Consider the following 144,179-nt stretch of genomic DNA (forward strand, 5'->3'; position numbering starts at 1 on the left):
TTGAGCAGGAAGATATACATGAGAATCTACTCGTCACATTAATTGAACCCGTACTTGGAACCGTGGCTTAACTTTTCCTCGATGTGCGGATTCTGTCCTTAATTCCGGTTGGATGGGGCGACTGGTAAATTCCGATAAATTAGGTCTGTAGAATATCATTTTCTTTCTTTCCGTCTGTTAGTCATATGTTGTCTCATTTGCGCGACTTCAAATCCGACCTAGTACACAACATATGCAACTTTATTTCTCTGCAGGATATATATATATATATATGTGTGTGTGTGTGTGTGTGTGTGTGAAATACTTCTTATCTGTTAGCCATATGATGTCTCCTTTGCGCGACTTCTAATCCGACCTAGTACACAGCATATGCAACCTTCTTCTTCTCAACCCCTCTGAAGTAGTTAGCAATAGAATTCTAAGTCTCTTCTCTCTCTGAATGGTTGTCTGCTCACCCGGTGTAAGGAGTACTTTGGAAGTTCTTGATGGCTGGGGCATATCAGGAAGCGGGAAACACGTTCCAGTACACTTAAAATTGAACTCATACAGATTGTCTATAGATTTCGCTGCTCAATTTAGGTGGACAACAATATCCCTGGTCGTCGTCAGATGAATGGTCCTTAAGATATAGTATCTAAGAAATTAGGATCATATATAAATTTTAGGTTTTTAAGTTCACCTTGTCTTGTAACAAATAGTATATCCTAAATCTGTCACAAATTTTTCGTGTTTAAGTGGACCACAATACCGACGATCGACCAGACAAAGATGTGAATATGGAAGGTACCGACAAATGGATAAAGGCTGTCTAAAAACTTTGATCCCAAATCACTCTTAAAGTTAGATATCATTTTTAGTTTTTGTTAAATTTGTCATAGTTTCTTCTAATTTAAATATTAGGGGAGAATTAAAAATTAAAAATAATGAAAAAAAATCAAAGAAAAATAAAAATTTAAAAATCCAAAAATAGTGTTATTTATGTTTTATTTCTTGTTCAGAAAAATCAAAAAAATCCAAAAATATTTTTGTTTCTGTTTTAATTTGTGTGCTAAGTTTTCTTTTAGTTTTGTTTTGTCTTGAAAAGTGATTTCAGGTATAGATAAGACTCATGGAGTTTGTGTTGAAGATTTCTGAGCCAAAGCCTCGTCCGTGAGCATCGAAGAATTCTCATTCGAAGGAGCAAGAAATGAAGATCATTCTTTCAACATTTAATCTTTCAACCCCAGAAGCAAGGTGAAGCGGAAATTGAAGATTATGTGACGGATTGCATTGAAGCCTCCTCAATCAGTCTGCTGCTATCTTTGTACCTGCTGAAGTGATCCAGAAGATTTATTCTCTCTGATGTTCTCTCTGAAGATTCTCAAGCTGAAAGCATCATCTTTCAAGAATCAGTACGTCAAGCCTCCCCACCCAATGTGCGTTCAATGCCAAATTCTGAAGAAAACCTCAAGTGCTCAAGATGAAGTCATTCATTGAAGATTCATATGTTCATCCTGATGCTGTGAAGAAATTGAAGATAAATGTTGAAGCCAAGCTCTCATTAAAGATTGACAAGAAGAGCCAGCTACCTTTTAGGGGAGCTTGTTGGGTCATTAAGAAAAGAAAGCTATAAACCAAGGGGGAGATTGTTGGGTTAAAATATGGTTTATACTTTACTTTTCTAGGCAGTTGTATTTTTGTGTAATATTTATGAGTTTATGGTCTAGTTTACGGCCGTAAACACCGTACGGCCGTAAACTCATTTACGGCCCATGTGTGTCCGGCCCATGTTCTACAAGTATAAATAGAGGTGTTAGGGTGAGGAGTAGTGATTGATGAACACGAAGGATTTTACGGTCTAGAGAGAAGAGAGAAACTAGAGAACATTTTGTGTGAATCTTTTGTATCCGGAACTTTAATTCTAATCAATTCATACGAAGATTCATATTATTCTTCTTCTCCTTCTCTTCTATTTGATCTGACATCATCCTTTTGATTGAGATTCCGCACCATCAAACGGATCTGATTGATACACGGGCAGATTAGGGACTTACAGGAATTTAGATGACGACTGCAGACTCTTTCTAGACAGTCCCGTGGAACACCAGCAGGCTCATAACCTGTAGGTGTTAATGAACTTGGGTGTTCATTCGCTGTATTCCATCCCCCTCATGGTTGCCTTATTTGACTTATATTGCCGAGGAACCGCCGAAGCATGTGTTGTCGCCCCGATAAAATATTCTTAGACTAGGTCCCTTGTGCTAGTTGTCTTAGGGATGTAAAGTGAGAATAACGGGAATGAGTAATTGGGTTATTATTGGTTGATGAAATTAAATTAATTATTTATTGTGGGTTGAAAACCCTATATGCTCACCAGACTCCCAAGCCTGACCCACTCAGTTTTCTTTGCATTACAGGTAATGGCACAAGAGTATAAGTTGGTGGACTTGACGAGAGGTTTTGGATTATAGATCAGTAGCTATAAATAACTGTTGTAAGATCTATTTTGTTCTGTTTATGCTTTTGGTCTGTATTAAACATGACATCCCGAGATTTTGTTATATAATGAAAATACATTTCTTTAAAGAAATGCTTTGATAAACTCTTATCATATTTTGTTTTAGGAACAAATTCCGCAACCGTTTTCTTTAAACGATCACTCTGATTTATAAAACAAAGCATAAAGAAATCAGTCTTTTCTGGCCGTGAAATTGGGGATGTCACAGTTGGTATTAGAGCATTAGTTTAAGCGAACTAGGAATTTGTAGGATTTCTAGACTTAAACTTAGAATGCTAAACGATGATTGTGAGATGAGTGTCTACCATATTTTAAGACACGAGCACTAGTATATTTTAGGAATGATGCCTAAAATGCTTTTATGTGCTAAATGTTATATTTTTTCCATATATGCTATTATTCGTTCGGATCTATGGTCTGTTGCTGACCGGATCTGGAGACCTTATGTGTTTAGGATTCTAAGCGTTTGATACGATATTAGAACTAGCATGTAAACGTTTTGAAGTGATAAGGAGATTTATACGTCTATCGTAAATAAAGCTTTCTTATCTTAAATTCTCACCCGGTGCACCGAATGTTTCCTTGGATGTACAAAATGTTATGGTGAAGACTCGTAGAGAATTGAGTAAATGGGGGAAATGAAAGGCTTATGATAGTGAATGACACCTATCGGAAGATATCGTAAGAGTGGTGTCTTGTCTTTAGTTGATGTTTGATAAAATAACGGAACGTTTAGAGGAGTACGGTACGTCTGAAGTACACCTTCGATTGGCAGGATGATGGAACGATTGGTGTAATTCTTGAAGCTGTCCCCTAATCTAGAATTTCGATCACCAATCGAGTTGAAGTAGAATTAATGATTGAAGATACGTATGGAAGAAGTCCTAGTAGAGTCTAGGAGAATTTTTATGATTAATTGGACACATTAGTATGTGTTAAATTGTTTTGTGATTTTAGGACTTGGGGAATACGAGACAATACTGGGGACGAGTATGAGTAGGTTTGAATATTAGTAGCGATCTATACTACTGGAAGCACATGACTCACGCTTGGATCAGGGAAAGTCGCAAGGTTACCAAGTAACTAGTAATTGATTCCGTTTTATTCATGTATGTCATTACCATTGTTTTGGTAATGACTAATAAGAGGGTTGTTATTCTAACCCTAGCGGTCATGACAAATTGAGTCCGACTGCAATGAGTTTGTTACGTGGTTCCGAGAACCGAGTTTGATGTAGCATCTGACTTAAGTCAGAAGATTGAAATCAATGCGATCAATAGCATCGCGCTCGTTGTTAAAGAAGTTAATAGCTAGAAATGCTACATGCTAAAATGTGATTATATCACATTAGAATATGAAGGAAGGTATAATCCATTCTGGAATTTGACTCTAAGAGACTTAAGTCTAAGCGTTGCATCATAGGATGAGAGGTCATTAGAACATGACCCATCGGTCTGTTACAATAGATAAAGGAAAGTAATTATCCTAAGAAGAAGAAGGAGTCACAATAAGAATTTATTTTGTAACTCAAAGGATACAATTGAAATTACAACATAGTACGAAGAACATATGCAGGATTGAGCACTACCTGCTATTGAGAAGTCCAAGAGTTAGATACTCTTTCGAGGAAATATAGAACTTACAGTTATTACTTAGGATGGAGAGATAACATATGGAGTCAGTATAAAAATCCTGTTTCGTTGATGATTCCGGGACGTAATCATCCTAAGGGGGAGATAATTGTAACGCTCGTAGATCCGGGCTAGTCAATTTAGAGACGATAAGCATCAAAAAATGACTTTTTGATGGAAGATTATTTAGAAGGATTAATCTTAACTAATTTGTATTATATGTTACAAGGATTTCGTACATATAAAGAACGCCGGGATCCGAGTTATAACGAAGAAGTTATGACCTGTCGAAGTTTCGCGAAAGAACCGGCACGACACAGCGCGATGTAAATAGTGAATTTACGGTAGAGCAATATTTGGCCTTAGCGATCTAAATAAAAGTCATAGAATACGTTAAACCGAGAGCGTGCATAAAAAAACGTCTAAATCTGACTTCGGATGAGGAAGTTATGATTTTTCGAAGTTTCAGCATTAGCAATATGCAGCCCGAAACTCGAGATTGAGGTCGAGTGATATTTAGCCAAAACTTTCTAAATGAGAATTGAAGATCTCATTAATAGTATTCCAACGACAAAAAGACAGGCGAAAACGGAGTTCAGATGAAGGAGTTATGAATTTCGAACGGAGTTTTCCTGTCCTGGCCTACTAAAAATAATATATAAGTAATATATTTATAATATATTAAAAATGAAGTCAAAATTAGCCAACGGAGTCTAAACGAGAGTTGTAGAGCATAATCTCTCCTTCACGTCGATATAAAGAACGTCGAAAACGGAGTTCGTATGCGAAAGTTATGAATTTCTGAAGTTCGGGGCGCAAACCCCAAAGCTGTGTCAGAGACCACGACGTGGCAAGCAGTGCCACCATGTGGCAGGTCTTCTGACACCTCCGGGAGTCCCCCAGACGCAACTTGCAATGATGCATGCAGTGACGATCAAGCCCACGACATGGAAAAAGGTGCCATGACGTGGCAAGTGCAGATTTTGCCCTATAAATAGATTTGAAGGGCCAGCCGTTTAGGGTTGCTATTTTCTCTCCTCTCTCTCCCGTTTTACCTCGATTTACGTGTAAGAAATATCCCGAAGCCTCGGTATCATCTCGAGACCCGAAGATCCCGAGAAGAAAAGAGTTTCCGAGTCAAAGCTCTGCCCGCAAGGAGTTCGGTTTTTGCGAAGATCTTCCAGATCTACCGAAGAATACTATTTTTGCAAGTCGTAGTGTTGTCCGATCATCTTCTGATTAAGTAAGTGTGTGGTCACTTTCTTCTAACACATAGATATGAAGTATCTCTATAAAATACGTGTTATGTGTTATATGTATATTATCTCGTTATTTGGAATGGGTAAATGTGTGTGGTTGCTTTCTGTTAACACACATATATAGATTATACTCTATAAAATACATGTTATGTGAATATATACTATTTCTCATGTGATATGAGTGTCGAAAGAATTTGTTATACAGGTTTTATGTTGTATATAAACAAATATATTTTATCTACAAATATGTGGGTAGAACATGGGTAGATAGTGATGTGTGATGAAATAAAAATGTTGAGAGGCCTCGATGTCATTGTGATCCAGTCATCTAGCGGAATTTAGATGACGACCACGGACTCTTTCTAGACAGTCCTGTGGAACACCAGCAGGCTCATAACCTGTACGTGTTAATGAACTTGGGTGTTTATTCGCTGTATTCCATCCCCCTCATGGTTGCCTTATTTGACTTATATTGCTGAGGAACCCCCGAAGCATGTGTTGTCGCCCCGATAAAATATTCTTAGACTAGGTCCCTTGTGTTAGTTGTCTTAGGGATGTAAAGTGAGAATAACGGGAATGTGTAATTGGGTTATTATTGGTTGATGAAATTAAATTAATTATTTATTGTGGGTTGAAAACCATATATGCTCACCAGGCTCCTAAGCCTGACCCACTCAGTTTTCTTTGCATTACAGGTAATGGCACAAGAGTATAAGTTGGTGGACTTGACGAGAGGTTTTGGATTATAGATCAGTAGTTATAAATAACTGTTGTACGGTCTATTTTGTTCTGTTTTTGCTTTTGGTCTGTATTGAACATGACATCCCAAGATTTTGTTATATAATGAAAATACATTTCTTTAAAGAAATGCTTTGATAAACTCTTATCATATTTTGTTTTGGGAGCAAATTCCGCAACCGTTTTCTTTAAATGATCACTCTGATTTATAAAACAAAGAATAAACAAATTGGTCTTTTCTGGTAGTGAAATTAGGGATGTCACAGTACTCAAGACTACGAAGAGGATCCAACAGGTGCGGAGTAGGCTTCAAACTGGTCAGAGTCGGCAGAAAAGTTACGCCCACAAGTGTCGCTCAGACCTGGAATTCCAGCTCAGGGATATGGTGCTCCTGAAGGTGTCACCTTGGAAAGATGTCATCCGGTTTAGGAAGCGGGGCAAGTTGGGCCCCAAATACATTGGACCTTTCAGGGTTGCAACCCGGGTGGGCAAGGTGGCATATAGGTTGGACCTGCCAGTCGAACTCAGCCAGATTCACAGTACTTTTCACGTCTCCCAATTAAGAAAGTGAATGGTGGACGACTCGACAGTGGTGCCTTTGGAGGATATTCAAGTGGATGACAGCATGAAATACATCGAGCGGCTAGTAGCTATCCTCGACAGGAAGTTGAAGGATATAAGAAACAAGTGGGTGGAACTAGTGAAGGTGCAATGGCAGCACCGCAAGGGCTCGGAATGGACCTGGGAACCGGAGGACGAGATGAGGGAGCACTACCCCAAGCTTTTTTCGGATTCAACAGCAGACTTCGAGGACGAAGTCTAAAATAAGTGGGGGAGATTTGTAACACTCATTTCCTAGTACATATTCAAATTCAAGTAATGTTGTAATTTGCTCTAGGACTCAGTGAGTTGGAGGTCTAACTCGTCGAGTAGACTCGACTTTTGATCGGGGGTTTAAGTGACCTACTCGACGAGTCGGAAGACCAACTCGACGAGTAGGACTGTCTGGATGAAACCCTAACATTTGGGTTTTCACCCTATTTAAACACCTTATAACACCCCAACCCAGCCCCATCGTCCCTCCCAACCCACAGAAAACCCTAACTCTAAACCCTAGCCTTTATTGAGTGTTCTTGAGCTTTGTGGTGCCATTTTTGTGTGATTGAAGTTTGAGAAGGAAAAGAAAGCTTGTGAGATCAAGAGGAAGCAATAAGATCTATAGTTTTGGGCACATTTCCAACTTATTTGAGGTATAATGTTGAAACCTTGGCTATTCATTGCTTAGATCTTGATTTGGGGCTATTTTCTACATTTTTCTAAGCATTAGTGATGTTATATTCGGGATTAGATGTAGAAGTGAGTTTGTGCTTTAGATCTGGAACCATTGAGGGTTCCCATGGCATAAAGGTGCCAACTTTATGGCCATGGGAGACCTATGCATCTTGTAGACCTCTTTTTATGGCTTTTTGAGCCAAAGGCCCCATGCATGTACACCAAGTTTGAAGCTTTACATATAAAATGGACCCTAGGAGGCCAGATCTATGGTTTTGATGCGTTAAGAACCATTATAATCGACTGTATGGTTTTGGACAAAGAGGGACTCGACGAGTCGTTCATAGGACTTGGCGAGTCGGGTTGTATTTTCCATTAAACCCTTTCTGTTTATGGACCAGATGTTAAGATCGAAGGTTCCCTAGTTGTTTAGGTTCACTAGGGACCTGAAGATCATAGGACTCGACGAGTGGATGAACAGACTCGGCGAGTTCAAGGCAATATCCCAACCACATGAAGACGGACTCGGAGATTTCAAGGGGAACTCGGCGAGTCATAAACTGAACACCTTCTTATGGATGAAGATGAACTCGGCGAGTTCAAGGATGAACTCGGCGAGTCGGTTGAAGATAGTCCGATGTGCTGTTGAAGGCGAACTCGTCGAGCTCTTGCTAGACTCGACGAGTATGGACGGGATTACGACATTTTGTGGATATGGGGACCCGACGAGTTGGCTGGACAACTTGGCGAGTCGAGTCAACCAAATGTTGACTTTAACCAAAAGTTGACTTTGACCAAGGATTTGACTTTGACTTTGACTTGGATTTGAGTGACTCTTATAAGGGTTATGAGTATGAGTTGATAACTTAGAAAAGTTGTCGTGTAGGGATTGAGGAGTTGGGGAGAGTCGATTTTCACACCGAGGACAGTGCAAACACTACACGATGTTGAGGTGAGTTACCTTTCAGTAGAAGTGGGTCTAAGTCACCAAGGTCGACTCACTAGTAGTTGATTACAGTTGAGATGATTGTCTTTGTGATAATTGTCGGGTTTTCTATTACTTGATGTGTTATATGTGTCAGTATGATATGTTCTGTGTGATAGAGGTAGTAGGAGGGAAATAGTCCCCCGATTCGGTTGTTAGGACCGAAGGGTAGGTCGGACACCCCAGATATGCCTGACACAATGTTTATGATATGTTATTATGTGATAGTAGTAGGGGTGAAATAGTCCCCGTAACCGGGTTAGATAGACCGGAGGGTAGGCAGGCACGCCAGAATGGCCTGACACGGGTAGGTCAGCACCCCCGAATGGCTTGACATGGGTAGGTCAGCACCCCAGAATGGCTTGACATGGGAAGGTCGGGCACCCCAAAATTGTCCAACAGTATGTATGATTGTATGGTATGTGGTATGATGGGGGAACTCACTAAGCTTCGTGTTTACAGTTTTTAGTTTTGGTTTCAGGTACCTTTTCAACTAAAGGGAAGGAGCCGGCAGCGTAGCAGCGCATTGCACACACATGGCTTAGGTGCTGTTTGTTTTTTCTGAGACAAAATGTCTGCAGTCTGCGGACCACATCTGTAGACCTCTGCAGTAGAAGAGGTGGACCAAACGTCTGCAGTCTGAAAAAAGAAGATTGTTTGTTTTTTTAACATCTGCGGGCTACTAAAATAAATTGAAATATAAATAAACTGTTTTTTTAACTTGAAAGTGATCTTTTAATATTTTTATGACTTTGTTATAAATAATTAACGAATCTATATCAACTTTTATGTATTATTGTATAAAAAATAAAAATAAAAATGGTATGAATTAACGTATATATTTGATAAAAACCAACAACTTTGATTGCAAAGTTATAACTAAATATTATAATTAGTGATCAAAGAATTTGATATATAAATGGACGGAAATAAACTTTGATTTTTTCAATTAAATCTATTAAAAACGTACCATAAATATTTTCTAGAGAAATTGACGATACTGTATTAAATAATATTTTACAAAAATTTTGGCAAAAAAATATAAGATTATATTATGATTTTTTTTCATATTTATATAAACAACTTCAACGATTATTATCGTAATAAATCTTTATTTACAAATTTGTCAAAAATATCATGTTTGTATTGTCGAACATTTTTTTTTAAAGTTTTGTATTTTTTTTTCAAATTGTTTGTCATTAATAAAGTTGGAAAAATATAAATTAAAAAAAAAACTTAAAAAAATAAAGATATATATGTTTTTTTAGGCTAGAAGATGTCTGAAGATGTTAGAAGACTCTGGTCCACATTTGCGCCAAGAAGAGGGCGCACAGACATTTTTAGGTCTGCAGTCTTAAAAAAAAAACAAATAGTCTACGAAGGCTAATGTCTGTGTGGCGTAGACAGAAGAAGCTACACAGATCTGCAGACAAAAAACAAACACTACCTTAGTTTAACTGTAGCGAACAGCTCAGGTGTGGGGTGTCACCCAATATAGATCTATACACAAACTCTCGCTCTCCCTCCAGGAGACTTTGGTTATAACTACAGGCTACGATCATACACTCTAGAGGTGTCAACCGACATGTCTCACTAGCATCCTTGACTGAGTTTACACGATTATTGCATTATGTTATATAATGTTTGCTTGTATGTTCCATGTTTTTAATAAAATATCCAACGAGTATGTAAATGAATATACGAGGCCCAAAAGACATGTAGTAAGCCCACTATGGCCCAGTAAACATGTAGTGTATAGTTTGGGTTCAATAAGCATGTATATGGGCCACTAAGGCCCATTAAACATGTAATGCATAGTTTAGGCCCAATAGGCATGTAAATTCACATTTTTAGTCCAACTGTATGTAAGTTGACATTTTTGGCCCAAGTACCTATAATTTGATGTATCCGACCCATTAATATAAAAATTTACATTTTTAGCCCCTTTATAAAATAAAAACTACATTTTCGGCCCAAATTTTGTATAAATAACATTTTAGGCCCAAATTTGAATAAAGTGTCATTTTCAGCCCATAAAACCGTAGATTTTCATTTTTAACTCAAATTTGTATATAATGACATTTTGGTCCAGAAAATTCATAATTTTTACATTTTGGGCCCAATAACCGTAAAGGCCCATTATGCGAAAATTTCACTTTTGGCCCCTTATGTGTCATAAACATCATAAAGACCCAATTTTTAAAATAAAATGACTTTTTTGACCCTTGCAAAAACTGTAAATGTCAAGAAGGTCTCATTTTTTTGTTTATTTGTCAAAAATGGCCCCTTTTAAGATTTTGTTTAGTTTCTTATGAATCTGTACATGTTTAACACATTTATCTTTATAGTAAGCTGTATGCAGTGTTTTAGTTTACAAATATCACAACTTTTGGTTAGAATTTTCGAGATCTATAGTGTTTCATCACATGATCACAAATTAAATCAAGTAAAACACACATAACATGCATAAATACATAGATCTACCACATATGCATCTTGTACTCTCCCCCAAAACATGTTAAAACCAAAAACAAGGGGTATGAAACTCACCTTTCTTTGAATTTCTCGGTTTGATGAAGAGATGGAAAGAGATGATGTGATTCTCGGCCCTTGCAAGCTCCTTGAGATGATTTTTGAACTTAGATGGTCCTAGTGAAGTATGATCCATGGTTTGGAGCAAATGAGTAACAAGTTTTAACAAAATTGTGAAGTTAAACTTGCTTGAGTAAGAGTAGATTACCAATTATGGATGAGGACTTGATGCAAACTTCTTAGAAGCACTCACCAAAGTTCACAAAATTTTTAGGAGTAGAGAAGTGTTCTTGAGAGAGTCTTGAAAGCGTTTGGAAAAAAATGGGAGGTGGTGGGAGGGTGTGTTCGGTCGAGAGGTAGAATAAGAGAAGGAGAAGAGATTAGGAATTTTGCATGAAGGATAACAGATCTCCTTAAGGTATGTGATTATCTAGATACATGCTAGATAATTATGTGTTGTCAAGGTTTAATCAAACCTTCTTCCATTTCTTTATTTATTTATTTTTTGTTTTGGGTCGAGAATTGGGCTAGGAAGAAGGCAAAATGGAATATTTTGGGCCCATTCTTGGTTTTTCTTGATTTTTATGAAGCTTAATAATATTTTTCGTCCCATTGGGCCCCTTATTAAGGTTCTCAGCCCAATTAAAGATTTTACGGCCCATTAGGACATTTGAAATCGTTTATGGCCCAACAAGGCCCATTAGAGATAAGATGTATTATTCTAGGTTTACATGGTCCAAAATGCTAAAGTTTCATGAATTTGGGTCCAATTAGAGCCCAATTAGGGTTCCTAGGCCCAAGATAGACAAGTTGAAGCTTTATTGGTCAATTAGGGCCAATAAGAGAATCCTAGTTCATATTAAACTTGAACCGGGATTTTTTGGGTTTTCAACACATAATTGACTATAGGAGATGTATTATATATGATTTTGAGCTTTACTGAAGAATTTTGATTAAGTTTGTTGTCATTGAATGAGCATAGGGTATAATATCAAATTAGGGTTACAAGTATTATAGTAGAGGATGTTTACATGAGACTAGAATTTCTTAGCCAAAATGCTAGTTGTGACAGTCCAGTCAACCTTCGGGTTGGAATACCCCAAACCCTCAACCATCGGGTTGGAATGCCAACATACTATGGGTCTAATCATCCTCGGGATGGTATACCCTCGACCCTCAACCATCGGGTTGGAATGCCCTAGTCTGTTGGCTTACACATAAAATAGAAAAGCCTCAACCACGAATAAGACATGCGCACATATATCAGATAATCACATAACAGTCTATAGACAATCAAACATATCTACAAATCATTAAGTATAGCAACATCATATCTACCAGGATACCGATCTAACAAATCATAACAACATAGAAACATTTTATCTACCAGGATACTGATCTAACAGATCATAACATTACTCAATCAGAAAATAAACCAGGATAACAATCCAACGGGAAGGATTTGGTGCCTTAGACCCTTAAGTATAGTGAGGAAAACTCACCTCACAAGTAGTGCTGAACCGATAAGATCAAATCCCAACTCACAGATCCAAACTCAACTGCCTACACCCACCATGTAACTAGCTCCATCAAAATCCCGAATTACCAAAATACCCTTAGAGTTAAACTTGGTCAACCATGGTCACAATCAAAGTCATTAGTCAAGGTCAACAATTAATGTTGACCCAACTCGTCGAGTGCATCTACTGACTCGTTGAGTTCCTTCGGTTCTCATAAAATCAGGAAACCCTAGTCAACCTGCTGAGTCGTCAAGACAACTCGTCGAGTTTGTACAGTGTCAAGAAGATTGGGGAAGCCCAAGCTAACACGCCGAGTTGGCAAAGCAACTTGTCGAGTTTTGTACCACCCGTGTTTCTAGGCTAGGCATTATGGATGATATAATAGTCTAGGTTAATCTTTGTAAACCATTGTAAAATAATAAAAATGTATTATTTTGAGTGTTATGTGTTTTATACTTAATTGTGTGACTTAAATGAATTATAAACAAGAATAGGCGTAATAATAAAATATTAGATAAGCCCGATATTTATACATGAAGTTGTAGTGGTCGTTACGAGGATTCCTAAAATATAAAGAATGCCGAAATCTGAGTTATAATGAAGAAGTTATGACCTGTCGAAGTTTCGCGACAGAACCGGTATGACATTGCGTGATGTAAATAGTGAATTTACGATAAAGCGATATTTAGCCTTAGTGATCTAAACAAAATTCGTAGAATACGTTAAACCGAGAGCATGCATAAAAAGAACGTCTAAATTTGACTTCGTATGAGGAAGTTATGGTTTTTCAAAGTTTCAACTTAGCGGTATGCGGCCCAAAGTTTGAATATGAGATCGAGTGATTTCTAGCTGAAAAATCTAAACGAGAATAGAAGATCTCGTCGATAGTAGTCCAACGGTGAAAAGGCAGACGAAAACGGGCATCAAATGACGAAGTTATGAATTTCTAACCGAGTTTTCCTGTCCCGGCCTATTAAAAATAAATATAATAAAAATTAAAATCAAAATTAGCCGACAGAGTCTAAACGAGAGTTGTATAGCATAATCTCATCTACACGTGGATATAAAGAACGTCGAAAATGGAGCTTGTATGCGAAAGTTATGAATTTCTGAAGTTCGGGGCGTGAACCCCAACACTGTATCAAAGTTCACGATGTGAAAAAGGGGTTCACGACGTGAACTCGGTGCTGACGTCTTCTAGAGCCTGACAGAATGAACATCGCGACTACATACCTGATGACGTCCAAGGTCACGACGTGAAATGATTGTTCACTACGTGAAAATCGAAAAATCAGCCCTATAAATAGAAACCGAAGGGCAGCCAGCCATGGTTGCTAATTCCTTCACTCTCTCACTCCCGATACGCTCTCTAGCCATCTTGAAGTACCCCTGAAGCCCCAGTATAATCTCGACACCCGAAGCGAGTCCCGAAGCACCGAAGATCCCGAGAAGAAAAAAGTTTCCAAGTCGAAGCTCTGCTCACGAGAAACCCGGCGTGTGAAGATATCCCGGATACATCGGAGAATTACTATTTGAGGAGCTGTAGTGTTGTCCGATAAACATCTTATCATGTGAGTGCATAGTCCCTTTCATATACACGATTTTAATACAAGTATTGATGAATGTATTAGATATATGATACGAGAAAGTGTGTAGTTGCTTTCTGATAGTACACATATATGAATTATACTCTATGAAATATGTGCTATGTGATTATATACTATTTGTTATGTGGTATGAGTATTAAATGAATATGTTATACATATTTTAAGTTGTATATAAACAAGTATATGTTATCTACAAATATGTTGGGTAAAACATGGGTAGATAGTGATGTGTGATGAAATAAAAATGATGAGAGGCCTTGATGTGATTGTGATCTAGTCATCCAGCAGAATATGGATGACGACCACGTGCTTTTCTAGACAGTTCAGTGGAACACTGGCAGACTCATAACCTATAGGTGTGGTGAACTTGGGTGTTCATTTGTTGTATTCTATCCTCCTCATGGTTGCCTTTAGGACATCTATTGTTGAGGAAACCCTTTGCAGTAGTGTCCGTCCCAATGAAAATTCCTAGACTAGGTCCCTCATGATAGTTGTTGTTTTAGGGACGTAAAGTGAGGATAACGGGAATGGGTAATTGGGTTATTATTGGTTTGTGAAATTAAATATAATTATTTATTGTGGGTTGAAAACCCTATATGGTCACCAGACTCCCAAGCCTGACCCACTCAGTTTCTTTGTATTACAGGTAGTGGCGCGAGAGCATAAGTTGGAGAACATGTGAATATATTTTTGTTTATAGACCAGTAGTTGTATGTAACTGTGTAAGGTCTATGTTTTATTGTTTATGCTTTTGTGTCTATATCGGAATATGAAATCCCGATTTTTGATAAATAATGAAAATACATTTCTTTAAAAAATGCTTTGATAAACCTTATTTTATCATGTATTGTTTTAGGGACAAATTCCACAACTCTTTTAAATAAATGGATTTACTCTGAAATTATTTTAAAAGCATAAATGAAACCGGTCTTTTCTGGCCGTGATTTTGGGGATGTCACAAGTTTTCCTTGTCTTAACACATTCAGCCACCTTCCAAGCGAGTCTCATGTACCAAACTGTAGATCTGGTCCCCTAGGGATGATATACCACATAAAGTTGCTAACTTTACATCCATGCATGGCATTAAAACGGCTAAAACACTCAACCATAGATTATTAAGGGATTTAGTGATGGGTTTTGGTCATAAGACATCCTATGTGCTCATACAAACCCTAAAGCTTGGATCTAGGTTTCTCTATTGTACATACTTTGAATCCAAGACTTAGAACCCTAATTCTAGCATATGGAAATCGGAATTCACATGTAATTAGGTTTAAGAACATACCTTGATTGTTATGTAGCAATAACAATCCCAATTCCTCCTTGAATTGACTTTGGAAGGCTTAGAGTCACAAGTGTCACTCCTCTAATGGCTTACAAACACCATAAGCAAGTGGAGAAGGTATAAAGAGAGAGGAGGGAGGTTAGAATTCGTCCTTAGGACCTCTTGGGAAGGGTTATTCGAATTCCTAAGCCCTAGGGGGTTTATATAGGTGTAAAGATTAAGGTTTTAGTCCTTATCCTTATCTAGTTGCTTGTCCACCAAGCAACCATAAGATAAGTCCTAGAAACCCTTATCCTAGTCAAATTCTAAGGGATTTACACCTCAAATTCGTTCACCATATATATAAGATAATCCTTACCTTATTTTGTAACTATCACATAATTACAATTCAACCCCTCTAGTTTAATTAATTACACTTGATCACAAAATTAATTCCTAATTAATTATTAACCAATATTAATTAAACAAATATGATTTCTCCTTTAATATATTATTCTTATAACATATTAATAAATCATAATAACCTCTCTCTCTTTATTTATTTCTCCAATCAAGTTGCTTTGGTGAAGGCAACCCAAAAGGACCATGCACCATCGGGTCAAGTACATACCAAAATAGTTATGGACTTAGACACTAATCCAACAGTCTCCCACTTGGATAAGTCTAATAACTATTCTGCGTATGACTTCGGATCCCGATCTGCAATCGTAGCTTTCCAAAGTCGCTGTCAACTCTGATCATATCAAATACGCGTGTCCTTAGATAAGGGATCATATTTTGTCCCATGCTCCTAGCATGCACAAAATGTTTACCTATGGTTCTTACTTTGTGAAATATCACACTGAACACATTTCCAATCCTTCTCATTTCACAACTCCAAATCCGTTTTTCATTAGTCAAAGAATATCAAATTCTTGCTACTTATAGAATATGCTAGATTCTAACATTCTATGTAACTATCCTTTCGTAATGTCACTGCACCAAAGTCACAAAGACTATTGCCAATGATATTACAAAGTCCTCTATCGGAGATTGTTACAAGACAATTCCATAGACGTGATGTCTCTCATTCAAAGTACATTCTTTGAACATCCTTTTGCATAGAAGTTTCTAATCTAGTCATAGATTTATCAATATTCAATTCCCAATATGGACACACTTCCATATGTTCCATATGACAACTCATTCTTAATAGAATCTTATCTATTCGTAATGATGTCGATACGGTCCATCCAATATGGAAACATTTCCATATTTTCCAATACTATACTTCCAACTACTCACAAGCGACCAATCCTCGTCGAACCTGGATTGTCCTTTGATAGTTGTTTAATTATTTTAGTCAAAACCAATTCTAGTCCCTTTTCCCTCTAGATGCGCTCGACATTTGGAAAATTTTAGAATGGTCAAACATTAAAGCATTTGCAATCGATCCTATACCCGAAGCGTATGGGACACGACGCATAATGTTTTATTTGCTATGTTCTCAAAATTCGAATTGTGAAGAGGGATGCCGTAATCATAATCGAAATTCTAAGAACACACTTTGTACCTTTGACTAAATTTTATTAACATTTCTCAACCTAAACCTTTAGATTTGAAATGAAGCATAATATTCTCGCCCTTAATTATAGCAAAACAACTCTTCAACTATTGCGACTTTGCAAAGTATGACTCGCTATAATTAATATTGCTAACCTTGCAATACTTTCCTTAATAATCATACAATCATAACATTTATGCTCCCACTATCATGATGATTATTATAAAACATAACACTTATGCTCCCACTAGCTTCGACATGTATTCATAAACATCTTAACTTTCAGAAAACAATACTTATTGAATTTCTTAAGTTCATGTTTTTAATACTTAGTGCTTTGATAATCTTTTATCAAGGTTTCTTGAACTTATACACATTTGCCTTCGATAGTTCATATGTGTGTCTAAACAATTAAGACTAATTGCCAAACCTCACAATTCAAATTATGGAAAGGGATACCGTAACCATAATCGAATTCGAGAATGCAATTTTACAATCACTATCTTCTTAAATCTTTCTTAGTGAAAGCATTTCCTCACAATCATTTTCATGAAGGAGGAAATCTTATGACACTTAGATTTGAGCGGTGTATGTGTTCCTATCCATGTGAATTTGTCAAAACCAAAGTTTACGACAAATTCAAACTCTTATGGATCGAACTTTCTTGATCTCGATTTCTTGCCTTTATGGTAGCACAGCTGCCCACCATGTCTTCCAAGTAGTTAAGAAGCTCACCCTTTCCTATCAATGTACCTTTCATTGATTAAGGTGCTTTGCCTTTTATGCGTTCAAAATGAGAACTCATAGAACTCACATGCATAATTAACTCGATTGGATTGGCACAGAATCAAAATAATGTCAACACGATAGGTTGTAAACCTCAACTCGTGTGCTAGTGATGATCGATAAGGTTTATTTGATTTGTTCTTGAAACCTTTCAAGACCATTAAGACTCCCACTGACTCCTTGCCATATAAGATTCTCTTGTCAATAAACATTTCTTGACAAACAAATATTCAAGAGTTAGTGTAGTTTTTATCAAAACACTTCATAAATTGGTCCTAGTTGGTCTTTGTCTTATCCAAGACATCACAACTTTCCACATTTAATGAAAGTTACAAACCTTAATACCTTTCACTCAATGTCACAATCTTAACTTTAAGATTTGTTATTGGAACGAAGTATGATTGACTTATTGATTTAACCATTTCTTCAATTCTTGATTCCTCTTCTTAGACATACAATTGTACTAAGATTCACTTAGAGGATCAATTGAGATATGGTTCTTAATCATTAAGACCTATCATAAAGCATAAAAGGTACTCTCCCTTCATCTTAGAATGGAGTAACTTTTATCTTTCTGCCTACTTGATTCTTCTTATTCGTTCTGCTATTGATTTAAACCCTTTAATCAATTCAGAATTACACCTAATCATGTAAGTATAATCATATTTACTAAACCTTTAGTAAATCATGACGAATATCATTTTTACTCTTATGGTGGACTTCATCAACACGCAACATTGTGTGCTCGATCTTTTAGTCCTTCACTTGACACCTTGTCAACGAATTAGTCTAATTTCTATATATGAAATTTCTCATTCATCGTGCAACCAAGTTGCATGATTCCAAATTTCTATCCAATTGAAACTTGGGCGATGAGAAAACTCTCCCTATTTGGTAAATTCTCGACTTTTCCATAAACACCATAAATAAGAATCATATCCATTTGTTGTAGAAATATGCAAACACCAATTTTCATAACGATTTCATTGCAAGGAAATAAATAAATAAATAAATAAGTCAAACGAAATTTATTTTATTTATAAAAGCAGCGGAAAACATATGTCCTTACAATGCAAAATCCATTGAAAACTATGTATTTCAAAAGAAAATTTTCTAACAACTCTATCATAACTATCTAAGATCAAAATCTAATCTTCAAGTCCATGCGATCAAGATCCATTCCTTGTGATTAGATTCATCTTGCTCTTTCACCAAGCTTCCTTTCTTTTCACCGATCCTGTAAAACATTCAAATGCAATCTTATTACATTATGTATTAAGAATTAATGAATAGGAACTTAATGGAGTTAGATAGTGGATTTTACCTGAAGCGCAGCCGTACTCTTTGACTCTCCCATCTTCTGGACTCTTCAGGCTCTTTGGGCAGACTTGTATCCAACGCCCTTTCTTTTGGCAGCAAACGCAGGTCGGTTCTCCTAGAACGTCCTCGAAAGCATGGTTGGTTGACTTTCCCAACAAATACGCTCCATTGCTTCGCCAAATCATCTCTGATTCAGCAACAATGAGCATGTAAGTTAGGTCAATGAGGTTGTCGTCATGATCCATCATATAATACTTTCTTTTGAACTCATTATATGATTCACGAAGTGACTGCAAAACCCAATTCACAGCCAACTGATCTGGGAATGACACACCCAACATTATCAACCTATCAATATGTGATTTCATTCCTAGAACGTGGGCACACACGGGTTTACCATCTTCATGTTTCATTTCCAATAGGGCTTTAGTGATATTGAACCTTTCAATTCTTCGATCTTGTGGGTTGGGGAGAACAATAGGAGGAGGAGGAGGAAGTGAAGCATGATTTCTTGTTCCACGATTAAATCGTGAAATACCATCTTCATGTGGAATGCTTGTTCCACGGGATTTGAGAAGACCATAGTTGTCAAACTTTGACATCTACAAAACGGGAGAAAACGAATTCAAGTTAGTTGATAGATTAAGTCCTTAGTAAGTCTCCCAAATGAAATACTAAGGCTAGGACCCAACACAATATTCTACAACTCGGGAGAGGGATGTCGTAACCCTAATTGCAAAACATTTGAAGGTAAGTGAATGACGATTCACTAATTTCCACCACGAAAACGAAAAGAAATTTAAGTTTTAAATCTATGAAAACTCCTAGATCCTTTGAGATTCATTGAACTTTCAATGGCATGTTTAAATCTCGATATGCCCCTCTTGTTTGTGACTGGGATGCCGAGGATCACAAAGCGGGTGTGAATAACCATGCAAACTTACATGGTGCCCTCACATGTTACAGTCACCTATTCGATGTGCCGGTAAACCACACACGCTCCACCGAACTATGACAAACATTGAGTCACCCTTTGCTACCTTTGCTTAGACCAATTTAGTGTGCCGGTTAACCACACACGCTCCACTAACGTCTTCGCAAGGGCACAAAGTGTAATTTCATGGAATTGCATCAATTCACTTTTGCCTAAGTAACTAAGATTGGGAATTTTATGAAAAATTTAGTTACTTTAATAATTCATTATACTTATAATGGAAGGTTTCGTCCTATCCTACCCGTTCGGCTAACGACCCTCCACTAGTCAAGAGTGCGGTGGGTAAGAGTGGATACCCATTCAATCGCCATTTTATAGGCAATTTCCTTAAACACCCCTTATAGACCAGCTTCGAGAATGAGGCCTACTAACGGTAAGACTGACTTTTACTCATACATATATATACTGTTCGACTTGTAATGTTATATATAGTATAGGGTGTATTTTATACTTTCAAAATACTAGGTGGTCTAATTTAAAAATTATACTTTTAATTCAATTAAATTGTAAACCTAAACTTTTATGGATTTACTAAACCTCTTTTAATTATACACCTTAATTAATTAATAAAACCATAAGGGTGTGATGTGAACTTTTTCAAAACAATACTAGAGTTTTAGAATTTAACATTCCTAATTAAACTTTTAATCAACTTTTAAATTCCAAAACTTGAGGGCAAGTTTTGAAACATTTCAACACATTAGGGTTTAGAATTTAAATATGCATCAAAATTAAACTATTTAATCAAAATTTAAATTCCAAAACTTGAGGGCAAGTTTTGAAACCTTTTTCAAAACATTAGGGTTTCAACTATTTAAATTTCAAAACAACAAAACTTTTGGGGTTCAAATTTAAACTATAAAACCTAAATGGCCAAATATGAAACTTTTCACAACAACAAGGATCAAATAACAAATAATTTTAATCACATAATTATCCATATTTGATGATTTCTCGCAAAATAATTTATCAATTTACTTAAAATAATTAATCAATTATCTTATAAGGAAACAATTATCTTATTAATTGATAAATATCTTCAATTAGCTTAAAAATATAGTCAAATATATCATATAATCGGATTAATATTAATCTAACATGATAAGGTAATTATCCCAATGCAAAAACAGCAAGAAATCCCGAGATAAGCACTATCTGACGCACCGACTCGCCGAGTCACCCTCTGGAACTCGCCGAGTAGGGCTGACTCGCCGAGTCCAAGAGTGACTCACCGAGTCAGGTCGAACAGTGAGGCCAAAACACGATTTTCAGTTACATCAAGCATCAATACAATAGAAACCAATCATGGCTCTGATACCACTGATGGGTTTTGGTCATAAGACATCCTATGTGCTCATACAAACCCTAAAGCTTGGATCTAGGTTTCTCTATTGTACATACTTTGAATCCAAGACTTAGAACCCTAATTCTAGCATATGGAAATCGGAATTCACATGTAATTAGGTTTAAGAACATACCTTGATTGTTATGTAGCAATAACAATCCCAATTCCTCCTTGAATTGACTTTGGAAGGCTTAGAGTCACAATTGTCACTCCTCTAATGGCTTACAAACACCATAAGCAAGTGGAGAAGGTATAAAGAGAGAGGAGGGAGGTTAGAATTCGTCCTTAGGACCTCTTGGGAAGGGTTATTCGAATTCCTAAGCCCTAGGGGGTTTATATAGGTGTAAAGATTAAGGTTTTAGTCCTTATCCTTATCTAGTTGCTTGTCCACCAAGCAACCATAAGATAAGTCCTAGAAACCCTTATCCTAGTCGAATTCTAAGGGATTTACACCTCAAATTCGTTCACCATATATATAAGATAATCCTTACCTTATTTTGTAACTATCACATAATTACAATTCAACCCCTCTAGTTTAATTAATTACACTTGATCACAAAATTAATTCATAATTAATTATTGACCAATATTAATTAAACAAATATGATTTCTCCTTTAATATATTATTCTTATAACATATTAATAAATCATAATAACCTCTCTCTCTTTATTTATTTCTCCAATCAAGTTGCTTTGGTGAAGGCAACCCAAAAGGACCATGCACCATCGGGTCAAGTACATACCAAAATAGTTATGGACTTAGACACTAATCCAACATTTAGGGCATGGAGGAGAGCCAAGGCTTGATAAAGCTTGAGACTTTAGACCCAAGGAGCCACAAAACATCTAGATCTGAAGTGGCAACTTCAAATAATGCATCATCCCAAAAATAACCCCAATATGTACCAAGAATGACAACATTCTTTCATAGGAGAAGATCTAAGTAATAAAAGGCCAAGGTAACGATTTTATACCTCATAATGGTTGCCACAATATAGAAGACACCGGATCTACAGCCTCTCCCTACAACTATTGTCACACCCCCGAACCAGACGGCGGAAACGTCCGAGGGCTCATGTGACTTAAATTGAATATCATCACAATGAATATACATGAATCATAACATAAACATCACCATGCATCAATATATTACAACCGACATTGTTCACATCAAGTACATTGTTTTAACATTACAAATCCATACATAAATTGTTTGATAGTTTTCAAAATCAAAACACACTAACATACTTGGTACTTATTCCTCAGCTTACCTGTTACCTGAGAATACAAGTTATTTTGAAAACGGTCAACATATGGAATGTTGGTGAGTTCATAAGCTTGTTTAATATGAAAATGTTTTGTGTAATTTGAACGAGAACAACCCAAAAAATCCGATATTTTCTGAAAAGACCATTGTTTGTAAAAAGGTGTGAAGATCCGTAAATATATGCATGATGATTTCAAAACATGTATAATTGAAGAACTTAGTATTAAATGTACAAGTGAAAATGTTGAACTTCCCCAGAAAACCCGATGTTTTCCAAATACATAAAATACAATTATTTCTCAAATTGTTATACCGCCACGATGAATGATTTTGATTACTCTTCCTTGATTACTCGGATGGTTTTGGATTAATTAATGGTTGTGAGTCGTTATAACCATGCATGATAATGACTAGTTATAACTACAGACTACGAACGATCCTTAGAGGTGTCGCCCATTATTACTCACTTAAATCTAAACAACCTTGATTACTTTTGATTAACAACCTGAATCTGTTTACTTTGATTACTCATAAGCCTAGCAAACGAGGAGGAGAGGAGTACAAAGTCCTACTGCTTCCGTGAGTTTATTTTAGGCTGTTGGGTGTGCAAAGGACACGTTGGCCCATTTCACATTTGATTACTTTGTCCCTATTAGCATTGCTAATGGGCCACTAAGGCCCAATAGCACTCAAAAGCCATTGAGGGTCCTTTCAATATGGAATTAGGTCATAGAAGGCCCAATAACATATATTATCGTTATCCCTTGGGCCCAAAGATCATGTTAATGGATTTCAAAGGTCCAACAAGCATGATTGAATCCTTTAAGCCCAAGGTTTTGGAATGTTTACTTGCCTTAGGTATTGTACGATTGTTGGTGGGTTTGATTGAACGATTGTTATTTTTGTATAGACTCGAGACCGATCGATTTGTTTATAACGATATTAGGAGTTATACGTGTATTCGTCTTTCAAGTTTTGTAAGTCGTAGATTAGTATTTTTGACTCAATATTCTATAAGTAAAATAATTGGTTTAAAAATAGTGGTTTAACCTTTTCAGCCCCTTTCGTTTTATAAAAATAACAATTTTAGTCCTTTATATGAAAGAAAAGACATTTTAAACCCTTAAGACATTTTCTTGACACTTTTGCATCATAAACTTGTTCAAATGATGTTTTTAGCTCAAAGTTTATTCTTTGGCAGTTTCAGTCCTTCCAGAAAAGTGTTTTTCGGTTTAAAACCCAAACTTTTGCAACTTTTACAACTTTGGCCCAAAATCCAAAAACTTAACATTTGTTATCCTTTTTGGAAAAGAAAGACATTTTTAACCCTTGAAATAGTTTTTTTTAAATTTGTATCCCCTGTTTTGAAGAAATTATCATTTCAGCCCTTTTAATTTCATGATTTTTGCAACTTTGGGCTCGTTGGGCCGAAAAGCCCAAAAATTAGTCCATTAAGCTAATATTTACATTTTAAGTCCTTTGAAGTGCATGATATTCATAAAAACATTTGTTGTAACTATTTTGACTCCTTTGACCCTTAAGAAAACCGTAAGTGGCAATTTTTGACCCAACTTTTGTTTATTTGACAATTTAAGCCCAAAAATGGGTTTTATGTTGAAATATGTTTATCACAATCTTATGAGTTAATATTCTTGACTTGTTTAGTATAATATGACTTGGATAATGTTTATTTTCCTTCTTATGGCATAGATCTCGAGATTTCTTCCCTTTTGGTTACATATTCATCACCAAAAACACATAAAATCACACATACATGCATAAAATCATACATAACATACACATACACATAGATCTACACATTTTCTTGTATTCTCCCCCATAAAACATATAAAAACCGAAAAAGAGAGGGGTATGAACTCACCTTTGCTTGTTGTTTTTGATTTAAAAGGAAGAAATGAAGAATACTTGATCCTAGCAAGCCTTCTTGGAAGATCTCGAACTTAAGGAGTTTTCTAGGAGTATGATCACCAAAAACTTGTTTAGAATGAGTGATCTTACATGAGAGAGGAGTTTTATAACTTAGACATGTGAAAACTTACCAAAGGATGATGATTATATTGTGAAATCCTCTTGAAACACAAGCAAAATTTCGAGATTTTTGGATGTAGAAGAATGGATGAGTCTTGAGTGATTTAGAGAGAGTTTTGTTGTGATGTGTGTGTGTTTGAGAGGCTTTCGGCCGAGTAGAAGAAAGAGAGAATAAGAGAGATGAGGTTGCATGGAAATATGAGAGAGAGCTTGGATATTTGAAGTGTAATGCCTAGTTATCCACAAAATAAAAATGAGGGGGCAAGCAAAAGTCAACTCTTCCTTCCTATACTTTGTAGTTGGGCCGAGAATGGGCTTATTGAAAGGAGTTATGTAATAATTTGAGCCCATTCTTGCATTGTTTGAAAACATGTAACTCATAAGGAAAAAATTTCGGCCCATTGGGCTCCCATGAGGGTTTATGGCCCAAAATAAATCTAGAATGAGTTTTATGGTCCATTAGGGCTAATTAGATTTGTTGTGGTCCAATAAGGCCCATTAAAGATAACCTAGTTCATTTTAGGCTTATAAGGCCCAAAATATTAAGTTTCATGTATATGGGTCCAAGTAGGGCCCATTTGAGAGTTCTATGTTCAAAATAGTTAAATTGGAAGCTTATTGGTCCATTAGGCCCAATAAAGAAATCCTAGTCCAAAATGGACATAAACCGGGATTTCTAGGGTTTCCAATTCTTTGTTGACTATAACAGTGCTTGTATAAAATGTTTGATGAAAGATTTGTTGTTATTGAATAAGCATCATACATTCTTTCACATTTTTGGTTCATATTTGTTATCATTGTTGCTGTTACAAGGCATTAAAATTCCTAGTTGTGACAACTATGCATGTGACGACCCGAAACTTTGTCCGTTTCTGTCACGCGATTTCCGTTAATAAAGTTTCGAATTCATTAATTTTTTTCCGTCAAAATTTTGGTTTAATAAAATAATCTAGTTATATTTAATTAAACTATTAACGAGTCAGAACCAAAAATCATGCGGAAACCCGAATATCTCGAGAAAACTACATCTTCGTTCTAAAATGGGATTACGACCGTAAACCTGTTTACGATCAGTGACGAGTGGACCCCATTTTTCACCCTATAAATACGATACCCCCACTCTCCTTAGAACATTTTTTTGGCCACATGCTCTCCTTTTCTCTCTTTAAATTCTTCAACTGTAAACTCACAAAAACGCTTTTAGACTCCGGGAAACGTCGAAGAACACCTTTTGGAGCACTTTGGAGCGTCTGGAATCGCTTCTCGCATCGAAATCTGCATTCAAAACCCCGTTTTCCAAGTTTACGGTCCGAGCTTCAAAGACCGTAAACTCAGTTCTTGAGTTTACGGCCGTAAACTCAGCCACCTGCTGAAACCGTATACTCATTTCAGAAACCGTAAACTCACCTTCAGAATCCGTAAATTCGTGTTTTAAGGCTGTCAACTCATTCCTTCGATTCAAGCAAGTCTCGGTAACATTCATCAACCAAATTCAAGTGTTTCTGACGCTTTATTTATCGAAATCGCTAATTTAGATACATATACATATTTATTTGATAATAGGATTTTGTTAAGTGTCACACACAACAACTCGGGAATCTTCATTTCAGTCAACAACTCCACGAAACAACTGTGAGTTCATACCCCTATGCTTTTTCTGAGTTTTTCATGTTTTCAGGGGGGAATACAAGCAAAAGTACAAGGAAACTTGTGCTCAAATATATTATTTTGTTTAAGATAATTATATTTCCAGTATGCTTTTAACCACGAAAAACAGTTTTATCAACCAATTAAGAAATCAACACGTAGAAACAGTTTTCAAAACTATAGCAATGAACTTGTGAATCATGTAGTAATATGTATTATTTTATAAAGGATTGATGCAAATCATAAACAGGACTTTCTGTATTATCATTTGTAAATTTGCTAGGCTAAGTTTGAGACACGTCCTTGGTAACACTCCCACATAATCTAGAGTGTAGGACTAGCACTCGTGACCAGAATCTCTTGTAGGGAGACGTGACTGTTGTGTATAGATCTATATGGGACTGACAATCCCGCACCGTGCTGCTAGCTACAGCCGGACCGGCAAGTCTGCAGGTGACAAAGTCATTAAGGATACAGGTCGTTGCGGACTATATCTAGTCTGTTATGGTCATGAAACTCAAAACCTAGGTGGCAGAAATTTACTTTTGTAATAATGAATCAAGTGAACTAACCTCAAAGTAATAAACGATTTAATTACTGAAAGGTATTAGTAATAATATCTTTAGGACTTAGTTCATCACGGTTTTCTTTTATTTAGCTTTTAAAAGCTAATATACCTCTCTGGGTGTAACCAGGGTTATTAAAAGAAAAATGCTCTCATCAACACGTGTATGGTAGATACTTGCAAACTTCAGCTTAAAACGGATAATCAACCATCAACCTTTAGGGAAAATATAGGATTTTCCCGGGATAAACCGGATATTCAAAATAGATTGTTTTACAACCTACAGATAATCATATTCATTCCACGACTCCTTGGGTTGTACATATCTTGTACGAATCTGGAAGTCATGGAAGGAATGGGCTTTCGAAAACACTTTTCATAAGAAAATATAGGATTTTCTTGAGGAAACTTGTCAAAAAGATCAAAGAACATTTTCTCCCAAAAACTTAACGCTTATGAACTCACCAGCTTTATGCCGATATTCTTTCAAAACTGCTTGTATTCTAAAGGAATTAGTAGACAGGTACTTCCAGGAGTTCGGAGAAGTCGGAGCATTAGAGTCACGTCTTTACTATTTTAATTTTGATACGAACAAAGCTATGTATTAAACAATATAAACCTTTTTCATATATGTACTCAATGTCTGGTTATGTTTACTACGCTTGCTATGATACAATTGTTGTGATACTACGCATGACGTTCTCCGCCCCGGAACGTTTCCGCCAGCGGTTTCGGGGTGTGACAATGCACCACCCACTTCAAGCGTTTTCAAATAAACACCAAAAAAGCACTCTTTAAGCTCTCACGCACTCAAAATGAGAAAAGATTCACGAACTAGGGTTTCTCTGGACAAGGAGGCGATAAGAGAGACCAGTAATAGGACTTAAGGTCCTTAAATAGCGTGCAACACACTAAAAATTTGTGACAACCCGAAATTTCCATTCTGTACAAACTATATCACTTCAATAGAAGTTATAGCAGTCACAGTTAATTTTCATACTTTTTTGCATAAGTTTGAGTAATTCAAGGTTTACACTTCAGGAAATATCAGGAGAGTGGGTGCACTAGGGTTTTGTGCAACACTTTTATTCCAACACTCTATTGTATTAGAGATCATTACAGGAATAAAAATATTTTCTGCCAAAAATATCTCAGGACTATAAATAGAATTCTGAACCAAATTCATTCATTATTCGCATTTCACACTAGAGAAAAGCCATTTTCTCTCTCACGGATCTTCGGGTTTTTATCCCAAATCATGAGTACCTCTTTCTAGTAGTGTTAGAAAGCTTTATATGTGTTAATAACATGATTTAGAAGGCTAAATCACTAGACTTAGGAGTTTACTCCCCAAGGTGTTCTTGGGCGGTAAACTCCCGAAACAAAGCCGAGACCGACCCTTGTGTTATGCTACTGCCTTAGACTCATTTATATGTGTGTTAGGGAAATGAAATCAAGCAAGAACCACCCAATTTTGGGAGTTCACGGCCCAAGAGTTTCTTAGGCCGTAAAGTCGAAATTCAAGCACCAAATGGTGCTTTTATGGCACCTAAAGCCTTGGACTTTTACCTAGACTTGTCCCCAATAAATCAAGGGCCTTAAACACATAAGAATCACCTTTCAAAGTGAGTTTACGGCCATGACATGGTTCATGGGCCGTAAACTCATTAAAGGGGCACCAAAGTGTGCCTAATGCCTTCATATGCTTTAGGTAAAAGTCTAGAACCTATCCTTCATATGCAAGAGACTTGAAAACAACAAAAACACCATTCCAAGGGAGTTTACGGCCGTAAACTCCAAAGGAAATGGCCTTGGGGCTGTAAACTCCTCTAGGGAGTGTTTCTAGGCCTTAAACCCTTTCAAGAATTGAACCACCAAGTTGGAATAATTCTAGGAATCATTTGGGACTTCAAAACACACAATAACCCCATGGTTGGGAGTTTACGGCCATAAACTCAAGAGTTTACAACCGTAAACTCCATGTGTGATGGTATATGGGGAGTAAACTCATATGCGGGGTCCTTTGGAACCCTAAACACAAGTGCCTTGTCCCACAGTAGCTTAGATGCAATCCTTAGGGCTTAAAACACTTATATAAAGTGTTTATTATGTATAGGATGTCTTAACATTATCAATTATTGATTTGAGACTAATTGAGTGCATATATGTGTGATTATATGTTCATTAGGATCGTACTGTGTGTACAAGTCCTCGCTTGACACCTAGCAATCCTATACCGTCCGGTTCATTCGAATCACCATCTACATGTGAGTTCATACCCCTAATCAATGTTTTAAATGATTTTAAATGCTTTAATGGGGGGGGGGGGGGGGAATACAAGTAGAAAACAACATGTTATTAAATCATCTATATGTATTTTATAACTGTGTTTTCATTCAACAGATTTCACATACTACAAAATGTGATGCATGAAATGGTTTTCTATCTTTAAAATACTTTGTTATCAAACGTATTACTTTTGAAATGTTTATCAAAATGACATCAAGTCACTTTTATATTTGTTCAAAACCCTTAGATGTCTTACAAAACCATTTTACATTCTTGAACTAAACTATGCATATACACTTATATTCTTATATATGTATTGATGATATAGTTTACATCTTTCATTTAGTTTCCCACACCCTTGAGTAGTAAGAGTGTATAAACCTACTTGAACAGCCAATTACCTTTTAGTAAATTATCATAGGGATAATTTGTAGATATCAAACATAATTCCTATTACAAGGAATCACACAAGAGTCAGTTCATTCATGAGTCTATACCAGTACATTACCTGATACATGAGTACATTTGCATTTGATTACATGATACATGAGTACGTTTACATATACTTGCATGATACATGAACACGCTTACATGAACACATTACATGAGTACCTTTACGTAGATACACTTACCTGTGTATATTAACATGAATACTTGTATCTCGAATTGCGAGGATGATTTATTAGTACCTTCTGTGTAACTTATCCTCCCTATCCCCCAGTACCTCGGGATATTTAGACGGGACCCTATCCCTCAGTACCTCGGGATATTTAGACGGGACACTATCCCCCAGTACCTCGGGATATTTAGACGAGACTTACCATTCCGAACCCCACTGATTAGCACCAGTGGTCGATGACCATCTACGAAGGTCTAAGGTTACTACTTATACTAGGTAGATCGATAACCGGCGCTAACCCCTCCACCCACCTGCTGCTGCTACAGAGGACAAGTGGACAATCTTCGATTGTTCATAAGGTTATACTTTTCGTTTATTGCGATGTTGTGTTACTCCTAGTACCCATCGATAACACTTACATTATTACATTTTCCTGTTTACTTTATTTTTTGATACTTTCACATAAACGATGAGTTAGACTAAGTACTTTAGTTCTAAACAATTAAAGGAAAAACTATCATTTACTTACAAAACATTTGGGTCTTGGTAGAAGACTACATTGTCATAACAAAATATTCGGGTCTTGGTAGAAGACTACATCTCAAACTGATAGAAAATAAGGGATTTTTTAGGGTTTTCATACTTACATCAACATTTTGATTTAAAGGTTTACATGGCCTTCATAACAGATTTTCATAAGCAAAACAATGACACTTAATTACTTATGAATTCACCAGCTTTAAAGCTGACACTCTCTTTCAAAATAACTTGTATTCTCAGGTCAACAGTAGACAGGTACGATGGCCAGGTTTTGAGAAGACGGAGCAGACAAGTCTCGTCTTTTATTTTGATTGTATATTTTGGTGTCTTACTACAATGAAAGAACACACATGTATTAAATCTTTACTTATAATGTAATGGATGGTGTTGTTGCTTGTTTATTATATTACACTGTTGTGATACTGTACATGACGTCCTCCACCCCTGAACGTTTCCGTCGTTCGTGGTTTTGGGGTGTGACAGATTGGTATTAGAGCATTGTTTGTAGTGAATAAAGTATATCAACCCATAAAAGATATACTAACTATAAATACATCGGGATTAAAACACTCTGTCTAAGAGTTATACTTTTAAATAATAAAATATTCAACAAAGTATATGTGCCTGCATTCATACTAAAATCAGTGTCACAATGACAAGAACAAAAGTATTACGATTGTTGAATATCACAAGTAAGACTGGGGATATATGGTCAGTCTTGGGAATGGCATAGCCTGATCAACTATGCTGGTCCGAGGAGTGATTAGCATATGCCCAAGAATGGTTGTGATATGGCAACAAGTCTAAAAACTTACCAACACAACCATAAAGAAATACCATAGGGGTATTTGGTCTTACTGTAATTATCTTAGTCAATTCGTCTATTTAGCTATTTCTTATATCCCTTTTCTCGCGTAGATTAAAATGGTTGGATTTCACCATGGCGATCCGTACTTCCCAAACCAAGGCAATGCTGGTTGGCTAGAGGCAGAACCAGAAGATGATCACCCAATCCCTTTGGATGATCACCATGCTGAGGGTTTTTCCGATAGTTCTAACTCAGATCCTGAAGTCAACAACCTACCCCCAGGTGCTCAAAACCCAAACCTGAACCCACGCCCTATGTTTCAAGGACCCACACCCCTGTGGGCCACGAACTTGAATACATGGAGCCAGGAACAAGGTCAGCCCATTCCCTATAATGGAGACCAAAGTTTCTACAACCTCACCGAAGGAGGTTCTGCTGATAGAGTCCTACCAATCATGGTGCGTAGGATTTCTCGGAACACGATAATGGCTCAGGCGACTATCAATCAAGTCTTGGAAGTTGACGCCAACTCTGGTGTTAACATTGTCGACATTCGCCAACTAAAGTCTGCTCATGAAAGGACTCTGGTCCACAATGAAAATCTGCAGAGGGAACTTGCTGAAATCCGAGCTGAATTTAGAGAACTTTGAGCTCAGCAAGCAAGGTCGGACAGGCGTATAAGGGACATTGAACGTCTACTGTCAGGATCAAGAACTCATGCTAGCAGTTCTCGTCGCCGATAGAATCTCTTCGACTCATCTTTTGGGTATAATCTAGTTTATCTAAAACTTTGGTCTAATTTCCCGTCTTTATAAATCTTAGATCTGTTAGGTATTGATCTAATCTTAATTCTGTCAAAATTTTCCATCTTGGTTGATGTAAGGCCTACTTCCAGGCCATTTTTCCCGAACTTGTTACATCTGTAATTCCAGTATTTTTGACAGATATCTAATCTTATGGAAGTCATTATCTAAATGTTGTCATCTTCATTTAACCATTCTATTCATTCTGTTGTTGGACTATGGGGAGTTAGTCCATGGGACACATTCGTTAATCATTTATTCTTATCCATGTCGTCATCTTTTAAACGTATAGTTAAAGATGCCGCCACGCAGGAATCCAAGGCGTAACCCAAACAACGAAACACCGATACCACCACCTCCACCACCACCTGAACCTCTTCAACCACCTAATCCTTTCGATGCCAACATGTTCCAGGCAGCTTTCACAGCAGCAGTTGCAGCTGTTGTGTCAGCAATCAACGCTCCTGCCCCTAGTGGATCAGGAACAGGTGCACCACCCTCGAACCACGGCGAAAGCCATGGGCACCCTCGGGAATGCACCTACAAGAACTTCACAAACGCCAAACCCCGCAGCTTCAATGGAACTGGGGGTGTTATGGTGTTGAGACAATGGATTGAAAAGATGGAATCTGTCTTTGAAATCTGTGCTTGTCAGGAGGGCAACAAGGTCAAGTTTGCAGCTTGTACCTTCTCTGAAAGAGCACTAACATGGTGGAACAGCCATGTTAACTATCTGACTTTGGTGGTGGCGTATTCCATCAGCTGGGAAAAGTTGAAGGACATGCTGATGAAAGAATATTGTCCTCGAGGTGAAATACAAAAACTCGAACAAGAATTTTGGGGTCTTCAAATGGTTGGATCCGACATCACGACCTACACAAATAGGTTCTGTGATCTGGCGAATTTATGCCCTAACATGGTTGCTCTCCAGAGCAAAAAGATAGAGAGATATATCTAGGGACTGTCGCCCCAGATCCAGTCAAGTGTGATCACTTCCAGGCCTATTACCTTCGATAGCGCCAAGGAACTGGCACAATCTCTCATCGATCACCAGAAACCTCAAAACCCAACAATCCCTACACCCGTACCTCAAAAGTCCAACCCCGACAACAACAAGAAAGGGTGATCTAAGAGGAAAAGGGGGGCTTCGCAAGGATCCTCCAAAAGACAACAACTTGTGGCAATCAATGCTGCCACAGTGACTCCTGTTGTCCCTCCAAAAGACAACAACTTGTGACAAAAACTTATGCTGGAACTCTTCCGAAGTGCAACAAATGCAGCTTCCACCACCACGGACCTTGCAAGGAGATGTTATGCTCTAACTGCAACAGGAAGGGGCACACCGCCCGTTACTGCAAGGCTCCAACAGCTCGAGCCGCCCAGGTTCCTAACTCCGGTATGGGCCAAGCTTGCTACGGTTGTGGCGAAGTGGGCCACTACAAGAGGAACTGCCCTAAAGCAGGAATGGCTGGCAGAGTAGGAAGAGTTATGGCCCTAGGCCACGAGGAAGCGGTAGCTGATCCTACAATAGTTACTGGTACGTTTTTTCCTCGATAACTCATATGCTTGCATACTTTTCGACAGTGGAGCAGAGAGAAGTTTTGTAAGTCACAAATTTGCACACCTACTTAAACAAAAACCATGTGCATTAGATAGTTCATTCACGGTAGAAATGGCTAACAGGAAAATAGAGAGTACTAACTGCATATATGTAGGTTGTACCTTAACCTTAGATGGCCATACTTTCAAGATAGATCTCATGTCAGTCCCAATTAAATGTTTCGACGTTATCATCGGCATGGATTGGTTGAGTCTTCTTCACGCCGACATCCTGTGCTTTGAAAAAGCAATTCGTCTTAACCTTCCTAACAACGAAACCTTAGTTATCTATGACGACAAACCTAGTACGAGCCTTCGCATCATTTCGTGCATTCAAGCCCAGAAGTGCTTGCGGAAGGAGTACCATGCATTCCTTGCACACGTCGTCGATACCAGTCAAGAACTGAAAGACATCCAGAACATCCCAGAAGTACGCAACTTTCCCGACATATTCCCAGAAGAACTTCCCGGTTTACCACCACAACGCCAAGTCGAGTTCAGAATCGACTTAGTGCCAGGAGCTGTCCCAGTAGCCAAATCTCCTTATCGTCTGGCACCAACCGAGATGCAGGAACTTTCCAGTCAACTTAATGAACTTCTCAAGAAAGGATTCATTCGACCAAGCCTCTCGCCATGGGGAGCACCGGTCTTGTTCGTCAAGAAGAAGGATGGATCGTTTCGCATGTGCATCGACTATAGAGAACTCAACAAACTTACCATTAAAAATCGTTATCCTTTGCCCCGTATTGACGATTTATTTGATCAACTTCAAGGAGCCAATTACTTCTCGAAGATAGATCTACGATCCGGATATCACCAACTACGAGTGTTAGAGGAGGATGTTCCCAAGACAACCTTCCGAACTCGTTATGGGCACTACGAGTTTGTAGTGATGTCGTTCGGATTAACTAACGCGCCCGCAGTATTCATGGATCTGATGAATAGGGTGTGTCATCCTTACTTGGATCAGTTCGTCATCGTCTTCATTGATGACATACTCATCTACTCTCGAAGTAAGGAGGAACATAGCCAACATCTCCGTAAAATCTTAGAAACATTGCGAGCGGAGAAGCTCTACGCGAAGTTCTCTAAATGTGAATTTTGGATTCGACGAGTCGAATTTTTGGGCCATGTTGTTAGCGAGGAGGGAATACACGTGGACCCCTCCAAAATCAAGGCCATTGAGAACTAGTCAGCACCTAAGACACCTACAAAAATTCGTCAATTTCTAGGTCTCGCTGGCTACTATCGCAGGTTCATTCAGAACTTCTCCAGCATCGTGAAACCCCTGACAATCCTGACCTAGAAGGGCGTAGCCTTTGACTGGGAAGAGAAACAAGAAAGAGCGTTCCAAACGCTCAAACGAGCCTTGTGCACCGCACCAATACTGTCCCTCCCCGAAGGGATAGACGACTTCGTAGTCTATTGCAATGCATCAAACCAAGGGCTCGGATGTGTTCTGATGCAGCGAGGGAAAGTCATAGCCTATGCCTCAAGACAGCTGAAGACACATGAGGTTAACTACACAACCCACGATCTTGAACTAGGGGCAGTTGTGTTTGCTCTGAAGATCTGGCAACATTACCTGTACGGTACAAAAAGCACGATCTTTACAGACCATAAGAGTCTACAACACATTTTCGACCAGAAAGAGCTCAACATGAGACAACGACGGTGGGTCGAGCTACTCAGTGATTACGAGTGCGAAATTCGTTATCATCCGAGTAAAGCCAATGTAGTAGCCGACGCCCTGAGTCGGAAAGAATATACTGGTCGTAGAGTCAAATCTTTGACTCTAACTATCCATTCACACTTGTCCACGCAAATAAAGGAGGCTCAGCTCGACGCTTTGAAACCTGAAAACGTGGCTGGTGAATCCCTTAGAGGGATGGATAAGAACTTAGAAGCCAAGGGTAGCGGAGCCTTGTACCTCATGGATCGGATCTGGACACCGAAACACGGTGGCTTCAGAGACTTGGTCATGACCGAAGCTCACAACACTCGTTATTCCGTCCACCCAGGTTCAGATAAGATGTATCTGGATCTTAAAAAGTTATACTGGTGGCCTAACATGAAAGCAGATATTGCTACCTTCGTGAGTAAATGCCTTACTTGCGCAAAGGTCAAGGTCGAATACCAGAAACCCTCCGGTCTCCTGCAGAAACCGGAGATTCCAGAATGGAAGTGGGAGCGGATCACTATGGACTTCATAACCAAGTTGCCCAAGACGACGGGTGGACTTGATTCCATATGGGTCATCGTCGATAGACTGACCAAGTCTGCACACTTCCTACCGATCAAAGAAACAAACAAGATGGAGAAACTTACCAGAACTTACATTAGGGAGATTGTAAGGTTGCACGGTGTTCCTTTATCTATCATCTCGGACCGAGATAGTAGATTCACTTCGAGGTTCTGGCAGTCATTACAAAATTCCCTAGGAACTAGGCTGGACATGAGTACAGCCTACCATCCACAGACCGACGGGCAAAGTGAGAGGACTATCCAAACCTTAGAAGATATGTTGCGTGCCTGTGTGATTGACTTTGGAAAGGCTTGGGATACCCATTTACCCCTTGTTGAATTTTCCTACAACAACAGTTATCATATGAGCATAAAGGCAGCACCATTCGAGGCCCTCTATGGCCGAAAGTGCAGATCCCCTCTGTGCTGGGCTGAAGTGGGTGATACCCAGTTAGCTAAGGGACGAGTTCCCGAAAGCACTCTCACGGGTCCGGAGATCATTTGGGAAACGACAGAGAAGATCGTTCAAATTCGTGAACGATTGAAAGCCTCTAGAGACTGACAGAAAAGCTACGCTGACAAGCGTAGGAAACCATTAGAGTTCCAGGTGGGCGACCGAGTCCTACTGAAGGTCTCACCCTGGAAGGGCTTGATACGCTTTGGGAAGCGTGGGAAGCTCAATCCAAGATACATAAGGCCTTTCGAGATTCTCGCGAGAATCGGCCCTGTAGCTTACAAGCTCAATCTACCGCAAGAACTCAATAACGTACATCCCACCTTCCACGTGTCAAACTTGAAAAAGTGCCTATCCGACAAGAACCTTGTTATTCCACTCGACGAGATCGAGATCAACGAGAGCCTCAACTTCATGGAGGAACCAGTAGAGATCATGGACCGAGAGGTGAAGCAAAAAAAACGGAGCCGTATCCCGATAGTGAAGGTGCGTTGGAACGCAAATCGTGGACCGGAATTCACTTGGGAACGTGAGGATCAGATGAAACTGAAATACCCTCACCTTTTCGCTTAGTTATTTGTAATTTCTTATTTGCTTAAATTCTAATTTCGGGACAAAATTCCTTCTAACGGGGGGATGATGTGACAACCCGAAATTTCCATTCTGTACAAACTATATCACTTCAATAGAAGTTATAGCAGTCACAGTTAATTTTCATACTTTTTCGCGTAAGTTTGAGTAATTCAAGGTTTACACTTCAGGAAATATCAGGAGAGTGGGTGCACTAGGGTTTTGTGCAACACTGTTATTCCAACACTCTATTGTATTAGAGATCATTACAGGAATAAAAATATTTTCTGCCAAAAATATCTCAGGACTATAAATAGAATTCTGAACCAAATTCATTCATTATTCGCATTTCCAACTAGAGAAAAGCCATTTTCTCTCTCACGGATCTTCGAGTTTTTATCCCAAATCGTGAGTACCTCTTTCTAGTAGTGTTAGAAAGCTTTATATGTGTTAATAACATGATTTAGAAGGCTAACTCACTAGATTTAGGAGTTTACTCCCCAAGGTGTTCTTGGGCGGTAAACTCCCGAAACAAAGCCGAGACCGACCCTTGTGTTATGCTACTGCCTTAGACTCATTTATATGTGTGTTAGGGACATGAAATCAAGCAAGAACCACCCAAGTTTGGGATTTCACGGCCCAAGAGTTTCTTAGGCCGTAAACTCAAAATTCAAGCACCAAATGGTGCTTTTATGGCACCTAAAGCCTTGGACTTTTACCTAGACTTGTTCCCAATAAATCAAGGGCCTTAAACACATAAGAATCACCTTGGAAAGTGAGTTTACGGCCATGACATGGTTCATGGGCCGTAAACTCATTAAAGGGGCACCAAAGTGTGCCTAATGCCTTCATATGCTTTAGGTAAGAGTCTAGAACCTATCCTTCATATGCAAGAGACTTGAAAACAACAAAAACACCATTCCAAGGGAGTTTACGGCCATAAACTCCAAAGGAAATGGCCTTGGGGCTGTAAACTCCTCTAGGGAGTGTTTCTAGGCCTTAAACCCTTTCAAGAATTGAACCACCAAGTTGGAATAATTCTAGGAATCATTTGGGACTTCAAAACACACAATAACCCCATGGTTGGGAGTTTACGGCCATAAACTCAAGAGTTTACAACCGTAAACTCCATGTGTGATGGTATATGGGGAGTAAACTCATATGCGGGGTCCTTTGGAACCCTAAACACAAGTGCCTTGTCCCACAATAGCTTAGATGCAATCCTGAGGGCTTAAAACACTTATATAAAGTGTTTATTATGTATAGGATGTCTTAACATTATCAATTATTGATTTGAGACTAATTGAGTGCATATATGTGTGATTATATGTTCATTAGGATCGTACTGTGTGTACAAGTCCTCGCTTGACACCTAGCAATCCTATACCGTCCGGTTCATTCGAATCACCATCTACATGTGAGTTCATACCCCTAATCAATGTTTTAAATGATTTTAAATGCTTTAATGGGGGGGGGGGGGGGGAATACAAGTAGAAAACAGCATGTTATTAAATCATCTATATGTATTTTATAACTGTGTTTTCATTCAACAGATTTCACATACTACAAAATGTGATGCATGAAATGGTTTTCTATCTTTAAAATACTTTGTTATCAAACGTATTACTTTTGAAATGTTTATCAAAATGACATCAAGTCACTTTTATATTTGTTCAAAACCCTTAGATGTCTTACAAAACCATTTTACATTCTTGAACTAAACTATGCATATACACTTATATTCTTATATATGTATTGATGATATAGTTTACATCTTTCATTTAGTTTCCCACACCCTTGAGTAGTAAGAGTGTATAAACCTACTTGAACAGCCAATTACCTTTTAGTAAATTATCATAGGGATAATTTGTAGATATCAAACATAATTCCTATTACAAGGAATCACACAAGAGTCAGTTCATTCATGAGTCTATACCAGTACATTACCTGATACATGAGTACATTTGCATTTGATTACATGATACATGAGTACGTTTACATATACTTGCATGATACATGAACACGCTTACATGAACACATTACATGAGTACCTTTACGTAGATACACTTACCTGTGTATATTAACATGAATACTTGTATCTCGAATTGCGAGGATGATTTATTAGTACCTTCTGTGTAACTTATCCTCCCTATCCCCCAGTACCTCGGGATATTTAGACGGGACCCTATCCCTCAGTACCTCGGGATATTTAGACGGGACCCTATCCCCCAGTACCTCGGGATATTTAGACGAGACTTACCATTCCGAACCCCACTGATTAGCACCAGTGGTCGATGACCATCTACGAAGGTCTAAGGTTACTACTTATACTAGGTAGATCGATAACCGGGGCTAACCCCTCCACCCACCTGCTGCTGCTACAGAGGACAAGTGGACAATCTTCAATTGTTCATAAGGTTATACTAAGTACTAAACAATGAAAGGAAAAACTATCATTTACTTACAAAACATTCAGGTCTTGGTAGAAGACTACATTGTCATAACAAAACATTCGGGTCTTGGTAGAAGACTACATATCAAACTGATAGAAAATAAGGGATTTTCTAGGGTTTTCATACTTACATCAACATTTTCATTTAAAGTTTTACATGGTCTTCATAACAGATTTTCATAAGCAAGACAATGACACTTAATTACTTATGAATTCACAAGCTTTAAAGCTGACACTCTCTTTCAAAATAAATTGTATTCTCAGGTCAATAGTAGACAGGTACGATGGCCAGGTTTTGAGAAGACGGAGCAGACAAGTCTCGTCTTTTATTTTGATTGTATAGTTTTGGTGTCTTACTACAATGAAAGAACACACATGTATTAAAACTTTACTTATAATGCAATGGATGATGTTGTTGCTTGTTTATTATATTACACTGTTGTGATACTGTACATGACGTCCTCCACCCCTGAACGTTTCCGCCGTTCGTGGTTTTGGGGTGTGACAAAATTAGGGTTTCATAATCAGCCACCAACTCGTCGAGTTGGGGCCTTCCAACTCATCGAGTAGGTCCATGAAAATACGCAACCATCTTGATCTCTACATGACGAGTTGGGGCCTCCCAACTCGTCGAGTAGGTTATACAAAATGCATAAAATTCCTAAAATTCATACTTAGAAATCGGGATGTTACAACTCTCCCCCACTTGAACTAGGCTTCTTCCTTGAAGCCTGCTGCAGTGAAAAAATCCGCATAATGCTCCCGCATTTCAACCTCCAGATCCCAGGTCCATTCGGATCCCCTCTGATGCTACCATTGTACCTTTACCAAAGGTATCTCCTTATTACGCAAAACCTTTACCTTTCTTTCCAAAACAACCACCGGCCTCTCAATGTAGTTTAGGCGATAATCAACTTGAATGTCGTCCAATGATACCACGACATCCTTGTACACTCCATGACCATATATTGTCCTTCCACCATACCTGGTCATCCAAGAGTACTTTCCCCACTATTTGACCAGCCATACTCTTGGTCAAGGCTGAAATCTATCCTCTCTCCTATCACACTCTCTCATTTTCTCATTCTTCCACCAAAGATTAAACACTTTTTCTCTCTCAATCCTCTCACTAAAACTCGAGATTCAAGGGCATTCTTCCAAGCTTTTCTCCCACTTTTGGTAAGTATATTCATCCTCCATATAATTATTTCACTTCCTTTTACTCAAAATCATAGATTGCTTACACAAATTCCATCACATTAGTGTTAGATCTTCGAACCTTCAAGACATCTTCTTAGTGTTCTTGAGTGGAACACTACCTTTATCCATCATCCATCTACTGAAATCACTCAAGGTGAGTTCATACCCCTACATTTTCATGTTTTCTTAAGTTTTTAGGGGGGAATACAAGTTAAAACACCAAGAACACAACTAAACTTTTTCAACAGCTTTCATCTTGTTGAAAAAGTTTAACTCCATTCACGGACTGTTTTGGTTAACTTAAACATTTTAGTTTTCAAAACTGTATTAGATGAAAATAGTTCAGGTGTATAACTTTAAAATGACTACTTGCACATCTCCATAAAAATTTTCTATGATTTATGGTGATTTTTACAAAACAGCCTATCATTTCAAGAACAAATCCGGACCAGTCTGTGAATATGGATATCTTCACACAAGTTAGAGAGCACTAAAAATCATAACAAAATTTATGGACAAACTACACTCATTTTCCAAACTCTCAGAATTTACGGATTCTGATTTGGACCTTTAATGATTTTTCTATGAATTTTCTAAAAACATAATAGAAATGGTGATACTAGAAAAATGTTTTCAATTTCATTTACACCTTGTAACTTGTTGAGCAAGGTGTGTACCTTCATGTGATGATATGTTATTACCATATATGTCATTTTGTCTTGTTATACAGACATACATCAGAAAAAAAATGGATTCTTACCTTTATAAGTATGGTAAATATATAAACGGTATCACAAGGTTATATCCATTGAAATACAAACATTGGTAAACTATGACAAGTATAGTTTATGCTCACTACCCCAACAAATATTTGATAAACTATAATAGGTATAGTTTATGATTCATTTACATAAAAAACACGTTACTAAAGGTATTACATATACAAAAGGGTTACTACCACTACGAATAATTATGATAAACTATAATAAGTATAGTTAAGTCTCTTATACCCCCCCCCCCCAAACGAATACGCTAGTTATAATCGGTATAGTTAGGGCGTATATACATTACAAACAATGTGATAAACTAATAGGTATAGTTTATGTTTCATCTACACTATGAACTTATTACAAGAAGGGATTCACTATCACCACCACTTTTGATAAGTTATAATATGCATAGTTCATGTTCACTACCACTATCGCTATTTGATGAACTGTGATATGTATAGTTTGTGTTCATCATCGCCATCACATTTGGTAAACTATAATATGCATAATTCATGTTCACTACCACTATCACTATTCGATGAACTATGATATGTATATTTTATGTTCATAGCCTCTACTAGTATTTCGTACACTACACTAGGATTTGGTTTCGGTCTTTGGTCTTAAGACTACATTCTATCTAGAATTGTTAGTTTCCAGCTATAATTTCTAAGTGTATATGCTAGAGCTATATAGAATCTAGTCGTGATTGAATTAGAATTGGTGGGTCCGCCTTATTTCCTGTTCCTTGTTTGGTTGTGGGCCTAGGGCAGACACATTACATTCGACGTTTTATCTAACTTTAATTTTATATAACGTTTATATATATATATATATATATATATATATATATATATATATATATATATATATATATGGAGATTATAGAAGGAAACTATAAGGAATTCTAGGATGCACTATTTCATAACATAGAAACTTTCAATTCATTCTTTAGGGAAAATATCGGATTTTCTGGAACAACTTAGTTGCTTTTACAAGGAAAATAGTTTATTTCCCAATTAAAACTCTTATGAACTCACCAACCTTTGCGTTGAAACTTTTTCAAACAACTTGTATTCTCAGGAAATTACTAAACAGGTAATCCACTGCTTTCGAGGACGGGACGCTAAGGCGTTAAATTCAAAACTTATTTTGTCATCATGATGTAATTGATTTTGAAACATGTAAACGTACTCTATGATGTAACTCTTTCAATTATATTGATGATGGTTGTGTTTGCTTTCTTCACTATTATACTCGTTGTTATGATACTATACATGAAGTCATCCACCCCCGGACGTTTCCACCGTTCTGGTTTGGGGATGTGACGGATTGGTATCAGAGCATTGTTTATAGTGAACTAAGTATATCGAACCATATGAGATATACAAACTATAAATACATTGGGACTGAAAGTCTCTGATTTAACGTTTTCCAAATAACTATACCTTTAGAAACAAATAGTTTCTCGTTAAAAAGTATGAGAACATGCATACACACTAGGGTCAGTATCATGGTGGGATGGGAGAAAAGTGGTGATTGTTGAACAGTACGAGTAGGCTTGGGGATGTATAGTCAGGTCTGGGAATGACATAGCCTGATCAACTATGTCTCACCCAGAAGTGATTAGCATATGCCCAGGAATGGTCGTGGTGTTGCAACAAGTCTAAAAACTTACCAACTCTATCTACAAATAAACATCGAGAACATAAGACAAATATTAAAGTACTATAGGAGTACTTTGAGGTACTATAACTAACTTATGTGAAAACTAAAGACCCCTATTAGTAGGTCTAAAATGACTAAGTACATACGCTAAGGTTATACATAATCAAAGATATTATAGACTCAGAATCTATGACTATTGCTCTACTTCCTGTTCCTTGTTTGGTTGTGGATTTAGAGTAGAGTCATTTATTCGAAGGTCTATTTTATCTCAGATTATGTATAACTGGTATGCACTATGTGATTATAGAAGTGACTAATAAGGATCACCTCCTACAACCTCTACAACCTCAATAGAGAAGGATCAGTAGACAGGGCCCTCTTTCCATAGTATACCGCATCGCTCGCCGGAATATATAAATACGAGCATCGGTTAGCCGAATCATGAAGGTAGGCACTACCACCAGAATCACCACAACTTTCCTTCGTCACTGGGATGGAGGCCATGAACAAATCAGCAGCCTTCAAGCCTTTAAAAGGAAGTAACCGCGACTCGAGCCGATTCTAAAGAGTATCGCGGATGTCAAGCAGCGTTAGAGAAAACGTGTATTAAATACAGATCATCGAATGACAGAAAGCAGGGCAGAGGTTAGAGAAATGTAGACTTTCATGTCTTTACTCTATGACCCATAGAGCATCACCCGCCACAAGTAGGGTGTACACCACTGACATATCGGTAGACTTGGTCTACTAGCATGCGTCCAACGACTAACCCCATATATGTATAGAGACATTCGAATCCTTCAAAACCCGGAGACTACACTATTCAAGGGAATCGTGGCACTGTCAAAATTTTTCCTTACATTAATGAGATGTAGACCTATTATAAGGACAAATTTCCTCGAACCCTACACACTAAATTATATTAAAGAAACCGGCTCGTATTAAAATTCATTGGGAATTTTCCACGCATTTCATAACTGTTGGATTTTGAGCATTCTAACACTCCTAAGTGTACATGCAACCCTAAATACCTTGTATATATGTTTTCTGTATTATACATGCAAATATGAACTTTCCAAGGTATTCATCCTAACTAGCATACAAAACTTTGATTCACATGAAATATAACAAGTTAGAATTACATACCTCTTTGATGTAGAATGTCTTCACGAAGCTTGAGTGCCTAGTGTCCCAAGTGTGACACCTCAAATGGTTCACACAACACCAAATACACTTGGAATGACTTGAGAGGAATTCACACTTCATGAAAATCGGCTAGCCCTTTTTTCCTCCCACATAGTCACTGATTTTCCCAATGATATGATCTTTATATAGTGTCACAATTAGGGTAAACCCTAATGGTCATGGCCTTTTATTTCCTTGGATCCATGGGTTCAAATACACCATGGAGCATCCATGGAGCATCCTATGAGTTTTAGCCCAACTTGATAATCCATGGAGCATTAGCCCACTATACAAGTATGGATGATTTACACAATCAACCCATATATTTAATTAGTCTTCTTTTGAACACTTAATTAATTATAAATTAATTCTTGATCAATACTAATTAAATAATCCTATTCATATATTAGAACTTATAATATATTAATAATCCTTAAGTGTTATTTCTCTCATTATAATCTATCCAAATGCATGATGTCATGCAACCCAAATGGACCATGCTGTGACATCCCCAATTTCTCAACCAGAAAAGACCGGTTTGTTTATGCTTTGTTTTAAAACCAGAGTGATCGTTTAAAGAAAATGGTTGCGGAATTTGTTCCCAAAACAAAATATGATAAGAGTTTATCAAAGCATTTCTTTAAAGAAATGTATTTTCATTATATAACAAAATCTCGGGATGTCATGTTCAATACAGACCAAAAGCATAAACAGAACAAAATAGACCTTACAACAGTTATTTATAACTACTGATCTATAGTCCAAAACCTCTCATCAAGTCCACTAACCTATACTCTTGTGCCATTACGTGTAATGCAAAGAAAACTGAGTGGGTCAGGCTTGGGAGCCTGGTGAGCATATAGGGTTTTCAACCCACAATAATTAATTAATTTAATTTCATCAACCAATAATAACCCAATTACCCATTCCCGTTATTCTCACTTTACATCCCTAGGACAACTAACACAAGGGACCTAGTCTAAGAATATTTCATCGGGGCGACAACACATGCTTCGGGGGTTCCTCAGCAATATAAGTCAAATAAGGCAACCATGAGGGGGATGGAATACAGTGAATGAACACCCAAGTTCATTAACACCTACAGGTTATGAGCCTGCTAGCGTTCCACTGGACTGTCTAGAAAAGTCTGTGGTCGTCATCTAAATTCCGCTAGATGACTAGATTACAATGACATCGAGGCCTCTCACCCTTTTATCACAAGACAACTATCTACCCATGTTCTACCCAACATTTTATTAGATAAAATATACATTTTTAGACATAGTTTAAAACCTGTATAGTATGTTCATTCAAAACACATTCCAGATAAAAGATGAGGCACATAAACATAACACATATTTCATAGAGAATAAATCATATCTATGAGATTAGAAGATAACATCGATACACTCACATAACACATATACTTAGTACATTCAAACAATACTTGTATTAAAATCGTGTTTATGAAAGGGACTATACACTCACTTGATCAGAAGATGATTAGACAGCACTACGGCTTGTAGAAGTAGTATTCTTCGGTAGATCTAGAAGATCTTCACAAAAACCGGGCTCCTCGCGGGCAGAGCTTCGGCTCGGAAACTCTTTTCTTCTCGAGATATTCGGGCTTCGGGATATTTATTGCACGCAAATCGCGGTAAAACGGGAGATAGAGGAGAGAAAATAGCAACCCTAAACGGCTGGCCCTTCAAATCTATTTATAGGGCAAATTTGGCCCTTGCCACGTCGTGGCACCCTTTTTCCACGTCGTGGGCTTGGTCGTCACTGCATACGTCATCGCAAGTTGCGTCTGGGGGACTCCCGGAGGTGTCAGAAGACTTGCCACGTCGTGGTCTCTGACACAGCTTTGGGGTTCGCGCCCCGAACTTCAGAAATTCATAACTTTCGTATACGAACTCCGTTTTCGACGTTCTTTATATCAACGCGAACGTGAGATTATGCTCTACAACTCTCGTTTAGACTCCATTGGCTAATTTTGAATTTATTTTTAGTATATTATAATTACATTACTTATATATTATTTTTAGTAGGTCGGGACAGAAAAACTCCGTTCGAAATTCATAACTCCTTCATCTGAACTCCGTTTTCGTCTGTCTTTTTATCGTTGGAATAATATTGATGAGATATTCAATTCTTATTTAGAAATTTTTGGCTAAATATCACTCGACCTCAATCTCGAGTTTCGGGCTGCATACTGCTAATGCTGAAACTTCGAAAAATCATAACTTCCTCATCCGAAGTCAGATTTAGACGTTCTTTTTATGCACGCTCTCGGTTTAACGTATTCTACGACTTTTATTTAGATCGATAAGGCCAAATATCACTCTAACGTAAATTCACTATTTTCATCGTGCTGTGTCGTGCCGGTTCTTTCGCGAAACTTTGACAGGTCATAACTTCTTCGTTATAACTCGGATTTCGGCATTCTTTATATGTACGAAGTCCTTGTAACATATAATACAAATTAGTTAAGATTAATCCTTCTAAATAATATTCCATCAAAAAGTCATTTTTTGATGCTTATCATCTCTAAATTGACTGGCCCGGATCTACGGGCGTTACAATTATCTCCCCCTTGGGATGATTACGTCCCGGAATCATCAACGAAACATGATTCGTATACTGACTCCATACGTTATCTCTCCATCCTAAGTAATAACTGTAAGTTCTATATTTCCTCGAAAGAGTATCTAACTCTTGGACTTCTCGATAGCAGGTAGTGCTCAATCCTTCATCTGCTCTTCGTACTATGTTGTACTTTCAATTGTAACCTTCGAGTTACAAAATAAATCCTTATTGTGACTCCTTCTTCTTAGGATAAGTACTTTCCTTTATCTATTGTAACAGACCGACGGGTCATGTTCTAATGACCTCTCATCGTATGATGCAATGCTTAGAGTCTATGTCTCTTAGAGTCAAATTCCATAATGGATTATACCTTCCTTCATATTCTAATGTGATATAATCACATTTTAGCATGTAGCGTTTCTAGCTACTAACTTCTTTAACAACAAGCGCGATGTTATCGATCACATTGATTTCAATCTTCTGACTTAAGTCAGATGCTACATTAAACTCGGTTCTTGGAACCACGTAACAAACTCATTGCAGTCGGACTCAATTTTTCATGACCGCTAGGGTCAGAATAACAACCCTCTTACTAGTCATTACCGAAACAATGGTAATGACATACATGAATAAAACAGAATCAATTACTAGTTTCTTGGTAACTTTGCGACTTTCCCTGATCCAAGAGTGAGTCTTGTGCTTCCAGTAGTATAGATCTCTACTACTATTCACACCTACTCATACTCATCCCAAGTATTGTCTCGCATTCCCTAAGTCCTAAAATCACAAAACAATTTAACACATACTAATGTGTCCAATTAATCATAAAACTTCTCCTAGACTCTACTAGGACTTCTTCCATGCGTATCTTCAATCATTAATTCTACTTCAACTCGGTTGGTGATGGAAATTCCAGACGATGGGATAACTTCAAGAATTACACCAAACGTTCCATCATCTTGCTAATCGCAGGTGTACTTCCGACGTATCATACTCCTCTTAACGTTCCATTATTTTATCAGACATATTCTGAAGGCAAGATACCACTCTTACGATATCCTTCGATAGGTGTCATTCAACACATCAGATAACAAAACCAGGGTTTATATTAATTCTTGAAACTATTACACAAAAGTTCAAATTCACCCTATACTGTGCCCCTAATAGGCTACACTTCCTGATACTAGCTATACCTTGATACAAAGTCTTCATCCTTGATTCCTCGCTTTACCATCTGCTTCGTCAAGGATCATTTAAAATGCTTCTGCTTTTGGCTGTGGCTGTGCATTTGGTTTTGCTCCCTCATTCTTCTTTGGGCAGTCCCTAGATAAATGCCCTTCTCCTCTGCATTCATAACACACCCTCTTTTTGGATACACACTTGTTGTCATAATGCCCTGTCTTTCCACGCTTGTAGAAAGTCACCTCTTCATCGCATCTCTCAAAATGTTTCAGTGGAATATTTGGCTTTGTAGCTTCATCCCTCTTTGGGCAATCCTGCTTGAAGTGCCCTTCCTCATTACATCCGTAACGTACCTTTTCGTTGAATGTACATTCATTGACATAATGCCCATGCTTTCCACACTTAAAACATGTCACCTCCTCGCCACTTTTTCTCGAGTTTTTCTTTTTGCATTTCCCGCACCATTTTTCTTTATCTCCTCTTTTTCTAGACTTCGAGAACATGTTGCCCTTGTCAGAATTTGAAGACCCCTCAAATTTCCTCTTCTTGCCAACTTCAACCTTGTTGGCGATACAACCATTGATCACTTCTTCGACTGACTTAGCAACCCTGATAGTTGTCTCAAGAGTAGGTTCCTGGCGTACTGGCACAGTATGTTCATCCTTACTTTGTTGAAGTAAATGCCTTGTTTCCTCCATCTGATGATCCAACATCATTCGCACCATTGCGTATGCTCCCGCCATCGTGATTGGCTCAGGTGCAGCTGATAGCTCTGGTGCACTCCCAATCACGTGTGGCTCAGGCTGCGGGTTATGTTTCCCAATCCATTTTGTGTGTTTTCCATTTCGATCTATACACCAAATTAGGAGAATTTAGATCTCTATTTCGATAGACGTTCAAATCATCCTTTTCACTCCGAAACGTTTACATGCTAGTTCTAATACCGTATTCGTATGCTTAGAATCCTAAACACATAAGGTTTCCAGGTCCGGTCGGCAACAGACCATAGATCTGAACAAACAATATCATATATGGTAAACATATAGCATTTAGCACATAAAAGAATTTTAGGCATCTTTCCTAAATCATACTAGTGCTCCTGTCAATTTAGGTGTACTGCCTAAAATATAAAAGACACACTCAACTCACAATCATCGCTTAGCATCCTAAGTTTAAGTCTAGAAATTTCCTACAAATTCCTAGTTCGCTTAAACTAATCCTCTGATACCAACTGTGACATCCCCAATTTCTCGGCCAGAAAAGACCGGTTTGTTTATGCTTTGTTTTAAAATCAGAGTGATCGTTTAAAGAAAACGGATGCAGAATTTGTTCCCAAAACAAAATATGATAAGAGTTTATCAAAGCATTTCTTTAAAGAAATGTATTTTCATTATATAACAAAATCTCGGGATGTCATGTTCAATACAGACCAAAAGCATAAACAGAACAAAATAGACCTTACAACAGTTATTTATAACTACTGATCTATAGTCCAAAACCTCTCATCAAGTCCACTAACTTATACTCTTGTGCCATTACGTGTAATGCAAAGAAAACTGAGTGGGTCAGGCTTGGGAGCCTGGTGAGCATATAGGGTTTTCAACCCACAATAATTAATTAATTTAATTTCATCAACCAATAATAACCCAATTACCCATTCCCGTTATTCTCACTTTACATCCCTAGGACAACTAACACAAGGGACCTAGTCTAAGAATATTTCATCGGGGCGACAACACATGCTTCGGGGGTTCCTCAGCAATATAAGTCAAATAAGGCAACCATGAGGGGGATGGAATACAGTGAATGAACACCCAAGTTCATTAACACCTACAGGTTATGAGCCTGCTAGCGTTCCACTGGACTGTCTAGAAAAGTCTGTGGTCGTCATCTAAATTCCGCTAGATGACTAGATTACAATGACATCGAGGCCTCTCACCCTTTTATCACAAGACAACTATCTACCCATGTTCTACCCAACATTTTATTAGATAAAATATACATTTTTAGACATAGTTTAAAACCTGTATAGTATGTTCATTCAAAACACATTCCAGATAAAAGATGAGGCACATAAACATAACACATATTTCATAGAGAATAAATCATATCTATGAGATTAGAAGATAACATCGATACACTCACATAACACATATACTTAGTACATTCAAACAATACTTGTATTAAAATCGTGTTTATGAAAGGGACTATACACTCACTTGATCAGAAGATGATTAGACAGCACTACGGCTTGTAGAAGTAGTATTCTTCGGTAGATCTAGAAGATCTTCACAAAAACCGGGCTCCTCGCGGGCAGAGCTTCGGCTCGGAAACTCTTTTCTTCTCGAGATATTCGGGCTTCGGGATATTTATTGCACGCAAATCGCGGTAAAACGGGAGATAGAGGAGAGAAAATAGCAACCCTAAACGGCTGGCCCTTCAAATCTATTTATAGGGCAAATTTGGCCCTTGCCACGTCGTGGCACCCTTTTTCCACGTCGTGGGCTTGGTCGTCACTGCATACGTCATCGCAAGTTGCGTCTGGGGGACTCCCGGAGGTGTCAGAAGACTTGCCACGTCGTGGTCTCTGACACAGCTTTGGGGTTCGCGCCCCGAACTTCAGAAATTCATAACTTTCGCATACGAACTCCGTTTTCGACGTTCTTTATATCGACGCGAACGTGAGATTATGCTCTACAACTCTCGTTTAGACTCCATTGGCTAATTTTGAATTTATTTTTAGTATATTATAATTATATTACTTATATATTATTTTTAGTAGGCCGGGACAGAAAAACTCCGTTCGAAATTCATAACTCCTTCATCTGAACTCCGTTTTTGTCTGTCTTTTTATCGTTGGAATAATATTGATGAGATCTTCAATTCTCATTTAGAAAGTTTTGGCTAAATATCACTCGACCTCAATCTCGAGTTTCGGGTTGCATACTGCTAATGCTGAAACTTCGAAAAATCATAACTTTCTCATCCGAAGTCAGATTTAGACGTTCTTTTTATGCACGCTCTCGGTTTAACGTATTCTATGACTTTTATTTAGATCGCTAAAGCCAAATATCTCTCTAACGTAAATTCACTATTTACATCGCGCTGTGTCGTGCCGGTTCTTTCGCGAAACTTCGACAGGTCATAACTTCTTTGTTATAACTCGGATTTCGGCGTTCTTTATATGTACGAAATACTTGTAACACATAATACAAATTAGTTAATATTAATCCTTATAAATAATCTTCCATCAAAAAGTCATTTTTTGATGCTTATTGTCTCTAAATTGACTAGCCCGTATCTACGGGCGTTACACATGACGGGTCGGGTCAAGTCTTACCACTTATAGTTATGGACCTAGACATTAATCCAAAAATAACTCAGTATTACAAAAAATTTGCTTATGGTAACTCCAAAAATTCTTAATGTATACCTGAAGGTCGGGTGTAATTAAGAGACAATCGACATAGAAATGGTGAGTCCACCTTGGGTCATGTTCCTTGTTTGGTTGTGGGCCTAGGGCAGACTCATTAAGTTCGACGGCCTATTGGACCTTAATTATACATGACAGGCATATAACAAGTGATCTTAGGAGGGGATCAGGCACGAAACAAATCACAAGTTACATTTGAGTCACTACCACTAAATTCATTCATAGGGGCTTTGTTATGAATTACATGCAAGATACTTTTAAGTCAGAACATAATATAGAAAAGTCTAGCTTGATAACATCCGAATTGTCACTACTATTAGAAACTTACCGTCTATTCGTCTTTACAAACTTATGACAGAGCTATGTCGCCAAAGAAAAAGTCCAGACCTTACATCAGCGCAGCACCACCACCACCTCCGCAGTTTGATCCCACAATGTTTCAAGCTGCCGTAACCGCAGCCGTAGCTGCCGCAATGTCGCAAATTGGTATGAATGGTACCGGTGGTGCTGGATCTGGTGCCACAAACTCTAACCATGGGGACAGTACAGGGCGTACGAGGGAATGTTCCTATAAGGACTTCATCAATAGCAAACCGGATTCTTTCAATGGAAGCGGGGGAGTTATCACTCTGATGCAATGGTTCGAGAAGACAGAATCAGCCTTCGAGGTCTGTGCATGCCCCGAAGCAAGCAAGGTCAAATTTGCAGCTTGCACTTTCTCTGGTCGAGCCCTTACCTGGTGGAAAAGCCACGTTAAGGAACTGACGCTTTGTAGTGGCTAACTCTTTAAGCTGGGAAGACTTGAAGACACTGATGCTGAAAGAGTACTGCCCAAGAGGTGAAGTACAAAAACTAGAGCAAGAACTGTGGAATCTCAAGATGACAGGCTCTGACCTTGCAACTTACACCGAACGATTTTGTGATCTAGCACTTCTTTTCCCCGCGATGGTCACTCCTGAGGAAAAGAAGGTGGAACGATACCTCTGGGGATTGTCTCCCCAAATTCAAGATAGCGTGATTGCTTCAAGACCAACTACCTTTGATAGTGCCAAGGATTTGGCACAACAACTCATCGACCATAGGGCCAGCCATGGCACTATGACAGCCACCCCTGAGCTAGATGGCCAAGGAAACAATAAAAGGAAGTCTTGGGACAACGACAGGAATCGATCAGCCCAAGACCCCACCAATAAGCAACAGATCGTCGTTGTTCATGCTGCCACCACCTGTGCCACTCCCACACCCATAAATCGACACACTGGAACCCTTCCGAAATGTAACAAGTATAGCTTCCATCAAACTGGGGCTTGCAGAGAATTGCATTGCATGAATTGCAACAGGAAGGGATACACTACCCGTTTCTGTAGGGCACTAGTACGACCCATCAACCAGTTCCCCGACGTTGGAGCAAGCCCAACTTTTTACGAGTGCGGTGAAACGGGACACTTTAAGAGAGACTGTCCAAGGATAAGGAATGCTGGTAATGGTGGAAGGGTACTTATGATCACCGCAGGAGAAACATCCCCAGAACCACCCGTGAATAATGGTACGCGCTCCTGACCACCATATGTAGGATTTAAATTTTACTAAAACTACGGTCAATTTAGGGTTTATCAACCATAAATCTCACAAACGCGGTGAACCCAAGCAAGTCTTGTCACGTTTATAAAAACATAGCGTTTTTACTAGTGAATCTTCGATGGCTAGAGTAAATGATATGGCCATATATCATTAAGATTCTATGGACTTAGAATGTATAATTCCGCCTTACTTCCTGTTCCTTGTTTGGTTGTGGGCTTAAGGCGGAGTCACTCATTCGACTGCCCTCGCAATCTTAATGATATACGACTAGTTTACAACTAGCAATTATAAACAAACCGATAGGACTTATAATACAATTTTCATCACCAATTGTTAAAGCATTCGTAATACCAGTACTCACTAACTACAACCTGAAATATTTATTGTGGTAATAACGAGAATAAAACGGAGAGTGTAAAGGCATGCGTAGAGTACACTATCATACCAAAATAATAAGCTCATTTTAATCGACTTAGCTCAAGTTACAATAAGAAATTCCAAGGTCGTCATTTAACATCAGGCGGATTGGTCCCCGCCGTACCAATTTCTTATACACCGAAAAGTACCCACATCTCTTCCTGAACTCTTGAATCCCCAATCAAAACGCAAATTTCGGGACGAAATTCCCTCTAACGGGGGGATGATGTGACAACCGTCAATTTCCAGGCAAGTCAAAGTCAACTAACTTCAACAAGTCAAACCGGTCAACTCATCTAACCCTTGTATGCTAGGGTTTTCATTACGTTTCTTATTAAACAATTCGCACTCTTAATGCAAAGTATCACTTAGAGTTTTCATGTGTTCGGAAACTCTAAACCCTAATCAGGGCAAGTGATGAAACTACTCGATAAAACATTATTCCTTAACCCTCGAGGGCATATGACAGTCATAACAAGACTTAACGATGTTTACGAACCTTGAATTACAGAGCCAAACACTCAAAAAGGTCCCAAAAGAAGTCTCTCTCAACCTCTTTCACTCAATCTCTCTAAGTATGTGAAATCTCTCCCAAATCTCTCCAAGGATGTGAATTCTCTCCCAAATCTCTCTTTGTATGAGAAATCTCTCCAAGAATGTGAAATCTCTCCCAAATCTCTCCAAGAATGTGAAATCTCTCCCAAATCTCTCCAAGAATGTGAAATCTCTCCCAAATCTCTCCAAGAATGTGAAATCTCTCCCAAATCTCTCTTTGTATGAGAAACCTCTCCAAGAATGTGAAATCTCTCCCAAATCTCTCTTCGTATGAGAAATCTCTCCAAGAATGTGAAATCTCTCCCAAATCTATCTTTGTATGAGAAATCTCTCCAAGTATGTCAAATCTCTCCAAGAATGTTAAATCTCTACCAAATCTCTCTCAAAACCTTTTTCGATTTATTTGGATCATTTGGGGCAGCCCGACACTTGACTTGGTGAAAAACCACTTGAAACGGGAAGATTCCTTGGAAAATTAGCCTTTTGGACCGAAGTCTCTCTATAAGGACCAAGCCCTTCTTAAGCCGAAGCCCCAAGGACTGAGTCCGAAGTCCTCTGGTCTAGCCGCAGCCAGCGAGCCGCAGCCACTGACCGCAGCCACCTTCGCTTCGGACCCTGCTCGGACCGCATCGCCTCTCCTCTTCGGATCCACATCCGCGGCCAAGCCCTCACTTCGGATCTAATGCTGCTAAGGCCGGAGTCACCCTCCTGACTTCGGATTTTCCAGTTTTCTACCCAGTTTTCGACCACAACTCCGTTTTAAGCGCTTTTTAATTATTTTAACGCGGGATTTTCTCCAAAAATCATATTTTAACATTTAAGACCCTAAATATTCATAATTTAAACATATTTTTTAAGGAAATCCTTATTTTAGAATGAAATCTATTAAGTAAGATCTTGTGGTGGAGTGTTGACTTTACCTTAGTGTGTAACATAAGCAACCCCTCCCATGCACACTCCATGACCGGCTATTGTCCTTCCACCATACCTGGTCATTCAAGAGTACTTTCCCCACTATTTGACCAGCCATACTCTTGGTCAAGGATGGAATCTATCCTCTCTCCTATCACACTCTCTCATTTTCTCATTCTTCCACCAAAGATTAAACACTTTTTCTCTCTCAATCCTCTCACTAAAATTCGAGATTCAAGGGCATTCTTCCAAGCTTTTCTCCCACTTTTGGTAAGTATATTCATCCTCCGTATAATTATTTCACTTCCTTTTACTCAAAATCATAGATTGCTTACACAAATTCCATCACATTAGTGTTAGATCTTCGAACCTTCAAGACATCTTCTTAGTGTTCTTGAGTTGAACACTACCTTTCTCCATCATCCATCTACTGAAATCACTCAAGGTGAGTTCATACCCCTACATTTTCATGTTTTCTTAAGTTTTTAGAGGGGAATACAAGTTAAAATGCCAAGAACACAACTAAACTTTTTCAACAGCTTTCATCATGTTGAAAAAGTTTAACTCCATTCACGGACTGTTTTGGTCAACTTAAACATTTTAGTTTTCAAAATTGTATTAGATAAAAATAGTTCAGGTTTATACCTTCAAAATGACTACTTGCACATCTCGATATGATTTTTGTATGATTTATGGTGATTTTTACAAAACAGCCTATCATTTCAAGAACAAATCCGGACCAGTCTGTGAATATGGATATTTTCACACAAGTTGGAGAGCACTAAACATCATAACAAAATTTATGGACAAACTACATTCATTTTCCAAACTCTCAGAATTTACGGATTCTTATTTGGACCTTTAACGATTTTTCTATGGATTTTCTAAAAACAGAATAGAAATGGTGATACTAGAAAAATGTTTTCAATTTCATTTACACCTTGTAACTTGTTGAGCAAGGTGTGTACCTTCATGTGATGATATGTTATTACCATATATGTCATTTTGTCTTGTTATATAGACATACATCAGAAAACAAATGGATTATTACCTTCATAAGTATGGTAAATATATAAACGGTATCACAAGGTTATATCCATTGAAATACAAACATTGGTAAACTATGACAAGTATAGTTTATGCTCACTACCCCAACAAATATTTGATAAACTATAATAGGTATAGTTTATGATTCATTTACATAACAAACACGTTACTAAAGGTATTACATATACAAAAGGGTTACTACCACTACGAATAATTATGACAAACGAATACGCTAGTTATAATCGGTATAGTTAGGGCGTATATACATTACAAACAATGTGATAAACTATAATAGCTATAGTTTATGTTTCATCTACACTACGAACTTATTACAAGAAGGGATTCACTATCACCATCACTTTTGATAAGCTATAATATGCATAGTTCATGTTCACTACCACTATCGCTATTTGATGAACTGTGATATGTATAGTTTATGTTCATCATCGCCATCACATTGGGTAAACTATAATATGCATAGTTCATGTTCACTACCACTATCACTATTCGATGAACTATGATATGTATAGTTTATGTTCATAGCCACTACTACTATGTCGTACACTACACTAGGATTTGGTTTCGGTCTTTGGTTTTAAGACTACATTCTATCTAGAATTATTAGTTTTCAGCTATAATTTCTAAGTGTATATGCTAGAGTTATATAGAATCTAAGTCGTGATTGACTTAGAATTGGTGGGTCCGCCTTATTTCCTGTTCCTTGTTTGGTTGTGGGCTTAGGGCAGACCCATTACATTCGACATTTTATCTAACTTTAATTTTATATAACTTATATATATATGGAGATTATAGAAGGAAACTATAAGGAATTCTAGGATGCACTATTTCATAACATAGAAACTTTCAATTCATTCTTTAGGGAAAATATCGGATTTTCTAGAGCAACTTAGTTGCTTTTACAAGGAAAATAGTTTATTTATCAATTAAAACTCTTATGAACTCACCAACCTTTGTGTTGACACTTTTTCAAACAACTTGTATTCTCAGAAAATTACTAAACAGGTAATCAACTGCTTTCGAGGACGGGACGCTAAGGCGTTAAATTCAAAACTTATTTTGTGATCATGATGTAATTGATTTTAAAACATGTAAACTTACTCTATGATGTAACTCTTTCATTTATATTGATGATGGTTGTGTTTGCTTTCTTCACTATTATACTCGTTGTTATGATACTATACATGAAGTCATCCACCCCGGACGTTTCCGCCGTTCTGGTTTGGGGGTGTGACAGTTTGTATTTATTTCGAAAATTATTTTAAAAAAGGTTTAATGTTTACATATTAATATTCAACATAGTTTTTCTTTAATATGTCAATAATTTTTTTTATTAGTATAGATTTAACTACTATCTTATCCATCATTTAGTTTGTATTATTTCAAAATTTAATTTAAAAGGTACTTAATGTTTACATCTTGATATTACATTTTTTTTAATCAACCAGTATAATACACGATTATTACATCTAGTAGTTTAAATCAAGGTTCTAAAAAGCTCGTCAGGGCTCCAAGGCTTGTACCTACCGCCAAGCTTGACCAAAATGTCGTCTTATCTCATATATGTGTATAAAAATGAATAATTGTTGAAAATACATATAAAAATATTGATTATATACAAAATTGTCGCCTTAAGTCATGCCTTACAAACAACGTAGCTCCCCAAGGATTGAAAAAGCTTGAAGCTTGACATTGATGTCAAGTTACGTCGTACGTTATAACTTCGCCAAACTCATTTAGAACATTGATCTATATCTATATTTATATCTATATCTATATATCTTATAAAGCTAACATTTTTCCTTGAACCTCATGCATTGGAAACTCCCAATACCATTTTTTCTTGAACCCCATGCATTTGAAACTCCTAAGACTATTCAACTTATACAAAGTAATTTATGATTAATTGAAATATTATGATTTGTAACTCTTAAAACTCTTCATATCATGCTATTTAATTGATGAGTTAAATGAAATATTTAGCCTATATAAGAAATTTGTAGATTACATATTGCATGTATGTCAACACAAAATGATAGATTATATTTGTAGGATTTGAAGTGTAATATGAATGGTTCCATGGATGTAAGAACGCAGTTGCAACTTCTGCAAATATAAATTCATGTAAACTCAAATTGGATGCATGTAAAGTTTACATATTAACCAATGTTCAAATTTAGGTATGTTTGTAAAGGTATACTTGAGACCATTTTTTAAGTTTATGTGTTATACATCTTTCTATAATCACAGGATGATGAGGTGAGATTGATAATTACTTCTTATGAGCTTTTGGTAAATCAACTATCAAACCATTTATAAGTTAGAGCAATTAACTTTGTTAACATGTATGTATCTTTATGTTGTCTCTCTCTTTTTTATGTTAATAAAATATATTTTATGTACAAGAGAACGTTATTCAACATGTATTTTATGATATGTATATATTATGTTAGTTTCTATCGTTTATTTTGTAAAAATAACATCGATGGAGTTTTTTATAATTGATGTTGATGAAAGGAGTTTACAATCATTGTTCCAAATTGTTGGTGATAATGACGAATTAGAACGAATGATTTTACATATATGATATGACTTTATTATTGAAAACCAATAATTATGTGTGTTATAAAAATGAATTTTTTATGTTTTACCAAAACTTATATGGATGTACCCAATTTTAAATGTTTTTATAGTAATAAAAATAAATTATCTTATTAACTTTGTCAATTTTCTTTTTTCATATTCATTCTTTATTGTAAAGGAAAAGTAAATTAAATAAATATTAATATTTTCATAAGAAAATATAAGTGATCAAAATATACACTACTAGAAAAACAGCCTTTTACGACGCACAATGTGTGTCGTGAAACGCTCAGACGACGCACAAATGCACATCAATGAAGGTTCTGTCATAATGAGAGACGACACGCTTTTGCACGTCGTAACCTTACGACAGGCATTTACGACACACATTTACGACGCGCAATGTGTGTCAAGGAAAGTCCTGTCATAAAGAAGATGACACACATTTACGTTAAACACCGGAACAGTCTAGAGCCGGCTACGAACCTGTTGAATCAACTCTGTGGTCTTAAGCACCACCTCAAAGTCTTAGCCTTCCACATTGAGAGTTTGGAGCGAAATTTATCTTCAATCGGCTTACAGGCTTTTTTCCTGTTCATATTTTCTCCAATTGGAACCCCGAGATAGGTGAATGGAAGGGATGATGGGGCACAACCCAATGGGTCCGCCCAACTGCATACCTCCGAGTGTACTACACCAACACCGAATACCTTTGACTTGTTGAAGTTTACTTTCAATCCAGATATTACATGGAAACATCCAAATTGGAGATGTTTTTCTTTGACTAGTCTCCAATAGATAAAGCGTCGTCTACATAAAACAAATGAGAAATAGAAATGCTAGAGTTGGGAATGAGAACTCCGTCAAACACCCCTTTTTCTGTAGTCGCCTTCATCATAACATTTAGGCCTTCTATTGCCAATATAAAAAGGAAAGGCGATTTAAATATATACGTTGTAAATTAACTATAACCTCACCAAACTCTTATTAAAGAAGCTACTTAAGCAAAATCATTGCGTCAAACTCCGGAACAAAGGGTCAATTTGGTTAATTTAGTGGGGTTTTCTTTTTTTCAAAATTTTTTATGGGATAAAATGTTAATTTTCCCAAAAATCTGACACTTTTTATATGAAGAAAATCTAAAAATAATCTAACTATAAATAGAATATGAACCCTAGATCGTGAATGATAGTCACCAATCACCATCGACGAAACCGTTGGTGCTGCCGATTGTCTCTAATTTTTTGTTATCAGGTAAATCCCCCGATTTGTTTTGCATCTTGTTGTCTGCTCTTTGGTGCGTGTAAATCCTCAAGCTGAATCGTAAACTAAACTACAGCAACAAAACTCGAAATTTCAAGATTGGTTTTTTATTTTTATTTTTATGAGTTTGGAAATCTGGTTATCTATCGATCCTTGTGTGGGCTACCAAGATAAATTCTCAAACTTTTCGTGGTTTTAAAAAGAGTTATAGCTATCTGGTAGGCGGAATTGACTAATGACTCTAGGCTTTAATTCGTGGTTCAGTCAACATCATTCCTATGGCCTGAACTAATATGTTTTACTGGTTTGGATTTACCTATATTTTGGATGGTGTTGGCTGGCTAAGAGTTTTTGTTGGATTGTTACCATATTTGAGTTGATGTGCAGCCAAACATGCATGATTTCAAGTTGTGTTTTGTAGGCTTTTGTTTCTAAACCTGTTTGTCAGCGGAATCTGTTTGTCAGTAGTAGGTAAAGTATGGAGGAATATGCAAATCTGTTGGTTTTGGTTTGATTAGAAGTTGAATATCCAATTTTTTAGGTATGGTTGTATAGCATTATTGGTTTGGTGTTAAAGTGTGTAAATTTGACATTTGATGTGTTTTTATTATTGGTTTGAAGGGATGAGACGAGAAGTAGAAGATGTTGTGGAGTTGATGCAGAATATACAATCCCGGTTGACAGTAAAAGAAGCGGCGCGAACAAGCGTTTTGTCCAAGTCTTGGCTACATGCTTGGTCTACTTTCCCCAACCTCAGGTTCGATGTTGGAAGAGGAAAGAGCATGAAGTTGGTGGACGTGGAGCGAACCCTGATAAGGTATCACCGTGACAACACACCAATCAAAAGGTTTGATCTTAAGATCGACATTGCAAATCAGGAGTCAGCTTCTCAAGCTGAAAAATGGATCGGGCGTGTGGCAACCAAAACTTGTCTCAAAGAGATTTCCCTCTCACTCTTCCTTTGGGGTGCCTCGTTTATGTTGCCAGATGAGATATTGGCAAGTGAGAATCTAACTAAGATAAGAGTTTCAGCACCGAGGATCCATTCAAATTCCGTTTGGATGACAGCAACAAATCCTGTGATCAAATGCATGTCATCCCTACGTGAATTGCACTTGGAAGGTGTGAGCATAAGTGAAGAGGCACTTCATCACATATTGTCGTCTTGTTGCTTGCTTGTGAAGATAGAGCTTTTACATTCCTGTGAGGGGTTCAAGACCATCAAGGTTAAAAATCTTCCTCGTCTTTACGAATTAAACATATCTTTCGCTAGTCTATATGAAAATTCTACTGCTTTGGAAATCAGTGATGTCCCAAAACTTGGTGTGTTTAGCTACTATCGACAGGGTGTTTTTCTTCAATCACATATTCCTCTTGTAATTGACCCATTCAATATCAGTGCGCAAGGTGAGACGATTAATGTTAGGTAATGTGATAATTGACAACACGTGTCTGGACATGATCAAATCGGGATTTCCTTTTCTTGTGAGTTTGACACTTGGGTTGACATATTGGAAGTTGACGACCTTTCATTTCTCATCTTCTTCCATCAAGAAATTGGTCTTGTATTCGTGCCAACCCACCCTTGTCGACATACAAGTACATGCTCCAAAATTATTAATTTTCGACTTCAGTGGTGACACATTGCCTAGTCTCTTGTTTCCAGTCTCGTCTCTCAAACAACACATGGTTTCACTCAGACTTAAACATCCTGTTGATGCTTCTTTTTTTCTTAATATGAGGGAAGCACTTAGATTATCACGCAAGTGTGAACTTCATATACACTTAAGTCAGCCACCTGTTGACATGGACATCGATATCGATGATCTAAGAACAAGGCTCCTGCAACGAACGTGCAAGAACTAAGGTTTCAAACGACTGAGGATGAATGCATGTGGGAACGATCCCTGTTTTTTGATGCATTCTTTGAGATTTGCCATCCCAAGTGCGTATACGCAAAGCCAGACGTTCGCTTCAAACACAACAATCACTTTTGCAGACTCATGTTGAGGGAGGTCTTGGAAAAGAAAACCACCACTATCGGAATCGTGTATTGGCCTCATTACCTAAAACATGTTCAAATAAGACGGGCCCTTCATCAAAAATGGGAAACCCTAACAAATTCCCATAGAAGCTTTCTAGATGGGTCCACTCCTGATGTCTACATGTACTTCAATCTTAACTGGTGCTACATTTTTAAACATATAATTATGAAGGCTATATTTATTGTAATAATTAATTTCTTATATTTTGTAGCCAGACATTTTACACCTGTTGATATTATATGCTGGGTATCACTTAATGTTATTTCGAGTCATTCAATTTCAAACGGGATTGGATGCGAATGGTAGTGTGCTTCATGCGTGCATTTGTAGTATTTTGAGTGGTAATATAACGAGTGTCGATCAACACTAGTCAAATTTTCCTATAGCAGAAGCCTTCACTCAAACAATTATATAGCTAGACCTTTATGAGTAGGGAGTTTTGTTTAATCAGCTTGATTTATTCGACGACAAGTTGAGTACACACCAAACATCATGTGTATACGAAGTTACTAAAACAATAAATCTTAGTTATCTAAATTATTTTCTTATCGATTGTTGTTAAAAAAGAATCATATTTTTAAATGTTTATGATACACATAAAATAGTAAAATTCATTGATTTACATGATTGAGATGCTTAATAACAAAAATGAATAATCAAATTGAATTCATCTATTTACCTTAGGTGGTCAATTTACAAACCAATAAAAGATTATTATCTTTGAAACTCATTGGAGCTAAAACATTTGGTTTTAGATGTATATTAATTGGCTACGTATTGTCATTTCAGAGATTCTAGACATAAGATGCTGGCTAAAATCTTAGTAATTTGAAGATTTTTATAATATTATACATAACATAGTTACACTTTTTTTGTAACCTTTAAATAAATTAAATAGTTCATTGTCATAAGTTAGTTACACCAAATAGTAGTATTTACTAATACCACAAGAAAATTTTGATAATTTTGAAATCACATTAGTTCTAATCGCACCTACATTAAGTACGAATTTTAAATATTTTGACGGAAAAAACATAATTTGCACATCTTGTTTCCTTATCTAGTTTATCTATTTTTGTTATTTGAAATTTGTGACTATCTTTCCCTTATTTAATGGGATGTTATTGTATTTATTCCTATTGAGGCTAATGAAAAACTTAATCAATTCTCAAAACATATTATGGTATCAGAGCGGGATTAAAAGATTCCCTCATCGCCTATTCACAAATAACAGGAAAAGATGGATCCGATGGTTCAGATGTTGTGGAGAAGACGCAAGGAATTGATCCCAGCTCAAGGAGCAACAATGTCCTTGACCGATGCGGGTAGGTGCAACAATGGCCGATATGTGATGGAGCATTTTAAAGGTGGATGAATAACTTTAATGGCATCTGTTGGCATGGATGTACATGTGGCACAAAAGGTTTGGGCATGCATCGAAGGGAAAACTTAATTAAATTAGTTTTTTTTAAATAATTTGGCTTTTGATTCTATTAATGAACATTGTGAAACCTGTGTTAAGGCAAAACAAACACGCCTTCCGTTTTCTAGTAGTGAAATTAAAAGCATGGCTTGTTTTGATTTAGTTCATTGTGACATATGGGGCCCCTATCGTGTTCCCTCTTTTACATGAGCTCGATACTTCCTTACAATTTTAGTCATATTGTATGGGTTTACTTGATTAAGCACAAGTCTGATGCCAGTAAGTCCTTAGTCACCTTTTATAACATGATTAATATCCAGTTTGGAAAGAGAATAAAGAAAATCAAAAGTAACAATGGAGGAGAATTTGTTTCGAATTCCATGCATGATTTTTATGCAGAAAAGGGAATTTTTTTAGAAACCTCATGTATCAATACCCCACAACAAAATAGGGTAGTGAAAAAGAAACACGGGCATACACTTCAGATTGCTAGGGCCCTTAGATTCGGTGCCAATTTGCCTATCAAATTTTGGGGTTAATGCATCTTGACTGCCATATACATTATAAATAACCACCACCAGAGATGTTAGGTTTTTCGAGTCCATTTTTGGAATCTACAAGTGACAACTTCCATCCGGATATGAGTAACATTGGGATGATTTTGAGTTGATTCAAGACATTCTTATAGCTGATAAACATGAAGGTTTTTTGTTTGTTTGTTTGTTTGTTTGTTTGAAAATGAACATCATGAAGATACACACACACAAATGATGATCAAGATGTCACCCAAAATGAATCACCTCAAAATCAGCCACTTCAAAATGAAAGATAACAATGCATCACCTACTACGCCAAACGACCCCTCCACGGTACATCCTTTATCCCGTTTTGTTTCTTACAATAAGTTTTCTTCATCTCATAAAGATTTTATGTCGGCCATCAATTCCCATGATGAGCCTAAATTTTTTATCAAGCTGCTAAGGATCCTAAATTGAGAGAAGCTTTGCAAAAGGAGATCAAGTCTCTTGAACAAAATAAGACCTGGACTCTTGAATGTTTGCCTCCTGGGAAGAAAAAGATTGCCTTAGAATAGGTTTACAGAATAAAGTACAAGCCTATAGGGGAAGTGGAGAGATATAAGGCTCGTTTGGTTGCAAAAGGTTTCACATAAATCGAATGAATTGATTTCCATGAAACCTTTGCACCAGTGACCAAATTGGTCACAGTTTGCACCTTACTAGCTATTGTAGTCAAGAAAATTGGTTAATTCACCAGTTAGATGTCAATAATGCATTTTACATAGAGATCTTGATGAAGAGGTGTACATGCAAATTCCTCAAGGCTTTGCAAAGGAAAGAGACAATAGAGTTTGCAGGCTAAGAAAATCACTTTATGGTCTACGACAGGCATCAAGAAACTGGTATAAAATTTTCACAAAAGCATTGCTCAACATTGGTTTCAGAGAATCTCGAGCAGAACATTCGTTATTCATCTACAAAAAGGGTGAAGTTTACGTTGCAGTCTTAATATACATGGGTGATATGATTATTATGGGCAACTCCAATGTGAAAATTGTTGAGACAAAATCCTATTTGGATCGCTAGTTTAGCATTAAAGATCTTGGAACCTATAAAATTTTTCTTGGAATTGAAGTGATCCGCGCGTCTGATGGTTTGGTAATTAGTCAGAGAAAATACACTCTGGATCTTTTATAAGAAAGCGGCCTATAAGGGTGCAAACCTAGTACTTTTCCAATGGAACAAAACATGCATTGGACGCTTCTGTTGATAGTCCTGAGGTGGATGTTGCACAATATCATCAATTAATTGGAAAATTGCAGTACCTACAAGTAACTAGACCAAACATGCTTAGCCAATTTCTTTCTTCTCCTAGGTAGCATCACATAGAAGCTGAAATTAGAGTCTTGCGTTATCTCAAATCCGCACTCGGGCAAGGAATTTTCTCTCCGAGTGTTGGTAGCCTCGATCTAGTGGCCTACAGTGACTCCGATTGGAATGGTTGTGAATTCAATCGTAGGTCCAGAACAAGATACATCATCACCTTAAGAGGTTCCCCCATTTCCCGGTGCATTAAGAAACAACCAATGATTTCCCGTTCGCCAGCTAAAGCAAAGTACCGTGCCATGGCCACTACCGTTAGCAAAGTTTTATGGCTGTGTTGGTTGCTGAACGATTTGGAAGCAACTCTTGTAGGACCCAATCCATTATATTGTGACAATCAAGTAACTCAAAACATAGCTAACAATCTTGTTTTTCATGAAAGAACAAAACACGTTGAAATTAATTGTTACTTTATTCGTGAAAGAGTTGAGTCGCAAGAAATAAAAACCGAATGCATTGACACAAAAATTCAGATAACTGACATCTTTACAAAATCACTCAATGATGAGTGTTTACGTTTTCTATTGAGCAAGCTAGGAGCTCGAGATCTACACTCTCTAGCTTGAGAGGTAGTAAAGGAAACGATAGGATAGTCATTGTGCATATCATGTTTCCTTCTCTAGTTTATCTATTTTTGTTATTTGAAGTTTGTGATTATATTTCCCTTATTTAGCGGGATGTTCTTGTATTTATTATTATTGAGGCTAATGAAAAACTTAAGAAATTCTCTAAACATATTACTTAATTTTATCCCATGTTTAAAATTTTATTTTATTATATTAAAAATTTAGATAGAAAATCCGTTTTAGTCTAGTTGGTCAGGATATCCGGCTCTCACCCGGAAGACCCGGTTTCAACTCCGACAACGGAATATATTCATTTTTATAAATATTTTCAAGTTTCACAAAATTTAGGTAAATTTATAGATTTTATTATTTCCGGTCCCTTCAGTTATCTTATTTCTCAATCATTCTTTGCACTTGAAATATTCATGGTACTTTTATCACCTTCAATATCCCTCTAGTTTTGCTACTTCTTAACTAGTAATCATGTTGTTTGGTAATTGTTCCAGGTTCAGTCTTAGTTTTAGATTATCTAGTTTGGTGTAATTTCTTTTTCCTGTAAATTTAGTCCTTCTAACTTACACCAATGTATAAGATGTTAAGTTTGGCGATAAACCCCCCATAGAGCTTTGAATTTATACGTGTGTGTGACATATATATATATATATATATATATATATATATATATATATATATATATATATATATATATATATATATATATATATATATATATATATATAAAGAGAGAGATCATAGGTTTTTATAGTTTTCTATTTTATTTAAAAAATATTTTTTCTTTTTAGAAAAACCTTACCTATCTTTTCATCTTTATAGGATATTTTATCATTCTTATCTTACTATCTTTGTAGGACATTTTACCGCTCCTATCTTATTATCTTTATTTTTTTAGGATATTCTATTAATTCTAACGTATTTTATTTACTACTTGAAGACATCTCTCTATGTAGTCGGATCTCTAAGGTGGTTGTAATGTATTACCATGAGCCCCCATAATCAATGTTGTTTGATTAATAATTTCTCCATGCGACGCTTCATCAGACATTGAATAATGTTTGAATAATAAAGAAAGTTATCATGTCGGGATTGTAGCTAGAAATCGCATGTGGGGGAGTCTAAACCTATATAGATCTATACATATCTTTCTGGCTCTCATAAGATTAATGATTATATGTTCGGGATGGCCGAATTTAATCAGGCTAAGGATGAATAATAGCAGCTCACTAACGTATTAACCTTAGGTATTTTTTTTCTTTTATCTTTCTTACTTAGTGATTTTCTATAAATATAACAATATAAATCTTTTACTTTATAATTGATAATTATACTTTTAGATCTCATAATTATTTTGTATATAAGTATATATATATATATATATATATATATATATATATATATATATATATATATATTATTTTGTCATAAATAAGTAACAATTAGCTACGATGTATATCCCTATAGTTGGCAAGCACTACTTCTAAGTATAATGTTATCCTAGGGAGTTGGTCATCATAGCATCTAGGTAATATCTCTTCCTATACTATCAGACATCATAACTCTTAGGCATAATATCATAACTTACAAGTAGGTATAGTATCTATGGCTACATTATCCTAAGGATTCATGCTTTATATAACAAATGATATTTATATATATATACTTTTTTTTATAAAGCAGTTTGATAAGCATGTATCCCCCCCCCCCAAAAAAAAAAAACATTTAAAAATAGTGAAATGGGGCTGTGAACTCATCCTTGTCACGTGAGACCATTGGTGTAGGGTCGAATCGGTCTTGGGACTTCGGGGACCGCTCCAAGGGGAAACAACTTCGAGAGTTCAGAGAGAGATGCTTAGAAGGTGTGAAGAATAGGTTATGCACTGCCTTCTATTTATAGGCATGAAATTTGGGTGTGCGTAGTGCAAGGATCTTGCGCGTCGTGCGTGATTATCGTGAATCAATCCAGGGAAGGTCATGTATCACTTCCCTAATTGGCCACATCATTCGCAATCTACTCGAATCCGGTGTCAGGTGAACGACGAGAAGAGGCGCGCACCTCGCGCACACGAAATGCTTTTGTAAAAATCATAACTCTTTCATGATAGCTCCAATATAAGCCCTCTTTATATCTATGTGGAGATCTCAAGGAGCACTACAACTCTACTTGTAACACCCGTTTATTTAATAAATAAATAAAAGATTGTATCATAGCCCTAAAATCAATAATTATATAGCAAGGTGTTGGTTTCTTGGAGCCAAAGGTTACAATGTTAGAAGTCGGGGGTTAAATTTCGGATTAGATTCGTAAATATCTATGAAGGCAGGGACTAAAAATGTTAACATGGCTGAAATTTTATCATTCCACTGTCTATCAGATGTTCATTATATATAACCCTAATGTATAAGATAAGAAATCGTAGAATTAGAAATAAGGGTCCTTTATGTCCTACTAGTTTGAAAATGAAAAGTGAACCTTCTATATATATATATATATATATATATATATATATATATATATATATATATATATATATATATATATATATATATATATAAAGTTTGGTATTGTTGTTTTATTATTAAATAAAACTACGTGAATTTGTTTATGTATTCATACACTAATCGTATTGTTAATACCAAATTGTGAGTTATTATAAACATGCTAATGACCAGGCTGGCCAGATACGACGTTCTTCAGGCATCAGAATCGTTATTACATTTGTCACCCCAGACCTCCCGATCTAGTTGTTGCAAACAACTTAGGTGCAGGATTTTCTGTCTCGTATAAATCTATACGCAAACTCATGCTCTCCCTCCAAGAGACTTTGGTTATAAACTTAGGGCTTTCGTTGGTACTTAGGTAAGTACTTGAAGGTAACTCTCACAAAGTTGTATTGACAGTTACGTGTAGAATAATGAAAATCCATTTAGTAATGATAAATCGTATATATTATCCTTTTCATAGTAAATATATATAAATATATTTTTTGGGGAAAACAAAAGTAGAAATAATTGAAGCAGTTTTAAACAGCTTAAGATCATTTGAATGTTAACACATGATTAATTGTGTTTTACTTGTATTCTCCCCCTAAAAAAATTGAAAAATAATGAAAACGTAGGGGTATGAACTCACCTCGAAGGCGAGTTCTCGGTTGGGTAGCGAAATGATAACGAAGATCCTCGGGTTAGAATACGCGTAAGTAGCCGTATCCTAATAATATTTATACATGATATTGTATTTATATTAGCGTAATAACAAACTAAAGTGCTAGACAACACTAAATTATGAGATACATACTTACAAAAACAATTCTTAAAATTGTTTGAAGTATTCTTGGGTGTTCTTGGTGAAAACTTGAAGGTTTGAAAATTGTTCTTGGTGTTCTTGGTGAAATTATGATGATCTGGGCAACAATCCTTTAAAAATATGATGTTTAAAAATGATAGTTGCGAGCAAAATGAGAGGGATTTCGGTGTGAAAGGTGAGAAATGAGAATGGTTTTCAGCTGAACATTTATAAATAGTATTGTGTTTTCGGCCTTAAAGGGCCATGGGCCTTATGATTTCGGTCTCTAATTGTTGATTTCGGTCTTATTAGACCGAAAGCCCATTGTTCTTGATTTATTCCAACCGAAAACTCCACTTGGTTTAGATTCCCTAAACCGAAAACACCTTGTTTCATGAATTCTTGGTCGAAAACCAATATATGGTGGGTATTTTCATGGTTTTATTTTTAATCTTTTAACTAGCATTTCTGGCTAGGAAATTCTATCTACATGTAATCAAAACTTGTGTAACTTGTAATCTAAGTTGATGTTATGTGCAAGTGTTCATTCCAAAAACAACTATTTGAATCGAAACTCACTCGTGAAGTCCAAAACCTAATTCCATACAGTTCATACACTCCAATGTGGATTTGTAACCCTAATGTCCCGGTTCAAACTCGAATTGGACCGGGATCCTTTTATTGGGTCTGTTGGGCGAATAAACTCTCAATTTGGTTCGCCAAGGAACCCCATTCATTAAACCATAGCATTTTGGGTCATGTTGGGCCTAAAATGACTCATTTTGTTTTTATGGGCCTTATTGGGCCGAAAAGTATCCCCTTGATTATTAATGGGCGAAAAACCCATTACTCTCATCAAATTGGGCTGTGAACACTTGTGTGGACCTAATGGGACGAAAATATTCTATTGGGCTAATATATTCTCCATATATGTTCAAGCTCAATACCCATCTCTTTTCCTCCTCCTCCCCTCTCATTCTCGATTTCATATATAAAAAAGGGAAAAATAAGAGGATCATTAGGGTGTTGCCACCTAATTATTGTTTAATGGATTTCCAAGCAAATAACCCACATATCTCTAGGAGTAAACCTACATGTATTAACCAATTAAATCCTCTCCCCTTCCTTTCTCTACTTACGACCGAGAGCCACTCCCCACCACCATTTTCACTTCAACTTGAAACACATTCCTCTCTTATCTCTCTAAGAACTTCAAGAAAATCCTTCCCTTCTCTCTTCAAAATTTGTGTGTGCTAGTGTGTGAGTTCAGGATCACTTCATCCAAAAATCCACTCATTTTGGTAAGCTACTTCCATCCAAGAGGTTTAACTTCATGTTTATGTTAAACTTACTTTTCTTAACACTCCATTTTGTGATTTATGATCTTAGAACTTCCTAAGCTCGAAAACTCATATTAAGGAAGCATCTAGGCCGAAATCTCCTCCAAACTCTTCATCAAAACTGAATCCAACACACCAAACTGAGTTCATACCCCTATTTTCGGTTTTTACTATGTTTTGGGGGAGAATACAAGTTGTTTTGTGTAGATCTATGTGTATATGCATGATTATGTGTGTTTTTCATGATATATGTTGTGATTATGTGTTGTAAACTTCATAAACTCGAAAATATGCTAAAATATGATGATATTTGTAGAACATAACACTTGATACGACTTATTATGAAAAGAACAGAATTAAAACATTCCATGGTTATTTGAGACTAACAAAAATCGCATAAGAGGGACTAATTTGACAAAATAATCAAAAAGTGAAGTTATTGTGTAACTCACGGTTTTTGAAAGGACCAAAAAGGGATTATTTTGAATACATATGGATCTTTATGATATTCATGATTTTAAAAGGGCTAAAAGTGTAAACTTTCACAAATGGGCCTTACATTGGGCCTTCACGGTTTCATGGGCTAAGTTTGTAATTTTTTGGACTTTTGTGGGCTTAAGTGTCATTTTAAACAAAATTGAGCCAAATATGTTATTTTTTGTTTATAGGGACTGAAAATGATAATTTTATCAAACTTGGGCCAAAAGGGGTAAAAATCTATGCTTTTGGGCCAAAACATAAAACTTCATACAATTGGGCCAAAAATGTCAATTTCACTAAAATTAGGTCAAAAAGGCACATTTCTATGTATTTGGGCCGAAAAGGTAAACTTTTATACATTTGGGCCAAAAATGTTAATTTTTGTACAATTGGGCCGAAAAGGTAAACTTTTACTCATTTTTACAACTGTCCGGGAAGATTTTCTGCCTCGGGATTTACTAGCCATACATATACAAAGATGCCATGGAAATCACAAGACGCTACAAAGAATTCCAAACATTTGTGTCATTATAGAACCTCCTTTCAACACCACTAGAAAGCATGTCTAGTCATTGGCCTTTCCACAAATAGAGCCTTGACATCATGGGACCTTTCCCGAAAGCCCAAAGGAAAGTCAAGTTCCTGGTAGTAGCGGTCGAATACCTCACAAAGTGGATAGAGGCAGAACCACTAGTCTCTATAAACGACTGAAGCATGATTAAATGCATGTGGAAAAATATCCTTAAACACTTCGGAACACCAAAAATACTCATCAGCGATAACGGTTTACAATTCGCCGAGAATCCTTTCAGTTGATGCTGTGAAGAACACCAAAAATACTCATCAGCGACAACGGTTTACAATTCGCCGAGAATCCTTTCAGCTGATGCTGTGAAGAACACAACATACATCAATGCTTTACCTCCGTGGCTTACCCACAGAACTCTGCTAGCCGAAATCAAGAAGCGGTTGGGAAAGAAGAAAGGAAATTGGGTAGATAAAGTACACACTGTGCTATGGTCATATAGAACAACTCCTCGGGTATGAATACAAGAGACACGTTTAAATTTGGAATACGACACAAAAACCGTTCTACCATAGGAATTACTCATAGAAACAATGAGATTAGAATCGTTCAAAAATGATAATAGATAGGATCTTCGAATAAACCCCGATGTATTTGATGAAAAAAGAGAAATGTCAGCATTACGTCAAGTAGCATACAAAGCAACTTTCGAGAGGAACTACAATAGGTGGGTGAAGGAACGAACATTCAAGGTAAGTGACCTCCTCCTTAGAAAGAACAAAGCCAGTGTGACAACCCGAAATTTATTCCGTCATTTTTAACCCCTTTTCCATTAATAAGCCTCGTTTTATTTAACTGTCTGTTAACTTTTGGACTGGTTAATTAACTTGGGACTTTTTAAATGACTTTATGAGGGTTGAAATAAATTAGAAACAACACAATTTTTCCCTTGAAAAATTTTAGTTTCAATCAAATCAAAATACGACCACTAAATCGGGTGCAACCAAAAGCCCCGTTTAACGGCAGTATCGGGTAGATTTCCACTGAGCCCCAACTCAAACCCCTATATAAGGGTGAGTGGAGTCCATTTGAGACTTTTCCACTCTCTCTCCACTCCCTCTCTCTACAACTTATTTTCCGAGCCAAAAACGTCCATTTCAAGCCCCAAACGAGTAAGTAATCTACCCTAACTTGTTGTATAGCTTATTTAGCATGTAAATTCGAGTTTACGACATAAAATAGGGGCAAGATTATGTGTTTACGGCCCAAGAACACTCTTGGAACGTGAACACCATTAAATGGGGTTTTTAAGCCCCAAAACCCCTCTAAACTACCCCTAAGGCTTAGATGTGGCTAAATGACTTATGGAAACGGACTTAGAACACATTGAACTTAACTTTTGGGGAGTAAACGTGAGTTTACTGCCCAAGAACTTGCTTGGGCCGTAAACTCCTCTTCATGGGGAGTAAAATCAAGTTTAAGTGTTAGAAATGCCCTCAAACACCTCCTATGGCCTTGGAAAATATTTAGAAGCAACCCCCATTGAAGTAAAGGCTTTAAACTTCAATTAATCCAAGGAAATAGGAGTTTACGGCCGTAAACCCCCCTAGGAAAGGTCCATGGGTTGTAAACTCCTAAAAGGTGCCCAAATGATGCCCTAAACTCCCCATTTGACTTGGAAAAATGCTTAGGATTTTATTCTCTATCATTTAAGCCCTTAAAACACCAAAAGAATATGTACATAGGAGCTTACGACCGTAAACTCCTTATTTAGGGTCGTAAACTCCTTAATTGGTCCATTTGATGCCTTAAATCCATTCATACACTTTATATTTGGACCTAGCAAAATTCCACAAGTGATATAAGACATTTTGGCATCCTAGAACACCCTCACCTTGAGTTTACGGCCGTAAACTCATGGAGAGTTAGTCCCAGGGCTGTGAACTCTATAAAGAGTTTACTCTTGAAGAGTAAACTCCCTATCTAAGCCATACACACCCTTAAATGTTACCCGAGACACTCCAAGAACTTAACCAAAGTGTTTTCCGCACTTTAGGATGCGTATACGTGATTAATTAGTATTATATTTACTAATTGTATGTAAACATATATTACCATATGTTAATAGGTCACTAAGTGTGTCCAAGTCCTTACTTGACACCGAGCACCCAACCGACACCTCCGTCGGATCCACTTACAACAGGTGAGTTCATACCCCTGAATGAACCTTTTAAATGTTTTTACATGTTTTTATGGGGGGAATACAAGTTAAACATGCCAGATATCATATCAATCACATGTGATTGATAACCCGCATGCACAAGGATTTATTACACTATCAACTGTTTTGCCAAGTATGATACTGTAAATGGTTTTCCAAAACAACTTTACTTGTTCAAATCTTTACTTATATTGTTCTATCAAAATGTGTTTATGAAAGGTTTTCAAAGGATTTCTAAAGTTTTTCAAACTTATTTTACAAAAGAATACCAAGTCATGATTTTCTTACGTATAAAGGTTTTCCAAAGTTTTCATCAAAGTTTTCTTCCATGTTTTTATACTCCTACTTGTTGGATACTGCTGCATCGTTATACTTCCACCTAGTTAAATGCTACTACTTTGTTAACACTTTTACTTCGTGATACGCTTATACTTGTTAAATGCTTCTACTTCGAGAAATACTACTACTTCGTAAACGCTTCTACTTTTTTAATACTACTACTTCGTAAACGCTCCTACTTTATTACCGCTTCTACTTCACGAACCGCTCCAACTTTATTAATACTATTACTTCGTAAACGCTCCTGCTTTATTACCGCTTCTACTTCACGAACCGCTCCTACTTTATTAATGCTACTACTTCGTAAATGCTTATACTTTATTAACACTTTTACTTCGAGAAACGCTTCTACTTCGTGAAACACTCCTACTTTGTTAACGCTTCTACTTAGTTAAATGCTTCCACATCGTTAGATGTATGCCTGTACTTGTATAGTTATATAAATAATGATTAAAGGACTTAGGAAGGCTAGTTCACCATATTTCCTTTTCTTCGTTGAGATGTGGTCTGGTGGGATCGGATATCCATCCGAAGGTCATTTGATCATTAGTTATATATCATGTATACATGTATAGACATATGGGTTTTACATCGGTCGGTTCAGTTATGAGTCTCTACTGCTAGTCCAACACTTTCATCAGAATTCAATACTTGGGATACATCTTCAGGACACGGCCTTCCCTGGTTTCTAGTTGGTAACCATAGTCTCTTGTAGGGAGAGAGGACATTGTGTGTATAGATCTATACGGGATTGACACCCCCGCACCCTGACTGCTAGCTACAGTCCATGGCCTACCAAGCCAAGGGGTGACAAATGTCATACTTACACCGACGCTTGCAGGGCGTCAAGTACTTTAGTGTCGATTAGTATGGTTACGAGTATCTCCATGTTACCTTATAATTCATGGTCTTAAGGTAACGATATTTAACACTATATGCTGGAAACACACTCTTAGAATTACACTGTTTTAGACCTTGTCAGTTATATCTTTCATTTGATACTGTCTAGGGTCTGTATTCACTGTTTTAGACCGTGCTAGCTGTATCTTTCATTTGATACTGTCTAGGGTCTGTATTCACTGTTTTAGACCTTGCTAGCTGTATCTTTCATTTGATACAGTCTGGGGTCTGTGTCTCCTTCTGTTAGACTGAGTCAGGCGTGTCGTTCATTCAATACTCTCCTGGAGTCTGTGATTCCTTTTGCCTTAGTCAGCAATCTTCACTGCTGAGGCATATGTTATTTTCCCTGATATTCTCCTACTTTCTTTAAAATCAAATACCGTATTTTGATAATAATAGTGTTTAAGGGAAAACTACTTTTTACAACATAACTCTGTCTAGTCTTGGTAGAAGACTGCTTTTAATTAGAAAATATAGGATTTTCTGGAAAGGACTCTAATACACTATAGAATCTAAAAACTACTTCTTTTATAATGTTATTTTGAACTTACACAAATGACACTAAATACTTATGAACTCACAAGCATTTGTAAAAATGCTGATACTCGCTTTCAAAATAACTTGTATTCTCAGGTCAGCAATAGACAGGTACATCCCCGGAGCTTTTAATGAAGACAGTTTAGTACCAAGCTGCACTTATACTATTACTTGTATTACTTTGACGTTCTATGTAATATAAACCATGTAAAACTATTACTATTAATGCAATGGTTGTTGTACTTTGATTACTATACTGCATATGTTGTGATACTTGACATGACGTCATCCACCCCAGAACGTTTCCGCCGTTCCGGTTTTGGGGTGTGACAGCCAGCCACGACGAGCCAAGAGGCAAGCTTGGACCAACTTGGTAGGGACCATACAGAGTCATAGAAGCTCATAGGAAGGGCTATTATATCCTAGAAACATTGGAAGGGACGTCCATCCCCAGAACATGGAATGTCTAAAACCTGTTGTAACGACGTAATTTCTCAAACCAAATTTTTCATTTTTAACACAATAAAAACTTGTATCATAATTCCCAAAACACATCTGTCTCAAATGTCAACAAAAGAAAACACAATCCCAAAATCATAAAAATAATCTCCTGCTGGTGTGTACGATCATGTTGGTGCCTTGTCGCGATCCTCGGAACTACCTGAAACACAAAACATATACACAGTAAGCATAAAAGCTTATTGAGTTCCCCAAAAAACCACACACATCACGTTATCCACTCTAGGCTATAACTCAATTAGACCTTCTGGTCAATGTGTCTCGGCGAGACCCTCCGATTCCACAACTCATATGGACCCTCTGGTCCCTCAACTCAGCATCACAATATAATACTCATAAAGCATAACACAAGTAAATAGCAGGTTATCTCATTACACAAATCATGCACATAAGACCCTCTGGTCACACATAAGGTTTATCACTCAAGGTAAGTATAGTGAGAAGACTCACCTCGTAAGCTAATGAATGAAAATCTCGCAATCGGGATCGTGATCTCTACTCCCGGGTCTAGCTCCCGCCTAACACGTAATAATTATCCCTAATTAATATTGGCCCTCAAGAAGCTAGACTAATCCTTCTACAACTCACAGAAGGGTAAAAGACCATTTTACCCCTCCAATGCTCAATAGTCCTCAATCTTGACCAAACCCTAAAAGTCAACAAAAGTCAACAGCAGGAGTACGCGGTGCATACCAGTTCTGTACGCGGGGCGTACCCCGTGGCTATCTAGAAACGGGGAACCCGACCCCCTAAGTTGCGTGTACTGGGATTACACCCGGCGTAAGTCCCAGTTTCACACTTCACGTGATTTTTGGTCTGAATCGGCTAAGACAATGGCTCAAATCCCAGATCTAGTTACTCTAATGCCTCTTAATCCATAAATCCAGTGAATTTAAGCCTTTGCATGGTTGTAAAGGTCACCTACTCCCAAATCATGTCATTTCCTTCCTTAAAAGACTCATAACTCATGCACGGTCAACTCTTAATGACCAAGATTAGATTTTTATGGCTCTATAACACAAAATAAGCTAGCATGCGACATATCTCGGGGTCTAGGGGCTTATCAACTCATAAAGCCATCAACTTTGGGGACAAAAACCTTAAAACACCCCACACATGAACACAAACAAAAGAGTAGGAAAGCTTGGAGCTTTTTACCTCCAAATGAAGCCTCTCTCACTGCTAAGCTCAGATCCAAGAGCTTGGGCTCTAACTCCTTCTTCTCCAAAGCTTCATTTCCACTCCAAAAGCTCAAGAACACACCCACAAACTCTCAAAGGCACTCTCTTGCTACAAGAACGATATTTAGGGTTTTGGGGAGGTTAAGTCTCTAGAAATGGTGGCCACAAGGAGGCCATAATTTTCCTTAAATAGGGAAATCACTTAATATTTGGGTTACAATCTGGGTCTGGTACACCCCGCGTATACCTTAGTATGCCTGGCGTACTAGGCGGCCCTCTGCGACCAAACACGCGCACGAGTACGCTGAGCATACACTCTATCACGCCTCGCGTACCCGTCTACCACCCTTTTCTTATCAAGGACCAATATGGACAACTGCTCAAAGATTAGGGTTCACAAGGTATACCTGGGTTTTTGGATGTTACAGTTCTCCCCCACTACAATTAGACTTCGCCCCTAAACTCATGCTCTGCAAACAACTCTGGATGTTGCTCCCGCATCTCAGACTCCGATTCCCATGTTGTCTCGGATCCTCTCCGATGTTGCCACTGAACTTGGACCAAAGGCACCTCGTTGGTCCACAGAACTTTCACCTTTCGATCCAGAATCGCGATTTGTCTTTCGATCTAATTCAGGCCTGCATCCACTTGAATATCCTCTAGTGGTACCACTGCCATCTCATTGGCCACACACTTCCTCAACTGGGAGACGTGGAAGGTGTTATGGATCTGACTCAACTCCTCAGATAGCTCCAAATGGTATGCTACCTTGCCCACTCTCGCGGTCACCCTGAAAGGACCAATGTATCGGGGCCCCAACTTTCCCCTCTTCCTGAATCGGATCACTCCTTTCCAAGGAGATACATTCAGGAGTACAAAGTCTCCGACCTGGAACTCGAGCTCGGATCGCCGCCTATCCGCATAACTCTTCTGGCGGCTCTGGGCTATCAGTAACCTCTGTCTGACCTGATGTATCTGCTCAGTCATCTTTAGCACTATCTCAGTGCTACCCATCACTTGCTGCCCCACCTCTCCCCAACAGATGGGGGTCCGACGCCTCCTCCCATATAAAAGCTCAAAGGGAGGCATACCAATACTCGAATGGTGGCTGTTGTTGTACGAAAACTCAGCAAAAGGTAGGTATGTGTCCCAACTTCCACTGAAGTCCATAACACATGCTCGAAGCATGTCCTCGCACGTATGTGTTGTCCGCTCACTCTGTCCGTCTGTATGTGGGTGATAAGCAGTACTGAAGTGTAATATCGTACCCAACTCATCATGAAACTTCGTCCAAAACCTGAAAGTAAAACGCACATCTATGTCTGAGACAATCGAGATCGGCACTCCATGTCGAGACACCACCTCTCTCATGTATATCTCTGCCAGCCTCTCAGCAGAAGAGCTTTCACTGATAGCAAGGAAGTGAGAGCTCTTCGTCAGCCGATCCACAATCACCCAAATTGCATCAACACTTCTCACGGTCCTCGGCAATTTGGTGATGAAATCCATAGAGATATGTTCCCACTTCCACTGAGGAACCTCTAGCGGCTGCAACATTCCATACGGACGTTGGTGCTCGGCCTTAACCCGGCGACAGGTCAAGCACCTCTCTACAACCCACGCAATATCCCTCTTCATACAAGGCCACCAGAAATCTCTCTTCAGATCCAAAAACATCTTATTGGCCCCGGGATGGATCGAGAATCTCGATCTGTGCACCTCCTCCATCAATATGCTACATGCCCCGCCCATAAACGGCACCCAAACCCGACCGTGAAAGGTCATAAGCCCTCGGCTATTAGTAACAAACTCGGACACCTGCCCAATCACCCGCTCTCTCTTGTGGTTCTCCGGTCTCACAGCCTCTGTCTGGGCCTCTCGGATGGTATCCAATACCAGAGTCATCACCGTCATCCTCATGCATATATCTCGAATCAGGGCACTCTCCGCCCTGCAGCTCAGAGCATCGGCTACCATGTTAGCCTTGCTTGGGTGGTACAGGATCGTACAGTCATAATCCTTTACCACATCCAACCATCTCCTCCGACGCATGTTCAGGTTGGGCTGATCCATAAGATATTTCAAACTCTTGTGGTCCGTGTATATGGTACACCAAACCCCATACAAATAATGGCGCCATATCTTGAGGGCGAACACTACTGCCCCCAACTCTAAATCGTGGGTGGGATACCTCATCTCATGAGGCTTCAGCTTCCTTGATGCGTATGTTATCACGTGTCCTCTCTGCATAAGCACCGCACCCAACCCTGATATAGGTGTGTCACAGTACACCACAAAATCCTCCATTCCCTCCGGATGGGCTAACACCGGGGATTCGCATAATCTCTAGAGAAGAATCTCAAACGAGGTCTGCTGCTCGGGACCCCAAGTAAAAGCGGCGCCCTTTCGGGTCAATCTGGTGAGGGGAACGACAATCTTGGAGAAATATCTGATAAATCTCTGATAGTAACCGGCCAACCCTAGAAAGCTCCTGGTCTCGGTGGGGGATCTCGGCTCCTCCCATCTCATAACAGCCTCAATCTTGGCCGGATCGACTAATATCCCATTCCGATTAACGAGATGTTCCAAAAATTGGACCTCTCGTAACCAGAAATCACACTTGGAGAATTTGGCATAAATCCTCTCCAATCTCAATACCCCAAGAATCTCCCTCAGATGCTCCTCATGTTGCTCCCTGGATCTCGAATACACCAGAATATCATCGATGAACACAATCACCGATCGATCCAACATCAGCCTGCATACTTGGTTCATGAGATCCATGAACGTTGTTGGTGCATTGGTGAGCCCAAAAGGCATCACCATGAACCCGTAATGCCCATAACGAGTCCTAAACGCCGTCTTATGGATATCCTCATCCCGCACCCTCATCTGGTGATATCCCAACCTCAAGTCTATCTTGGGGAACCAAGAAGCTCCCTGCAACTAATCGAACAAATCGTCGATCCTCGGTAGTGGATAACGGTTCTTGACCGTCAACTTGTTCAACTCCCGGTAATCAATGCACATCCGGTGTGAACCATCCTTTTTCTTGACAAAAAGGATCGGCGCTCCCCACGACGAGCTACTCGATCGGATAAATCCATTCCCCAATAGCTCCTGGAGCTACGAAGATAACTCCTGCATCTCTGGTGGCGCAAGGCGATAAGGTGCCTTGGCAATAGGCGCCGCACCCAGAACCAAATCGATGCGAAACTCCACCTGCCTCTCGGGAGGCACACCCAACAACTCTTCGAGGAAAACATCTGGAGACTCTCGCATTTATCGGAACCTCACTGACCGAACTCGGCCTCTCTGTGGCAACTCGTGTATCCATCACATAGGCTACAAACCCTCTACAGCCCTGCTGTAGACTCTGCCTCGCTCTGGCAGCCGAGCAAAATATTGACCCAGATCGGGTACCCTCGCCATATACCGTAAGGACTCCCCCACTAGGGTCTCGTATGGTCACCAACTGATGGTCGCATTCGATAATAGCTCTGAATCGGCTCAACGAGTCCATGCCCACGATGACACAGACATCCCCCATCGCAATAGGTACCAAATCTATCAGGAACTCAACACAAAAAATCTCGAGTATACATCCTCGAATCTCCTCAGTAGCAAAAACCACTCGCTCGTCAGCTATAGAAACTCACAGAGGTCGACTCAACGCCTCTCGTCAGATACTGATGTGTTGACTAAAAGCTAATGAAACGAAAGATCGACTGGCACCTGAGTCAAATAACACCAAGGCATGTACATGATTCATAAGGAAAGTACCTAAACATATCACAATATAAGCATAATATCTCAAACTCGGCATTAGTAAATAAAAGAATACATACCAGCCACGACAACGGGCGCTGCACGGACCTCCTCCGATGTAAACTAAAAGGCTCTCCCGCAAGCCCTCGGCGTCTCGGCCTTCACTGGCCGGCTCTCAGAAGCACGCATAGAAGTAGGTGCAGATCCATGCGTTGGTCCCTGCGCTAGCTGGGGGCACTCGGCCTTCCGGTGGCCGGTCTGGTTGCAATGAAAGCAAACCGAGAATCCCTTGGGGCAATCCTTCACCATGTGCCCCTCCTTGCCGCATTTGTAGTAGATCCTCGTTCGGCAAGAACCCTCGTGACTCTTGCCGCACTTGCCACAAGTGCGGCCCTTCTGGCCCCCAACTCTAGAATCAGCGGGCTTAGCCCGCTTCGTCGCCGGCTGCGACTACACTGGCCTCTGGTCCCTCCCCAAGGACTCCTCCTCATCCTCCCTAGTCTGAAGCTCGAGCTCAATCTCTCTCCTCCTGGCATTGGCCTGGAGCTCGGCCAATGTCCGATACGATGAGCTCACCATGAACTCTCGTATGTCCCTCCTCAGTATGCTCAGATATCGACTCACACGTGTCTGCTCAGTGGACACGTGTTCGGGGCAAAACATCACCCTCTCATGGAACATCCTCGAGATCTCAGTCACTGACTATGTCTTCTACCTGAGAGACAGAAACTCATGCGCCAAATGTTCCCTCTGTAACGACCCGTTTCCGGTATGTTAATTAATTTGATTTGGGCTAAGTTTTCAAGAGGGACTCGGCGAGTTCTAGCCTGACTCGCCGAGTCAGGACGCGCATCTTGTGCACGCGGGAGCCGGCGACTCGGCGAGTCCATATCCTGGACTCGGCGAGTCCGTCCGTCTGGGTGAAACCCTAACTCCCCGGGTTTGCTCACTATTTAAACCCCATTATAGCCTCCATCTCGTCACTTTCCCCCCTGAGAGCACTGTGAGAAACCCTAAACCTTCCTCTTGTGAGCTTATAAGTGATCTTGTTCCATTTTGTGAAGGGGTGAAGAAGGAGAAGAAGAAGGAAGCAAGGAAACGAGTTCTAGTGCCAAGATCCAAGATCAAGTGTGAACTTATTGAGGTATTTTCGGAGTTCTCTTCTGGTTTCATGCTTAAACTTCCATTAGAGCTCTTTTAAGGGCTATTTGATGCTTGTTCCAAGCTTTATGCTTGCTTGATTGTGTTATTGAGCCGAAATACCTTTGGATCTGAGTGTTGGGGTGTTGAAGAGTCCAGATCCACTGTCTTTTTGGAGTTACATTGCTTATTAGCCATGGATCTACCCTTATTGTGCATATTTTAGTCTTATTTCCCTCATTCATGTGGTTGTGCACGTAAAGTTGGAAACTTTACGTGGTAAAACAGCTTAATGGACCTAGATCTATCATTTGCATGTGTTGGATTCAAGAGAAATCGAGTAAAAATATGTTGCATGGCGGCGACTCGGCGAGTCGGAGGAACGACTCGACGAGTCAGGTCGCGAGTCCCGAGTTCTTCAGTTTCTTCAGTGTCGAGTGTACGAGGTGAGTTAGGGAGTGGACTCAGCGAGTTAAGAGTAGACTCAGTAATGGAGGGACTCGGCGAGTTTGTTCATACAACTCGGCGAGTCCAAGGCAATCTCCTTGAGGATTAAGAACAACTCGTCGAGTCTGTTCATCTGACTCGGCGAGTCGGATGAAGATCATCTGAGTTTTTGGATCCAGAGGGTACTCGTCGAGTCGATGCCACACTCGACGAGTAACAGCAGGTAAGAGTTGAACGGAGAGTCTAGGACTCGGCGAGTCGGGTATCCCGACTCGGCGAGTCATCCCTGAGTAAGTCAACTTTGACCAAGGGTAAAATAGTCATTTTACCCTGAGTGTAGTGCTAGTGATTGATTGAGTGTGTTTATGGATTTGTAGCCGAGGAGATTCAGGAGCAGCAGCCGTTAGCTTTCCGAGCCGCACTCTCATCCGCTAGCTTACGAGGTGAGTTTCCTTCCCGTAGGGGCGGGTCTAAGGCCACAATGCCGGCCCGTCCAGTTAACAGTAGTTTCCGGACTTCGGTCCGATGTAGTAGTTAGTATGTCTAATGCCTTCGTGGTTCAGACATGTGTATGTGTTTATGTTCCGGGCCACGGCTCGATGCAGTATGCAGTATAAATTGTTATGATATGCTATGCTATGTGCAGTCAGTCCCGGACCTCGGTCCGATGCAGGGGACACGGTCCCAGTTAGTTCCGGACTTCGGTCCGATGCAGTTAGTTCCGGACTTCGGTCCGATGCAGTTAGTTCCGGACTTCGGTCCGATGCAGGGGACAAGGTCCCAGTCAGTTCCGGACTTCGGTCCGATGCAGTTTTCCGGGTCCCGACCCGATGCAGTGGGCAAGGCCCAATATGTGTTTATATGTTGTTGTATGGTATGTGGTAAGTTGGGGGAGCTCACTAAGCTTCGTGCTTACAGTTTCAGTTTTGGTTTCAGGTACTTCCGCAAGCAAAGGGAAGAGCTCTGGATGACGGCATCGCACACACCACCGTTTCAGCTTTAGTTTGGATTTGATTTAGTTGTTGTTTTGGATATAGCATGTTACATTTTCCGCACAGTACTTTATTATCTTTTGGGACATATCACGCATGGTTTATCTATATGATACTCTGATTATAGTTTTGATGGTATTAAAAACGAAATTTTTGGGTCGTATTTTTGGGTCGTTTCAAGTTGGTATCAGAGCCCTGGTTTGAGGGATTCGGATACACTCTCGGGTGTATCTGAACTCAAACTAAAGGGAAATAAAAGATTTTTAATAAAATGTTTTTACAAAAGAATTTTGAAAACACTTAGAAGGAAAAGAATTGTTTTAAGAAAAAGGTGTGTGCATGCGGTCAACCGAGCTCAAGTAAGTACTCCCAAATTACCCATACAAGTTATTTGTTCAATTTCAGTTTAGTAGAACAGCATGCTAGAATAGGACTAAGGGTGTAGGAGAACGCCTTATGTGCCTGCTTATGTGTTACAGCTCTATGAATATTGCATGCTAGAATTGAGTAGACAGCAGTAGGATAGCCTGTTTAGGTTACGCCTGATCGTATGAGCTTAGCATCCTATGCTAGTGCAGTTTCTTGTTATAAGAATAGCTTGCGTGAGTCTGTTTCCCTTGTCCGAATGCTGCTTGCTTTGTGCTTAGTGGGATTCCGAGTAATGGGAGTTAGCCATTAGGTGGACACGTCACACCACATGTAATCAGGTTTGAATAATCCCAGAGTGCTGGAACTGGCCCTACTGCGCAGCTCTTGTTTGAGTCCAACCGTTGTAGGGACGGATCTTTTACTTGAAGGATTATCCGATCCTCATCACATGTGATGGTGTTCAGGTGATGGCTAACTGGCAGTGCAAGGAGACCTACAGCAGCTGAGGACCAGTCGTATTGAACTCGAGTTTTCTCTAGGGCAAGCCTAGGGTGAGAGTAGCAGGGAATAGCAGCAGTAGAAGTGACTTGGGGAAGTCGAGGCAGTTCTTGAGGAAAGTATGGATAGATGTGGAAGGTAGTAGGGGCCCATACTACTGGAAGCAGAGGATCCGTATTCGAATCAAGGAAGGCCAAGATTAGACCAGGAAGCTAGTAGTCGTATCATGATCCCTTGAAATATTTCAATGTTCTGATGTTGTTATGATATGTTTCAGAATGGTAGTTTTGCGTCCGAGGCCAGCAGCCGGCAGTTCAGATGCCGGAGGAGGATCAGGATCGGGATCCGACCCGGAGGTCGGACAGATTGATGAGCAGACCAGAGAGTTCCTTTCTTCTGAGATTACTCGCATCATACTTGAGCAGACTCCTGTGATCTTCGGTTCGATCAAGGAGGGCATTTTGGAGATGATGGATGAGAGACTGAGTACCTTCCGTACTGAGATGGCGGCCGTGATGGGGTCGCGCACACTCACTTTCAGGGAGTTCAGGGCATGCGGGGCTCCTGACTATCACGGGGCACGGGACCCCATAGCGAGTACCAGGTGGTTGGCGGATGTGGCCAACGCATTCCGCACTAGCAGATGTCCCGAGGGGGACAAGGTCAGATTGGCGTCCTGTCTCCTGAAGGACAGGGCACGTGACTGGTGGGAGGAGGTAGGACATACCATCGGGGATGATGCGGCATTGGATGCCATGACCTGGGCTGATTTCTCTACCAGGTTCAGAGCGGAGTTCGCACCGGTCATTGAGGTGCAACAGTTAGCCAGGGAGTTCCAGGATCTTACCCAGACTACCGAGACAGTGGCGGAGATCACCGCCAAGTTCAGGGAGCGGGCCCTTCTTGTTCCTCAGTATGCAGCAGACGAGGAGATGAAGAAGGCCCGTTATCACGAGATGTTGCGGAGCGACATTCGTATGTTTGTGAGCCAAACCAGTTGCAAAACACTGGACGACATGATTGCTAGAGCCAGAGAGAGGGAGATTGATCTCGAGATGGAGAGGAAGAGGAAACCGGAGGCGGTTTCGGGTGCAGGCAGTGTGGGCAAAAAGCCCAAGGTTTCAGATCACAGGTCCAGGGGTCAGCAGAGCCACGGTCGATGTGGCAAGTGTGGGAGGTTGCACGAGGGGGCGTGCAAGGCAGGGAGTTCCGGCTGCTACAAGTGCGGTCGGACCGGGCATATGAGTAGGGATTGTACGGCCCCTGCCACTACGGTTACAGCATCGGATCTGATTTGCTTTCAGTGCAATCAGAGGGGACACAAAAGGTCCCAGTGTCCCAGTTTAGCTGCAGCAGGGAAGGTGCATGCACCCGCCCCTGCTACTTTGAGGATCACAGATGGCCGTCAGGGCCGAGCTGATGCGCCGGTGGCGAAGAGCAGGGCATTTCAGATGACAGCAGAGGAGGCACGAGCGACTCCTGATGTGGTGACGGGTATGTATATTTCTTTCATCTCTTAATTATTAATATATCGTTTGAATATTATTTGATGGTACGCTTTATTTAGGGTCGTTCTCGGTGAACGGCATCCCTGCTTTGGTATTGTTTGACTCGGGGGCCACCCGATCATTTGTATCGCTTGCGCTTAGCAAGAGATTTAGCAGAGCTCCGGGGGAACTGGATTGTCCGTTAGAGGTTGAGATAGCAGATGATAGGACCGTGAGGGTCGACAAAGTATATAGAGGGTGTTCCCTTCAGATATTTGAGGAGCAGTTTTCAGTGGATTTGGTTCCGATTCCCCTGCGCGGGAATAAAGTTATTGTGGGAATGGATTGGCTAAGCCCCAATGGGGCGGTGATTGATTGTGAGCTTCAGCTAGTGAGGGTTCGCACTCCCAGTGGGGGAGAGATAGTGGTTCAGGGCGAGAGGCCCCAGCGAGGATTGACCTTCTGCTCTGCCGCTAGGGCGAGGCGCTACGTTCAGCAGGGTTGCGCCGGTTATGTAGCCTACGTCTTGGATGCCCGGGATAAGGGCAAGACGACGATCGATGATGTTCCTATTGTTCGAGATTACCCGGATGTGTTTCCCGAGGATTTGCCGGGGATACCTCCTGAGAGGCAGGTTGAGTTCAGGATCGATCTGGTTCCTGGTGCGGCTCCGATAGCCAAAGCACCATATCGACTTGCTCCCCCTGAGATGCAGGAGTTGTCTACACAGCTTCAGGAGCTGTTAGACAAGGGTTTCATTCGACCGAGCAGTTCGCCTTGGGGAGCGCCGATCTTATTTGTGAGGAAGAAAGACGGGTCGCATCGGATGTGTATTGATTACCGGGAGTTGAACAAGGTGACGGTGAAGAACCGTTACCCACTTCCGAGGATAGATGACTTGTTTGATCAGCTCCAGGGAGCGTCTTGGTTCTCCAAGATCGACCTACGCTCCGGTTACCACCAGATGAGGGTCAGGGATGAGGATGTGCAGAAGACTGCTTTCAGGACCCGGTATGGTCATTATGAGTTTGTGGTGATGCCGTTTGGGCTCACCAATGCCCCAGCCGCGTTCATGGATCTCATGAACCGCGTGTGTAGACCGATGCTGGATCGGTCAGTGATAGTGTTCATCAATGACATCTTGGTGTATTCCAAGACGCAGGGACAGCACGAGGAGCACCTGCGGGAGGTGTTGGAGACTTTGAGGAGGGAGAGACTGTTCGCTAAGTTCTCCAAGTGCGAGTTCTGGTTACGCGAGGTGCAGTTTCTTGGGCATCTCGTTAATCAGAAGGGTATTTTGGTTGACCCGGCCAAGATTGAGGCCGTGATGCAATGGGAGGTCCCGAGGTCTCCATCTGAGATTCGGAGCTTCCTAGGATTGGCAGGGTATTATCGGAGGTTTATTCAGGATTTCTCCAAGATAGCAGTGCCGCTCACCCGACTAACCAAGAAGTCGGTAGTTTTTCGTTGGGGGCCTGAGCAGCAGGCGGCGTTCGAGACTCTCAGGCAGAGATTGTGCGAGGCTCCGATCCTTACCTTGCCAGAGGGTGTTGAGGATTTCGTGGTCTATTGTGATGCTTCGATCACAGGTATGGGAGCAGTGTTGATGCAGCGAGGCCATGTGGTGGCTTATGCTTCGAGACAGTTGAAGCCTCACGAGGCTAATTATCCTACCCACGACTTGGAGCTGGGGGCAGTTGTATTTGCCCTCAAGATTTGGAGGCATTACCTGTATGGGGTCCGCTGTACTATCTACACGGACCACAAGAGTTTACGATACCTTATGGATCAGCCGAGTTTGAATATGAGACAAAGGAGATGGTTGGACGTGCTGAAGGACTATGACTGTGAGATCCTGTATCATCCAGGGAAGGCCAACGTGGTGGCCGATGCCCTGAGCCGCAAGGTGTCGGCGGCCCCTATCAGGGATTTGTGTATGAGGATGACGGTAATCACTCCTTTGTTGGAGCGGATCAAGGAGGCTCAGATGGAGGGTCTCAAGGAGGAGAGGCAGAAGTGCGAGAGGATAGTGGGTCGAGTAGCTTCGTTCGACTACGACAGTCGGGGTTTGATGACGCTTCATGGTAGGGTGTGGGTACCGTACTGGGGTGGGGTACGGCAGGTATTGATGGACGAGGCTCATAAGTCTCGATTTTCTATCCATCCAGGGGCGACGAAGATGTATCGAGATCTTCGACCTGATTATTGGTGGCCCTGCATGAAGCGGGACGTCGCTTGGTACGTTGAGAGGTGCCTGACCTGCCGAAAGGTCAAGGCGGAGCACCAGAGACCTCACGGCAAGATGCAGCCGTTGGATATTCCCGTGTGGAAATGGGAGGACATCACCATGGATTTTATCACCAAACTTCCCAGGACCGCACGTGGAGTAGATTCGATATGGGTAGTGGTGGATCGGTTGACGAAGAGTGCCCATTTTATTCCGACCCAGGAGAGTATATCGGCGGAAAGGTTAGCCAATATCTATGTGCGAGAGATTGTGGCACGTCATGGAGTTCCGGTATCGGTAGTGTCGGACCGAGATGTTCGCTTCACGTCCAGATTCTGGAAGCGGCTTCACGACGAGATGGGTACTCGTCTCCATTTCAGCACCGCTTTTCATCCTCAAACTGACGGGCAGAGCGAGAGGACGATTCAGACTCTCGAGGACATGCTTAGGGCATGCGTTCTGGATTTTGGGGGCTGTTGGGATACGTATCTTCCCTTAGCGGAATTCTCGTATAACAACAGCTATCATGCGAGCATTGATCGACCTCCTTTTGAGATGTTATATGGCAGGAAGTGCAGGACCCCGATTTGTTGGGGCGAGGTCGGTCAGCGGGTTATGGGGAGCACTGAAGTGGTGCTCAAGACGACGGAACTGATCCAGCAGGTCCGTAGTAGACTGCAGACTGCGCAGAGTCGGCAGAAGAGCTACGCCGACAAGAGGCGTTCAGACTTGGAGTTCCAGGTAGGAGACATGGTTCTTCTGAAGGTCTCACCTTGGAAAGGTGTCATCAGGTTCCGGAAGAGGGGCAAATTGGGCCCCAGATTTATTGGTCCTTTCAGGGTTTTGGCCCGGGTGGGTCGGGTTGCTTACCAGTTAGATCTTCCTGAGGAGCTCAGTTTGATACACAACACCTTCCACGTGTCGCAGTTGAGGAAGTGTCTAGTGGACGAGACAGCGGTCGTTCCCTTGGAGGATATCCAGGTCGATAGCGGCTTGAATTATATCGAGAAGCCGATAGCAATTTTGGAACGGAAGACCAAGACCTTGAGGAACAAGGTAATCCAGTTGGTAAAGGTGCAGTGGCAGCATCGGAAGGGGTCTGAGTGGACATGGGAGGCTGAAGAAGAAATGAGAACGCACTACCCGGAGTTATTCGCAGATCCAGCCGTAGCAGACTTCGAGGACGAAGTCTGAAACAAGTGGGGGAGAATTGTAACGACCCGTTTCCGGTATGTTAATTAATTTGATTTGGGCTAAGTTTTCAAGAGGGACTCGGCGAGTTCTAGCCTGACTCGCCGAGTCAGGACGCGCATCTTGTGCACGCGGGAGCCGGCGACTCGGCGAGTCCATATCCTGGACTCGGCGAGTCCGTCCGTCTGGGTGAAACCCTAACTCCCCGGGTTTGCTCACTATTTAAACCCCATTATAGCCTCCATCTCGTCACTTTCCCCCCTGAGAGCACTGTAAGAAACCCTAAACCTTCCTCTTGTGAGCTTATAAGTGATCTTGTTCCATTTTGTGAAGGGGTGAAGAAGGAGAAGAAGAAGGAAGCAAGGAAACGAGTTCTAGTGCCAAGATCCAAGATCAAGTGTGAACTTATTGAGGTATTTTCGGAGTTCTCTTCTGGTTTCATGCTTAAACTTCCATTAGAGCTCTTTTAAGGGCTATTTGATGCTTGTTCCAAGCTTTATGCTTGCTTGATTGTGTTATTGAGCCGAAATACCTTTGGATCTGAGTGTTGGGGTGTTGAAGAGTCCAGATCCACTGTCTTTTTGGAGTTACATTGCTTATTAGCCATGGATCTACCCTTATTGTGCATATTTTAGTCTTATTTCCCTCATTCATGTGGTTGTGCACGTAAAGTTGGAAACTTTACGTGGTAAAACAGCTTAATGGACCTAGATCTATCATTTGCATGTGTTGGATTCAAGAGAAATCGAGTAAAAATATGTTGCATGGCGGCGACTCGGCGAGTCGGAGGAACGACTCGACGAGTCAGGTCGCGAGTCCCGAGTTCTTCAGTTTCTTCAGTGTCGAGTGTACGAGGTGAGTTAGGGAGTGGACTCAGCGAGTTAAGAGTAGACTCAGTAATGGAGGGACTCGGCGAGTTTGTTCATACAACTCGGCGAGTCCAAGGCAATCTCCTTGAGGATTAAGAACAACTCGTCGAGTCTGTTCATCTGACTCGGCGAGTCGGATGAAGATCATCTGAGTTTTTGGATCCAGAGGGTACTCGTCGAGTTGATGCCACACTCGACGAGTAACAGCAGGTAAGAGTTGAACGGAGAGTCTAGGACTCGGCGAGTCGGGTATCCCGACTCGGCGAGTCATCCCTGAGTAAGTCAACTTTGACCAAGGGTAAAAGAGTCATTTTACCCTGAGTGTAGTGCTAGTGATTGATTGAGTGTGTTTATGGATTTGTAGCCGAGGAGATTCAGGAGCAGCAGCCGTTAGCTTTCCGAGCCGCACTCTCATCCGCTAGCTTACGAGGTGAGTTTCCTTCCCGTAGGGGCGGGTCTAAGGCCACAATGCCGGCCCGTCCAGTTAACAGTAGTTTCCGGACTTCGGTCCGATGTAGTAGTTAGTATGTCTGATGCCTTCGTGGTTCAGACATGTGTATGTGTTTATGTTCCGGGCCACGGCTCGATGCAGTATGCAGTATAAATTGTTATGATATGCTATGCTATGTGCAGTCAGTCCCGGACCTCGGTCCGATGCAGGGGACACGGTCCCAGTTAGTTCCGGACTTCGGTCCGATGCAGTCAGTTCCGGACTTCGGTCCGATGCAGTTAGTTCCGGACTTCGGTCCGATGCAGGGGACAAGGTCCCAGTCAGTTCCGGACTTCGGTCCGATGCAGTTTTCCGGGTCCCGACCCGATGCAGTGGGCAAGGCCCAATATGTGTTTATATGTTGTTGTATGGTATGTGGTAAGTTGGGGGAGCTCACTAAGCTTCGTGCTTACAGTTTCAGTTTTGGTTTCAGGTACTTCCGCAAGCAAAGGGAAGAGCTCTGGATGACGGCATCGCACACACCACCGTTTCAGCTTTAGTTTGGATTTGATTTAGTTGTTGTTTTGGATATAGCATGTTACATTTTCCGCACAGTACTTTATTATCTTTTGGGACATATCACGCATGGTTTATCTATATGATACTCTGATTATAGTTTTGATGGTATTAAAAACGAAATTTTTGGGTCGTATTTTTGGGTCGTTTCACCCTCTCTACCGGGGGAACATACTCGTCTCGAAACATCTGAACAAACCTCTCCCATGTCACTGTAGCATGATCTGCAGTGGTGAAGCCAGCTGTCGCAAACTTCCACCACTCCTTCGCTCCCAAGTGAAGTTGGTTCAACGCAAACCGAACTCTGAAATCGTCGGGACAAGAACACGTATAAAAACACCCCTCGATATCGGAGATCCACCTCATAGCAGCAATCGGATCCTGCGTCCCATCAAAATCTAGTGGCTTCATGTTGCTGAACTCTCGGAACAGCAATGAGTCAACTCCCTGTGGCCTAGCAGCGGTGACGGCTATAGTGGCCGCGGCAGCAGCATCCTCAGTGATAGCAGTGTATCGCTCGTCAAATGTCTGATTCAAGGTGGTCTTGATAGACCCAACATATCCAGAATCTCTGCTCGGATAGCTGTAGCCACCTCCTCGTGGATCATCCTCCGTATCTCCTCATCGCTACTCTCACTACTCCCAGGGTTGTGGCGTGTCCCCACCATGATGTCTATGAAACACAACACAAAATCATCAGAGACTCGCTCGAGCATACTCACACTCGATCACCCGTCCCTACTTATTCCTTAGCGTCCCTAGGATTCTCACTTGGGCCACTCACTGATCCGGTGCTTCCAGTAGTACAAGCCCAATACTACCTTCCACACCGCATCAATGTTCACCCCAAGTCCTCCTCCTTGGATCCCAATTTACAAGTACTCTATGCCTCACAAACTACTCTCACTGTAGTTCTCTTATTGGCTCGCTCCTTCTAGGTACTCATACTCAAGCTAAACACTAATAACATAAATCCCTAGGCAAAGGCATCACAAATCAGGCCACCCTAGCCCTAAGATATGAATCACCTAGCCTACTCTCTAGCATGCATCATGTCACATAGAATATCTCAAAACACTAAATGAGGGTATTTTGGGAAATCACCGCTCGGCCCTGGCTGATTGTACACACTGCTCCGGCTCGACTTCTTGAGAAATCAACTCTTTTTGAAAATATTTCTCAAATCCTCAGTTTGAGTCCAAACACACCCGAGGGTGCATCCGAATCCCTCAAACCAAGGCTCTGATACCAACTATAACAACGTAATTTCTCAAACCAAAATTTTCATTTTTAACACAATAAAAACTTGTATCATAATTCTCAAAACACATGACTCAATTTTCAACAAAAGAAAACACAATCCCTGAATCATAAAAACAATCTCCTTTCGGTGTGTACAATCATGCTGGTGCCTTGTCGCGATCCTCATAACTACCTGAAACACATAACACATACACGGTAAGTATAAAAGCTTATTGAGTTCCCCAAAATACCACACACAGCACGTTATCCACTCTAGGCTATAACTCAATTAGACCCTCTGGTCAATGTGTCTCGGTGGGACCCTCCGGTCCCACAACTCAAATGGACCATCCGGTACCTCAACTTAGCATCACAATATCATACTCATAAAGCATAACCCAAGTAACTAGCATGATATCTCATTACACAGATCATGCACATAAGACCCTCTGGTCACACATAAGGTTTACCGCTCAAGGTAAGTATAGTGAGAAGACTTACCTCACAAGCTAATGAATGAAAATCTCGCAATCGGTATCATGATCTCTACTCCTGGGTCTAGCTCTCGTCTAACACATAATAATTATCCCTAATTAATATTGGCCCTCAAGAAGCTAGACTAATCCTTCTACAACTCACAGAAGGGTAAAAGACCATTTTACCCCTCCAATGCTCAATAGTCCTCAATCTTGACCAAACCCTAAAAGTCAACAAAAGTCAACAGCGGAAGTATGCGGCGCGTACCATCTCTGTACGCGGGGCGTACCCCGTGGCTATCCAGAAACGGGGAACTCGACCCCCTACACTGCGCGTACTGGGATTACGCCCGGTGTAAGTCCCAGTTTCACACTTCACGTGGTTTTTGGTCTGAATCGGCTAAGACAAAGGCTCAAATCCCAGATCTAGTTACTCTAATGCCTCTTAATCCATAAAGTCAATGACTTTAAGCCTTTGCATGGCTGTAAAAGTCACCTACTCCCAAATCATGTCATTTCCTTCCTTAAAAGACTCATAACTCATGCATGGTCAACTCTTAATGACCAAGATTAGATTTTTATGGCTCTATAACACAAAATAAGCCAGCATGGGACAAATCTCGGGTTTTAGGGTCTTATCAACTTATAAAGCCATCAACTTTGGGGACAAAAACCCTAAAACACCCCACACATGAACACAAACAAAAGAGTAGGAAAGTTTGGAGCTTTTTACCTCCAAATGAAGCCTCTCTCACTACAAAGCTCAGATCCAAGAGCTTGGGCTCTAACTCCTTATTCTCCAAAGCTTCCTTTCCACTTCCAAAGCTCAAGAATACACCCACAAGCTCTCAAAGGCACTCTCTTGCTACAAGAACGAGATTTAGGGTTTTGGGGAGGTTAAGTCTCTAGAAATGGTTGCCACAAGGAGGCCATAATGTTCCATAAATAGGGAACTCACTTAATATTATGGTTACAATCTGAGCCTGGTACGCCCGATGTACTAAGCGGCCCTCCGCGACCAAACACGCGCACGAGTACGCTAAGCGTACACTCTATTACGCCCCGCGTACCAGTCGACCACCCTTTTCTTATCAAGGACCAATATGGACAATTGCTCAAAGATTAGGATTCACAAGGTATACCTGGGTTTTTGGATGTCACACCTGCGATGTTTCCATTGCTAAGATAGATGCACACGAAAGTCACTCCACGCCTACAAGATCAACCTTTCTTATTATTGTGTTTTCTTTTTCAAATCAAAAGCATGTAAAACAGGAAGGGTTAATCACCCTCTCTTTCTGATATGCAACAAATGGAATTGGCCTATTTTATTTTGTAACACTCGAGTACATAATTATAAATTCATATATGCAAACAAAAAAATGGCAAACGGTTCCAAAGCATGTGGCTTTGACCTGCACTACGTCTAGAGGAGAATTATCACGACTTTTTTTGTCAAATGGAGAATGGTTCCAAAGCCCTAGGACTAGACTTGAATGATTGTTTCTACTCGTTTGAGATGATAAGGAATATTATTCTTTTCATGGTTTGTACAAACAAGGCTTTAGATTTTCATTTAATAATGAAGTTGGTTCTATTAATGCTTATTATAATGGTTTATTTTATTTTGAGCATTGCCTTGTAATGGTGTATATGAAACTATGATGGTTGTAGATAACTTAGGAAATAATGTGTCACATATTAATTCGTCTAATAGTATAGACAAAGCATGCTTGTGGTATTGTAGTCTTAGACATGTCAAAAATAAGTGCATACCCCAACTCCAAAAGGATGGAGTGTTGGAGTCATTTGACCTTAGGTCAGATGACACATGCGAGTCTTGTTTTCTTGGAAAGATGACTAAATCACATTTCACTGGTTCTTGTGAAACAAGTGAAGGGTTGTTGGATCTCATACATACAGATGCATGTGGGCCCTTCAGATCCACCACAAGGGATACGAATCGCTTCCATGTGTCTTTTACTGACGATTATATCAGATATGGATATCTCCACTTAATCAAGCACAAGTCAGAAACCTTTGAAAAGTTCAAAGAGTTTAAGCAAGAAATGGAGAATTAATTGCGCATGAAGATAAAGATGCTCAGTTCTGTAGAGTTGGTGAGTATCTTAGTAACGAGTTCCACGACTATCTTAGGGAATGTAGAATCGTTTCACAATTGATGCCATCTAGAACACCACAACTTAATGGTGTGGTTGAAAGGCGTAATAGGACCTTGTTAGACATGGTTTCACTCCATGATGAGTCGAGCATCGCTACCAATCTCATTCTAGGGGTATGCCTTAGAGACTACCACTCATATCCTTAATCTAGTCCCAACTAAGAAGGTTTCCAAAACACCTCACGATATGTGGACACGAAAAGTTCCCTCATTGGCACATATCAAGGTTTGGGATTGTTAAGAGTTCGTCAGACAAGATACTCATGGCAAGCTTAAACCTAGAAGTGACTGATGTATTTTCATCGGCTACCCACATACATCCTTTGGATACCTGTTCTACAGACCTAGTGAGAATGTGGTCTTTGTAGCTCGAAAGGGAGTCTTTCGCGACAGAGAATTCATATGCCAAGAGGACAATGGGAGACAAATTAATCTTGAAGAGCTTCAAGAGTCAAGCGGTGGAGGGACCTCTAACATTAGCGCTCACCCTGAGGAAGAGACTCCTATTGAACCATTTGACGAGTCGTTACAAATATGGTGGGTTACACCTGATCCCACATCGACTTGGAAGGAGAACCAAACATTTCCTTAAAAAAGATGTGGATACCTTCCTTGTCACAACACGTTTTAAAGTCGTGAGGGCAGCAAATCCCATAAGAAATTTGCAGTTAAGCGTTCCCGGGCGAGAGCAATCCAGGGATAGGTGACCCCCTAGGAAGTTTTTGCGCCGGGAGCCTAAAGCGGACAATATTGTGATACATGCCAGAGAGGGATGTTACAGATCTATTGATTTTGTCCCTTTTCTTCGTGTCTTGAAGGATTTGAGTGGTGAGATCTCATAAAGTTTGAAACTTTATGAATCTCCAGATCACTTGGAGTATTTGGTGCCTTGGATCTGATTTATAAGTGAGCTTTGGTGTCATACATGGAATCTTGGTCATAAACCATTAGTTTTGACCTAATAAGAGTTCAATACATGTATGTCTAAAAAGCATGGATTTTTGTGGTAGTTTTGGTACTAGAAACCCTTCTAAAATCGTGGGCCATGAGATCTTCAATATTAAGTGCTTAATGATTAAGTCATGATGTGCTTTCAACCTCTTTTTGGACCTAGGGTGAGATCTTTACCTCTTGGAAGGTCTTAAGGAATAAAGTTGGAAACTTTATCCATTTAGAAAATGGAATGGACAAGATCTGAGCTTTGGAGCCGTTAGGATCTGTCTGTTTTGGCAAACTATAGCCATGGCATAGCCAAGCATGGCCACGGCGTGGCAACAAGCTGGAGTTAACTTCGACGTTGACTGTTAACTTTGACCAAGTTTGAATTTGGGGTATTTTGGGTGGTTGTTTGAGTTTGGTTCTGTCACATCCCCAAACCAAGGATGGCGGAAACGTTCGGAGATGGAGGACTTCATGTATAGCATCATAACAACAATTGCAATAGTGATTTAAGCAAACACAACCAACATATATATAATTGAAAAGGTTACATCATTATATGAATTACATGTTTCCAAATCAATTACAATATGTTTGACAAAATGTGAAATGTTTGACGCCTTAACGTCCCATCCTCAAAAGCACTTGATTACCTGTTTAGTGATTCCCTGAGAATACAAGTCGTTTGAAAAACTGTCAACACAAAGGTTGGTGAGTTCATAAGTTTTTTTATGCAATTATGAAATCCTTTTCTTTTAAAAGTAGTGTCCGTCCCAGAAAATCCAATATTTTCATTAATGTGTAAATGTAGTCTTAAAACCCAAAGACCGGAATGTACATATAATTTGTCATATTTATAGTAAAACAATGCAAGTTTAAATTGACATAAACTCGTTAGATTTCGGTGGAATCCCCGTAAATTCTATGTTTGTTAGTACTTAATGTGAGTTATTATAACCATGATATGACCTAGGTGGCCTAAAACGACGTTCTTCAGGCGCCGGAAATGTTATAACACTTGTCACCTCAGACTTGCCGGTCTAGCTGTTGTAAGCATCTCAGGTGTGGGTTTGTCAATCCCAATATAGATCTATATACAACTATCATGCTCTCCCTCCAGGAGACTCTGGTTACAATACAGGACTTGTTGGTAAAGTGAAGCGAATGTCTCATAAAAGTCATTAACGAATTCACGCGTAATGTAATGAAAATCTCTTTTTGTATAACTGTACCCTTTTTGTATGAGTGTGTTATGTGATGTATCATAAACTATACCTATTATAGTTTATCAAAACAAGGATATATAGTAGTGGTAATGTACGTAAACTATACTTAACATAGTTTATTCAAATGTTTGTATGAAATGGATGCACTTTGATTATAACAAATTGTTATTTCTATGCTTTATCTAGCAAACTCCATTTTTTAACTGATGTATGTCTATATACTAAGAAAAAAATGTCATACATTGCAATAACATATAATCAGACAAAGATATACACCTTGCTCAACATGTTACAAGGTGATTTGAAATTGATAACATTTTTCTGTTGGTAACATTTCCTATCACTGTTCTTAGAAAATTTGTAGAAAAATCATCAAAGGTCCAAATCAGAATCCGTAAATCCTGAGAGTTTGGAAAATGAGTCTAGTTTCTCTATAATTTTTAGTGACATCTAACTTGTGTGAACAAGTCCATAATCACAGACTGGTCCGAATTGATGTTTGAAATGATAGTTAGTTTTGTAAAAATCACCATAAATTGTAGAAAAATCGTATGGAGATGTGCAAGTAGCCATTTTAAATCGAAGGACTTGAACTGCTTGAACCTTGTACAGTTTTGAAAACTAAAATGTTTAGGTTGTCCAAAACCGTCCGTGATTAAAGTCCAACTTTTCTGATGAAAGCTATTGGAAAATTTTAGTTGTGTTCTTGATGATTCAACTCGTATCCCCCCCCCCCCCCCTAAAACTTAAGAAAACATGAAAATGTAGGGGTATGAACTCACCTGATGTGATTTTAGTAGATGAATGTTGGAGAAGGGAAGTGTTCAACTTAAGAACACTTGAAGATGCCTTGAAGATTTTCAAGAATCTAACATCAAAGTGATGGAGTTTGTGTAAGCAATCGATGTTTGGAGTAGAATGAAGTATAATAATCACAAGGAGGATGAATTATACTTACCAAGAGTATAATAAAGCTTGATGATCAGCCTTGGAGTCTCGAAATAGAGAGAAAAAGTTTGAGAGAAAAGTTGTGTTTGATTTTTGGTGAAATGAGAGCAAGTGAGTGAAAATGAGGAGAGAGGTTGATTTGTTCCAGCTCTTAGAACGTGGAAGGGGCTGATGATTGATGGAAAGGTACAAGGAAGTGACTAGGGATGGTGGGGAGGAGTGTGGGTTAGTCATGGAGTGGGTATGGTGGTTGCTTGTGTCATAATACAAAGAAAAGTCAACACTCAACCTTTGTACTTCACCAACTAGATTTTATTCTTAAATAAAGATTTCCATAAAAATATGTTTAAATTATGATTATTTAGGGTCTTATATGTAAAAATATGATTTTTGGAGAAAATCCCAAGTTAAAATCACGAAAAACGGGCTCAAAACGCTAAATATATTGAAAACCGGGTGGAAATTGTCAAAATCCGAAGTTCCTAGCCGAAGTCGCAAGATCTCGGCTCTTAAGGAGTTGAGAACCGAAAGTGGGGAAGGGACTGAGAGGAGGGGAAGAGAAACCGAGAGCGCGAGGAGAAGAACAGAAGGCGAGGCTCGGTCTTGGCTGCGCAGGCTCGCTCCTCGGACAGAAGCTCCAGTCTCGGACCGAAAGTCAGGTCTCGGTTCGTATGATCAGGGGACTGAAATAGACAGAGGGCTCAGTCCATTTCGGTTGAGAGGGTCTCGGTTCTCAGGAGGTTCGGCTCTAAGAGGTGTTTCGGCTCCTAAGAGTGGTTTTCGACTAAACTAAGGGCCGGGATGCCCCGAGTGATTTTAAGGAGTTGGGAGAGATTTTGGAGAGATTTCACATAATTAGAGAGATTTGGGAGAGATTTGACATATTTGGAGAGATTTCACATACGGAGAGAGATTTGGGAGAGATTCCACATTCTTGGAGAGATTTGACATACTTAGAGAGATTTCACATACGGAGAGAGATTTGGGAGAGATTCCACGTTCTCTGAGAGATTTGGGAGATATTTGATATACTTGGAGAGATTTGGGAGAGATTTGACATACTTAGAGAGATTTCACATACGGAGAGAAATTTGGGAGAGATTCCACATTCTTGGAGAGATTTGGGAGAGATTTGACATACTTGGAGAGATTTCACATACGGAGAGAGATTTGGGAGAGATTCCACATTCTTGGAGAGATTTGGGAGAGATTTGACATACTTAGAGAGATTTCACATACGGTGAGTGAATATAGAGAGATAGAGTGAAGGATATTAAGAGAGGCTTCTTTTGTGACCCATTTTTTTTTAGTGTCCGGCTTCGCAACGCAAGGTCCGTAAACCCCATTAAGCCATGTTTTAGGATCTTACACACTCCAGATGAGCATGCAACATTGTTTTATCGGTTTGGTTCATTGTTTAGCACTAAGTCTAAGGAAAATTAAACACACGAATTTTCCAAATGATGTTTTCTCATTAAAATAGATCTGGTCCCACATCGGTTGGGAAGGAGAACTAAGCATTCCTTATAAGGGGTGTGGATACCTTCCCTATCACAACGCGTTTTAAAGTCGTGAGGGCAGCAGATCCCATAAGAACTCTGCAGTTAAGCGTGCTCGGGCGGGAGTAGTACCAGGATGGGTGACCCCCTGGGAAGTCCTCGTGCCGAGTGGCCCAGAGCGGACAATATTGTGATACGTGCCAGAGGGGGATGTTACAAATGGTATCAGAGCCAGGGCACTGGTCGATGTGTTCGACGAGGACGTCAAACCCTATAATGGGGGGGGGGGGGGTGAAAGTGGGTTAGATCTGATCCCACATCGGTTGGGAAGGAGAACTAAGCATTCCTAATAAGGGGTGTGGATACCTTCCCTATCACAACGCGTTTTAAAGTCGTGAGGGCAGCAGATCCCATAAGAACTCTGCAGTTAAGCGTGCTCGGGTGGGAGTAGTACCAGGATGGGTGACCCCCTGGGAAGTCCTCGTGCCAAGTGGCCCAAAGCGGACAATATTGTGATACGTGCCGTAGGGGGATGTTACATCGGCCAACAACCCCGGCAATCTAATTGGGAGATCATGGGCCCGAGTGGCAATCTAATCGGGAGATTGTAGGCCAGGGTAATAAATTCGGGAGACTGTGGACCCATTATAAAGTATGTTCATATGTCGAGTTGTGTGTAGTACTTTGGGGGAACTCACTAAGCTTCGTGCTTACAGTTTGATTTTATGGTTTCAGGTATATCAGATGATTGAGGCGAGGCGAAGGCGTGATTATACACATCATCCTTTGATATTTCGTTGATTGATGAATTTGGGATACTCTGGATTTTTATTGTGCTCTTAAAAACAATGTTTTTGTATGGTTTATGGATTATTAAAGGGTTTTAAACATGAAAATTTTTACCTTGATTTTTTTGGATGTTACTTGTCTAGTCATAAACTATGACTAAAAAGGTATGCTTAGGCCAAATAAGATGGATATAGGTTTGTCTCATTATGGGATAAGATGTGATATTAAAGCAGAGTGTAGTAGTCCTCATCTTCTAAACAACCATAAATGGTAGGTCTGTTTCAGACAACCTGTTAGGTATGTATGTCCATCTACCAGATTAAGATGACAACACTTTATCATTATATACAATCTCGTGTATTACGTTGCTAGTGTGGATTTATAACCTATGGATGTAGATGAAATGAGATACCAATATCCGTTAAATACTAATATGGCTTGGGTTACCTTTATGGCTTACATCGGCCAAGGATTCACTTAGATGTGTAGTCAAACCATTGCTCTAAATGATTTCATTGGGTGTAACATCCAGGAATTTAGGTATATCTCTTTGATCCTCTTCTTTCCTCAAGTTGTCAAAAGTAGTCCTTGAAAGAAATGTTTGGGTTTTGAGTACGCTGGGCGTAAGGGAGAGTACACTGTGTGTACTCATGAACGTATTCTTGACGCAGAGTCTACCCAGTACATTGGGCGTACCATAGTGTACGCTGGGCGAACTAGGTTCAGATGGAAACCCTAATTGTGGGGGTGAGCTCTATATAAGGAACATTATGGCCTCACTTTTAGCCACCATTTCCAGAGAGCAAACCCTAAGAGTGCCCTAACCTTCGTTCTATAGCTTGTGTGAGTGTGGTTGAGCTTGAAAGTGTTCTTGTGTGCTTTTGAAGAGAAAGAGGTTCCATTGGAGAAGCTAGAGTTGGAGGGAAAGCTTTGGATCTGAATTTATAAGGTTGGGGCATCATTTGGAGGTAAAAATCTTGGAGCTTTCTCAATCTTTTTGATTTGTGCATTGTGGACCATTTCTATAGTTTTTGTCCCAAATGTGGAGACTTTATGAGTAAAGGAGCTCCATAGACCTTGATCTGTCCATATTAAGTGTATAAAGTGTTATAGGTCCATAAAAATCCAATCTTGGACGTTAAAAGTGAGCCATGCATGAGGTATGAGCTCTTTAGTGAAGGAAGTGGTGAGTTTTGGTTGATGATGACCTTTACAACCATGAAAATGCGTAAAGTCTTTGACTTTATGGGTTAGGAGGCTGTAGGGCGTCCATATATGTATTTTGAGCCAAGGTCTTAACTAATTAAGACCAAAAGTGAGATGATAGTAAAACTGGGACGTACGATAAGCGTAAATCCCAGTATGTGGGGCATAGGGTTCAAACAGCCCAATATCAGCGTAGTGGACGAGTACGCCCATCGTAGGGATCTGGTACGTGCCGCATACTCCTCAGGGTTGACGTTTGTTGACTTTTAGGGTTTAGTCAACAATTGGACTTTTGGACCATTGAAGGGGTATAATGGTCTTTTACCCTTCTGAGAGAGCATAGGAAGGGATTAGTATAGCTTTTGAGAGCCTTTATTAAGTAGAGATATTTTTGTATGTGATTAGGCGGAGGCTAGATCAGTGTTTCGAGTTCAAGATCTTTCGAGTTACCCGAGGTGAGTCTTCTCACTATACTTTACCTAGAGTGGTAGTTATGTGCTTGTTGAGTTATACATGATTGTGTGATATGTATTATATGCTATATTATTGTTGCTTAGACCGGACTGAAGGGTCCAACGAACTATGAGGCCAGAGGGTTCTCAATCAGACCGGACCGGAGGGTCCAACGAGCTATGGGACTGGAGGGTCCTGCTGAGACACACGGGCCGGGGGGTCCAACAAAGTATAGCCTTGAGTGGCGAATTTGTTGTATGTGGTATTTTGGGGAACTCACTAAGCATTCGTGCTTACCGTGTTATGTGTTATGTGTTTCAGGTACTTCCGAGGATCGCGGGAAGGCGCACACACTCTTGATATCGAGCTATGATGGTGGGTCCTGGATTTGAATAATTGTATTGAAAACTTGTTGGTTGTTTTTTAGAACTTATGATGAGACATTTGCTTTATGAGTTTTAAAATTAAAAAAAAATTGTTTGAAAAATCATGTCGATACAAGTTGGTATCAGAGCCTTGGTTTGAGGGATTCGGATACACCTTCGGGCATATCTGAACTTAAATTAGGGATTTGAGAAAGGTTTTCAAAAAGAAACATTTTTTTCTAAAAAGAGAAAAAGTTTCCAAAAGAGCGGAAAGATAGCAGTGTGTACAATCAGCCAGCGCCCGAATGGTGATTTCCCAAAATACCCTAACGTTATGTGTTATGAGATATTATGAGATGTGTTATGCATGCTAGAGTAGGCTAGGTATTCATATTTAGGACTATAGTGACCTGATTTGTGATGCCTTAGCCTAGGGGTTACTGCTACTGTGAATTACTTCGAGTGTGAGTAGGTAGCAGAGAGAAGCTTATGAGGGGTTTACTGGGTGGTAGCTTGTGCTTAGGGAGATATAGACTACTTGTGATCTAGAATCCTAGGAGGACTTGGGGTAAATACTGATGTAGTGTGGAAGGTAGTATAGGGCCCGTAATACTGGAGACACTAGACCAGTGAGCAGTCCAAGTAAGAATCCTTAGGGTACTAAGGAACAAGTAGGGTTAAGTGTTTGAGTGCAAGAATACTCGATCAAGTCTCTAATTTCTTTTGTGTTGTGTTTCAGAGACATCATGGTGGGTACGCGCCACACTCCAAGGAGAAGCAGTATTAGCGATGATGAGATTCGCAGGATGATTAATGATGAGGTGGTTGCAGCCATTCAAGGTGAGATACCAGAGATGTTTGGGTCTATATAGACCATGTTGATTGAGACATTTGACCAGCAGTACGCTACACTTACCGATGTTGTTGTTATTGTGGCCACCGCAGCCGTTGTCGCTGCTAGGCCACAGGGGGTGACTCGTTGACGTACCCGGAGTTCAGCAACACGAAGCCACCAAAGTTTGATGGGACTCATGATCCGATAGCGGTGATGAGATGGATCTCTGACATTGAGGGATGCTTCTACACATGTTCTTGTCCGGAGCATCTGAGGGTATGGTTCGCGCTGAACCAGCTTCACTTGGGAGCGAAGGATTGGTGGAAGTTTGTGACAGTTGACTTTTCTACTGCAAAGCTTACCGCGGTAACTTGGGAGAGGTTCACCGCTATGTTTTGAGACGAGTACGTTCCCCGGTGGAGAGGGAACAATTGGCCCATGATTTCTTGTCCATCAAGCAAGGGACTGCGTCTATGACTTTGATCACGCGGATGTTTCATGAGAGGGCGTTGTTTTGCCCTGAGCACGTGTCTACCGAGCAGGCACGTATGAGCCAATATCTAAGCATTATGAGGAGAGACATTCGTGATTTCATGGCGAACTTGAAATACCGAACATTTTCTGAGCTCCAGGAAAATGCTCAGAAGAGGGAGATTAAGTTGGAGACTCAGGCCAGGGAGGAGGCGGAGTCCCATAGGAGGGATAGGCGGCCGACACAGTCTCAACCGGCGGCCAAGCGGGCAAAGCCTGCTGATTCGAGATCGGGATGTCAGAAGGGTCGCACTTGTGGGAAGTGCGGCAAGAGCCATGATGGGATGTGCAGTTCAGGTGTGTGTTACAAGTGTAGGAAGGAGGGGCATATCGCGAGGGATTTCCCCAAGGGATTTTCGGTTTACTTTCATTGCAACCAGACTGGCCATAGGAAGGTTGAGTGCCCGCAGTTGCTTCAGGGATTAGCGCAGGGATCTGCGCCTTCTACCACTCGAGCTACAGAGAGTCGGCCCGTGAAGGCCGAGGCACCGAAGGCTCGCGGCAGAGCCTTCCAGTTGACAGCGGAGGAGGTCCGCACAGCACCCGATGTTGTAGCTGTTATGTGATCTTTTGCTTATTCTTTTGTTTATATATGGTGCTTATATGTGATATGTTTAGGTACATTTCTTGTGAGTTCTGTACCTGCTTTGGTGTTGTTTGACCCGGGTACGAGTCGATCTTTCGTATCGCTAGCATTTAGTCGTCACATCAGTAGCCGATGTGAGGCATTGATTCGACCTTTGAGAGTCTCCATAGCTGATGAGCATGTTGTTTTTGCAAATTATGTGATCTGGGGATGTGTGCTTGAGATTTTTTGGAGTCGATTTTCCAATAGATTTGATACCTATCGCGATGGGGGGATGTTTGTGTCATCGTGGGCATGGACTGGTTGAGCCGATTCAGAGCCATGATCGACTGTGAGCGTCAGTTGGTGACCATCCGAAACCCTAATGGAGGAGTACTTACAGTATTCAGTGAGGGTACCCGATCTGGGTTAGCATTTTGTTCGACTGCTCGAGCGAGGCAGAGCTTGCAACAGGGTTGCATGGGTTTTCTGGCGTATGTGTCGGATACGTGGGATGTTATGGAGAGACCGAGTACTGTCGTTGAGGTTCTGGTGGTTAGCGAGTTTCCGGATGTTTTCTCCGAGGAGTTACCGGGTGTGCCTCCTGAGAGGCAGGTGGAGTTTCACATTGATTTGCTTCCAGGGGCGGCACATATCGCCAAGGCACCCTATTGCCTTGCGTCGCCAGAAATGCTGGAGTTATTCTCACAACTTTAGGAGCTGTTGGGAAAGGGATTTATTCGGCTGAGTAGCTCGTCGTGGGGAGCACCGATCCTTTTTTTCAAGAAAAAGGATGGTTCGCACCGGATGTGTATTGATTACCGGGAGTTAAACAAGCTAATGGTCAAGAACCGTTATCCACTCCCGAGGATCAACGATCTATTCAATCAGTTGCAGGGTGCATCTTGGTTTTCCAAGATTGATTTGAGGTTTGGGTATCATCAGATGAGGGTTCGTGAGGAGGATATTCAGAAGACAACATTTAGAACTCGTTATGGGCATTACGAGTTCGTGGTGATGCCTTTCGGGCTCACTAACGCACCTGCAGTGTTCATGGATCATGTGAACCGGGTATGCAGGCCTATGTTGGATCGTTCGGTGATCATGTTCATCGACGATATTTTGGTGTATTCGAGGCCTAGAGAGCAGCATGAGGAGCATTTAAGAGAGGTTCTCGAAGTATTGAGATCAGAGAGGCTTTATGCCAAATTCTCCAAGTGTGATTTCTGGTTACGAGAGGTCCAATTCTTGGGACACCTCATTAACCATAATGGGATTTTGGTCGACCCGGCCAAGATTGAGGCGGTTATTAGTTGGGAGGTGCCGAGGTCCCCAGCCGAGATCAGGAGTTTTTTGGGATTGGTCGGCTGCTACCGGAGGTTTATCATAGATTTCTCCAAGATTGTTGTTCCTCTCACCAAGTTGACCTGGAAGGGTGTTGCTTTTGTTTGGGGTCCCGATCAGCAGACCTCGTTTGAGACTCTTCGCCAGAGATTGTGCGAAGCTCCAGTGTTAGCTCTTCCTGAGGGAATGGAGGACTTCGTGGTTTACTGTGATGCATCTATATCAGGGTTAGGTGCAGTGCTTACGTAGAGGGGCACGTGATAGCATATGCATTGAGGCAACTGAAGCCTCACGAGACGAGATATCCCACCCACGATTTAGAGTTGGGGGTAGTGGTGTTCGCCCTCAAGATTTGGCGTCATTACTTGTACGGGGTTCGGTGTACCATCAACACGAACCACAAGCGCTTGAATTATCTGATGGATCAACCTAACTTGAATATGTGCCAGAGAAGGTGGTTGGACGTGGTAAAAGATTATGATTGTGAGATTCTGTATCACCCGGGCAAGGCTAACGTGGTAGCCGATGCCCTGAGTCGCAAGGTGAAGAGCACCCCGATTCGAGATATATGCATGAGGATGACAGTGATGACTCTGGTATTGGATACCATTCGAGAGGCCCAGGCGGAGGCCATGAGACCAGAGAACCGCAAGAAGGAGCAGGTGATCGGCCAAGTATCCGGGTCTGTGATGGATAGTCGAGGACTTATGACCTTTCGAGGTCGGATTTGGGTGCCTTATACGGGCGGATCTCGTAGCACTCTGATGGAGGAGGTGTATAGGTCGAGATTTTCGATACATCCCGGGGCCACTAAGATGTATTTGGATCTGAAAATAGACTATTGGTGGCCCTGTATGAAGATGGATGTCGTGTGGGTAGTAGAGAGGTGCTTGACCTGCCACCGGGTCAAGGCAGAGCACCAACGTACACATGGTCCATTGCAGCCTTTGAAGATTCCCTAGTGGAAGTGGGAGCAGATCTCGATGGACTTTATCACCAAATTACCGAGGAAGGTGTTAGGATTAAAACCCTAATTGAGATTTGATGAACAAGACGCGGAAAATAAGAACAAACATAAATATGAAGATTATGTCGAATGATCACTCGATTTACTCAAAACATAAGGAATAAATTACACTTTCAGCATAGACTAAAGAATCTAACACTACATAAGAAACCTCACAACGCGGCGGCTACATTTTGCCTTACTCTTAACCCTAATTATGAATAATACATGACTATTCATAGGGAAAAGACAAGTCTTGGGCTTTTAACCTACAGTTCATCAAAGGGGCCCATTGCCATCATCCATGGAGTGCTTTGAAACCCTACAATCTCCCCCTCAGAGTATGGAATGGATGACAATGCTTTAACTTCCAAAACAAGCATCTAGCAAATAAAAAGATCTTGCAACGAGAAATAGATGAAGCAATCCACAAATCTTGATTCTTCAATAGTCTTCAATCATGGGCTCTAGGATATATAAATCAAGCACTTAAGTAATGTCTTTAAACTTCATTTTCGAATGTAATCCCAAAAAAATCTTCATGAAAACCAAACCCGCCATAAAAACCCATTTCAGAACAAAGAAACCAAATCACTTCTTGTCTTTGAAGAGCTCCCCCTCCAAGTCACAATGATCTTCAAATAAGCTAATGATATAAGCCACCAAAAATTATCATGTAACAACCCAAATTATAAGATTCGTAATGCCACTTGATCGAGAAAATACTAGAAGTCGTAGATATAACAAGTCCTTATCTTAGCTCGATAAAGAACTTCTACTGTAAAGGATACTTCTCTGTAAAAGCTTTAGCAGAGCTGGATGAATAACTTCCACTGTAAAAGCTACCTTCAAAATTCTACCACAAGTTTATCAAAAATCTTCAAATTTGGAGAGTCACAAATCCAATTTCGAATGGCCATATCAAATTCTCCCTGATTTATAATCGAAAACGTGATTATAAAGCCTTCAAATGGTCATGAGAATGATCTTGAATGGATAAAAAATTACTGTGCTCCCCCGAGACAAAATGATATATACAATGAAGTATAAAATCCGAAAAAGTCGTGAAAATTTGACATTATCACAAAAAACGACTTTCCGAACCGCCAAGACTTGATGAAATCTTTAATTTTTTTGTTGTCGAAAAAATATGTGCGTTAAAAAATCCAAAACTGTTCACCGGCCCTTGAATTTGCAAACTTTTCTGAATATTGGGCAGAAACTGTCACTTGCTGAAAGACAGGGGCTGGAATGGCAATTTTGCATCAATTTCCTCCTTTAATTGTAAGAAAAATTGGAAATGGTCCAAAAATGCCAAACTGTGAAAACAACAGGGACCAAAAATGCCAATTTGCTGAAGTTCCAGGGACCATTAATGTAACATTAGTCATCTTCATCCCCAATATATGCGACTGATAAAAGAATATGACTGGAACGATACCACCACAATTTGCACATTCGGTCCGAGCACAAGCAACCGAAATCAAGTTCGGTCCAAGATTGTTGATACAAAAACCATGTTTGGTCTGAAATCCAACATCATGATAAGCGAAACCTTAGCCAAACCGAATCACAAGTTCGCTTTCGGTTCATCCCCTTTCGTTCCATTACTTTTGTTCCAAGTGCTAACAAACGAACCCAATCATAGATTCACTTCAATTTCATCGATTATACCCCAAAGAGAAGCACAGTAAACGTGCGTTCACATGTAAGACTTTTAAAGCAATTTTGACTTTTCTGAATGTACCTTTAACTTTCAATTATGAATAAGCACACAACCATTTCGATTCCGAGACCTGATTTTTAATTCTGAATTCTGTTCTTGTTCCGAATGCCAAATAATTCTAATCAATTCTTTCTATTCCAATCACGGGTCCTATTCCGATTGAAGATTTAAGTCTCGATTCCAATTGCGAAACCAATCTGCAAGAACAGATGCGACAAGCTGCGATACTATCTTTCCAAATTAGATTGCTTTCTGATCACATTCGTATATGAGAGGATCGTTTCAAACAAAAAATGTCTCAGTTCCTGATTCAATCTTCGTAACTTTCAATTTTGACATTTCTTGTTTGACAATTCAAATCCAATTGCCGACAAACACCAAATTTTAATATCCACGTAACCATTTAATATGAAACGACAAATATAGAATCATTATCAATTGTTCTTGACTGGTCTTCATTAGGAATCAACAAAACACCAATTAATGAGATTTCTTCAAAATAATCCTCAGAATGTAATCGAGAAGAGGAACAGATTGAGCAAATCGATTCAAACAATAATCAAATAACAAAATCAAAATCGATTTTGAGAATGGTATTGTTTATGAATATTGACTCTAGAACAGAAGAATTTTGAAGGAACGACAGTTACAGATTCGAGATGAGAAGATGCAGTAAACAATTTTAAAGAACAAGATCTATGGGCTAGGTCAAACCATGAACACTAAACGAATGCACTTGGGCTTAAGAATACATGAACAATATTGGATCGGTAGAATTAATAGTGCAGAAAAAAAAATAAGACTCAATTATTTACCCTCAAATGTGAATATATAGAAAGTAATTGAATCAAAAGACTTTGATCTCAAAACAAATCAGATCCAAAGAATAGAAAAATACCACGGTGAACACTAGAATACACAAAAAATCTTCATGAACAGTAGCTTCAACAAGAAGCTTGATTCCAAAACGCCAAAATACCAAAAATCTTCAAAAACTTGTGTAGAAAATCATCAAATCAAGAACCGATACTTCAAAAATCAATGATCTTCAAAGACCCGCTCTGATACCACTTGTTAGGATTAAAACCATAATTGAGCTTTGATGAACAAGATGCGGGAAATAAGAACAAACACAAATATGTAGATTATGTCGAATGATCACTCGATTTATTCAAAACATAAGGAATAAATTACACTTTCAGCATAGACTAAAGAATCTAACATGTGACATCCCCAAAATCTCGGCCAGAAAAGACCGATTTTCATTTATGCTTTTAAATATTTTTAGAGTAAATCCTTTTGATTTGAAAGAGTTGCGGAATTTGTTCCCAAAAACAAAACATGATAAAACAATGTTTACCGAAGCATTTCATAAAAGAAATGTATTTTCATTATAATCAAAACTCGGGGTGTCATGTTCCGATACAGACCAATAAGCATAAACGAATACATTACAAGTCATATAACAAATATAAACATATGCAGACTTGTAAACAAAACAACTTGATGGTTCATCCATCTCATGCCCTTCCGCCACTTCCTGTAATACAATTTAAAACTGAGTGGGTCAGGCTTGGGAGCCTGGTGAGCATATAGGGTTTTCAACCCACAATAAATAATCATATTTAATTTTCACCAACCAACAATAACCCAATTACCCATTCCTGTTATTCTCACTTTATGTCCCTAAAACAACTAACATAAGGGACCTAGTCTAAGAATATTTCATCGGGGCGACAACACATGCTTCGGGGGTACCTCAGCAATATAAGTCAAATAAGGCAACCATGAGGGGGATGGAGTACAACGAATGAACACCCAAGTTCATTAACACCTACAGGTGGCGAACCTGCTAATGTCTCCACAAGACTGTCTAGAATAGCCAGTGGTCGTCATCTAAACTCCGCTAGATGACTAAATCAAACAACAACGAGGCCTCTCATCTGTTTATTACACACCAACTATCTACCCATGTTCTACCCAACATATTAGTAGATAAAATATACATTTTTATACATAGTTTTGAAAACCTGTATAGCATGCTTTAATCAACACATAATCCACATAACAGATGAGGCACACACACACATAACACATATTTCATAGAGAATAACTCAGATCTATGAGATAGAAGATAGTGAATATACATTCACACATATAACAACAAAACATATACACATAACACGTATTTTATATATAATACTTTATAATAATGTGTTGGAAGAAGGTAACTACACACTCACACTTATAAACAACAATATAATTAATACACTCGAACCAAACTCGTATTATTATTGTGTTTAAGAAAGTTAGTATACACTCACTTGATCAGGAGATGATCCGACAGCACTACGGCTTATAGAAGTAGTATTCCTCAGTAGATCTGGAAGATCTCCTCGAAAATCGAACTTCTCGCGAGCAGAGCTTCGACTCGGGAACCGCACTTCTCGGGATCTTCGGGGTCTCGGGACTTGCCTCGGGGCTAGAGTATGATACCAGGGCTTCGGGGTATCTTCGGCACGAAAAACGATGCAAAAGACTAGAGAGAAGAGAAGAAATGAACAAGAAATATGGTTGTCTTCGGATCCCTTATATAGAGGTTGGAGCCTCGGAGTACGCGGGGCGTACTGCAGTACGCAGCGCGTACTGCGTCCGAAATCGTCACTGCATGCGTCATCCGAAGTGTCGACACTATCGGAGTACGCGATAGCGTACTCACGTACGCGGGGCGTACTCCGGATCACACCGGTGACTCGGCTTCGGATAAGGCTTCCGATTTTGAATTAAATTTAAATACAAAATGATTAACAAACTTCGGAAATTCATAACTTCTTCATACGAACTCCGTTTTCGACGTTCTTTATATCCACGGAAAGGTGAGACCACGCTCTACGACTTTAGTTTAGACTCCGTCGGCTAATTTTGACTTTATTTTTATTAATTATTTTTAATAGGCCGCGACAAAAACTTTCGTTATAAATTCATAACTTCTTCGTTTGACGTCCGTTCTCGCCTAACTTTTTATCGCTTCGATACCAACAATGAGATCTTCGATTCTCATTTAGATTGCTTCGGCTAAAAACCGCTCGATCTCAAATCGAGTATTTCAGGCTGCATGCCGCTAAGCCGGAACTTCGATAAATCATAACTTCCTCATACGAAGTCAGATTTGGGCGTTCTATATATATTCGGAAACCTCGTTTCAATTACTACAACATTAACCAAAGATATTAAGTTTATTTTACACTTAAATTTTGAAGCTTATTTTTATTCTTAATTAATCAAACCACATAATTAAGCAATTAAGCACAAAACACATAATACTCAAATAATACAATCTTATTATTTCAAAACGGGTTACAAAGGTTAACCTAGACTATTATATTGCTACAAATGGCAAGCCCGGAAACACAGGCGTTACATAACACTACATAAGAAACCTCACAACGTGGCAGCGACATTTTGCCTTACTCTTAATGCTAATTATGAATAATACATGACTATTCATAGGGAAAAGACAAGTTTTGGGTTTTTAACCTACAATTCATCAAATGGGCCCATTGCCATCATCCATGGAGTGCTTTGAAACCCTACAGAAGGCGCGTGGAGTTGACGCGATCTGGGTGATTGTGGATCGGTTGATGAAGAGTGCTCACTTCCTTGCCATTAGTGAGAGCTCTTTTGTTGAGAAGCTGGCAGAGATTTATGTGCGAGAGGTGGTAGCCCGGCATGGAGTGCCGACGTCCATAGTTTCAAATCAGGATGTGCGTTTTACTTCCAGATTCTGCAAGAAGTTCCATGAGGAATTAGGAATGCGATTGCATTTTAGTACCGCCTACCATCCGTAGACAGACAGACAGAGTGAGCGGATGATTCAGACACTCGAGGACATGCTTCGAGCATGCGTTCTGGATTTTGGTTGGAGTTGGGACTCATACCTACCCTTGGCTGAGCTTTCCTATAATAACAGTCATCACTCGAACATCGGTATGCCTCCCTTTGAGCTTATTTATGGGAGGAGGTGTCGTACTCCCATCTGTTGGGGAGACGTGGGACAGAGAGTTATGAGTGGCACTGAGATTGTGTTGAAGACGACCGAGAAGATTCAGCAGGTCAGACAGAGGTTGCAAACGGCTCAGAGTCATTAGAAGAGTAACGCGGACAGACAGCGATCCGAGCTTGAGTTTCAAGTTGGAGACTTTGTGCTTCTGAAAGTTTCCCCAAGGAAAGGAGTGATCCGGTTTAGGAAGCAGGGCAAGTTGGGGCCTCGATATATTAGACCTTTCAGCGTGATTGCCAGGGTTGGCAAGGTAGCATATCAGCTGGAGCTACCTGCGGAGTTGAGCCAGATCCATAGCACCTTCCACGTATCCCAGTTGTGGAAGTGTGTGGTTGATGAGATAGCGGTAGTACCATTAGAGGACATTCAGGTGGATGCGAGCCTGAATTACATCGAGAGGTCGATCGCGATCCTAGATCGGAAGGTGAAGGTTTTGAGGAACAAGGAAGTGCCCCTGGTTCAGGTCCAGTGGCAGCATCGGAAGGGGTTCGATTTGACTTGGGAACAGGAGTCGGAGATGCGGGAGCAGTACCCCGAGTTATTTGTGGAGAAAGACTTCGAGGGCCAATTCTGATTCTAGTGGGGGAGAATTGTAACATCCAGGAATTCAGGTATATCTCTTTGATCCTCTTCTTTCCTCGAGTTGTCAAAAGTAGTCCTTCAAATAAATGTTTGGCTTTTAAGTACGTTGGGCGTAATGCAGAGTACGTTACGCGTACTCATGAGCGTATTCTTGATGCGGAGTCTACCCAGTACGTTGGGTGTACCATAGTACACGTTGGGCGTACTAAGTTTAGATGGAAACCCTAATTATGGGGGTGAGCCCTATATAAGGAACATTATGGCCTCACTTTTAGCCACCATTTCCAGAGAGCAAACCCTAAGAGTGCCCTAACCTTCGTTCTATAGCTTGTGTGAGTGTGGTGGAGCTTGAAAGTGTGCTTGTGTGCTTTTGAAGAGAAGGAGGTGTCATTGAAGGAGCTAGAGTTGGAGGGCAAGCTTTGGATCTGAAATTTCTAAGGTTGGAGCATCATTTGGAGGTAAAAATCTTGGAGCCTTCTCAATCTTTTTGATTTGTGCATTATGGACCATTTCTAGGGTTTTTGTCCCAAAGGTGGAGACTTTATGAGTAAAGGAGCTCCATAGACCTTGATATGTCCATATTCAGTGTATAAAGTGTTGTAGATCCATAAAAATCCAATCTTTGACGTTAGGAGTGAGCCATGCATGAGGTATGAGCTCTTTAGTGAAGGAAGTTGTGAGTTTTGGGTGATGATGACCTTTACAGCCATGCAAAGGCGTAAAGTCTTCGACTTTATGGATGGGAGGTTGTAGGGGGTCCAGATCTGTATTTTGAGCCAAGGTCTTAACTAATTAAGACCAAAAGTGAGATGATAGTAAAACTAGGACGTACGCTGAGTGTAAATCCCAGTACAAGGGGCGTAGGGTTCTAACAGCCCGATATCAGCGTAGTGGACGAGTACGCCCAACGTAGGGATCTGGTATGCAACGCGTACTCCTCGGGGTTGACTTTTAGGGTTTAGTCAACAATTGGACTTTTGGACCATTAAAGGGGTAGAATGGTCTTTTACCCTTCTAGGAGAGCATAAGAAGGGATTAGTCTAGCTTTTCAAAGCCTTTATTAAGTAGAGATATTTTTGTATGTGATTAGGCGGAGGCTAGATTAGTGTTTTGAGTTCGTGATCTTTCGAGTTATCAGAGGTGAGTCTTCTCACTATACTTTACCTAGAGTGGTAGTTATGTGTGACCAGAGGGTCTTATGTGCTTGTTGAGTTATACATGATTGTGTGATATGTATTATATGCTATATTGTTGTTGCTTAGACCGGACCGGAAGGTCCAACGAACTATGAGGCCAAAGGGTTATCAATCAGACCGGACCAGAGGGTCCAACGAGCTAGACCGGACCAGAGGGTCCAATGACCTACGGGACTGGAGGGTCCCGCTGAGACACACAGGGCGGAAGGTCCTACAGAGTATAGCCTCGAGTGGCGAATTTGTTGTATGTGGTATTTTGGGGAACTCACTAAGCATTCGTGCTTACCGTGTTATTTGAATAATTGTATTGAAAACTTTTTGGTTGTTTTTGAGAACTTATGATGAGACATTTGCTTTATGAGTTTTATAATTTAAAAATAAAAATTGTTTGAAAAATCATGTCGTTACATTGGGTGAGGTGATTCTTCTAGATGATCTTGGATTAGGATTTGTGAGAATCTATTGGGTTGGGTATGTATAGCTATATTGACTTATAGATATCTTCGTTGGATTATAAATCTATGATGTTTGGTAACGGTTGGTTTTGTGGGTTTGATAATTATGGATTATTATCATAATAATATTGGGGGGGGGGGGTTGAAAACCCTATGTGTCTCGACAGGTTTTCCCAAACCTAGCCCAGTCAAACTATATGGATCACAGGTAACACGACTAAAGTTGGTGGGACTTGATTAGGATGTTGAGTGATTAAGAGACAACTTGCAATAGTATTCAAGATCTTTAGCTCTTTACGTTGTAACTTATGTTGTGTATTGATTATGACATCCTTAGGATTTTTGTATTGTGAAACAACATCTTTACTCAAGATATTTTAAAAAAACAAAACAATTTCCGCAAAATGTTTTATTGTACTGGGATTTTCCGCAAACAAAAATAATATGGTTTTGAAAGCGTAAAGAAAAGTTTCTTTCGGATCTGAAAAATAGGGGATGCCACACATCACATTGGCAGTGAAGTGGGTTTGTTGAGGTGTTTTAGACTTAGCTCAAAAGTTAGGTTGTAACCCAAGGATGCCATGTTGTTCTTGTGGCAAAGTCATAGTGTATGGATAGGGTAAAGGCCTATAGTTACAATTTGCATCATCCGTGTTGAGGTGGGTTTAATAGTAAAGTTGATGTGGCGATCGGACATGTCCTTGTCCTCTTCCATAGTGACTTCCCATGCCAAAGGTGTGACCACTGCATTGGCCGCCTCATAACTGTCCTCGACCAACGAGAGAAGGCTCATAAAATGGAGTTTCATCACATAGTGGTTGGAGGGCTTGATGTGTTGAGTGGCAAGAGCGTGAGGGACGTGATTATCTTGTTTAGTGTGTCATGTTTCTTCCTAAAGTAGTTGAGAACTCATTTTATAAACATGGAAATTGTGTCATAGTCACCTTTGATGAGACCCAAAACAAGTGGTATCCATTTTGGTTTCAGGAATATGGTTGCCACATTTGAAAATTGATTTCAAAGATTTTTAAGATGAGCACATTGGTCGAAAATGTTTGAGAAGTATTCTAGGCAAACTCAGTTCAACTGTTCATTGAGATAAACGACACAAGGATGTTTGTTTTCTTGAAAAAATTATTTAAGTCTTTTCCACATTTCAAAAGCGGTGGCAACCAATTTCATTATGGTTTGAAGAAGTTTCGTCAAAATGGTGTTGTAGATCCACTATGTTACGACTGCATTGAGTTCCAAGTAGGTTCATCAATCACTACAGGGTGTAGGGTTGTGACATTAATATCATTGAGTATGTTATAAGCACAAGTATGAATCTGGAACAATTCGAATCGTGAGGCATATCGATCTTCAGAGTGATTTGATTGAGGGTTAGTGGAATCACATTTTTGATGTTGTTGACAGTGAATACAGGATCAAACGCATTTTTGTTTGTAAATACGATATATATATATATATATATATATATATATATATATATATATATATATATATATATATATATATATATATATCCACTAAGAGACAAAATGAGAAGAAGAAGATGAAGAAGGTGGGTCGACAGTGAGAGCTTGTGGCCACTGAAAACATAGGGAAAAATACTAGGGTTTTAGTAATATGATACCATAAAGAACAGACAGAAAAAGTATATACATTATATATAAACGACAATATTCTACGTAAATACATTATATATAAATGACAATATTCTACGTAAATACAATATATATCCACTAAGAGACTTATCTCAAAAGTTATGTTCTTGTTCCATAATCTATTTGAACAAAATTTCAAACTTGAGTAACTTTTTGTATGTCATCATTTTCTTAGTAACATATTTATTTACCTGTATATATTACCAAGTCTACAAAATCTATGCAATTCACATTCTTCACACACCCAGAACAAACTTATAGGTATTTTAGGATAATCGCAATGCTACCCAAAATGAATAATTTTATTTGATAAATTGAGACCTTTTAATAAAATGGCCATCAAATCCGTAACAAGATCAAGTATGAATTACAATATTGCTTTATAAATGATCCTTAAATCCCTTTAAAAATTTTATAAATGATCTTTAATATAAAAACTTAAAAAAACTCGACAGAAAGTCATATTTTGCAATTGTATTGTGAATGTTCATATATTCTCTCATCATTTTGTAGTAAAAATAATTTCAAATTTTATTGAAATTATACAATTAATTGCTTACAAAATAAAAAATGGATTCTTTACCCTCCAATGCCGCTACCTGATATTATGAGATTTGGGGGAAGGACTCGTATTTGGCAATGATACTAAGGCCCTATTTGATAGTTGCTGACTGAGAAAGGTCTGTCTGAGTAATAAATTCTGACTGAGTAAGAAATCATTATGTTTGATTGTACATTTGACTAAATGTGCTGACTGATGCAAAATGACAATTTTACCCTGATGTTCTAGTTATGGATAATAATAATAATAATAATAATAATAATAATAATAATAATAATAATTGGTTATAAAAGTTCAGGGTCCAACTAGTAATTTCCATAAATTAGTTATGCAAGACAATTTAAAGTTGTGGTAGATTTGGTCAAGATGGATATCTTCAAGGACCAAAACCGTTTAATTTCAATTTTGAGTTGTCTTGTTCCCCTGATCAAATGTAGCCTCTGTTTGTGTATCTTTTTTTTGTGCGCCTGTGTTCTAGTTTCCTTTTCCCTTTCCAGGTATTAAATTGATGGTTGATGAAGGAGGATGGGGGTGGCGTAGGGGCAATGGTGGAATGAATTTCAATCAAATTCAGTCAGCAATTGTTTTGGGTATAAGCGAGTCAGACATTGTTGATCGGGTCAGATGCAAAACTGAGGCATATCAAACACATGGAGCTGACCGAGCCAGACATTTTTGTCTGACCTGACCCAATCAGATCCAAATCAAACAGGGCCTAAGCAATCCTTTCGGAACTGCATCACCCATTTTTCTTCTGACCAATCTTTTGATTGAAACGCTAATGTTTGAACTTAAGACATGTTTGGATACCAAAAAGATACCAAAGTGTTACCCACAGAGACCAACGTGTTGGTTTACTTACGAAATAGATAATCATTTTATTAAAATATCAAAACTATATCAAATAGTTAAACATGCTATCCATTTTCATATTTTTTGTGATTGTCCCAATATTTTTGACAGACTACGATTATGTCGACAGAAGTAGTACTACTTGTGACATGTATTTCCCAACTTCATATTTTGCATCGGCAAGTTGTCATTTAATTTGTTTTAAAATAATTAAAAGTAAAAAACACTTTATATAAAACACAATCACTACTACAAATATTTTATAATAAATAGATGTAATCAAATAATTGATATTGGAATCCAAAGCGAAAACTTATATTTATTTTTAATATACAAATAGAGGAAATTAAAGATGCACGTGTGCACATGTATACATAGCGTGCAATATATGTTTTTGGTGCGTTATGAGCTTGTGTAGCATAATAAAGTCGTATTATGTAAATATTATTATAATTTTTGGCCTTTTTTTGGAAGGGCGAAATTTTATCTCCATTGTCTAGCTAGATGCAGAGAGACAGGGATTTATATGTTTGTTCCTAAAGACTTTTTCTAAGGATCATCACCTACATCGCATAGACAGTACTAATTGGGGATTACTCCCCCAATACGTGTCCAATAAGGGATAGAGTATCATCGCATTAGGTAGTTACTACATCGTTTGAACTCGTAATGCATCACATACAGGTTATGAGTTTGCCGATGTTTCCACATGATTTGTTTAGATTAGTCAGTGGTCATCATCTATACTATGGTAGATGACTACATCGCAACATCGCAAGTCAAGGTTATGGCATCTCATAATCATCTCTTACCTCACATCACATATTCATCATCGCATATCTATCATCACCTAGTTATCATCACATTTCCATCATCACCTATCTCTCGTCACTCTTCTACCCATCTTTACCTAATATATTTATATATAAAAAAATACATATAAAGTTTAAATCATGTAAAACATGTATAAATCGTTCATCTGGCATAGATATCAGGAACACAAATAATAAACACATATAGCATGTATTAATATTAAATAATTCATATTTATGTGTAAGATGAAAGTAACTATGCACTCACTTGTTAAAATGACGACTTGAAATTCGGACAACGTTTCGCTTCTAGCAACTGTTTTTTCCTTTGATGAAACCTAGTATTATTATCACTAAGTTTTTAGTCTAATAGTTATTGCGACTAATTATTAGTCTACAATTTTCATTAACTCAAAGTCTACTTTCATGATCTATCAAGTAAAGAGCAACCAGGTAGAATCATATTGGAGGTAGGGTCCGTTTGGTATACGGAGTATACTGTTTGGAAATCCCACTTTAAACACCTGACTCCATCACAACCAAGACATCATCCCCGTAAGTAGATCAATCATTATAACGACTTGGAATCACTAATAATTCTTGTTTATAGGTTCATAGTAACGATAATGAACTTAAACATAAGTTATACTTATAGTAAGGTAAGCATAACTCACTTACAAGGGAGTTTAGCGAAGAACCGTGCTCTGCATGGGCAGAACTTCTGAGCCGAAAGCACTTCTTCTCAGGGCCTTTTGGTGCACCGGGACTCACCTCTAACACTTAGGAAGTGCTAGGGAATAGAAGAGAATGTTTGGGGGTATTGGGAGAGAGTGGGATAAGAATAGTGTGAAGAAATGAGAGATTTGCGCCTCTATTTATAGGCTGAGAAAATGGATTACATGGGGCGTACATAATGGGTATGTTGGGCGTACTCAATATGTTGGGCGTACTGCTTGTTACGTTGGGTGTAACCCTGCCAAGTGTCACAATCTCGTGCAAAGTCGTGGGGAAGAAGGTGGGGCTGAGATCTCGACACATGTCAGCCTCGCAACTTAACCCATAATTTAATTATCTTCTAAACTCCATAACTTTCGCGTACAAGCTTCATTTTTTACATTCTTTATATCCACGCGTAGGTAGTGACATGATCTACAACTTTCGTTTAAACTCTGTCGGCTAATTTTGACTTTATTTTTTAAAGTCATATTTTAATAGGCTTAGACAGTTAAAGTTCGTTAAAAGTTCACAACTTTGTCATCCGACGTCCATATTCGGTTGTCTTTATATCGTTAGGCTCCTATTAACAAGATCTTCAATTCTCTTTTAGGTTGTGTCGGCTAAAAATCAATCGGTCTAAAATTCGATTTCTGGGTTGTGTACTGCTATGCAAAATCTTGGAAAAGTCATAACTTCCTCATACGAAGTTGGATTTGGACGTTCTCCATATGCATGATTTCGGTTTAACGTATACTAAGACTTTAGTTTATATTTCTAAGGCTAAAAAGTAGTTTATCAAATATTCACTTTTTACAATACGTGGCGTCGTGCCGATTTAGTCGTGAAACTTCAACGGGTCATAATTTCTTTGTTATAAGTCGGATATTAGCGTTCTTTATGTAACATCCATAAAAATCATGCCAATTTAAAACTTTTTTCAACCATTCAAAACCATTAAGTTATTATAAAGTGTTTTCAAAATAGTTTAGACATCAGAGTATCCCAGAAAGCAAGATCATAAAAATGAGAGGAGGTGCACGGTCACACCTTCGTCTTCCCACGATCATCGGAAGTACCTGAAACAAAATCCAAAACTGTAAGGCCGAAACTTAATGAGTTCTCCCAAAATACCCATACACACAACAATATACACATAATCACAAACAAGATACTATGGGTCCAATCAACCATCGGGTTGGAATACCCCAGGCCCTCAACCATCGGGTTGGAATGCCCATGTACTATGGGTCTAGTCATCCTCGGGGTGGTATACCCTCGGCCCACAACCATCGGGTTGGAATGCCCACATACGAGGAGTCTAATCATCCTCGGGATGGAATACTCACGGCCCACAACCATCGGGATGGAATGCCTAAGTCCGTTGGCTCTCGCACAAAGAAAATAAGCCTCAACCACTAATCAAATATGTGCACATATATCAGATAATCACATAATAGTCTATATACAGACAAACCAATCTAACAGATCATAACAGCATAATACATCCTATCTACCATGATACCGATCTAACAGATCATAATAACATGATAACATCCTATCTACCAGGATACCGATCTAACAAATCGTAATAGCATAATAACATCCTATCTACCAGGATACCGATCTAACAAATCATAATAGCATAATAACATCCTATCTATCAGGATACCGATCTAACATATTATACGATACTCGAGCATATAACATATCAGGATAATAATCCAAAAAGGTCCGACCTTGGTACCTTAGACCCTTGAGTATAGTGAGGAAAACTCACCTCACAATGTCAAACTGTAGTGATAAGATCAACTCCCGAATCACAACCACGAACTCCACCCACTTATATCCACCATACGACCACTTCCAGAAATTCACAATTTACTAAAATACCCCCATAAGTCAAACTGGTCAACCCTTGGTCAAAGTCAAAGTCAACGGTCAAGGTCAACAGTCCATGTTGACCCAACTCGTCGAGTGTAGCTTACCGACTCGTCGAGTCCTTCCAGAACTCGAGAAATCGTGAAAACCCTAGTTGACTCGTCGAGTTTCCAAACAACTTGTCGAGTCCATGTGTATCCAAATGTCGGGAAAACACTAATTGACTCGTCGAGTCGTCCCACTAACTCACCGAGTCCATGCAAAAGCCAGCAACGGCTAATTTTCATCTGAGTCGCCGAGTTGACCATGCAACCCGTAGAGTCCCTTCAGTCCATTTCTCATTCAGACGTTTTTAAGCCACACCAAAGCTCCAAATTGTAGATCTAACCTCCTAAGGCATGGTTTCCACGTAAAGTTGAAAACTTTACATACATGCAAGGTCCTAAATGCCAAAACCAAGCTAAAGGAGAAGTTTTAGGTAAGGGGAAGGTTATAACTTGCCAAAGACTGAAACTTTATGACTATAAGGGCTTAGAGGAGTCCAGATCTGAAGTTACAACTTCAGATCATGCCCAATACCCGGAATAACTCACAACCGTCTAGAAAATGGCCCTAAACCTTTGCATGAAGAGATATAGCTAAAGATAAGTCAAGGTAACAAATTGTTACCTTCAAGATGATGCCAAGATGAAGTGGAGTCATATCCACAAGCTTCTCTTTGCTCCAAGCTCCTTGGACTTCAATCCTTCTTCACAAAATCCACCTTCCAAACTTCTTAGCACACAAAAATGGAGAGTAGGCGAGATTAGGGTTTTTCTGAGCTCAAGAGGGACGGTAAGGGAGGCTAATGACCCTTTAAATAGGGTACAAAACCCTGGAAATTAGGGTTTTATTTTCCAGCTTCTACTCGTCGAGTTGGGGTCCACCAACTCGTCGAGTAGACCCCTTAAACTCACGCGGCTTGAAATGTTCCTACACGACAAGTTGGGGCATCCAACTCATCGAGTAGGTCTAATAACATAACTTATAAGCTTTAAATTTTATACCTGGGAGTCGGGATGTTACAATTCTCCCCTACTTGAACTAGACTTCGTCCTTGAAGCCTGCTGTTGTAAATAACTTGGGGTAATGCTCTTGCATCTCACCCTCCGGCTCCCACGTCCACTCGGATCCCCTTCAGTGCTACCACTGTACCTTCACCAAGAGTACTTCCTTGTTCCGTAGAACCTTTACCTTCCTCTCGAGAATGGTCACTTGTCTATCCACGTAATTCAGGTGCTCATCGACCTGAATATCATCTAACAACACTACTGCCTCCTAATACAGTATGCACTTCCATAACTGTGACATATGGAAAGTGTTGTGGACCTGGCTAAGCTACTCCAGGAGATCCAATCTATATGTCACCTTGCCAACCCTAGCAACGATCCTGAATGACCCAATGTAACAAGGACCCAATTTCCACTTCTTCCTGAAGCAAATCACACCTTTCCAGGGTGAGACCTTCAGTAATACCATGTCTCCCACCTGGAACTCCAGCTCAGATCAACGTCTGCCAGCGTAACTCTTTTGCCGACTCTGAGCGGTATGTAACCGTTGTCTGATCTACTGAATCCTCTCGGTAGTTTGCCAAACTACCTCTGTCCGTCCCATCACCATGTGACCGATCTCACCCCAACAAACTGCGGTGCGACATCTCCGTCCATACAACAGCTCATATGGTGGAGCACCAATATTGGAATGAAACCTATTGTTGTATGAGAACTCTGCAAAGGGTTGGTAGGAGTCCCAACTCCCACCAAAGTCAATAACGTAGGTCTCAGCATATCATCTAGAGCTTATATGGTCCGCTCACTCTGGCCATATGTCTGCAGATGATGGGTTGTACTGAAGTACAACCGCGTGCCCAGTTTCCTCGTGGAAATTCTTCCAGAAACGGGAGGTGAATCGATATCGCGGTCTGAGACAATAGATACCGACACCCCATGGCGAGCAACGATCTGGAAAATATACAAGTCGGCCAACTTCTCGAACGATGAACTCTCTCGTATCGCTAAAAAGTGGGTGCTCTTGGTCAATCAATCCACGATGACCCAAATAGCGTTGAAGCCCTTCGTCGTCCTCGACAGATTTGTGATAAAATCCATCGTAAGTTGTTCCCACTTCCACATGGGAATCTTCAAGGGCTACACCTGTTCATGCGGCCTCTGGTGCTCGGCCTTGACCATATTGCAGGTCAAGCACCTCTCCACATACCAATCGATTTCTCGCTTCATGCATGGCCACCAATAAATCAATCGCAAATCCCGGTACATTTTGGTGGCCCCGGGGTGAATAGATAAGCGAGACTTATGAGCCTCCTCCAGAACCATCTGTCTGAGCCCACCAAACATCAGAACCCAGACCCGACCGCAACTGGTTAATAATCCCCGACTATCCTGCACAAACCGGGTGTTCTCACCCCTAATCCTTTCAAGCTTTTAATTCTCCTGTCACATACCCTCAGCATGAGCTTCCCTGATCAAGCTCACTAGTGGAGAATCCACTAGTATCCTCATACATGTCGCCAAATTAGAAGATCTAGTTGACTTACGGCTCAGCGCGTCCGCAACCACGTTCGCCTTAACAGGATGTTAAAGGATCCTACAGTCATAATCCTTGACCACGTCAAGCCACCTTTGCTATCTCATGTTCAGGTTCAGCTGATCCATGATGTGTCTCAAACTCTTGTGGTTCCTATAAATGGTACATTGGACCCCATAGAGGTAATGTCTCCAAATCTTGAAAGTGAATACTACCGCTCCAAACTCCAGATCATGAGTAGGGTATCTCGTCTCGTGCGGCTTCAACTGTCGCGACACGTAGGCTATCACCCGTCCTCTCTACACGAGGACCGCTCATAGTCCCATAATGGATGAATCACAAAACACTACAAAATTCTCAACTCCTTCCCGGGAGAGTCAAGATCGGAGCCTCGCAAAGTCGCTATCTGAGGGTCTTAAATGCCCTTAGTTTCTTAAGGCCTCATCAGAAATCCACCCCCTTCCTCGTCAGACGAGTGAGGGGTACTGCAATCTTGGAGAAATCTTGTATGAATCTCCGGTAGTACCCCTGCCAATCCCAAGAAGCTAATGATATCCCAGGGAGATTTCGGAACCTACCACTGCATAAACGCCTTGATTTTGGCCGGATCGACCAAAATCCCCTCCTGGCTAATGAGATGCCCAACGAACTGAATCTCTCGTAACCAAAACTCGCACTTCGAGAACTTGGCATACAACCATTCTCGTCTCAAGACTCCCAATAGTTCTCGAAGATGCTCCTCATGCTGCTCTCGGGTCTTAGAGTACACCAAGATATCGTCTATGAACACGATGACTGAGCGATCGAGCATCAGTCTGCGGACCCGATTCATCAGGTCCATAAACACCCTCGTCGCATTGGTGAGCCCAAACGGCATCACCACAAACTCGTAATGTCCATAACTAGTCCGGAACGTAGTCTTTTCCACGTCCTCCTCCCTAACCCTGACCTGATGGTAACCAAACCTCAGGTCTATCTTGGAGAACCAATATGCTCCCTGCAACTGATCGAAAAGATCATCTATCCTCAGGAGTGGATAACGGTTCTTCACCATCAACTTGTTCAACTCTCGGTAGTCAATGCACATCCGGTGTGAACCATCCTTCTTCATGACGAAGAGAATCGACGCTCCCTACGGAGAACTGCTCGGACGAATGAACTGCTTGCCCAACAGTCCCTATAGCTGTGATGACAGCTCCTGCATCTCTGGTGGTGCCAACTGGAACGACACCTTGGCGATAGGGGTCGCACCTGGCACTAGGTCGATCCTAAACTCAACCTGCCTCTCCGGAGGGACTCCGGGTAACTCATCCGAGAACACGTCAGCAAACTCCCTAACTACTAGAACCTCTGAAACTAAAATCTGATCCCTGACCTGCGTATCCACCATGTATGCTAGATAACCTGAACACATGTGCTGAATGTAGTGGTGAGCCCTGGTAGTTGAACAAAATCCCAATCCCAATCTCGTGCTCTCGCCGAAGATAATTAGCTCTCCCCCACTTGGGGTTCGAACTACCACCCGCTGACCCTCGCACTCGATCACGACATCGAAGTGACTAAGCCAGTCCATACCCACGATCACACACACATCTCCCATAAGAATCAGAATCAAGTCTATCAGGAAAGATACCCTGAAGATCTCCAACACGCAACCCCAGTAGATTGAAGAAGCGGAAACCCCTTGTTCATTGACGATAGAGACTCGCAACGGACACTCTAGCTCTCATATTGGCAAACCGAACTCCCTACTGAATGATTGAGAGACAAACGACCAACTCTCACTTGAGTCGAATAATACCAAAGTAGGTAAGGAGTTCACTAAAAACGTACCTAATCACATGTACAAACATATAAGCATAAAACAGATATAATCAGTAAAATAAGGTATATAAACATACCAACAACCACATCTGGTGTTGTCCTAGCCTCCTCTACTGTAAGATGGAAGGCGCATCCCTGAACCCTCAGGGGTGTTGCTCTACCCTAACTCCTGTCAGTAATCCTCGGTGTAGCTGGCATAGGAGCCTGCGCCGACTTGGCAGCTAGTAGGGGACATTAGGCCTTCATATGGCCCACCTGCTCACAATGGTAACAAAGTCTGACCCTCGAAGCTGGGGTTTGCTGCCTACAATCCTTATCAAGATGAGCCTACTTGCCACACTCGTGGCACCCGCTCCCCGATCGAAAAACCCCCGAACGAGCCTTCCCGCACTTCCCACAAGTGTGGCCCGACTGACCTCTAGACCTAGAATCAGCGGTCTTGGACCACTTTGGCGCCAACTGTGACTTCCTCGGGGCCTTCCTTTGCTCCCATAGCTATAACTCGATCTCCAGCTCACGCCACCTAGCGGCCTCCTGTAACTCCAATAGTGTATCACAACGCTGGGTAGTAACAAATTGACGGATATTAGTCTTGAGCCTGCTTAGATAATGTGTCATCTAAGCCTACTCATAAGCAAACTCTGGGCAAAGCATCACCCTCTCAGTGAACATGCGTGTAACGACCCGTTTCCGGTATGTTAATTCCTTGGTAATTGTTGTAAGTTTTGCAAGAGGAACTCGGCGAGTTCATAGCCTGACTCGCCGAGTAGGGTCGCGGCTGCGAGCACGCGTGAGCCGGGGACTCGGCGAGTCCATATCATGGACTCGGCGAGTCCATCCGTCTGGGTGAAACCCTAAATCCCCGGGTTGCCCACTATTTAAACCACCTTATAGCCCCATTCTCGCCTCCCTCACCCTGAGAACACAGTGAGAAAACCCTAATCCTCCCTTGAGAGCTTATAAGTGTTTTTGGTGCCATTTTGTGAAGGTGTGAAGAAGGAGAAGAAGAAAGAAGCAAGGAGAAGAGTTGTAGTGCAAAGATCCAAGGGCAAATCTGAGTTATTTGAGGTATTTTCGGAGTTCCCCTCTTGTTATATGCTTTAAACTTCCATTAGGGCTCTCCTAAGAGCTAGTTGATGCTTGTTCCAAGCCTTATGTTTGCATGAATGCCTTAATAAGTCGAGATATCTTTAGATCTGAATGATGGGGTGTTGTAGAGCCCAGATCTACTGTCTTTTTGGAGTTACTTTGCATATTAACCATAGATCTACCCATTTTATGCATCTTTTAGCCTTATTTCCCTTATTCATGAGGTTGTGCACGTAAAGTTGGAAACTTTACGTGGTAAATCAGCTTATTGGACTCAGATCTATCAATTGTATGTGTTGGATTCAAACAAAATCGAGTAAAAGTCAGTTGCATGGCGGCAACTCGGCGAGTCGGGAAGAACGACTCGGCGAGTTGGGTCGCGAGTTCCCGAGTCCTTCATTTTGATCGGTGTCGAGTGAATCCAGTGAGTTAGAGAGTGGACTCAGCGAGTTGAGGGTAGACTCAGTGATGGAGGGACTCGGCGAGTTGTTCATACAACTCGGCGAGTCCAAGGCAATCTTCTTAGGATCATGAACAACTCGTCGAGTTTGTTCATACGGCTCGGCGAGTCGGATGAAGATTGTCTGAGTTCTTGGATCAAGAGGGTACTCGTCGAGTCGATGCCACACTCGACGAGTAGCAGCGTGTAGAACTGAGAAGTGAGAGTAGGACTCGGCGAGTTGGGTGGCCCAACTCGGCGACTCAACCCAAAGAGAGTTGACTTTGACCAAGGGTAAAAGAGTCATTTTACCCCAAGTGCAGTGTTTAGTATTTGATTGAGTGTGCTTATGGACTTGTAGCTGAGGAGATTCAGGAGCAGCAGCCGTTAGCTTCCCGAGCCACACACTCAGCAGCCAGCTTACGAGGTGAGTTTCCTTCAAGTAGGGTCGGGTCTAAGGCCACAATGCCGGCCCGTCCAGTTAGCAGTAGTTTTCGGACTTCGGTCCGATGTAGCAGCTAGTATGTTTGATGCCTTCGTGGCTCAGACAGGATTTATGTGCTATGTTTTATGTGTTACGTGTTATGTGTTCCGGGCTACGGCTCGATGTAGTATGCAGTATATGTGTTCATGCTAGTTGATATGCTATGATATGTTCAGTCAGTTAGTTCCGGACTCCGGTCCGATGCAGGGGACAAGGTCCCAGTTAGTTCCGGACTTCGGTCCGATGCAGTTAGTTCCGGACTTTGGTCCGATGCAGGGGACAAGGTCCCAGTCAGTTCCGGACTTCGGTCCGATGCAGTTTCCGGGCTTCGGCCCGATGCAGTGGGCAAGGCCCAATATGTGTTATATGTTATTGTATGGTATGTGGTATTTTGGGGGAGCTCACTAAGCTTCGTGCTTACAGTTTCAGTTTTGGTTTCAGGTACTTCCGCAAGCAAAGGGAAGAGCTCGGGGTGACAGCATCGCACACACCACAGCTTAGCTTTTATCCTGGGGATGGTTTTAGTTGTTTTGGATTTGATGTAGTATGATACAGTTTTCCGCACAGTATTTTATTATGATTGGGATACATCGCGTATGTTTTTATGTTATGATACTCATATTATGGTTTTGATTATATTGAAAAATGAAAATTTTTGGGTCGTATTTTTGGGTCGTTTCAAGTTGGTATCAGAGCCCTGGTTTGAGGGATTCGGATACACTTCCGGGTGTATCTAAACTCAAACTAAGGGAAATAAAAGATTTTAGTAAAATAAAAATGTTTTACAAAAAAAAAAAAAAAAAAAAAAAACAATTTGAAAGCACTTAGAAAGAAAGAATTGTTTTTAGCAAGATAGAGGTGTGTGCATGCGGTCAGCCGAGCTCAAGTAAGTACTCCCAAATTACCCATACAAGTTATTTGTTCAGTTTCAGCTTCAGTAGAACAGCATGCTAGTATAAGACTAAGGATCTAGGAGGATGCCTTATGTGCCTGCTTTATGTGTTACATCTTTATGAGTATTGCATGCTAGTATTGAGTAGACAGCAGTAGGATAGCCTGTTTAGGTTATGCCTGATAGTATGAGCTTAGCACTGCATGCTAGATCAGTTTCTCGTTTTGAGAATAGTTTTGCCTAAGTATGTTCCCTTATTCCGAATGCTGCTTGCTTCGTGCTTTGTGGGAGTTCTGAGTGATGGAAGTTAGCCATCAGGTGAACACGTTACACCATATGTGATCAGGGTTAAATAATCCCAGAGTGCTGGAACTGGCCCTATTGCGCAGCTCTTGTTTGAGTCCAACCGTTATAGGGACGGGTCTTTTACTTGAAGGATTATCTGATCTTCGTCACATGTGATGGTGTTCAGGTGATGGTTAATTAGCATTATAAGGAGACCTGCAGCAGCTGAGGACTAGTTGAGTTGAGTCTGAGGTTTCCCTGGGGCAAGCCTAGGATGAGAGTAGCAGAGATCAGTAGTAGTAGAAGTGACTTGGTGGAGTCAGGGCAGTTCTTGAAGAAAGTACGGATAGATGTGGAAGGTAGTATGGGCCGGTACTACTGGAAGCAGAGGATCCGTACTCGAATCAAGAAAGGTTGAGACAAGACCAGGAAGCTAGTTGTAGTATCAATGATCCCTCAAGATATTTTTGTTTTCTGATGTAGTTGTGATGTGTTTCAGAATGGTGGTTCAGCATTCGAGACCCTCAGGCAGAGATTGTGCGAGGCTCCGATCCTTACCTTGCCAGAGGGAGTAGAGGACCTTGTAGTCTATTGTGATGCCTCGATCACAGGTTTGGGAGCAGTTATGATGCAACGAGGCCATGTGATAGCTTATGCCTCGAGACAGTTGAAGCCTCACGAGGCTAATTATCCTACCCATGATTTGGAGCTGGGGGCAGTTGTGTTTGCCCTCAAGATTTGGAGGCATTACCTTTATGGGGTCCGTTGTACTATATACACGGATCACAAGAGTTTGAGATATCTTATGGATCAGCCGAGTTTGAACATGAGGCAGAGGAGGTGGTTGGACGTGTTGAAGGACTATGACTGTGAGATCCTTTATCATCCAGGGAAGGCCAACGTGGTGGCCGACGCCCTAAGCCGCAAGGTGTCGGCGGCCCCTATCAGGGATCTGTGTATGAGGATGACAGTGATCACTCCACTGTTGGAGCGGATCAAGGAGGCTTAGATGGAGGGCCTCAAGGAGGAGAGGCAGAAGTGTGAGAGGATAGTAGGCCGAGTAGCTTCATTTGATTACGACAGTCGGGGTTTGTTGACACTTCATGGTAGGGTATGGGTACCGTACTGGGGTGGGGTACGGCAGGTATTGATGGACGAGGCTCATAAGTCTCGATTTTCTATCCACCCAGGAGCGACAAAGATGTACCGAGATCTTCGACCCGATTATTGGTGGCCCTGCATGAAGCGGGACGTCGCCTGGTACGTCGAGAGATGCCTGACCTGCCGGAAGGTCAAGGCGGAGCACCAGAGACCTCACGGCAGGATGCAGCCGTTAGACATTCCCGTGTGGAAATGGGAGGACATTACCATGGATTTTGTCACCAAGCTTCCCCGGACCGCACGTGGAGTGGACTCGATATGGGTAGTAGTGGATCGGTTGACGAAGAGTGCCCATTTTATCCCGATCCAGGAGAGTATATCGGCGGAGAAGTTAGCCGATATCTATGTGCGTGAGATCGTGGCACGTCGTGGAGTGCCGGTATCAGTGGTGTCTGACCGAGATGTCCGTTTCACATCCAGATTTTGGAAGCGGTTCCACGACGAGATGGGTACTCGTCTCCATTTCAGCACCGCTTTCCACCCTCAGACAGATGGGCAGAGCGAGAGGACGATTCAGACTCTCGAGGACATGCTTAGGGCATGTGTCCTAGATTTCGGTGGCAGTTGGGATACGTATCTTCCGTTAGCGGAATTCTCGTATAACAACAGTTATCATGCGAGCATTGATCGACCTCCCTTTGAGATGTTGTATGGGAGGAAGTGTAGGACCCCAATTTGTTGGGGCGAGGTCGGTCAGCGAGTCATTGGGAGCACAGAGGTGGTGCTCAAGACGACTGAGTTGATCCAACAGGTCCGTAGTAGACTGCAAACTGCTCAGAGTCGGCAGAAGAGCTACGCCGATAGGAGACGTTCGGACTTGGAGTTCCAGGTGGGAGATATGGTCCTTCTGAAAGTCTCACCTTGGAAGGGTGTCATCAGGTTCCGGAAGAGGGGAAAGTTGGGCCCCAGATTTATTAGTCCTTTCAGGGTTTTGGCCCGGGTGGGTCGGGTTGCTTATCGGTTAGATCTTCCTGAGGAGCTTAGTCAGATCCACAACACTTTCCATGTGTCTCAGTTGAGAAAGTGTCTGGTGGATGAGTCAGCAGTCGTTCCCCTAGAGGATATTCAGGTTGATAGCAGCCTGAATTATATTGAGAGACCGGTCGCAATTCTGGACCGGAAGACCAAGGCCTTGAGGAACAAGGAAATTCAATTAGTAAAGGTGCAGTGGCAGCACCGGAAGGGGTCTGAGTGGACGTGGGAGGCTGAGGAGGAGATGAGAGAGCACTACCCAGAGTTATTTGCAGATCCAGCCGTAGCAGACTTCGAGGACGAAGTCTGAGACAAGTGGGGGAGAATTGTAACGACCCGTTTCCGGTATGTTAATTCCTTGGTAATTGTTGTAAGTTTTGCAAGAGGAACTCGGCGAGTTCATAGCCTGACTCGCCGAGTAGGGTCGCGGCTGCGAGCACGCGTGAGCCGGGGACTCGGCGAGTCCATATCATGGACTCGGCGAGTCCATCCGTCTGGGTGAAACCCTAAATCCCCGGGTTGCCCACTATTTAAACCACCTTATAGCCCCATTCTCGCCTCCCTCACCCTGAGAACACAGTGAGAAAACCCTAATCCTCCCTTGAGAGCTTATAAGTGTTTTTGGTGCCATTTTGTGAAGGTGTGAAGAAGGAGAAGAAGAAAGAAGCAAGGAGAAGAGTTGTAGTGCAAAGATCCAAGGGCAAATCTGAGTTATTTGAGGTATTTTCGGAGTTCCCCTCTTGTTATATGCTTTAAACTTCCATTAGGGCTCTCCTAAGAGCTAGTTGATGCTTGTTCCAAGCCTTATGTTTGCATGAATGCCTTAATAAGTCGAGATATCTTTAGATCTGAATGATGGGGTGTTGTAGAGCCCAGATCTACTGTCTTTTTGGAGTTACTTTGCATATTAACCATAGATCTACCCATTTTATGCATCTTTTAGCCTTATTTCCCTTATTCATGAGGTTGTGCACGTAAAGTTGGAAACTTTACGTGGTAAATCAGCTTATTGGACTCAGATCTATCAATTGTATGTGTTGGATTCAAACAAAATCGAGTAAAAGTCAGTTGCATGGCGGCAACTCGGCGAGTCGGGAAGAACGACTCGGCGAGTTGGGTCGCGAGTTCCCGAGTCCTTCATTTTGATCAGTGTCGAGTGAATCCAGTGAGTTAGAGAGTGGACTCAGCGAGTTGAGGGTAGACTCAGTGATGGAGGGACTCGGCGAGTTGTTCATACAACTCGGCGAGTCCAAGGCAATCTTCTTAGGATCATGAACAACTCGTCGAGTTTGTTCATACGGCTCGGCGAGTCGGATGAAGATTGTCTGAGTTCTTGGATCAAGAGGGTACTCGTCGAGTCGATGCCACACTCGACGAGTAGCAGCGTGTAGAACTGAGAAGTGAGAGTAGGACTCGGCGAGTTGGGTGGCCCAACTCGGCGAGTCAGCCCAAAGAGAGTTGACTTTGACCAAGGGTAAAAGAGTCATTTTACCCCAAGTGCAGTGTTTAGTATTTGATTGAGTGTGCTTATGGACTTGTAGCCGAGGAGATTCAGGAGCAGCAGCCGTTAGCTTCCCGAGCCACACACTCAGCAGCCAGCTTACGAGGTGAGTTTCCTTCAAGTAGGGTCGGGTCTAAGGCCACAATGCCGGCCCGTCCAGTTAGCAGTAGTTTCCGGACTTCGGTCCGATGTAGCAGCTAGTATGTTTGATGCCTTCGTGACTCAGACAGGATTTATGTGCTATGTTTTATGTGTTACGTGTTATGTGTTCCGGGCTACGGCTCGATGTAGTATGCAGTATATGTGTTCATGCTAGTTGATATGCTATGATATGTTCAGTCAGTTAGTTCCGGACTCCGGTCCGATGCAGGGGACAAGGTCCCAGTTAGTTCCGGACTTCGGTCCGATGCAGTTAGTTCCGGACTTTGGTCCGATGCAGGGGACAAGGTCCCAGTCAGTTCCGGACTTCGGTCCGATGTAGTTTCCGGGCTTCGGCCCGATGCAGTGGGCAAGGCCCAATATGTGTTATATGTTATTGTATGGTATGTGGTATTTTGGGGGAGCTCACTAAGCTTCGTGCTTACAGTTTCAGTTTTGGTTTCAGGTACTTCCGCAAGCAAAGGGAAGTTCTCGGGGTGACAGCATCGCACACACCACAGCTTAGCTTTTATCCTGGGGATGGTTTTAGTTGTTTTGGATTTGATGTAGTATGATACAGTTTTCCGCACAGTATTTTATTATGATTGGGATACATCGCGTATGTTTTTATGTTATGATACTCATATTATGGTTTTGATTATATTGAAAAATGAAAATTTTTGGGTCGTATTTTTGGGTCGTTTCAATGCGGGTGATCTTCTTCACCGTCTCCATACCCTGTCTCAGATCCAAGAACTCCTGTGATAGGCGCTTACGCTCGACCTGTGGAATGTAGCGAGCACAAAACATCTCCATGAACTGCTCCCAAGTAACCGCAACTCTCTGATCAGCCATATACGACCCTGTCACCAACCTCCACCAGTTCTTTGCCCCACACCTCAGCAAGTTCAGGACACATCTAACCTTCTGGTCAGTAGGATATGAGCACGTGAAGAAACATCCCTCCACGTCTGACAGCCTCATCATGGCTATGATCGGATCCTGAGTCCCATCAAAAGTCGGGGGATTCATATTCTCGAAGTCCTGGCATTGAAGAGCCCGACTGACTCCTCTCCCTACAAGTGTTGCAACTATTGTAGCTATTACGACAACCGTCTCGGCTAGGGTTGCATATATGTCATCAAAATACTCTATCACGAAGGTGTTAATAGACCCAAACATCTTCGGAATCTGACCACGGAAAATCTCGACCACCTCCTCGCGGATGATCTCCCTGACACGATCCTCTGTTAATGCTGGCATATCCTGGCCGATAGTCTCGGGTGCTGTCGGGGCACCCTAACTGCCTTGTCCTGATCCTGATCCGGATCCAGTCACAAAATGTCTCGTAACGACCATACTGAAAATACACCAGGAAGATATCAGATAATCCGCATAAATAATGGGGAACCAACTCCCAACTAAACCCTAGGAGTTGTGACTTCCTTGCTACGCGTATGGGTCCTATACTTTCGGTAGTACGGGCCCATACTAGCTTCCACACCTACCCATATTTGACTCGGGTATCATCACAACGCCCTAACAATATACATATGCATGGTGATCGCTCAATCCTCACTTCTAAAGATAGGCTAAGTATCTCATAACTGGTCAGATGATCCCGCATAACTCACCCATGAAACTTCCACCATCCCTATAGCGCTAGTGTATGCTAGTCATACATAACGTTGGACCCTATATACTTTCGAATACCTGATCCTACCCTAAGCCATTCATCAAACAAGAACAGGAAATAAGGCCAAACCAAACATTCTCATGCTATAAGATCTTAATTACGTATAACTATGATGCATACACTAAGCAACTACAGTAAGATGTCAATTTCATATAAAGAAATCCTAGGCTATCAAACATCATTTAATCAGTCACCTCTATCATGCAATTCCTGAAGATCCCTAGCCTATCACTAGCATGTTGTTCTAACATATCATAGTATCAAATAATTGCATGGTACTTTGGGGTCTACTTACTGAATCCGATTGATCGTACACTCTGCATCCTCATTTAATTATTTTGAAAACCTTTTGAAAACCTTTTCCTTAGTTTGAGACTGGATTCCCACGAGGGTTCCTCCAATTCACTCACACTAAGGCTCAGATACCAACTTGTAACATCCATAAAAATCATGCCAATTTAAAACTTTTTCAACTATTCAAAACCATTAAGTTATTATAAAGTGTTTTCAAAATAATTTAGACATTAGAGTATCCCAGAAATCAAGATCATAAAAATGAGAGTAGGTGCACGATCACACGTTCACCTTCCCGCGATATAATGAAGTACCTGAAACAAAATCCAAAACTGTAAGCCGAAGCTTAGTGAGTTCCCCCAAAATACCCATACACACAACAATATACACATAATCACAAACAGCATATTATGGGTCCAATCAACCATCGAGTTAGAATACCCCAGGCCCTCAACCATCGGGTTGGAATGCCAACATACTATGGGTCCACTCATCCTCAGGATGGTATACCCTCGGTCCACAACCATTGGGTTGGAATGCCCACATACGACGAGTCTAATCATCCTCGGTATGGAATACTCATGGCCCACAACCATCGGGATGGAATGCCCAAGTCTGTTGGCTCTCGCATAAAACAGATAAGCCTCAACCACTAATCAAACATGTGCACATATATCAGATAATCACATAACAATCTATATACAGACAAACCAATCTAACAGATCATAACAGTATAATACATCTTATCTACCAAATTATAATAACATGATAACATCCTATCTACCAGGATACCGATCTAATAAATCATAATAGCATAATAACATCCTATCTACCAGGATACCGATCTAACAAATCATAATAGCATAATAACATCCTATCTATCAGGATGCTGATCTAACAGATTATACGATACTCGAGCATATAAGATATCAGGATAACAATCCAAAAAGGTCCGACCTTGGTGCCTTAGACCCTTGAGTATAGTGAGGAAAACTCACCTCACAATGTCGAACTGTAGTGATAAGATCAACTCCCGAATCACAACCACGAACTCCACCACCTATATCCACCATAGGACTACTTCCAGAAATTCCCACTTTACTAAAATACCCCCATAAGTCAAACTGGTCAACCCTTTGTCAAAGTCAAAGTCAACGGTCAAGGTTAATAGTCCATGTTGATCCAACTCATCGAGTGTAGCTTACCAACTCGTTGAGTCCTTCCAAAACTCGAGAAATCGTGAAAACCCTAGTTGACTTGCCGAGTTTCCAGACAACTCGTCGAGTCCATGCGTGTCTAAATGCTGGGAAAACCCTAACTGACTCGTCGAGTCGTCTCACTGACTCGCGGAGTCCATGCAAAAGCCAACAACGACCAATCTTTATCTGAACCTTCGAGTTGACCATGCAACTCGTCGAGTCCATTCGGTCCATTTCTTATTCATACGTTTTTAAGCTACCCCGAATCTCCAAATTGCATATCTAACCTCTTAGGGTATGGTTTCCACGTAAAGTTGCAAACTTTACGTACATGCAAGGTCCTAAATGCGAAAACCAAGTTATGGGAGAAGTTTTAGGTAAGGGGAAGGTCATAACTTGCCAGAGACTGAAACTTTATGACTATAAGGGCTTAGAGGAGTCCAGATACGAAGTTACAGCTTCAAATCATGCCCAATACCCGAAATAACCCACAACCAATTAGAAAATGGCCCTAAACCTTTGCATGAAGAGATCTAGCTAAAGATAAGTCAAGGTAATGACTTGTTACCTTCAAGATGACGCCAAGATGAAGTAGAGTCAGATCTACAAGCTTCTCTTTGCTCAAAGCTCTTTACACTTAGAGCCTTCTTCACAAAATCCACCTTCCAAGCTTCTTAAAAATGGAGAGTATGCGAGATTAGGATTTTTATGAGCTCAAGAGGGACGTTAAGGGAGGCCGAGGGAGGCTAATGACCCTTTAAATAAGGTGCAAAACCCTAAAAAATTAGGGTTTCATTTTCTAGCTCCTACTCGTCGAGTTGGGGTCCTCCAAATCATCGAGTAGACCCCTTAAATTCAAGCGGCCCGAAACGTTTCTACACGATGAGTTGGGGCATCCAACTTGTCTAGTAGGTAGTGATAGAAGTGTTGTAAGGTTGGGTGGTCATATCATTCACTAGGTTGGCATGTAGTGATAAAAGCGTTGTAAGATGCAGGGTGGCCGCAACATTCACTAGGTTGACAAATAGTGATAGAGGTGTTGTGAGACTGTGGGGTAGGGATGAAAGTGGGTCCAAACCCGGACACGATGGACTAGGACCCGGAAAACCTAAAACTGGTTAACGGGATTTTGTAGAACTAGAAAACGGACCGGTATATAGGCACCAGATTCAGGTACGGTAACGGGTAAAGTGGGTCTAGAACCGGAAAACCCGGAAACATCAAAGTGGGTAGGTTAGAACTGGATAAAGTGGCTTTAGAACCGAAAAACCTGGAAAAATCAAAAAATTTTGGTAACTACTTACTACTTACTGGGTTGAACTTTGAAAATTTTCATATTGATATCTCGACTTTGGGGGACTGTAACTCATTGCATATGAAACTAAAGGTGACAAAATTATAGTCTAAAATCATGTACAAACTCTAAGCTACACTCTAGAAAAAACCGCATGTCAATCCGACTTTAAAAGAATGAGATATGCATGTGTTAACATTTTCACATAATAAAAAGTACAAAAACAAATAGCTGAAAAGTTGAAAATTTTCAGTTGTGATATCCCGACTTCGGGAGACTGGAAATCATTGAATATTAATCCAAACATGACAAAATTATAGTCTAAACTCATGTAAAAACTCTAAACTACAAGCTGGAAAAATCCACATGTCAATCCGACTTCAAACGAATTAAATATGCATGTTTTAAAACTTTCACGGAATACAAAAAAACTGAAAAACTAAAAACTTGCAGCTTTGATATCTCGACTTTGGGGGACTGTAAGTCAATGAATATAAAACTAAAAATGGAAAGTTTATAGTCTAAAATTGTGCACAAACTCTACACTACATTTTGGAAAAAACTGCATGTCAATCGGAGTTGAAACGAATGAGATATGCATCTTTTAAACATTTCACAAAAACCGGTTCTGACCCTAAAAGTGGTTCCGGTTCCTAACACCGGTTTCAGTTTTTAGACCCGGTTTACCCGGACCCGGTGGACCTAAACCTGGATTACCCGGAACCCGGATAAAGCCAATTTTTAAACTGGAAACTGGAACCGGTTCTAACGGTTCCGATTCTGGTCCGGTTTTCCGGTTCTAAATCACATCCTTACTATGGGGTGACCCGTAGCATTCACCTAGTCCATGAGCATCTATGAGAATGTGGTGAATCTATGATTTGGCTCATAGTTTCCTCTAGGTGGGATTAGACCATGGCAGGATGGGCAGTGAGATTGTGGGAAGGCCACAACATTTGTGGAATCAAGGAAGGTTATGGGTCGTATGTGGTCGCTCGTGATGTAAGACTATAGATGGGTGTGTAGCATTCATTTAGAGCAAAGTAAGTTACATTGCATCGGTGTGATGGTTGGTTATGATATCCCTGGTTGGAACAGGAGGGTTGTTGAAGCCTTATATACAAGTAGGTTAGGGTAGCTTTGCCAGACAGACTCTTGGATAGAGTCTTGTGGTGCAGTAGTTTGAAAGGAAGTCGGTTTCAGCGTTAGGTCAGAAATACAACGCTTCAAATAACTGGTAGATCAGCTCGGAGCTCAAAAGATCTTGGATAGATCGAAAATGCGAATGTTGGACAATAAGATGATTTAGAGTCGTAAGGATTTCATTTGGATTAGATTGCGAAGTGGAGCCATATTGGTTGTGATTCATAATGGTTTTGTATGTTGGGAAGTCATATAAGGTATTGGATTCCTGGTTTTTGAGTTGAGTAGTGATGGTTGTCCTTTATTGGTTAAGGTCAGTGGGAGTAAGAATTCGTTCGTCGTCGGTATGTGAGTTCAGCTAAGGAGGGTTTGATTATTGGAAGGCCATCGTATGTTAGGGCTGACTTTTATCAAGGATCTGGAAGATATGGTCGGATCATCTGATTACCTGGAAAGTAGCAAGGAGTGATTCCGAGGACGATATCTAATTTAAGTGGGGGAGAGTTGTAACACTATGTTTTGAGTCGTTTCATAATTCGGGGTCGTGACCGGAAGATCAGGTATCATAAGGCTTCAGGCTTTGGGAAAGAGAGGTTTAGACCCATTTGGATGTGGGTAACGTAGATTATGTGATCCAAAAGTTCGGTTTGTGCTTTGGAGTCAAAGGGTAAACTGAGAAAAGTGGTGCTTTAAACTTCTTTTATGAATTAAGGATTTTAGTTCGATGTGTTTTAATTCAAAAGTAATTAGATAGGGTTGCATAGCTCCCCAATACCTTTCCGTGGATATAAAGACCGTCGAAAATGGAGTTGGAACGAAGAAGTTATAATCGTTAGATGTTAGAAAGGTTTTGGACTTAGTCTAGTATGTTAGGTGTACATGAAGTACGTTGAGTGTACAAGAAGTATGTTAGATGTACTAAGGCGTCCCTTATATGCTTGGCGTACCAGGAGTACGGTGGGTGTATGCGATCAGCACCCAAACCATATTTTCATGGTTTGAGCCCTATTTAAGCTCCTTAACTTCCCCAAAGCCATTCCATTCTCAGCCTCCACCTCTCCAACACCCTTCCTTGAAAACCCTAACCCTAGTTTGAGCCTTTTGAGCAAAAGAAGGTGATCTTGAGTGCCTTGGAGTGTTCTTAGTGCATCTTATAGAAGAATGAGCTCTTTGGAGAAGTGTTGGTTGCATTGGAGCTTGTAGATCTAGACTCTGTTCACCTTGATCTTTCCTCTAGAGGTTTAAATCTTGAATCTTGATGATGCATTTGTTAGATCTAGTTAGTTTTGGGTGTTATGAGCTTTTGGTCACTTTAGTGCATAAAGTTTAGATCTTGAAAGTTTGTGACCTTGGTATGGATAAAGTTGGAAACTTTATCCATCTTAACATCATATTGATTCAGATATAAAGGTTGGAGACTTGGACTTAATAAATTAAGTTGAAAAAGATACACTTTTGGTCCCTTTGAGACTTAAAGGTTATATCTTGGTTGTTTGGACCATTCTAATGGATAAAGTTGGAAACTTTTTCAATTATAGAGTTATTAGGAACCATAAAAATGTAATCTTGGACATTAGTTTCCTTCCATGGATGAGCTAGGATGTCTTAAAGAGTTAAGAAGTTAGGATATTTGGTATATAGCACTTAATAGCCATGCAAGATCATAAAGTTGGAAACTTTATGATTAAGAACATCATTTGAATGATAGATCTGGATTTTGGATGATAGAGCGTAAGGATTAAGCTCTTAATAAGAAGAAAAGGTGGCAGTTGCATACATTGGGCGTACCAATGGATACGTTGCGTGTATGTGGTAAGCCCCTTGACTCTGGTCAAACGTGTAGTACACCCCACGTACCTGTTAAGTACACCCAACGTACCCACCAAGTTGACCCAGTCGACTTTGACTTTAACCAGTGGTTTGACCTAGGGGTATTTTGGGTATATTGATTATAATTTAAGTTTGTTCATGTTCCAATGAATAGGTGACCGGTAAAGCTGTTTTCGGAGCGGTGATCTATTCATCGATCTTTCCGATTGAGAGGTGGGTTTTCTCACTGTATCCATGAGTCGAAGGCACCAATGTTGGCCCATTATTGTGTTGTTTGGGATGTTAATAGTTTTCTAGGGTTAGTCGGGTATTATCAAAGATTTATCAAGGACTTCTCTAAAGTTAATGTACCCCTCACTCGTCTGACGAGGAAGGGCGTGGATTTTCACTAGGGGCCTAATCAGCAGGCTGCATTTTAGACTCTGAGACAGAAGTTATATAAGGCCCCCAATGTTAACCCTCCCTTAGGGTGTCGAGGATTTTGTTGTATATTGTGATTCATCCATTACCAGTCTCGGGGAAATTTATGCGGCGAGGGAGGGTTATTGCTTATGCTTCTCGGCGGTTAAAGCTACATGAGGTGCGATATCATACGCATGATCTGGAGTTGAGGCGGTAGTGTTTTCCCTCATGATTTGGAAACACTATTGGTATGGGCTCCGATGTACAAAATAAATGAATCATAAGAGTTTGAGATATCTCATGGATTGGTCGGGTCTGAATATGAGACAACGTAGATGGCTTGACATGGTTAAGGTTTATGACCCCAAAATTCTTTATCACCCGAGAAAAGCGAAAGTGGTCGCTAACGCTTTGAGCTACAAGTTGGCTATTTCTTCGGTTGGGAGCTTATGTATAAGGATTTCAATCAATTCATCGTTGTTGGATTTGATTACGGAGGCTCAGACCGAGCAAGTCAAGAAAAAGAATTAGAAGCAGAAGCGAATCAAGGGTGAGATCGATAGGTTTTCTACCGATAGTCGTGGATTGTTGACCCGGTGTGATTAGGTTTGGGTCCTATATTTTGGTGGAATCAGGCAAATTGTGTTGGAGGAGGCACAAATGTCCATATTTTCGATACACATTGGAGCCACCCAAATGTATTGGGATTTGCGATTTAGTTATTGTTGGTTGTGCATGAAGAGGAAAATATTTTGGTATGTTGAGAGGTGCTTGACTTGTTGGAGTTTTGAACTCTTGCATGAGATCTTAGCCCCTTTTTACTCTATTTTGACATAGTTTGGACTCAAGACATGCATGTTTATAAGGCAATGATTTTATGGTCTGATGATATTGTTGGATTAGTGTCTAAGTCCATAACTATTTTGGTATGTACTTGACCCGATGGTGCATGGTCCTTTTGGGTTGCCTTCACCAAAGCAACTTGATTGGAGAAATGAATAAAGAGAGAGAGGATAATATGATTTATTAATATGTTATAAGAATAATATATTAAAGGAGAAATCATATTTGTTTAATTAATATTGGTCGATAATTAATTAAGAATTAGTTTTGTGATCAAATGTAATTAATTAAACTAGAGGGGCTGATTTGTAATTATGTGATAGTTACAAAAATAAGGTAAGGATTATCTTTTATATATGGTGGACGAATTTAAGGTTGGAAAGCCTTAGAATTCGAGTATAATAAGGATTCAAGGATTATCTTATTGGTTGCTTAATGGATAATCAACTAGATAAGGATAATGACTGAAACCCTATCTCTACACCTATATAAACAACCCCAAGGTCATGAATTCGTGTATCCCTTCCCAAGAAGTCCTAGGGACGAATTCTAACCTCCCTCCTCTCTCTTTATACCTTCTCCACTTGCTTATGGTGTTTGTGAGCCATTAGAGGAGTGACACTTGTGACTCTAAGCCTTCCAAGGTCAATTCAAGGAGGAATTGGATTGTTATTGCTATATAACAATCAAGGTATGTTCTTAAACCTATTTACATGTGAATTCTGATTTCCATATGCTAGAATTAGGTTTCAAAGTCTTGGATTCAAAGTATGTACAATAGAGAAACCTAGATCCGAGCTTTAGGGTTTGTATGAGCACATAGGATGTCTTATGACCAAAACCCATCAGTGGTATCAGAGCCATGATTGGTTTTTATTGTATTGATGCTTGATGTTACTGAAAATCGATTTTTTTTGAGTTTTGAAGGTTTGACTCGCCGAGTCACTTGGTGAACTCGCCGAGTCAGCTAGACTCGACGAGTCCAAGCCCAGACTCGACGAGTCAAAGTGTCTGACAGCTCGTTTTCGCGATTCTCTTCCTGTTTTGGTTTTGGATAATTACCATAAACTCGTTTTTGTGATAAAATCCGAATTTTTTCATTATTATGTGATTATCCTTACCTAAATAGAAGATAATTGTCAAAATTTAGATAATCACCTGTTTTATTAGATAAAGTTTGATTATTTGTAATTTAGATTTGAATTATCTTGTGAAATAGTTTCAATTTATCCCTTTAGGTTTTATAGTTTAAATTTGAACCCCAAAAGTTTTGTTGTTTTGAAATTTAAATAGTTAAAACCCTAATGTTTTGAAAAAGGTTTCAAAACTTGCCCTCAAGTTTTGGAATTTAAATTTTGATTAAATAGTTTAATTTTGATGCATATTTAAATTCTAATCCCTAATGTGTTGAAATGTTTCAAAACTTGCCCTCAAGTTTTGGAATTTAAAAGTTGATTAAAAGTTTAATTAGGAATGTTAAATTCTAAAACTCAAGTATAGTTTTGAAAAAGTTCAAATCACACCCTTATGGTTTTATTTATTAATTAAGGTGTATAATTAAAGGAAGTTTAATAAATCCATAAAAGTTTAGGTTTACAATTTAAGTAAATTAAAAGTATAATTGTTAAATTGAACCACCTAGTATTTTAAAAGTATAAAAATACACCCTATACCATATATAACATTAAAGGTCTAACATTATATATATGTATGAGTAAAAGTCAGTCTTACCGTTAGTAGGCCTCATTCACGAAGCTGGTCTATAAGGGGTGTTTAAGGAAATTGCCTATAAAATGGCGATTGAATGGGTATCCACTCTTACCCACCGCACTCTTGACTAGTGGAGGTTCGTTAGCTGAACGGGTAGGATAGGACGAAACCTTCCATTATAAGTATAATGAATTATCAAGTAACTAAATGTTTTATAAAATTCCCAATCTTAGTTACTTAGGCAAAAGTGAATTGATGCAATTCCATGAAATTACACTTTGTGCCCTTGCGAAGACGTTAGTGGAGCGTGTGTGGTTAACCGGCACACTAAATGGGTCTAAGCAAAGGTAGCAAAGGGTGACTCAATGTTTGTCATAGTTCGGTGGAGCGTGTGTGGTTTACCGGCACATCGAATAGGCGACTGTAACATGTGAGGGCACCATGTAAGTTTGCATGGTTATTCACACCCGCTTTGTGATCCTCGGCATCCCAGTCACAAACAAGAGGGGCATATCGAGATATAAACATGCCATTGAAAGTTCAATGTATCTCAAAGGATCTAGGAGTTTTCATAGATTTTAAACTTAAATTTCTTTTTCGTTTTTCATGGTGGAAATTAGTGAATCGTCATTCACTTACCTTCAAATATTCTGCAATTAGGGTTACGGCATCCCTCTCCCGAGTTGTAGAATATTGTGTTGGGTCCTAGCCTTAGTATCTTATTTGGGTGATTTACTAAGGACTCAATCAATCAACTAACTTGAATTTGTTTTTGTTTTCTCCCGTTTTGTAGATGTCAAAGTTCAACAACTATGGTCTTCCCAAATCCCGTGGAACAAGTATTCCACATGAAGATGGTATTCCACGATTTAATCGAGGAACGAGAAATCATGCTTCACTTCCTCCTCCTCCTCCTATTGTTCTCCCCAACCCACAAGATCAAAGAATTGAAAGGTTCAATATCACTAAAGCCCTATTGGAAATGAAACATGAAGATGGTAAACCCGTGTGTGCCCACGTTCTAGGAATGAAATCACACATTGATAGGTTGATAATGTTGGGTGTGTCATTCCCAGATGAGTTGGCTGTGAATTGGGTTTTGCAGTCACTTCCTGAATCATATAATGAGTTCAAAAGAAAGTATTATATGATGAATCATGACGACAACCTCATTGACCTAACTTACATGCTCATTGCTGCTGAATCAGAAATGATTTGGCGAAGCAATGGAGCGTATTTGTTGGGAAAGTCAACCGACCATGCTTCCGAGGACGTTCTAGGAGAACCGACCTACGTTTGCTGCCAAAAGAGAGGGCGTTGGATACAAGTCTGCCCAAAGAGCCTGAAGAGTCCAGAAGATGGGAGAGTCAAAGAGTATGGTTGTGCTTCAG

Source organism: Lactuca serriola, chromosome 9, assembly GCF_051521515.1.
Source record: "Lactuca serriola cultivar US96UC23 chromosome 9, Lser_US96UC23_V15, whole genome shotgun sequence".
NCBI lineage: Eukaryota > Viridiplantae > Streptophyta > Magnoliopsida > Asterales > Asteraceae > Lactuca > Lactuca serriola.